The sequence below is a fragment of the Coregonus lavaretus genome (assembly GCF_964263955.1).
Source record: "Coregonus lavaretus genome assembly, chromosome: 6".
Taxonomy (NCBI): Eukaryota; Metazoa; Chordata; class Actinopteri; order Salmoniformes; family Salmonidae; genus Coregonus; species Coregonus lavaretus.
The window spans coordinates 1,603,310-1,708,010 of NC_139993.1; the positions used below are offsets into that span (position 1 = coordinate 1,603,310).

Sequence of the window (104,701 nt, forward strand, 5' to 3'; positions counted from 1 at the left end):
ATTAGTTTAGAATTAGAGGTATGCGGTTTGTTGAATGAAATATACCAGTGGTCACTGACTGTTGAATATAAAACCATCTTTTACAAGTAGGTTGACTTCAGTTCCAAACATGCATTTCTCATTCTGTGTCACAACTGTCTCACTTGATAAGATGCTGGTTATTACTATCTCTCTGGTAATGGTAGAAAGGACGGAAGTGGCTAACACTTCCCCTAACCCTAGCATTATTGATCAGTTCCTGTGATATTTAAGCATAGTGACTGCCACCCCTAAGATACTGTCTGTGTTTTTTTCCTGATCTTGTGTGCTCTGTGCTGCCCGCTGTCTTTAGGATCATGAGAGAACAGCCCAGTGTGGTTCTGAGTGCAGCCCACACCGTAGCCATCCGCATGTCCCCCTTCGTCAGACAGATGGACTTCGCCATAGACTGGATGGCTGTGGAGGCCGGCAGAGCCCTCTATAGGTATCTGGACAAATCTTTTCTTATGGCAGTATTTTAATTTGACCAGTAAATCTGTATTAGTGAGTTTGTTCTTATTACAAGCAGGCCAACTTTTTCTGACTGACAGGATCACCTATCTCAAGGTACTTTTCTTTGACACGTTTCAAACTCTTAGTTTGATAAAGTTCCGCTTCCCTAGCCTTGCACAGACACGCTCAAATGTACACTGTCCTGAAACCAAACCACTTTTTTGGGGATCAGATGAAATCTGAACTCGCTGTTCTCCACCCCCTCTCCTCTCCTCCTATCATCAGGCAGGACGACCAGTCGGACTGCACCTACATAGTTCTGAACGGGCGTCTACGTTCTGTTATTCGTAAAGCTAACGGGAAGAAGGTGCTGGTAGGAGAGTACGGTCGAGGAGACCTCATAGGAGTGGTGAGACATTGGCCTATTTCTACAGCTCTCATCTTCCTTGTCTTTTATGTAAAGGCAGAATATGTTGTTACAATATTAGTTTATAAAGCTAATATTCAGAATAAAGTATACCTCCTAATGTATTTATATTAGACTTATGTGTGTGTAAAGTACATATTTGGGTTGTATTAGATTGATTAGATCATTGGGGACACTATACCTTTTTAAATCCATGATTTTTCAGCTCTTACTATCTCCTCCTGTTTTTCCCAGGTTGAGGCTCTGACCCGACAGCCCAGAGCCACCACGGTCCACGCAGTCAGAGACACAGAGCTGGTCAAGCTACCAGAGGGAACGCTCAACAACATCAAGAGGAGGTACCCTCAAGTGGTCACCAGGTTGATCCACCTGCTGGGACAGAAGATCCTGGGGAACCTGCAACAGGCTCACGGACCATTCTCAGGTGAGTGTGTGTGTGTGAGACACACACACACACACACACACACACTCTCTCGCGCTCTCTCTTCTAACCCCCTACCATCCTCTACCAGGTTCTGCCCTTGGCCTGTCCAGCGTAGCGTCCAGCCCTGACGTCACCAACCCGGCCAGTAACCTGTCCACTGTGGCCGTACTGCCCATCTGTGACGAGGTGCCAATCAACGCCTTCAACCTGGAGCTTAGCCACGCCCTCAGTGCCATAGGTAAACACTCCTAGAGACTAGCATAGCAACTGTCAATCAAACCCTGACTATGACTTGAACGTCCTGTTTCATATTAGTCAACAGTGAATACATCTGCATAATGTGACTAGATTCTGTGGACAATAAAGTTTTTCTGTTCTATTCTGTTCTTTACTATATTGTTACATTGAGCGACCATGATATCCCATTTCATATACATCAGTTGTTCTCTCTGAAATCTTAAACATATTCCAATTTGTCCTTGACGTGTAGGACCTACCCTGCTGCTGACCAGTGACATCATCAGAGAGCGACTAGGGGCCTCTGCTCTGGATAGGTCAGTTTGATGGCATCAGCCCAAAACTCTTATCTTACCTCCTGAAACTCCCTGAATTGTCCATCTCTCCTGTATTCCCTCTCTTTTATACCCTTGTGTCTCCATATAGACTTTCTCAACCCCATTTCTTCCTTTTCTATCCTCTCTTCTTCCTCTCCCTCCCTCTCTCCATATCAGTTGGTTGTTCTTAACTCTCCCTCTCCCCTCTAACAGTATCCATGAGTACCGTCTGTCTGGCTGGCTGGCCCAGCAGGAGGACATCAACAGGATAGTCCTGTACCAGACAGACAGCAGCATGACTCCCTGGACCCAGCGCTGCATCCGACAGGCTGACTGCATCCTCATCGTGGGCCTGGGGGACCAGGAACCTGCACTGGGACAGGTAGCAGTAACGGGGGAAGGGGTGAAGAGCTGGACGTTGGTTTGGGTGGGGCTCAATTGGAGGATGGGTTGCTAGTGTTTGGAGGATTGGTTGACCTATGAAGCTACTCTACTTACAAGCTGCCTAGTTGTTACATGTATTTGTTCAATTTCAAACTTTCATTGTGAAATTGTACACTGAAACCTCATATATTTAGAGATTGTTTTTAAAAAGCAGTCTAGTTCTGACTTCATCTTATCCTCAGCACTGTATCTAACCATGCCTCTCTCTCTCTCTCTAGTTAGAGCAGATGCTGGAGAACACAGCGGTGAGGGCCCTGAAACAGCTGGTGCTGCTCCATAAAGAGGACGGCTCGGGGCCCTCCAGGACCGTAGAGTGGCTCAACATGAGGAGCTGGTGCTCCGGACACCTCCACCTCCGCTGCCCCCGCCGGGTCTTCTCACGACGCAGTCCCTCAAAACTGGTACGACTCCCTGGGGAGATGCCATGACTTCTTTCTTTCTTTCTTTTTTACTTTCTCTCTTTCTAACTTTAGTTAGTTAGTTTTTTTCTTTCATTCATTCGTTTATTCATTAATTCCACACTCACCTTTGCCCACATCTGATTGTGTTCCTCCATTAAATGGAGGTTGATGACAGTTGTACAGAGAGCTCTGACGATGTGATAAGAGAGGAGGCTTGTCTGTTTGCAAGAAAAGGTTTTATGTATACTTTAATAGCCTGTTGAGGATGTCCTCTTAATCTAATATATATATATATATTTTTAACCTCTTATCTTGCACCGAGTGATGGCTCAAAATGAAGCACTTTGCTGTTCTACGAGTAACATGAGTTTTGGTTTTCAAGAGTAATAACAGTGCTTTAGCTACAAAGGCTTTGGGAAACCCAGTCCAGGTTGTTTTGGGGAAATTATCCATTGTCAAATAATGTTGGGCTCTTGATTGACAAGCTTACCAACCAATTACAGTGCTTCGGTGGATAGCAACTGTCGCTAACCAGGCCCAAGTCTGAATGGTTGGACAAGCTCTCGTTTCAAGCGCATGGAAGCCTATAAATTGCTCTGATTATCATCTGAATTTGACGTGTGTGTGTGTGTGCGCACGTGCAGAGGGAGGTGTATGAGAAGGTGTTTGAGAAGACAGCGGACAGACACAGTGATTTCTCTCGACTGGCCCGGGTCCTGACTGGGAACAGCATCGCTCTGGTGCTGGGAGGAGGGGGAGCCAGGTCAGTGGACTAAGTTTTTATAGGAACACCTCTATTTTGTACCAGACTCTATTTTGTACCAGACTCTATTTTGTACCAGACTCTATTTTGTAGATGATCAAGTAATACATTCTTTACTTCACATTATCTGCACCATCAAATGCATGTTTTCAATGACAGTCATGGGACCATAGCTCTTTGCATGAGAAGTCCTGTCTGTTGTTGATTATTATCAAGCTTTCTTGTAACATTGTCCTTCAGTGTATCTCTAGTTGTGAATTAGTCAAGTTATTTCAGATATTTTCCAATGAATGAAAGGAGTTGAAGAAATGCAGGCAAAATTAGTCTCTTTAGTCCTCAAACAGACAGTGAATTTCCTCCTCTCTGATTGGTTGTCGTCTGTCACTCTTGCAGAGGCTGCTCCCACGTGGGACTGATCAAGGCCATGGAGGAGGCAGGGATTCCCATCGACATCGTGGGCGGGACGTCCATCGGGTCGTTCATCGGGGCGCTGTACGCCGAGGAGAGGAGTGCGGTGCGCACCAAGCAGAGAGCCCGCGAGTGGTCCAAGGTCTGATCCTCCTACCGCTATACCATCATGCACTTCTCTTGTCCATATATCTGACCATTTGACACATTCCTTTGACAGGTGACATATTAGAGGGGATCAGTTTGAGCATTGCGAGGTACAAAATCACAAATCTTGATCACATAATGAGTGGTCATTTGGGATGCAAGGTGATTTGTGGATCAGTGATTCTGTGCAATGTCGATCTCAGACACGCTCAATATGAACCTTTTGTCTCACTCTATCTCCTTCCTTTCCTCCCTCCCTACAGGCCATGAACTCCGTATTCAAAACCATCCTTGACCTGACCTATCCCATCACCTCAATGTTCACTGGAGCCGCCTTCAACACCAGCATCTCCAAAGTGTTCCAGGACAAGCAGGCTGAGGTGAGAGGTCACTGTCTGTCAGTGCTACTAGAGATGTTTGTCTGTGAACGAAACTGGGCCACGTTCAGTAGGCAAACCTTGTGAAAAGTTGCAGAATAGCGCTGACGTGATTCCTACTTTTGGAGAGGCATATTTGTTCTACATATATTCTCCTGAACGTTCCTTATTCCGATTTTAATATCTAATGTATGTTCTATCCAACCATCAGGACCTTTGGTTGCCCTACTTCAACGTGACTACTGACATCACGGCGTCCGCCATGCGTGTGCACCAAGACGGTGAGTGACAGGCAGCTAACCGCTGTCCCCTCCCCCTCTCTGCTCTATCGCTGTTTATAAATGAACGACTCGATTTTGAAGTTATCTTGACCGCAGTATAGAAGTAATTGTCAAAATTCTTCAGGACTTTGAGTAGAAATTTGATAGCTGTTTGGATAGGTCTCAAGCAGTCAGACAAACACACACACACACGTGAGTTAGATATGTAGTTGTATAGTTTCTTTAGATATATTCTCCATATGTAACACTATTTAACTCAGTCCACTCACGCTGGTATGGCCCAATTTGACTTAGAACTAATATGTGGGATTGGCATGATTGTTAATTCCTAAAGTAAATCAGCGATGGATGATGACAGCTAATTTAGATTAGAACACCCTGGTTTTACTGAATCAGAGTGTGGGTTATGAGATTAAAATCCTAGCCCTTAATTTAGATAAATTGGTTAGATTCAGCATGTCTTTCAGCTTTATAATATGAATAGGGGGTCATACAATTGGTATACTGGAGTAAAATCATATTTTATCTGTTTAATATGTTCATCCATTGACTCATTGACTGACACTTAATATATGGATTGTTTATGTATGTGATGACTGACTGACTGAGAAATGCACTACCACTAACTGTAGCTAGAATAGTCCTAGAGGCTGGGAGTACGACCCCTGCTGACCTCTTGGGGTCAAAGGCCACAACCTTTTGGCTTGTGGAAGGAAGCCTACCCCCAAATCCAGTGTTAGTACATGTTGCATGCATTCATTATCACCGGTAATGTCCACTAGTTTCTAAGAGCAAAGGCATTTATGTACTGATTTTAGGCAAATGTAGCAAATGAGTCCTCCTTGATCCTGGATTTGGGGTGTCACAAGGTTGTGGGGTCCCCCAGTTATATCTTGGATGCTCGTCTGCACTTGGCATGTTTACTAACGGCGAGAGCAAAGCTTTACGATGCTATCTTCCTGTGTCTCTATTTACCTATCAGCTTCCTCCTCCCTAGTGTGACGTCACTTCCTGTTGACACAGCCTAGTGCACTCATCTCTGTTGCTCTCCATCTCTTTCCCGTTCTTTCTTTCTATCGCAAACATAACAGGTTATTCCTCCTACCTTTCTCACATGTGTTTTATGTCTAAAACATGTCTTAAAACAACACCAAACAAACCATGCCACAGTGACTTCCCTAATGTTCATTTGCTAATATGGGGACACTTTTACCATCTGCTGGATAGGCCATACTATTAGCCTGGTCGCAAATCTGTTGGTGGGTAGACGGCACAAACAGATCTGGGACCAGGCTAGTGTAATATAGGCGTAGTGTAGTGTGCTAGTCGCTGATCCTTCCACCCCTGTCCGCGTCAACAAGTAGGATCCAGAACACTTTTCCCTTGCTTTACCCCTCTGCACCCTAACGCCACTCCCTCCATCCCTCCCTCCCTCGCTTCCCGTAGTTTCCCCCAATGTGCTTTTCTTTCATACGGCTCTAAATTTCCATTACTGGAGTCATACACACAGGAATAGAGTGAAGTTGCCCCTAGACGCTGATCTTGGGTCAGTTATGTATTTCCCCCAATAAAGGTTAAGTTTAGTATTGGGGAGCGGAAGCTGATCCTAGATCTGTACATAGAGGAAACTTCACCCGTAGCCTACACCACACATGGTCAGAGAGCAATGTCTGCAGCTCCGAGTGAGTGGGCAGTTTTAACACCAACCTCAGGGTATTTCAATAGAGGAAGTTCCACCGTTGGCGCATTAGTAACGCAAGGACTTTACGAGTTCATGGTGGCACTATTTGGTTTATGCAACACCCCATGTTTCCACAAGCCAATGAATGGTACAGTCTCTGACGTTGTGTAAATTGAGCATCATTTAGTCATAATTTTTTATGTTACGCTAGTCGCTAGACCTGTAGCTTAATTTCAAGATGGCGGCTTTTAGAGTATGGTCATAGCCATCAAGTTTATAGATCCTGCGTCGTGTGTGCTAGCTAACTCTACCTGGCTTGTAGATGGATCTTTCTCGATCTTCCTTTGTGATCTTTTTCTAACTCTTACTTATCTCTTTCACTGGTCTCCACTATCTATCATTCTCTCTCTCGATCCCTTTCTCCGAGAATGTCGGTGCATTTTGTAGTAATCTTCTTGTTTGTTGTCGGCTGCTATCTATCTAACCAAGCTAATAATAATTCTTACACACTAAACAAAACTGTGGCTGTTGATAGCCTGGGAAAGAGTAGAAATACGCTGAGTGTACAAAACATTAGGAACACCTTCCTAATATCGAGTTGCACCCCCTTTTGCCCTCAGAACAGCCTCAATTCATCGGGTCATGGACTCCACAAGGTGTTGAAAGTGTTCTACAGGGATGCTGGCCCATGTTGACTCCAATGCTTCCCACAGTTGTGTCAAGTTGGCTGGATGTCCTTTGGGTGGTGGACTGTTCTTGATACACACAGGAAACTGTTGAGCGTGAAACCCAGCAGCGTTCCCGTTCTTGACGCAAACCGTTGCGCCTGGCACCTACTACCATTCCACATTCAAAGGCACTTACATCTTTTGTCTTGCCCATTAACCCTCTGAATGGCACACATACACAATCCATGTCTCAATTGTCTCAAGGCTTAAAATCCTGCTTTAACCTGTCTCCTCCCGTTTATCTACACTGATTTTGAAGTGGATTTAACAAGTGACATCAATAAGGGATCATAGCTTTCACCTGGTCAGTCTGTCATGGAAAGAGCAGGTGTTCCTAATGTTTTGTACACTCAGTGTATGTAGGTCTCCATTTTCCAATGAGGTTTATAAACTAATACATGGTTATGGTGTTCATGGTTCCTTTGAGTGGTTTAGGAGAGTAAATGAACAACACCCTTTAGCTATAAGATTGAAATTCAGTGAAATATTAATGCTGTGACGCTATTGAGTTTTTTTTGTCTATCTGTATTTTAGAAAATTCAATCATTATCTACAGTTCTGTCTGTGCAATCTGTTTTAGTTCTAGAACTGGCCTCTTAGTTGTTGTTTTTAGTTCTAGAAACGTTGCTTTATGTTACCTGACCATGTTCACTGAAGGTTTTAGATTGTATACGTCAGATACAATTTCAGGTCGTTTACGTTTTAGATTGTATACGTCGAGCTCTGGACATGTTTTGCCTCTCCCTTTTGTCTCCTGCTCTTTTCTCTCCTTCACTCTCTCTATATACAGTATCTTGCCATCTCTAGCTCTGTCTTGCTCCTAGGGTTACAACATTCTCAGGTTTTTCAGAAATCCCGGTTGGAGGATTCCCAGAATCAATTGGGAATTCTTCAACTGGAATTTCCCCCAACAAATACGGGAAATTTAGGAACGTTTGTGACTATTTGGAACCCTACTCGCTCCTCTCTCCTTTGTTTCACTCCTTTTCTATTTTTCTCTCTCTCTCTTTCTCTGGCGCTCTGTCTTTCTCTGGCTCTTTCTCTCTCTCTCTCCCTCTCTTTCTCTGGCTCTGTCTGTCTCTGCCTCACTCTCTCTCTCTCTCTCTCTCTCTCTCTCTGTCTTTCTCTGGCTGTCTCTCTCTCTCTGTCTTTCTCTCTCTCTCTCCCTCTCTTTCTCTGGCTCTGTCTGTCTCTGCCTCGCTCTCTCTCTCTGTCTCTCTCTCTCTCTCGGTCTTTCTCTGGCTGTCTCTCTCTGTCTTTCTCTGGCTCTCTCTCTCTGGCTCTCTCTGTCTCTGTCTCTCTCTCTCTCTCTCTCTCCTCTCTCTCTCTGTCTTTCTCTGGCTCTGTCTGTCTCTGTCTGTCTGTCTCTCTCCTCTCTCTCTCGGTCTTTCTCTGGCTGTCTCTCTCTCGTCTTTCTCTGGCTCTCTCTCTCTGTCTTTCTCTGTCTCTCTCTCTCGCTGTCTTTCTCTGGCTCTGTCTGTCTCTGGCTCTGTCTCTCTCTCTCTGTCTGTCTCTGTGTGACGTGGGGCTATCTGTCCATGTGTGATGTCCCCTCTCCATCTTCCATTCTGACAGGCTCGCTGTGGCGCTATGTTAGAGCGAGTGCCTCCTACACCCCCTACTTACCTCCCCTCTGCGACCCCAAGGATGGCCACCTGCTTGTGGATGGTTGCTATGTTAACAATGTCCCAGGTCAGAATTCAAAGTTCAAACCCGACCCGTCTCACCCCTCAATCCCAAAAGGAGTTGTAGAAGTTGCTCCTGACCACTGATACAGGGTCAGATATTATTTTCACCCACCTGATGGTTAATGTTAGGATTGGGGTTATGTCATCTGATCCCAGATCTGCGATTAGGGGCAACTTCTACCTTAAGCTCCTTGAAACGACCGACAATCAACCACTCCCTCCCCCTCCCTCCTTCCCACGTTCCGTCTCACCTTAACCCCACCTGACTAGTCGGACATTGGGAACCCATGGTTTGGAAGGAAAGTTAGGCTAATAATACAGTGTATATTTCGGTATGTGAGTGGAGGGGTTGCAATGTTCGCTCCCCTACACCCACCACCACCCATTCTTAACACCAATACTTCTCTATTCAATTTGGCTTCAATAGTTTACGCTCATACACACGTCAGTTCCGAATTGGCTTTGTCCTGCCCCCCAATGTCAGTAAGCCCCTCCCCCTCGCCTCCGGATTGGCAGTGAGGCTTTGCTCATGCAGGTACATATCCATGGGTCAGACAGAGAGGTGCATGATGGTCCTGCTTCTGGTGCCCCGCCCCCTCCCTGTTTTTGGTTCTCCATGCTACTCTACTTCATCTCCCAAGTTCTACTGCACTTGGCTGGTATACTACACACCAAGACTACACACTCGCCTGCTTTTTCCTGAGCATGGCACACAGGCCTTTCCCTAAGGCCTTTCCATGCAGCTTGCTGCTTGTTGTTTCCCACTTTCTAAAGCTTTAAGCTTGGGTCTCAGTCACTTCTTCGTCAGTGTAGGTCCATAGGTTATATATTTTGCATATCGACCTACAGTGAGGGGAAAAAAGTATTTGATCCCCTGCTGATTTTGTATGTTTGCCCACTGACAAAGACATGATCAGTCCATAATTTTAATGGTAGTTTTATTTGAACAGTGAGAGACAGAATAACAACAACAAAATCCAGAAACGCATGTCAAAAATGTTATCAATTGATTTGCATTTTAATGAGGGAAATAAGTATTTGACCCCTCTGCAAAACATGACTTAGTACTTGGTGGCAAAACCCTTGTTGGCGATCACAGAGGTCAGACGTTTCTTGTAGTTGGCCACCAGGTTTGCACACATCTCAGGAGGGATTTTGTCCCACTTCTCTTTGCAGATCTTCTCCAAGTCATTAAGGTTTCGAGCCTGACGTTTGGCAACTCGAACCTTCAGCTCCCTCCACATATTTTCTATGGGATTAAGGTCTGGAGACTGGCTAGGCCACTCCAGGACCTTAATGTGCTTCTTTTTTAGCCACTCCTTTGTTGCCTTGGCTGTGTGTTTTGGGTCCTTGTCATGCTGGAATACCCATCCACGACCCATTGTCAATGCCCTGGCTGAGGGAAGGAGGTTCTCACCCAAGATTTGACGGTACATGGCCCCGTCCATCGTCCCTTTGATGCGGTGAAGTTGTCCTGTCCCCTTAGCAGAAAAACACCCCCAAAGCATAATGTTTCCACCTCCATGTTTGACGGTGGGGATAGTGTTCTTGGGGTCATAGGCAGCATTCCTCCTCCTCCAAACACGGCGAGTTGAGTTGATGCCAAAGAGCTCGATTTTGGTCTCATCTGACCACAACACTTTCACCCAGTTCTCCTCTGAATCATTCAGATGTTCTTTGGCAAACTTCAGACGGGCCTGTATATGTGCTTTCTTGAGCAGGGGGACCTTGCGGGCGCAGTAGGATTTCAGTCCTTCACGGTGTAGTGTGTTACCAATTGTTTTCTTGGTGACTATGGTCCCAGCTGCCTTGAGATCATTGACAAGATCCTCCTGTGTAGTTCTGGGCTGATTCCTCACCGTTCTCATGATCATTGCAACTCCACGAGGTGAGATCTTGCATGGAGCTCCAGGCCGAGGGAGATTGACAGTTATTTTGTGTTTCTTCGATTTGCGAATAATCGCACCAACTGTTGTCACCTTCTCACCAAGCTGCTTGGCGATGGTCTTGTAGCCCATTCCAGCCTTGTGTAGGTCTACAATCTTGTCCCTGACATCCTTGGAGAGCACTTTGGTCTTGGCCATGGTGGAGAGTTTGGAATCTGATTGATTGATTGCTTCTGTGGACAGGTGTCTTTTTATACAGGTAACAAGCTGAGATTAGGAGCACTCCCTTTAAGAGTGTGCTCCTAATCTCAGCGTGTTACCTGTATAAAAGACACCTGGGAGCCAGAAAATATTTATTTCCCCACATAAAATGCAAATCAATTTATAACATTTTTGACATGTGTTTTTTCTGGATGTTTTTGTTGTTATTCTGTCTCTCACTGTTCAAATAAACCTACCATTAAAATTATAGACTGATCATGTCTTTGTCAGTGGGCAAACGTACAAAATCAGCAGGGTATCAAATACTTTTTTCCCTCACTGTAGCTATAGGAATAAAACATTTAGCGTTCTCTTTAGGGTTTGAAGCTGATCCTATGGTATCGGGATATAAAGGTTTTGTGTTGAGATCGGAGAAGATCACCATATAGGCTATTTCATGTTTGTTTTTTAATTGTGGTCTAGTCCATTTAAATGTGTCCATTTGTCTGTCTGTTCGTCCATCGCTTGATCCTCGGTCGTCATACCGAGCAGTGCTTATAATGGCTTATAAATGGCTTATGTCAACCATTTGCCCCCCCCCCCCAGCAGCTACACCTCCCCCCTGACTTGCCTTGCGCCCATGTATGTGCATGTGTCCGTGTACTGTACGCATCTATATATTCTTACATATATATAGATGAGTGTCGCTGATGCTACCCGTTTCCCGTTAGCTTTTTCTAGCGAGATGTCAAAAATGTTCTGGATCCTACCGACGCCCATAGACGTACATACAGTTCCATCGGTCTTGTTAATGAAAGACTTGATTGAAGCCTCAAATTAAATGTGGGCTGAAAATGGTGACTATGCGTTTGTTAGTACTTCTAAGTCCAGAACAGTTCAGTTCAATGATTCCACACTGAAATTCTTCAGTCTCGTATGTCCCCTTCAAACTCCACACACACACACACACAGCAGCATCCTTCTCTTCCTCTGGTGCTCCTTCTCCTTCCAATCCATGCAGCGCCCAGCCTCCCCCTGCCCTCTGCTGGTCCGGAGTGGTATTACAGGACCACAGCTCTGGGCAGGGCTGGCTGGTTGCCCCTAACATGTTCACTAGTGTCTGAGAGATCTCCAAATGCTGTGACCAGACTACCAACCTCCAGTGCTCCTTGTGTCTAGTTGGGGAGTCAGGGACCTGAAGGCTAGGTTTAAAAGGTTCCTCATACCTGTATTTTTGGTGATTTTCCCTTTTGTATGTTTTCACCAAGTGCTGTAAAACAGACAATTTGTATAAATGGTTATAAAAGCTTCACTTTGGCTGGATAACCTTTCACAAGTGTTAACTCACAAGGAGCATAAGGTTGTGGTTGGGGACAGAGTCTGGAGATCGAACCAACCCTTGATACTCTTTGGCTGCACCCTTACCCCTGTACCCTGTGCCTAGGCCTGACATACACACACACACACACACACACACACACACACACACACACACAGGTCTCTGTGCATGGTAAGGTGGTTCGGGGATACAGAAGCAATTTGAGAGGTTGGGCAGCACCACATTCCCACCTCTGGGTTAACCAATTGGGATTGCACCCTTTGGTTTGGGGATATGGTCTGCTGCCAAAACGCATGACTAACCTGAGACTTTACGCCAACATTATTGAGATGTTATCCCCCCTCCCCTCCCCTCCCTCCCCCTGGGTGTGGCTCACAGGGTCACTGTGGCGCTATGTGAGGGCGAGCATGACCCTCTCAGGGTACCTGCCGCCCCTCTGCGACCCCAAAGATGGAAACTTGCTTATGGACGGGGGCTACATCAACAACCTGCCAGGCAAGTAGATGAGGAGGAGAACAGGAAAGGAGGAGGGAGGGGGTAGTAGGATATTTTCAGTTATTTTAGTTGGGGGGGGGGGGGGGATTGAGAGATCGTCCATGGGTAAGTATGTATGTGCGAGGGCTGTCATTGACGATGGTGGAGATGATAGTTTGACAGAATTCTGTTGTTTTGTCTTCAATCTGAGCAGTGGGAATGAGCGTTCAATTAATTTCCATTGTCAAAATGTAATTTGCCAACATTATTTTCAAAATATATCCATAGATTGACTGAAAAGAAAACAAATATGTAAATGAACCCCATAGTGTATTTGAAATTGGTCTATAACATGCTTTCAGCGCAGGATCAATCTTTACTGTCAGATGGGAGGAAATGCAGCACAGATCGTCCAGTGTGTTAGTGATTGTGGACACTGGTGATACAAACTATCCCATTGTCCAGTATCCACAAGCTGTTTAAATCAATACTAAATCAACAAGAGTTTCAGAAAGCTATGTGTCTGTCAGTAAGGCTTCCTGGTGTCTTACTGGCTGAGAACATCTAAAGGGGCGGGACATACCGTATTCCTCAGATTATTGGGGTGTTGATAGAGTTGTGATTTATTTGGGCAACGTAAAAACGATATACAGTTAGCTTTCTCAATTCCATAAAACAAAACAATAGCCCGTGCTTCTAAATCAGTGACTTCCAAGACACCAGTCGGCTCTGACAGTACATTCCCTTCCAGTTTGAATACGAAACATAGCATCAGGCCCCTCAACAAACTGGTATTCATTAGAATGTTACCAACTTGGGCGTTCTACCAAATGGATGGATTGTTACATTCCAACTGGAAAAAGGACAACTTGAAACATTTTATTTCTGCATGCTACTCAAATCTTCTACTATGTTACTCTTATCTCCTCTGGAAGTCATCATTGTAGCGTGCAGAAAATAAATATGAAACACAAACCCATGTTTCACAAACCTGATGAAATTTAACATCATCCTTCTCCATTTTGGATGAATCCGGTTTATTTAGATGTAGAAGCTCCTTGTGGTTTGTGCAACATGGTCGGATGGCTTAGAGGTCTACTATGTATTATGTGATGATTTGATGATTTGGGTGGACACACCCACAGAGTTGGACCCAGTGTTTTTCAGGCTAAAGCAATGACAAGTCTCACATTCTTAAAGGCAGAAGAGGCGCAATGCCATAGTAACCATAGAGTGTTGACGATGGATTTAGATAGCTAGGACCCATAGAACTAACGCTAATGATAGAAGTTTAAGCTCTTCAAAATTAGGCTTGGCTCATTTTGACATTTTTGTCATTTAGTAGACACTGTTATCCAGAGCGACTTACAGGAGAAATTAGGGTTAAGTGCCTTGCTCAAGGGCACATCGTTTCATCATTTCAACCAGCAACCTTTCAGTTACTGGCCCAACACTCTTAACCACTAGGCTATCTGCCAGTTCCTTAAACACATTGGGACAACACTGTGGAGTGGACTGGTGGGACCTGCACCCTTCACAGGGTACTTGGTCTCAAACACTCGCTGGGACTCGCACCATAAACACACACACCAAGGCAGCATTATCAACAATGCAGGAGCAAACGAAAGGTGGAAATTAGAATTCACCCAATTGGGACCATAAGAATTCACATTGGGACCATGTAGTAGGGCGATATGAGTAGATTTACTGTATAAAACTGGAAATTAAATTAAGTTTGATGTGATTATCCAGTGAGTGACGTAATGCAGCCAATTGGGGTGTCTGTTTTTGGTGGAGTGAATTTGAATATGTTAATGAAGTATAGGAAGGACAACGGTCCTATTATGAAATAACCACAATAACCTCAGACTGGTTTTTCCTTATTGTCCCTGCTGCCGGCTCGTGTACGTCCGTGTTTTTGTTTCGCTACGTGTGTGTGTGTGTGTGTGTGTGTGTGTGTGTCACAACGTGACATCCCACAGCGGACATCGCAAGAAACATGGGCGCCAAGACGGTCATCGCCATCGACGTAGGTAGCCAGGACGAGACGGACCTCTGTAACTACGGCGACAGCCTGTCGGGCTGGTGGTTGCTGTGGAAACGGATCAACCCCTGGGCGGAGAAAGTGAAGGTGAGATGATCAACGCAGATGACCCCACACACCAACACGCGCACACACTCAATCACACACACTCTCTCACTTACACACACACACACACTCACACACTATCGTCTATACCCACCCAGGTTCCAGACATGGCAGAGATCCAGTCCAGGCTGGCCTATGTGTCGTGTGTACGTCAGCTGGAGGTGGTTAAGAAGAGTGCCTACTGCGAGTACATCAGACCACCCATCGACCGCTTCAAGACAATGGACTTCGGCAAGTTTGATGAGATCTACGTGAGTTCCACAATTCCTTCTCAACACCTCTCTCCCTCCCTCCCCCCCTCCTCTACGTTCCTCCCCCCTCATCTCCCTTCTCCCCCCTCATCTCCCTTCTCCCCCCCCCCCTCCTCCTCCTCTCGCTCCATTTCTTTCTCTGATGTATCTTCTCCTTATACAGGCTCTGGGATATGTTCAAAGTGTATTTACATTGATGATAACTTTTGTTATGTAATAATGTTAGAGAGAAGCACATTTTAGATAACAGCTGACATTAAGTCTGGTAAAATACACAGTCTCCTGTTCATAGCTAACAAATCTCACGGTAAAAGACCTTCTTCGGAGCTTGGTCTCCAACAGACTCTAGTCATATTGCTTGTTACTGTAGCACATGGTCTGTCACCCCAGGCTAACCTCTCCTGTCCTCTCTGTCTGTCAGGATGTGGGCTACCAGCATGGTAAGCTGCTCTTCACCGGCTGGGCCCGTGGTGACATTATCCACAACATGCTCAAGGACCACCGCTCGGCAGACTACAACGACAGCAAGACTAAGACGGACGTGAGTCACTCACACACACACACACACGAACACACACACACGTCACAAACCTTACATTTACCATCTCACAGCTGCTCCACTTTACATTATCCATTAGCACGTAGTTACATTTCTATAACGTTTTTATAACCGCCCTTACATTATGACATTCTCCTAATATAACATTTACCTAACGTTATTATAACATTCCCATGACATTCTCTTGTTTTAAGCTGTGCTCGTTATTACATGTTACATGAATTCTAACATTCTTGTAACATTAGGACATTCTCTTGTTGTATTCCAGTCCTGTACGTGTCCAGGATCCGACTTCACTGACCTGGCTGAGATAGTGTCCAGGATTGAGCCGGTCCAGACCTACGTCGATCCTGACACTGATGCTGCTGAGGGTAAGAGGCTATTATAAAGTGGAAAATGTACCGAAGTCTGGTTGAGCAGTAACACTGCCCCCACGGCGATAAGGGTTTGAGCCTTTGCCCTTTATCTCTGTTTCCCTCTTTACCCGTCTCCTGACTCTTCCAAGTGTCCTGCAATAAAATAATAATCAGAGCTCCAGAGCCAGTGTCCACAAAGCCTCTCAGAGTAGGATTGCTGATCTTTAATCAGTTTTGCCTTTTATATCATAATGAATAAGATTGTATGGAATGATCCTAGATCAGCACTCCTGCTCTGAGACTCTGTGAGTAAGGGCCCTGGTCGCCTTTAAAACATATTGAATGTATCTTTACTTAAATTGTAGCTCCTTTACGATAGGAATATACCTGGAGAGATACACTATATATACAAAAGTATGTGGACACCCCTTCAAATTAGTGGATTCGGCTATTTCAGCCACACCTGTTGCTGACAGGTGTATAAAATCTCCATAGACAAACATTGGCAGTAGAATGGCCTTACTGAAGAGCTTAGTGACTTTCAACGTGGCACCGTCATAGGATGCCACCTTTCCAACAAGTCAGTTTGTCAAATTTCTGCCCTGCTAGAGCTGCCCCAGTCAACTGTATTATTGTGAAGTGGAAACGTCTAGGCTCAGCCGCGAAGTGGTAGGCCACACAAGCTCACAGAACGGGACCGCCGAGTGCTGAAGCGTGTGAAAATCGCCTGTCCTCGGTTGCAACACTCACTACCGAGTTCCAAACTGCCTCTGGAAGCAACGTCAGCACAATAACTGTTCATCTGGAGTTTCATGAAATGGGTTTCCATGGCTGAGCAGCCTCCTAAGATCACCATGCGCAATGCCAAGCATCGGCTGGAGTGATGTAAAGCTTGCCGCCATTGGACTCTGGAGCAGGGGAAAGGTGTTCTTTGGAGTGATGAATCACGCTTCACCATCTGGCAGTCCGACGGACGAATCTGGGTTTGGCGGATGCCAGGAGAACGCTACCTGCCCGAATGCAACTGTAAAGTTTGGTGGAGGAGGAATAATGGTCTGAGGCTGTTTTTCATGGTTCGGGCTAGGCCCCTTAGTTCCAGTGAAGGGAAATCTTAACGCTACAGCATACAATGGCATTCTAGACAATTCTACGCTTCCAACTTTGTGGCAACTGTTTGGGGAAGGCCCTTTCCTGTTTCAGCATGACGATGCCTCCGTGCACAAAGCGAGGTCCATACAGAAATGGTTTGTCGAGATCGGTGTGGAAGAACTTGACTGGCCTTCAGAGCCCTGACCTCAACGCCATTGAACACCTTTGGGATGAATTGGAATGCCGACTGTGAGCCAGGCCTAATTGCCCAACATCAGTGCCCGACCTCACTAATGCTCTTGTGGCTGAATGGACGCAAGTCCCCGCAGCAATGTTCCAACATCTAGTGAAAAGCCTTCTCAGAAGAGTGGAAGCAGTTTATAGCAGCAAAGGGGGGACCAACTCCATATTAAAGCCCATAATTTTGGAATGAGATGTTCGACGAGCACGTGTACACATACTTTTGGCCATGTAGTGTCTCACATGGCAGTCTTCAGTCTTGTTGCTAGCGCAGTATGGCTGGTCTCTTTCATAGTGTATAACTGTGTCTGTGTGTCCCACAGCGGGGGACGAGTCGGACTGCCTGACGGAGTATGAGGAGGACGGGATGGACACGGTGAGAGAAGAGGAGGAGGAAGAGGAGGAGGAAGAGGAAGAGGGGGAACAGGAACTCGATGACCACTCCCCCGTAGAGTGGGACCAGAACGGAGTCTTCCAGGTGGTATGTCTAACACACACACAGATACATGGACACCATATCAACATCATAGACTCTCACTCACTTTCACTCACTCACTCACACACACTCATCCTACTGTTAGTAGTGACTGTGTGTTGTTCCTCTAGGATGAGGAGAAGTCAGTCCGCCAGCGGTGGAAAACAGAAGGTGACTCCAACACCTACTCCGAGCTCTCCGACTGCTGACAGGAGGAGGGAAACATTAGAAATAGAGACTTTGGGTCCAAGAACTATGAGGAAGTGAGGAAAGGAGAGATAAGAGTCAGGCTCTGGGTCCAAAAACTGAGGTGGAGGTGGAAGATGAGAGTTGTATATCGGGCAACTTCTGCAGCTACTGTAGCTTAAGAAATACTTTTTTTTTTAAGGGAGTAGACTTCATTTACATTTTAGTAATTTAGCAGACGCTCTTATCCAGAGCGACTTACAGTTAGTGAGTGCATACATTTTTTCATACTGGTCCCCCGTGGGAATCGAACCCACAACCCTGGCGTTGCAAGCGCCATGCTCTACCAACTGAGCTACACAGGACTTAATTTCAACCTCTAAGCCAGGGATCTCCAACCCTGATCCTGGAGAGCTACCGTCCTGTAGGTTTTCACTCCAACCCTAATCTACCACACCAGGGTAGCGTTCCAGGAACAGGGTTGGAGAGCCCTGCTCTAACCCCTGACCCTTAACCCCTAACCCCTTGGACCACTGGTGCCCAGTGTGACTTGGACCATGAATGGACCCTCTCCAATCTGAAGATGGACTCAACTGGAACCCCTCCACTCTACCTCCCTCCCACCACTCCACTCCTGCCAAAGGTGTCCCTCATACCACAGGGAACACATTAATACTTGGTTAAAGTTGAACACCTAGTCTCTTTAAGCTTTCAGCTCCAATGCTTTGGCCCTGTTCAGACTCTGTCTGCATGTCCTGTCTTTCCATAATTAGGAGTTGGCGAGGGTGGGTGGGTGTGTGTGTGTGTCATTACGATTTATTTGCTAGTAGTAGTGTTGATGTTGACTGGCGTGTTGATGTTGACTGGAGTGTTGATGTTGACTGGAGTGTTGATGTTGACTGCAGAGAGGGATGTAAAAGACTGATAAAGAAATGAAAAAGATGTGCAAAACCGCTGCTGTGCACAAACAGTAGAAAGACGGATGTAAACTTAACAAAAATAGAAACACTACATGCAACAATTTCAACAATTTTACTGAGTTACTGATCATGTAAGGAAATCCGTCAATTGAAATTCATTAGGCCCTAATCTATGGATTTGACTGGGCAGGGGCGCAGCCATGGGTGGGCCTGGGAGGGCATAGGTCCACCCACTTGGGAGCCCGGCCCACCCACTGGTGAGCCATGCCCAGCCAATCGGAATGACTTTTTCCCCACAAAAGGGCTTTATTACAGACAGAAATACTCCTCAGTTTCATCAGCTGTCCGGGTGGCTGGTCTCAGACGATCCCGCAGGTGAAGAAGCCGAATGTGGAGGTCCTGGGCTACATGGTCTGCGGTTGTGAGGCCGGTTGTACGTACTGCCAAATTCTCTAAAACGACGTTGGAGGTGGCTTATGGTAGAGAAATGAACATTCAATTCTCTTGCAACAGCTCTGGTGGACATTACTGCAGTCAGCATGCCAATTGCACGCTCTCTCAACTTGAGACATCTGTGGATTGTGTTGTGTGATAAAACTGCACATTTTAGTGGCCTTTTATTGTCCCCAGCACAAGGTGCACCTGTGTAATGATCATGCTGTTTAATCAGCTTCTTGATATGCCACACCTGTCAGGTGGTTGGATTATCTTGGCAAAGGACAAATGCTCACTAACAGGGATCTAACAAATGTGTGCACAAAATGAGAGTATGGAAAATGTCTGGGTTCTTTTATTTCAGCTCATGAAACATGGGACCAACACTTTACATGTTGCGTTTTACATTTTTGTTCAGTGTATATTAATTGGATGTTGAAGTAGCGAGATTAAAATGTGTAGAGAGGTGTGTGTCAATGGTTTCCACCATGCTTGTTCCAAGCAGAGGATAACAATGCCTTTTTAACCTGAGTTTAACCCATTAAAAACAATGGAGAGGGGAGACTTTGCCAATGGACTTTTAGTATATAAACCACCCTCCTCCCTACTAGCCTAATGCTTGCTGTGTACTCCCTAACCCACAAGTGTCAAACTCATTCCACGGAGGGCAGAGTGTCTGCGGGTTTTCACTCCTCCCTTTTACTTGATGAATTAAGGTCACTAATTAGTAAAGAACTTCCGTCACCTGGTTGTCTAGCTCTTAATTGAAAGGAAAAACCAATAACCTGCAGACTTGGAATGAGTTTGACACCCCTGCCCTAACCTCTCAAATGGTCACAGAATAATTTAATTGAGTCTAAACTCTGTAATATGGACCTCTTTTAGAATTAACATAACTATATATACACACTATACATACTTTACAGCTGTTAATACTCATAAATATGTATATAATAAATAATTTCTATGTCAATGTTTTTCTGCTGCAAAACTTGGACTCTTAAATCCATTCAAACGTGCACTGAATGTTTTTTTTTGCCAATTTTGTATTATTTATTTGTTTTGTTTTAGCACTGGCTTTTTTTAAATAGCTTTTTTTTTTTACACTGAACGAAAAGGGAAAAAATCAAAATGGAGAATTCTAATTACAGACGTGAATTATGAACTGTACTGTCCTTTTTCTTATTAGCTTGGGTTTTGCTATTTTGCACTGATGAATATATAGAATAATTCCTTGGTTGGAAATTAGATTTTTGTTTTATTTGCATCTGCCTTAAGATGCCCTATGGAGACAGAATGGAGATGGTATGGGATGGAATTTCAATTTAAAGAAATGTTAAAATGCATACTGAATAATAAATCTAAATTATAATGCAAACATTGTTTCTATTTTATAACCGGTAGAGGAGAGGATTTCTCCGGAAACTTTGCTTTTACTGTACCTGTAGTTTCTGAAGTTGTCCACAGGAGGGAGCCCTCTTCATTCAACGTGATGAGAAAACCCCAACACTGCTCAACTGAATCATCATAGTTTGCCAGTGCCACACCTCCCTCTCTCTACACAGCAGAGGTGGATGTGCAGAAACACGTCCAGAAGCGGCTTCCAAATCATCCATCCCTCTCCAACCCCCTCGCGCCACATCTCTGGGTACTGCGTCTACAGTTCCCCCTCAGTGAAATTACTCAACCACATTACATGACTTGACATGACCATTCCCTCCAATAACAGTCTTTGGATGCTTGTGCAAGTGATCTAACATGATCTTCTCTCTCTCTGGAGGCGTTCATTGTATTGCTATGTGTAGACCTACTGCACTAATATCGCTACATGGTATGTTAAAGCCACTAACATGAAAAGTCCCATGACGCTTTCTAACCTGTTTTGTCCTATGTTGTCCAGAAGCTGATGACAGGATGTTTCATCATAACCTATGTAGTGTTACATCAAACCATGCACTGTGGTGGTAGAAATTGACTAACAGGATATTAAGAATGAAGTGACACACACAGAGAAAAAGAATACTGTGAAGTGAGCTACTGTATCACAGACACATTCCTCCTTACATATAACCTGTAAGTACACTCAAGATGAGTCAGGTTGGTTCTATCAAGATAATAGCACTCCCCTGCAGTTTAACAAAATTGGTTCTACCCTGAACTGCAGATACCATATGTAATTAATAAGTGTATATACCATATGTGCATGTGTCAGTGGTGGCTGATTACTCGATCTCTCTTTCACTTTAGTGTCAACTGTTGCAACACGCCTGCCCTCCGCTGCAGCCTATCTGTTCATCTTTGATGCCAGGCTGATTGAAGGAGAGGAGAAGGGGATGGGGTAATAGCAGGGTTGTAAAAGTAACTTGACACCACAGAACAAACACAATGAACCACACCTCCCTACCGCTCTCTTTCTCACTCACTCGTTCTCTGGCCCTCTTTGACCGTATTAGGTAGAGAAGTCATGAAAACGCCTACATTGGGGAATTGGGGATTAGTCCATCATGACTGGGGCTAGTTTTCATACTCATACTTGCTGAATCTTTTTTGTGTGCTTTTTAACCAGATCGGTTTGTGAGGCACTTCATATCATCTTGGCAGCCCAATTCTGATCTTTTTTTCGTTAATATTTAATGTGATCCTCTGTAGCTCAATTGGTAGAGCATGGCGCTTGTAACGCCAGGGTAGTGGGTTCGATTCCCGGGACCGCCCATACGTAAAAATGTATGCACACATGACTAAGTCGCTTTGGATAAAAGCGTCTGCTAAATGGCATATTATTATTATTATCTGATGTGATTGGTCAAAAGACCAATTAATATGGAAAAAATATTAGAATTGGGCTGCCTGTGTAAAAACAACATTTGACGTTCATTCTTCTCTAATGGCGTGATAAGGATGACGTGACAAAGTTTTATAAATATGTCACAGGTGTGACGAATGCCCTATTATTACAGTGCATGCACTGGCCCAGGTGCTCCTAATTGAGTCTGTTAACTGATTCATTGAAACGTGATTGGCTCCCTGTATTTCCCTGTCTCTTTATAATCCTTGTTTAGTTTGTTTGAGGTGTGGCCAGTCAGGGGAAGCTGTGGCAGAGTGCCTTTGAAGTGGTTGGGTTGCAAAGAGAAGTATGATTTGAGTTAGTTGAAATGCTTTCCCTGCATGGAAACCTGTTTTTGTTTGATTCGATTGTTTTGTATCCTCCCGCCATGTTGTTTTGCTAAGGTAGAACAGAGCTACTGTATATAATGACGAGATGGTCTTGTCTCTGGGCTAACAATGGGAGTCGTCCAAAAGGCAGGAAGGCAGTTGGTCTGCTTATCGTGCACAGTTTGACGGGAGTGTAAACCCTCTAACTTTGTCTCTTCCTCTCTGGGTAGAGCGAACTTGGTTTAGGGAAGTTGAAATTGGGAGAGAGAAATAAACTGTGACCTGTCTCAGACTTTCATTCCATGTACTTCCACTCAAGCCCATTCTAAAATAACCTGTGTGTCCTATGCTATGAGTTATTCAGCGGCCTCTATGCGCTTGGTGTAAACCTAGGGTGTGTAGATGGATCTATGGTACTGAATTTAGTTGTCTCGGCCAGGGTGTGACAAATGCACGCAAATGTTCACCTAGTTTTTAATACATAATAAAAATAAGCAAAAGTGTACACTGTATGGTGAGGTGTTCAATCACATTGATGAAGAAATGCTACTACAGTACCATTAGTGTATCTTTATTGACACCCACCCACTCTGGCCATGTTCGGCGTGGCTGCAGATCAGACTTTTCTACACCCCTCTTCCCAACAGCTAAAGGTTTCAAAGCTTCTACTGTCTCCCCCACCTGTCCCCCCTCCATCACGGGAAGGGCAGGTACAGACAAGGTTCCTGCATTCTCCACACACAGTCCTCTCAGACCAGATGCTCACCTTCTGTCGCAACACCTCTTCATCTCTCCTTCCCAAACCTTACCATCCATTATGGTTAAATAACAAACATATCTGTTAATAGCAATATTTATTGGCCTGGGTGACTGTTCCTGGAGATAAGTGGTAGATATTTGACTATGGCGCTAAAGTATTGGTAGTTTATTCTTTGGAAATTGACAATACAAAGTGATAATTCACCAAATCAACCTTATCAATATGCATGATCATCCCTCCAAATCCCACTGTACTTCTCCTACCTCATTATGATGTTGTTGGTTGATACATGGAGGGGGTGTGCAAATACCTACCTGCAATATGGTCTGACTGTGACCCTCATGCTCTGAACCGCCCAGGGAGAAAACGCCCAGGGAAACCCTGTCGCCTCTTCTAATGGCGCCTGGCTACTTCCTTGTTCTAGCAGGTTAGGAGAATTGTCATAGCAGATTAGGATAATTAACGTGTCAGGTTAAGAGAACTAAAGTAGCAGATGCTACAAGGGCGGCAGGTAACCTAGCAGTTAAGAGTGTTGGGCCAGAAAGGTCGCTGGTTCGAATCCCTGAACCGACTAGGTGACACATCTGCAGATGTGCTCTTGAGCAAGGCACTTCATTGCTCATGTAAATCGCTCTGGATAAGCGCATCTGCTAAATGACTCAAATGTAAATGTAAGTAGCCAAGAGCCAATACAAGAGGGGGCGGGGTTTCCCTGGCGGTTCTTCCCTATTCTTGGCCAGGACGCGGGTCACAGTCAGACCCTTCTCACCTGTGAATGTTAAAGTGGGCGGATCATAGTTTAGATATGGCCACCTATTTCAGCCACGCCCGCCGCAGAGACAACAGAAACGTAGATAATTGAGAAGGGACGAATCTGCTGTAGCGTTTTCTTGAGTTTGCTGTCGCGCGGATTGAGTTGCCTTTGCAAACACGGAAACCGATAGAGCAACGGAGCAGAAGGTAAGTTTTTATCAAGGTTACCCATCTGTCGATCCCGCTGTAATCCTCGTGGGATGAGATCTACTTCTAAAAATATGTTAGTGCTTACTTCGAAGTCTGTTGTGGGATGCTCTACGAACGACGACAGACAAGTAGGTTATTTTTAATATATATATTTTTTACGTGCGGTTTATTGCGAATCTAGATCGAAGGGTGACGCGTCCAGCAGCAACCGCACTACTCGACGTCAAGGTAGCCTTTTAAATCTGCGTCGTCACTGCATCAGGTGAGAACGTAGTCGGTGATCGTAACAAAGGGACACTTGGACAGATTACAAACTACATTGCTAGCTGATGGGACTTAATAATGATACTCTCTTTCTAGTATTTTCACATTAGTCCTGTCTAACTTTCACTGACAATTTGAGTATAGCTAACCTTATAGCAACTGAGTAAAGCTAACCTGGATGGCAACATCTGCAGAGGTATGCCAATTGTAGGCTACCTGTACAAACAATTATTTCCCCTTGTCATAAGTAATTAACAATGACAACACCCAGCCAATGTCCAATCCTATACTCTGATTGCCAAAGTTGGTGGCTATTCAAAACCACAGCGATCAACCCTGTAAGGAGTGCACTTTACGTTGACCAATTTACTGTTTTAGGGAAGCTACTCTGAATATATAGTTTACTAAACCAATTATTTCACACTGAAAGAAGTTGAGCTTAACTAAAGCTACCCTCAAAAAACATGGTTTACTTAACTGAAGGGTAGAATGCACATTGTTTAAATATGACTCCAAAGTGAAACGTTCTTGCAATTCGAAGTCTGACATTTTCAGATTTTTTATAAGTGAGAATTAGGCAGGTCTGATGACGAAAAATATACATTTGCCTACTTCACACACCTATAAATATAAAATATTTTTAAATTACTAGTTGTACTAAATGTAGTTCACTGCTCCCCAACACTGGCAATTTATCTGACGTTTGCTTGTCTTGGTTTGAAGTTGGAATTTGAGACCATGGGTTGGTGAGAACACAAAATGCACACAAGCCCTGGTATGGATCTGCCCTAAGGATACACAATTTGCAGGCACTCATTCAAATGGTTTTAGCACCTGAAATACTGGGTCCTGTTTTTAAGTTGAGTGTTTCGTATGGTTAAGGTGTGGCATCCAACTATCAATTGTTGAGCCAAACCTATATTCAGTTCAGTGAATGGCCTTCTCAGGCCACTGGGTTGTCTTCAAGCGATTTAGCAGAATGCAATGTTCCTGGTAGGAATCTAGTCCTTCCTTGGACACTAGACCATACACACCTTAACATAGAATTATGATTAGTACATATCTGTTCTGCAATCACAACTTGCTTAGTCACTTCCCCCACCCTTTTTTTCTAGATACTACAATTGTTAATGCCATACACTCCTAGTAACTAGATAAGAGACAGCCTGGTCTCATAGACAAAACGTAACATAGTAAATGTAAATCCGGGGGACTGAAATTAGTATGATATGTTACATTTGGTATGGTTACATAAGACAGATGGTTACTTAAGGCAACAAATTAAGTAGGGTGGTTGGGCGGGCATATAACGTGAATGTCTAGCAACCCAAAGGTTGTGTGTTCGAATCTCATCACGGACAGCTTTTACGTTTCAGCAACTTCGCAACTACTTTTTAGCTACTCTGCAACTACTTGGCATGTTGGCTAACCTTAACCCCTAACCCCATCTAACATTAGCCACCTAGCTAACGTTGCCAACGACAAATTGAAATTCGGAACATATCATATGAAATGGATGATGGACATCCACAAATTAATACATACCATACGAAACGTAACATCATACTAATTGGAGTGTCCTGAATTTACTTTTACTATGTTACGTCTACCCCTGAGTCAAGATTTTAAATAGGGGGGAATTAAGCCTAACTGGAGTGCCAGATGGCTGATGTTTGCACTTTTGGGACTATTCCATTGGTTCCATTGTGCCATGCAATTAAGCCCAGCTAGTATTTGAACGATTTCAAAATGCTGTTTGTTTGAACCCAGGTCTGATGAGGTCACCACTGGCTAATGTCTAGCTCTGACAGACCTGCCCTGCTCTCCTCAGCAACACGTTTCAACGCCTCTCTTCGCACTTGTGTTCTTGGCCTCCATTCAATCCAGTCTTTAGCTTGGCTTCCCCCTGCCCTTTTAACACAGACAGCCACATGCCACCTCCATCTGCAGCAGCTTGAGCTATAGGGCTTTATTATGCTGTCTGACAACAACAGAGTTTTGAACCAAAATGACTGGATAACCTAGGTAAATAATACTGGTTGGTAGCAGAGTTGGATGAGTTGCCATACAGGATTTATAGCAGGGTTTCCCAACCACCAGGCCACACAGCATTGGCAACCGGGTCGCTGGTTTATAGGACTAGTTGGCATTTTCAGACCTTCTCTTTTCAAATACTTTTTGAACCCAGATCTGGACCCAATGTACAGAAATCTAATCGGGCAACTGCAAGACGAACCATGCCGGATCCCTCAAGTGTGAATGGATAAGGAGTTGTGTTAAAGGGCAATTCCGCCACTTTTCAACCTCATTATCTCCAGCAACTTTTAAACTTTATATTTATGTGCCTTTTTCACACATGTAGATGCTGGAGATGATGGAAATTAGGTTGAAAAGTGGTTGAATTGCCCTTTAATTGACACTAGTCATTTGAGTTGACAAGCCAGTCATATGAGTTGAAAGGTGACTAGGAAATCCTTGGCAGTCACAGCCCACTGTATGGGCTTACTCTCTGATCCTCTAACACTATGACAATAGGTACCATCAATTGTGGATGTCAGTAGTGTCCATTTTGACTGAAGTTGGGCAATAAGACCCTCAGGAAATGCATGTGTCAGCCCTGCAACACCATATTAAGCAACTTCCTGTGGCAGTTGGCCCACGGTTAGCACTTCGCTGTTGAAAACCCAGATTCATATGAAAGTCTCACATTCTTATGGTCGTCTTGTCTGCATTTCCTCATGTGTCCCATGAGAACCCATTCCTCCTATGTGTTTCAGATGGGGCTTACGTGCATGAGGTTAGCCTGATACCAGATCTGTTTGGGCCAACTTCTTATCACTCAATGTCACGTTTGGTCTGAGGGACAAGGAGTTGGCGAGACTGCACAAACAGATCTGGGATCAGGCTAGCATGGGTCATTATGAGTGGGAACAGTTAGTCCTGTATTAGTCCTGATTTTAAGCTGGGTAGTCACTCTGGTTTAGTAGTCCGCTCCTGCTGTGTTGGTCCTGGCACATGTAGTGGGCAGCCAACAGCATGGACACAGAGATCCTTTAGGTGATCCACCTCCTCCCCCTCTGTCTTTAATCAGAGCATCAGTCTGAGCCTATAATGAACTTAGAGACCTGGATGTTATCCAGCTGGATGTTATCGCTCTATCCCTCTCTCTCATCCCTCTATCCCTTTCTCTCCTTCCTTCTCTCTGTCCCAATTATTTTACACGTTCTCCCTGATAGGGGGGACAGGGGTTAGAGACACACACTGTTTAGTGTCACCACCTCAGGCAATATGGGTGACCTGATCAGGGTGATAGATCTGGACACAGCCTCATAAGCCTTCAACCAGTATAAGGCAGCGTTTACACAGGCAGCCCAATTCTGTTCTTTTTTCCACTTATTGTGTTTTTATCAATCACCTAAGATCTTTTCACATCAGATCTTTTTCAGTTCTGATCTAATTGGTCAAAATATAAATAGGTGAGATGAATTGGGCTGCCTGTGTAAACGCAGCCTAGAATGCATATAATTATAATGGTGGACAAGGCATCCATGTACAGCAGGGTTCTTCAATTCCGGTCCTGGAGGGCCGAAACACTTCTGTTTTTTTATTTCTACCTGGTAGTTAATTGCACTCACCTGGTGTCCCAGGTCTGAATTAGCCCCTGATTAGAAGGAGAGGATGAAAAACAGAGGTGTCTCGGCCCTCCAGGACCGGAATTGAAGAACCCTGCTGTACAGGTTATGTAAGCCTAAAGATATTGATCAGACCTGGAATGGATTTTACAATGTCACCAAAACTGGTTACGACTGGGTGTTGTAGTCTGTACTTGTAGCCTGAGGCCAATGAGTATGTACACACACCCTGACACACACACACACACACACACACACCCTTGAAAGGGTCATAGCTAGATACGCAAGCAGATAGAAATAGAAATTGACCTAGAATACCTGGGCCTGTATTCATAAAGCGCCTCAGTCTAGGTGTTCTGATCTAGGATCAGCCTTTTGAATCATAATGAATACGATTATGGACAGGTGGGACCTTATCCTAGATCAGCACTGTGGCTACTCTGAGATGCTTTATGAATACAGGCCCTGTGATAGAAGGGGGAAGTATTAGGTTAAGATGCAAATCATTCTGTGTATTCACCAATTTAACATGGTGACGGCGTCTGTTCTTAAGGGTGTGGTCTTCTGTGGCTGAGTATAATGAAACATCTGTCTAAACTTGCTCCAGACATTCCTCACTGGCTGTCCTGTTTTTTTGTTCCTCTTCAAATGAAGTTAGGAAGCCCTCATTTGTCTTCCTCTGACTGGTCCACTGCTCTTTATCTGTCCTTAAGACAACGTTATGTAATAAATTACAGCTGTGGTGCATTCATTAGGGCACACTGTAGCAAAACATTTTGCAACAGAAAACTAAAAACAAGCGTTTCTTATTAGACAAAGTTCAGGTAGTCCCTTCCTGTTTCATTCCATTTTCTTCCATTTGGTGATGAACATGATACTGAGAACGGTATGTGGTGTTAAAGTACACAACTGTCCAGTGTCCATTTTAAGAAGAATTGTCAACTTCATCAAGCATAGCCATCAAGCAATAGTGGGAGTGTTCTGTTTTGGTAATTAGGGGATAGGAAGACGAAACGAGAACGTTTTGGAAATTTGTGGAATTCCCTGTTCTAATGAGTGGGCCAGTTTATCGGTCGCGTACACAGATTTGCAGATGTTATCACATGTGCAGCGAAATGCTTGTTTCCAGCTCCATCAGTTCAGTAATACCTAGCGATTCCAAAAAAAAAAAAAAAAAAAAAAAAAAAAAAAAGTACACACACAATCCATACAAATGAAGGAATATCAGAACGAGAATGTGACCCTGGTTGGAAGATGGGATGGCCAGGTAAACGAGGGAGGGGGGGGGGTGTAAGATGCATGTATGGAACAGTGGAGGGAGAGATTGGAGAGACACATGACTGTATCTGTGTAGGGAGCACCAGGTCAATGCCCAGAAGTTGTCTCGTCTTGTAGAGGGCAGCAGTAGTGAGAAAGACCAGCTTGTAAGGGCCAAAGGTCACAATAGAAATGTGTGTGTCTGTCTCACTGTGTGTGTGTGGGAATCCAATGACGTGTGCATGCACTATTCCTGATTGTCACAACCCATTTTAGAGTCTGATCCAGTTTATGTTTGGCAAAGGCAGTCCATAACACCTCTTATGTCTCATGAGACAATCTACCAAGCTTACAGAGGATCATCCTCGTAATACATCCTCATAGTACGACCTCTAGCGTGCAGCCGTGCGTGAGCGCGGGCCTGCGGATGTGCGCATCCTTTCATACGTGGCAGATAACGCAAATATTCCTGAGAAGCCACGTTTCACGTAACGCATGTTTACTTCACGCATAGCAATGCATTTTCAGCAAATGGGAATCGCATGTTTAACCTTTATAACAAGCTCATGTTCAGCGTTCTCAACAATGACCACATGCTCTGAAATGGTTACAGTAATTTGAGATGGGTCCATTTTAGGACCATGCTGTGCATATGACCTGAACTTAAACGGGTTGAGTGAATTATATGCTTAATTGTTTCACTCAAACTTTGTCTCTAAGGTATGAAATCCATAGGAATGGGAAGCCGTATGACCAAAATAATTACATCCGTTGAACTGTACCGTTTGTCATTTATAAAGGCCCGAACTGCACCTGCATACCGTTTTTGAGCGCCCCTCACTTTAAAGGAAGGCATTTCGACCAAAGGTTTGCTGGGCCGTAACAATCTATTAGGTTAGCTCAGTACGTCTGCATTTTTCTCTGGAAGCTTACGAGACTTGTCCTATTTTCCCTGTCCATCCTACAGCCATGTCAGAAGCAAATAAGTTATTGTACAGGGAGAGGCAAAACTCTCTATAGGTCTGGTCATGAGTTCATGACAAACTCCTGGCCCAAACCATGATCATCAATTAATTATTTTTCACTGGCCGTTTCCATGACTCATATTTTTCCTCTCCACCCTACAGCCACGATGTTCTGTTTCACTTTCCTTTCCCCATCCTAATTCCTGGGTGGTGTGTTGTCTTATCGTTGTTATTATCTTTGTTCTACAGCCACCATGTCGGAAGCGGACAAGTTCCTCTACAGAGACGGCGGTAAGGTCGCCAACCCCCTAGACCAGGCCGACTGGGCCACCAAGAAGCTAGTATGGGTCCCTTCGGAGACGCTGGGGTTCGTGACCGGCTCCGTCAAGGAAGAGCAGGGAGAGGTGTGCGTGGTGGAGCTAGCCGATACAGGAAAGAAGGTGACAGTAAATAAAGACGATATCCAGAAGATGAACCCTCCCAAGTTCAGTAAGGTGGAGGACATGGCCGAGCTCACGTGTTTGAACGAGGCCTCAGTGCTGCACAACCTCAAGGAGAGGTACTACTCTGGCCTCATCTACGTGAGTGTTTTATGTGCTTCATGTGCCCATATTTACATAAATACACCATCCGCATACATGCGTGTAAAATAACACATGTAATAATTGAGCAGACTCTTATTCAGAACAATTGAAATGTCTGTATACAGTAGGATAAATACACAGCACTCTGGACGACCAATGATGTAACAGTATATTATTCACCTTAACCTTTTGACATATTGTGAGACATTTGGATCAGAATGTTGGTATAGATGGTTAGTGTTGCCTGTCTGCTGAAATTTCCTTCTCTTGTACCTTTCAGACGTACTCTGGCCTCTTCTGTGTGGTGATAAACCCCTACAAGTACCTGCCCATCTACTCGGAGAACATCATTGAGATGTACAAGGGCAAGAAGAGACACGAGATGCCCCCTCACATCTATGCCATCACAGACAACGCTTACAGGAGTATGATGCAGGGTGAGAGAGTGTGATGACACACACACACACCTGTGCTACACACACACACACACACACCTACAGTGAGGGGGGGAAAAAAAGTATTTGATCCCCTGCTGATTTTGTACGTTTGCCCACTGACAAAGAAATGATCAGTCTATAATTTGAATGGTAGGTTTATTTGAACAGTGAGAGACAGAATAACAACAAAAAAATCCAGAAACACGCATGTCAAATGTTATAAATTGATTTGCATTTTAATGAGGGAAATAAGTATTTGACCCCTTCTCAATCAGAAAGATTTCTGGCTCCCAGGTGTCTTTTTATACAGGTAACGAGCTGAGATTAGGAGCACACTCTTAAAGGGAGTGCTCCTAATCTCAGCTTGTTACCTGTATAAAATATACCTGTCCACAGAAACAATCAATCAATCAGATTCCAAACTCTCCACCATGGCCAAGACCAAAGAGCTCTCCAAGGATGTCAGGGACAAGATTGTAGACCTACACAAGGCTGGAATGGGCTACAAGACCATCGCCAAACAGCTTGGTGAGAAGGTGACAACAGTTGGTGCGATTATTCGCAAATGGAAGAAACACAAAAGAACTGTCAATCTCCCTTGGCCTGGGGCTCCATGCAAGATCTCACCTCGTGGAGTTGCAATGATCATGAGAACGGTGAGGAATCAGCCCAGAACTACACGGGAGGATCTTGTCAATGATCTCAAGGCAGCTGCAACCATAGTCACCAAGAAAACAATGAAGGACTGAAATCCTGCAGCGCCCGCAAGGTCCCCCTGCTCAAGAAAGCACATATACAGGCCTGTCTGAAGTTTGCCAATCAACATCTGAATGATTCAGAGGAGAACTGGGTGAAAGTGTTGTGGTCAGATGAGACCAAAATGGAGCTCTTTGGCATCAACTCACTCGGCGTGTTAGGAGGAGGAGGAATGCTGCCTATGACCCCAAGAACACCATCCCCACCATCAAACATGGAGGTGGAAACATTATGCTTTGGGGGTGTTTTTCTGCTAAGGGGACAGGACAACTTCACCGCATCAAAGGGATGATGGACGGGGCTATGTACCGTCAAATCTTGGGTGAGAACCTCAGCCAGGGCATTGAAAGTGGGTCGTTGATGGGAATTCCAGCATGACAATGACCCAAAACACACGGCCAAGGCAACAAAGGAGTGGCTCAAGAAGAAGCACATTAAGGTCCTGGAGTGGCCAAGCCAGTCTCCAGACCTTAATCCCATAGAAAATCTGTGGAGGGAGCTGCAGGTTCGAGTTGCCAAACGTCAGCCTCGAAACCTTAATGACTTGGAGAAGATCTGCAAAGAGGGGTGGGACAAAATCCCTCCTGAGATGTGTGCAAACCTGGTGGCCAACGACAAGAAACGTCTGACCTCTGTGATTGCCAACAAGGGTTTTGCCACCAAGTACTAAGTCATGTTTTGCAGAGGGGTCAAATACTTATTTCCCTCATTTAAAATGCAAATCAATTTATAACATTTTTGACATGCTTTTTTCTGGATTTTTTTGTTATTCTGTCTCTCACTGTTGAAATAAACCTACCATTCAAATTATAGACTGATCATTTCTTTGTCAGTGGGCAAACGTACAAAATCAGCAGGGGATCAAATACTTTTTTCCCTCACTGTATAACCTCGTGCACACACTCACATGTATTTTCTATCTTCTATTTCAGATCGTGAGGATCAGTCCATCCTCTGCACGTAAGCCATGTCTCTGATCAAAATCTTGCCTGTGTTTTATTTATGCATATTTTCTAGCTCCTATGAGATTTGTCTTTTGCCGTCTGTTCCCATCTTCAATCAGCAACTCCTGTAATCTCTCCCTCCCTCATTTCTCTCCTTGTCCCTTTTTCTCTCTTCTTTCCTACAGAGGAGAATCAGGAGCTGGAAAGACTGAGAACACCAAGAAAGTTATCCAGTATCTGGCACACGTTGCATCTTCCTTTAAGTCCAAGAAAGACCAGGTCAGTACCAGCCCTCCTTTTTACCTCCTCACTTGCCTTCTTCCTACACTTCCATTCTCTGTCCTCTAGTTTTCCTGTTCCGCTGTTCATGTTCTCATCCCCCTGTACTTATTCTCTGAGTCAGGGTAGTTGTTCCATATTCCTAACATTCCTGTTTCAGGCCCGGACCTGCCTGCCTCGCCTCCCTGCAGTCACCAGGGCCCGTATTCATAAAGCGTGCTGATCTAGGACCAGTTTCTGCATTTTAGCTCTCACTATGAGCAAAATTGACATGGACGGGGCGACCTGATCCTTGATCAGCACTGTCTCCTACTGAGACACTTTATGAATAGGGGCCATTTGAGAGTCATTACAGTTGCGTGACACTGAGTTTTTACGCTAGTACTTGTGTTAAACTCTCTTTCTCTCTTTATCCATCGTTCCCCATCTCTAGGGTGCAGCATTGGCACATGTGAGTTAATCTCTCCCTCTCGCTCGCCATCTTCCCCGCTCGCCAGTTATCTTTCCCTTCATGTACATGTATGTTCTACTAACTGCAGTCAGTCTGTCTGTCTGCAAGCTGTGTGGTGGTGTAATGTACAGGTGAAAGGACGTATTTGAGGTGTGATGAAGGATCCTCATATGTTATACCTTAGATTTAGGTTGAAAAGAGTACTGCATGATATTTCAAATTACTGCATAGTGAAGCAGACCAAGTAACAATGCTTCGGACTGCGTTTACACAGGCTGCCCAATTCTGATCTTTTTTTTTCTCACTAATGGTCTTTTGACCAATCAGATCAGCTCTGAAAAAGATCTGATATGTAGTGTGAAAGAAATATCCGAATTGGGCCGCTGTGTAAACGCAGCCCTAGAATCCCATTTAAGTTGTATGTAGTTAGCAGGTGTTTAGCCCTCAGCAAAGTTCTCATGAGTCAAGCCACACTAGTAGTGAAGGGGTAACCCACTCTTGTTTGTCTGAACTGCAATAACAGTGAACTGTTCCACCCCACACCCTGGCGTTTGTCCACCTGATCTGGTTGGTCTTAGAACAGGCAGTCAACAAAACAACAAAAGCTGATTAATCTGCCGTTTTGGTTGTTAAACGCCTGTGTGCTATCTTGGAATCTCTGAGATTATCTCAAATTCTTTCGAAAATGCTTTAAATGCTTAGCATCTTTTGTGCTTGCGTGGGCTGGGCTTGTGGGTGGCGTGTGTGGGCTGGGCTTGTGTGTGGGCTGGGCTTGTGGATGGGAGAGTGTGTGGGCTGGGCTTGTGGATGGGAGAGTGTGTGGGCTGGGCTTGTGGTCGGGACGGGGGAGTGTGTGGGCTGGGCTTGTGGATGGGAGAGTGTGTGGGCTGGGCTTGTGGTCGGGACGGGGGAGTGTGTGGGCTGGGCTTGTGGTCGGGACGGGGGAGTGTGTGGGCTTGTACTTGGGCAACAGGTCTGAGTCGGAATCTGGAATATTTAACATGAATGAGTGTATGGGTTTATTAGGAAACTATAGCTTCACTGGGGTCATACAAACCAAGGAAGTATTATAATGGTAGCATATCCTGTTTACTGCTTACAGCGACGCACACCTGCTAATTATATAAGTCTATTATGAACACTGATATAAGGCGGCATACTCAGTGGCCAGTTTTAGGTACTCCACCCCGTTCACGAAAATGGTTCGCTCCTACAGACAGTGAGTCACGTGACTGTGGCTTGCTATATAAAGCAGGCAGACGGGCATTCAGTTACTGTTCGATTGCAAATTAGACTGATCAAATCGAGTGACCTAAGCGACTTTGAGTGTGGTATGATTATCGTTGCCAGGCACCCCGGTTCCAGTATCTCAAACTGCCGGCCTCCTGGGCTTTTCACGCACGACAGCGTCTAATATTTACCGAAAAAGGTGCGAAAAACAAACATCCATTCAGCGGCAGTCTTGTGGGTGAAAACAGCTCATTGATGAGAGGTCGAAGGAGAATGGCAAGAATCGTGCAAGCTAACAGGCGGGCCACAAACGGACAAATAACGGCGCAGTACAACAGTAGTGTACAGAATGGCATCTCGGAACGCACAACTCGTCGGTCTTGTCACGGATTGGCTATTGCAACAGACGACCACACGGAGTTCCTCTCCTATCAGTGGGCGCTCTATCACCAATGCTGGACAATTGAGGAGTGGAAAAGCATAGCCTGGTCCAATGAATCCTGGTTCCTGTTGCGTCATGCTGATGGCAGAATCAGGGTTTGGCGTAAGCAGCAGTCCATGGCCCCATCCTGCCTGGTGTCAATGGTACAGGCTGGTGGAGGTGGTGTACTGGTGTGGGGAATGTTTTTTTTCCTGGCAATTAGTTCCCTTGATACCAATTGAGCAACGTTTGAACGCCACACCTTGTAGAGTCCATGCCCTGAATAATTCAGGCTGTTCTGGAGGCAAAGAGGGGGTCCAACCCGGTAGTCTCCTGAGTGGCGCAGTGGTCTAAGGCACTGCATCGCAGTGCTAGCTGTGCCACTAGAGATCCTGGTTCGAATCCAGGCTCTGTCGCAGCCGGCCGCGACCGGGAGACTCATGGGCGGCGCACAATTGGCCCAGCGTCGTCCAGGGTAGGGGAGGGAATGGCCGGCAGGGATGTAGCTCAGTTGATAGAGCATGGCGTTTGCAACGCCAGGGTTGTGGGTTCAATTCCCACGGGGGGCCAGTATAAAAAAAATATATATATGTATTCACTAACTGTAAGTCGCTCTGGATAAGAGCGTCTGCTAAATGACTAAAATGTAAATGTAAAAATGTACTAGATGGGTGTACCTAATAAAATGTGCGTAACATTGCTGTAGTTCCACGATTAACACATGGAGTCAAGCAGGTGATCCCAATGCTTCTTGACAAGATGAAATGCAATGCTTGCAGCAATGAATGAAGTAGATGAAGCACCTTACTGAATGAATGCTCATGTTGAGTCATCCTGCCAGCCATAATGATAACATTTGGTATATGTGTGAATATATTTATATGTATGTGAATATACTGTATGTACCTGTTTTTGTCACCAGGGGGAGCTAGAGAAACAGCTTCTGCAGGCTAACCCTATCCTAGAGGCCTTCGGAAACGGCAAGACGGTCAAGAATGACAACTCCTCCAGATTTGTAAGAACCTTTTTTTTACCATCTTCGCAATTATGTGGTGATGGTAATGACTAGAGACCAGTATTGACTGTAACTGGATCCACTGCCACCTGGTCATACAAATTACAGATTTCTCCTCCTCGCTTTCTCACTCTTTCTAGGGGAAGTTTATCCGGATCAACTTTGACGTCAATGGATACATTGTGGGAGCCAACATTGAAACTTGTATCCTTTTAATCAATGAGTCTTCATAATTCTTGAAGGACATACAGTCTTCAAGCTAGAATCCTTAGTTGAAACGATAACAAAGCGGACACCCCGCCTCTGTTTTGGTAAAAAGTTGAGGGATGGGCCTGGATAAATATAACCACTCTCAAATTCATGGATAGAGCTATGGATGCAAGGACTGACCATCCATGATAGCAACATTTTAGTTTTAACCATGTCTTGAAGCTATACAGTGTTTAACATTTACATGGTTTACAAACATTTGAGTCAAACAAGCTTATCTTGGGTTCTGATGGTGCAACGCAAGTGAACTAAGCTCATGAGGCATTTATAAGTTATTCTTCAAGAATCAATGGTTATATATCATTAATTTCTAAGTCCAAAAATCTATGTAGCGACTAAGGATTCTAGCTTTAACGTACAATATTCCACAACTTATGTGTTGTCGGTAGTGTGTTTTTTTTTTTTTTTTTTTTTTTTTTTTCTTGACGAACGATGTTGCCAGATCTGCTGGAAAAGTCGAGAGCCATCCGACAGGCTAAGGATGAAAGAGCCTTCCATATCTTCTACTACATGCTCACAGGAGCTGGGGAGAAAATGCGCTGTGAGTGAGCAACAAACTAATTATATATAAATTGTTATGCTATGTAAAAAAAATGTTTTGAGGGGATATTACGTTTGCGTCATTTAGCAGACACACTTATCCAAAGCGACTTAGAGGAGAAATCAGGGTTAAGTTCCTTGCTCAAGGCCAGGTCGAACCAACAACCTTTAGGTTACTGGCCCAACGCTCTTAACCGCTAGGCTACATGCTGCCCATTTATTATAAGTGTAATGGTTGGACTGTAAAATACGTTTTGATTTTAACACTTAAAGCCTGCAGTTATAATGCTTTATAACTTGTAATAACTAATAAGCATGTATGAGCCTTTTTATAGTATCTTATAGTAAGGCTTATAATGTTATGTCTCTAACCAGCCGAGCTATGTCTGGAGGACTACAAGAACTACCGCTTCCTGACCTACGGGAACGTGACCATCCCTGGTCAGCAGGACCATGACCTGTTTGTGGAGACCATGGACGCCTTCAACATCATGAGCATCCCAGAGGAGGAGCGGATAGGTACACTAACTCCCCTCTGTCACACCTGATTCTTAGCCTATAATACTGTAATACTACAGTGTTCAAATACTTTTTCCAGATCAATGCAATTTATGTAAATAACTAATGAATGATGATTGGTTGGTTGGTTGATTGATGATGCTGTTCTCCCTCAGGTCTTCTGAAGACTGTGTCTGCCGTGCTCCAGCTGGGGAACATGAGCTTCAAGAAGGAGCGTAACTCTGACCAGGCCTCCATGCCTGACGATACAGGTACTTCACATCTGGTTTTCACTAATTATTTCTGGGGTTCCACCAGGATCGGTACTGGGTTAATTTTTGTTTTAGTCCTGCACTAACACACCTGTTTCTACTAATCATGAGCTCTGTGATTAATTGAATCAAATGCGTTAGTGCTGGGTTAGAACAAAAGTGTGTACCCTCTACTCCGCCACTTGGGTCCTTAATGAGACTTTGTCTCCTGCAATCCTCCTTCATAGCTTCTACAATCCCTTCTCCATTCATCCAGCACCACCCACTCACCCACCCCTTTCTCTCTCCCTCAGCGGCCCAGAAAGTGTGCCACCTGCTGGGCATGAACGTGACCGACTTCACCCGGGCCATCCTGTCCCCCAGGATCAAGGTAGGCAGGGACTACGTTCAGAAGGCCCAGACCCAGGAGCAGGCTGAGTTTGCGGTGGAAGCCCTGGCCAAGGCCTCCTACGAGAGGATGTTCCGCTGGCTAGTGATGAGGATCAACAAGGCCCTGGACAAGACCAAGAGACAGGGAGCCTCCTTCATCGGCATCCTGGACATCGCTGGCTTTGAGATCTTTGAGGTAAGATTGTGGAAAAGGGGTATGTTTATGGTTGGTCATTGAATACAAACAATGGATTGGCATGAGTGGTCATTGATTGCCAATGGTTTTCAAAACACATCTTAATCTATTTTTTAGTTAGGTCTTTACTTCTTTCTCACATTAAGAAACTTTTCATTTCGGAGTTCTCGCCAAAAATGTCTAATTAATGTGTACCTTCTGTCTTTTCCCATGTAGCTGAATTCGTTTGAGCAGCTGTGCATCAACTACACCAACGAGAAGCTGCAGCAGCTGTTCAACCACACCATGTTCGTCCTGGAGCAGGAGGAGTACCAGAGGGAGGGCATCGAGTGGAGCTTCATCGACTTCGGCCTGGACCTGCAGCCCTGCATCGACCTCATCGAGAAGCATGTAAGTATATCGCCACTACCTCCTCTTCCCTAATGGGCCTGAGGCTTATGTGATTTGTTCTGTTCCAAATTACACTAAAACAATTAACCAGTCTTTGGACAAGCATAAACAGCAATCCATTATTTGGTTTAATTTACCTGGCTACTGTCACCAAATTAACTTTAGCATTTTTTCCCAAAACCAATGCAAGTCAATAAAGTTAGCATGTTTTAAATGTCCTGCACAAGCCAACATGCACTGAATTAGTGTCTCCACAAGTAGCTTAGTTTCTCTCTTTCTGTCTTTTTTTTGTCCCCCTTTGCTGTTCCTAGGCCAGTCCTCCTGGTGTGCTGGCTTTGCTGGATGAAGAGTGCTGGTTCCCCAAGGCCACAGACAAGAGCTTTGTGGAGAAGGTGGTTCAGGAGCAGGGCAACAACCCCAAGTTCCAGAAGCCCAAGAAACTCAAGGACTCTGCCGACTTCTGCATCATCCACTACGCTGGAAAGGTCAGTTACCACTCATGTGGGGGAATCTATCAATCTCTAATTGGGTTGCACAATTCGGGGAACTTTATTCAAGTTCTTAGGGTTTTCAGAGATCCTCCAACTGGAACTTCTGAAAAACCAGCGAATTCTGCTAGAATTTTGCAACCCTAATAATTTATCTTGAACCCGAGCAAATTGGTAAAACCACAACTTCTTGAAAGGTCAGCTATGTGATCACAAAATGGTCCCCCCCCCTCCCCAGGTGGACTACAAGGCAGATGAGTGGCTGATGAAGAACATGGACCCCCTGAATGACAACGTGGCCACGCTGCTCAACCAGTCCACTGACAAGTTTGTGTCGGAGCTCTGGAGAGACGGTAAATCTCGAGATTATAGACAGTTGACTAGACCAGAGGAGGCTGCTGAGGGGAGGACGGCTCATAATAATTGCTGGGATGGAGTGAATGGAATGGTATCAAACACATGAAAAACATTTATAAGCTGTCCTCCCCTCAGCAGCCTCCACTGGAACTAGACAGTAACTGGGTTGGGCTATAGACTCTAATAGTGTGATGTCACCTACTGTTGGTACATAGAACTGCATTTACATTACATTTACATTGCATGATTGGTGTTGGCCAATAGAACTGCATGTATGCCTTTCTGTATGTTTGAACTGAGAAAGTACATGGTGAAAGAAATGAACTGCAGGAAAGATGAGTTGATAAGGGATATCTATGATCCTGTTTCTCCTTATCATTCTGTCTCTCTCTCTCAGTGGACCGTATTGTGGGTCTGGACAAAGTTGCTGGGATGTCTGATGGCGGGCTGCACGGGGCAACTAAGATCCGTAAGGGCATGTTCCGCACCGTGGGCCAGCTTTACAAGGAGCAGCTGTCCAACCTCATGACCACTCTCAGGAACACCAACCCCAACTTCGTCCGTTGCATCATCCCCAACCACGAGAAGAAGGTATGGCGTCTACAGTCATCAAATCTTCCATTGCTCAATGAGTGTTTTGACTATAAACTTCAATGATCAATACAAAACACAGGCAGTTGGTCTATGTACTATAAAATAATATTTAAAATCCTGACTCTTCACTTTGTCACTGTCAGTCTGGTAAGCTGGAGCCCCACCTGGTTCTGGACCAGCTGAGGTGTAATGGAGTTCTGGAGGGGATCCGTATCTGCAGACAGGGCTTCCCCAACCGCATCGTCTTCCAGGAGTTCAGACAGAGGTAACCACGGGAGACGGGACCATATCGTTGCATGGTCTTCATCTCCTACCTGTTTATCAGCATCACTGTGAGCAGACTAGACTGTTACTGTATTTGTGTCTTATCTTCTTAAACGTCTCCTGTTCTCCCAGATATGAGATCCTCACTCCTAACGCCATTCCCAAGGGATTTATGGACGGCAAACAAGCCTGTGTGCTCATGGTAAGAGGCGTCAGACCAAACCATCATTCAGCAGTCTTCCAATGTCATTCTGAAATTCCCAATGACGTTCCCAAACGTCATCCTCTCTCCTTGCTCTTCCCAGATCAAGGCCCTGGAGCTGGATTCCAACCTGTTCCGGGTCGGCCAGAGTAAGGTGTTTTTCCGGGCCGGAGTCTTGGCCCACCTGGAGGAGGAGAGGGACATGAAGATCACCGACATAATCATCAGCTTCCAGTCCTGGTGTCGCGGATACGTGGCCCGCAAGTAAACAACTTGTCATTTAGAGCAGTAACTATTATAGGTTTGGCTTATGGTTTTCTACTGTATATTAGTTGGTGTGAGTGCGCTATGTACACATACTCCAATAACATGATAATGTAGATGAATGTCTTTTTGTCTGTCTCCAGAGCCTTCACTAAGAGACAGCAGCAGCTGACTGCCATGAAGGTGATCCAGAGGAACTGTTCTGCCTACCTCAAACTCAGGAACTGGCAGTGGTGGAGACTCTTCACCAAGGTACACACACTCTGTTGCAAATCAACATGGGAGTGTTGCAGACCTCATCCCCTACTCCTCAGCTACCTACATTGTCCTGAGTCCCTGTCTTCTTCCTCTACTCCCCCAGGTGAAGCCTCTGCTGCAGGTGACCAGGCAGGAGGAGGAGATGCAGGCCAGGGAGGATGAGCTGGAGAAGACCAAGGAGAGGCAGCAGCAGGCTGAGCAGCAGCTGCAGGAGTTTGAGGCCAAGCAGCAGCAGGTATGAAGTGTCCCTTCTAGAAATTATATTTCTATGGATTGGACTAAGCCCCAATTTAAGGTAATGACTTGTACACTCAGAACGATTATGAATTGCATCTACTTGGTGCCTTTCAATATGTCTTATAGGGGTGGTTTCCTAGACACAGATTAGGCCTAATCCTGGACTAAGAAGCATTTTAACTGAGATTTTCCATGGAGTTTTCTTTTTAGTCCAAGGCTTAATCTGTCCATGAAATCGCCCCTAGTGTCTTATACATTTGTTAGGGGCTGGACTGAGTCACTTTCATACTATGTGACACCATAATATCCTAAACCACCAGCATTTCAGCCTTACTGTGTATCATTGCCCTGTTTCTAACACATAGCCCTCTGCCCCCCCCCCCCCCCCCCCCCCCCAGCTGAATGCAGAGAAGCAAGCCCTGCAGGAGCAGCTGCAGGCGGAGACGGAGCTGTGTGCCGAGGCGGAGGAGATGCGCTCCAGGCTGGCCACCAGGAAGCAGGAGCTGGAGGAGATCCTCCACGACCTGGAGGCCCGGGTGGAGGAGGAAGAGGAGAGGGTCACCCAGCTACAGACTGAGCGGAAGAAGATGCAGACGAACATCACGGTAGAGCTTTGGAAAAATTCTTAATGATGGACTCTGTAACTTTCCCTTGCTAATTGAGCCTTGTGGTCCAAACCTGTCAGAAGTCACATGTAAATAGTTAGATATGAACACTATTTCTCCTATTAAATTGCCTTTGCAAATTGTCCATTTTCACTGGTTTTCATTTCACCCTCCAAGGGGTGTGGCGCTTTTAATGAACTTGGAGAGGAAGGGAGTGATGGAGGAAATTGAGGTGAAAACATCTTCATTAAAACATTCCATCTCTCTCCCGCCATCTGTCTGTCTGTAGGACCTGGAGCAGCAGTTGGATGAGGAGGAGGCAGCCAGGCAGAAGCTGCAGCTGGAGAAGATGACCACAGACGCCAAGCTGAAGAAGATAGAGGAGAATGTCATGGTGCTGGACGACCAGAACAACAAACTCAATAAGGTTTGTAGTACAAGTTGATGGTTTTTCGGATGAATGAAATAATCAATTAGGCAGTCATTCATTCCAGCAATGAAGCCAACAATCATGGACCGATTTTATTATTAAGAGTAAATTACTGTTTGTAATTCAGGGACTAGGTGTTAACTTAGAATGTAATATCGGGTGTGTAACCTTTTGGGGTTGTTATTGTGTAACCGTTTGGGGTTGTTATTGTGTAACCGTTTGGGGTTGTTATTGTTTGCTTGCAGGAGAAGAAGCTGTTGGAGGAACGTATCTCAGAGTTCACCACCAACATGGCTGAGGAGGAGGAGAAGTCCAAGAGCCTGCAGAAACTCAAGAACAAGCACGAGGCCATGATCGCTGACATGGAGGGTAGGTGGACCATAGAGATTCTATGCTTATGAGGTGAACCACTTTTCCTTGCCTCTTGTCCTTTATCTGTACTGATCTGAAAAGCGCTGGTGAGAGCAATCTGAGACAAGGAGGGACACTAAAGTATTGAGACGTAACCCTGCTTTCCCATCCCTCTCCCTCCATCAGACCGGCTGAGGAAGGAGGAGAAGAGTCGTCAAGAGCTGGAAAAGAACCGCAGGAAGCTGGAGGGAGACTCCACGGAGCTGCATGACCAGATGGCTGACCTGCAGGCCCAGATAGCCGAGCTCCGAGCCCAGCTGGCCAAGAAGGAGGAGGAGCTAATGGCTGCTCTAGCCAGGTGAGGGGAAAGGGAAACCCATAATTGGAGAAGGGGCCCAAATTGTGTATCAAAAGTATTTTTGACATTAGAAATGAAGCATTATAGGCCGGATGTACGAAGACAAACACAGGCCTGCATTTGGTTGGACTGAACTAGAGGTGTTATTTTACTTTCCATTGAAAGTTTGATTTGCTGTTGTTGTTTTAGGATCTCATTAAGCCCATACAGTAAAAACAATGTTAAGTCTACAAAATAGTCTTGTATGACTTTCATTTCAATGCCTTCCACTCTAACCCCCATCCTCCTTCGCTCCCCACCACCCTCCAGGATAGAGGAGGAGGCCGGGGCCAAGAACACGGCCCAGAAGAAAATCCGGGAGCTGGAGGCACAGCTTTCTGAGCTGCAGGAGGACCTGGAGCTGGAGAGGGCTGCGAGGGCCAAGGCTGAGAAACACCGCAGGGACCTGGGAGAGGAACTAGAGGCTCTGAAGACTGAGCTGGAGGACACACTGGACTCTACTGCAGCACAGCAGGAGCTCAGGTACTGGGAGCATGCGCACACACACACACACACACACACAGTTGGAGGTGAAGGAGAGCGAGACAGTGGTTTGCCATGCGTAAATGTCAAGTTGTAGTAATAAACACTTAACCGTTGAAGACATATGGTGCCATTTCTCAATTCCCCTCTTCCTCCACCACCTTCAATCGCTCCATCCTGTTGTTCAGAAACAAGCGTGAGACGGAGGTGACCCAGCTAAAGAAGATTCTGGAGGACGAGGCCAAGGTGCACGAGCAGCAGGTGGCCGACTTGAGGCACAAACACAACCAGGCCTTCGACGAGCTCAACGAACAGCTGGAGCAGGCCAAGAGGGTGAGAGCTCACTTCCACTGCATTATACTGTTCATATGTAGACATGGTTCTCCAACATGACCGTGGGAATCTTTTCTCTTCTTGTTTCAATATTGCTTGTCGGTTGACCGGTCAGACAGTAACATCTGAGGTTTTACTGTAATAGTTTGTATTTCATATTGAAGTCTTCATATGCACAAAGTTATATAACCAACCGTACAATATGAACATTAACGCTTCCTCGGAAGTAAAACAAGCTATACATGATAGTATTTTGGTAGAGAACCGCCTATGTAACCTCCTGCCCATGTGTCCGCTCCTTCAGAACAAGGTGTCAGTGGAGAAAGCCAAGCAGGCTATGGAAAGCGAACATAATGAGCTGGCCATCGAGCTGAAGAACCTGAACCAGGGGAAGGTTGAGTCAGAGCACCGCAGGAAGAAGGCTGAGACCCAGGTCCAGGAACTGCAGATCAAACACACCGAGAGCGAGAGGCAAAGGAAGGAGCTGGCTGACAAGGTGGCCAAGATGCAGGTAGGTGTGGACTTGGATACTGTGGCTTGGCTGTAGGTGATGGAGAAAAGGAATAATATGAGGCAAGAGGGTGGCGGAATGGGGATCTAGAACACTTTGGGGCATTTCAAAGTGTTATTATGATGGGTTGGTTGGTGGATGGATAGATTAACATTATGTATATTCGGGATGGATCCTCAAAGTTCTACAGCTGCACCATCGAGAGCATCCTGACTGGTTGCATCACCGCCTGGTATGGCAACTGCTCGGCCTCCGACCGCAAGGCACTACAGAGGGTAGTGCATACGGCCCAGTAAATCACTGGGGCCAAGCTTCCTGCCAGCCAGGACCTCTATACCAGGCGGTGTCAGAGGAAGGCCCTAAAAATCGTCAGACTCCAGCCACCCTAGTCATAGACTGTTCTCTCTGCTACCGCATGGCAAGCAGTACCAGAGCGCCATGTCTAGGTCCAAAAGGCTTCTTAACAGCTTCTACCCCCAAGCCATAAGACTCCTGAACAGCTAATCAAATGGCTACCCGGACTATTTGGATTGTCCCCCCCACCCCCTCTTTTACGCTGCTGCTACTCTGTTTATTATCTATGCATAGTCACTAACTCTACCCACATGTACATATTACCTCGACTAACCGGTGTCCCTGCACATTGATCTGTACCGGTACCCCCTGTATATATCCTCCCTACTGTTATTTTCTTTTACTGCTGCTCTTTAATTATTTGTTATTTTTTACTTAAGAAAAAAATGAACTGCATTGTTGGTTAAGGGCTTGTAAGTAAGCATTTCACTGTAAGGTCTACACCTGTTGTATTCAGCGCATGTGGCAAATGACGATTTGATAATGGATGTGGTTCTGGAGGACGTGGTTAAATGGTTGCGCTAATTCCTCTTTTCTGTCTCTTGTCTAGTCTGAGCTGGACAACGTCAACAGCGTGTTGAGTGTGGTCGAGGGCAAGTCCATCAAGGCAACTAAAGACTATTCCACTGTGGAGTCCCAACTGCAGGATGTACAGGTACGGTCACACAGACACACTCACCAACACACACACGTTGTGCTGTTTAGAACTGGCCTTAAGCACACACACTGTAACCATTGTTTCCCTTTTTTCCTCTTTATAGGCGCTGTTCCAGGAGGAAACTCGTCAGAAGCTCTCTTTCTCCACTCGTCTGCGTCAGATGGAGGATGAACAGAACAACCTGAGGGAGGCTCTGGAGGAAGAGGAGCAGGGCAAGAAGAACATGGAGAAGCAGCTCTTCACCCTCCAAGCTCAGGTTAGTAACAGCTCTACACCCTCCAAGCTCAGGTTGCTAGCACATTCCTCTGTCTCTATCTCCTGTGGCTCCGTAATACTATCCAGTTTTGGTTCCCCTATCGTGCATTTACTACACCACCTACATCTTTCTATATTTTCTCAATCATATCCCTTGGTTGAACTATGCCACTTTGTACGCTAGGACATACAGACCATGAAGTCTCTGAAGCATTTCATGTATTTTCCCTGTTGACACGACTTGATGCTTTAGCTTGACCAATCAGCTCTACGTTTCATGTGCATCTCTTCCTCTCTTCTACCTCTTTACTTTCTACCAAACTTCTAATACTCTTCTCTCACCCCCCCCCCCATCCTCAGCTGACAGAGATGAAGAAGAAGGTGGAGCTGGAGGCCCAGTCCCTGGAGGGGGCAGAGGAGAACAAGAAACGTATGCAGCGGGAGCTGGAGGGCGTGGGCCAACAGCTGGAGGAGAAGGCGTCGGCCTACGACAAGTTGGACAAGACCAAGACCCGTCTGCAGCAGGAGCTGGATGACATGATGGTGGATCAGGACAATCTCAGGCAGATGGTGTCCAACCTGGAGAAGAAGCAGAAGAAGTTTGACCAGGTGAATGGGTTGATGGGTGATGATGGCATAAAGGTTCTATAGCAGAGGTGGGCAGTGAGCACCTCCGGTCCTGGAGGGCCAAAGACTGCAACCACTGCAGCCCTCGAGGATTAGAGGTGCCCTGAGAACCCTGTTTTAGAGGCTTATTTGCTAGATTTAATCACTGGCCCATGACAGTAATCTGTTCATAATATGAACCTGTAATGATTGATTTATGCATCATATAATGACGTATAGATCAATCATTTGAGGTTCAAATTTGCTTCAAGCACTACATCAAAACAAAATTAGATTTGACTCGTGAACTGTCTACTAAAATACCTCCTTTTCTGTCCCTATAACAGATGCTGACTGAGGAGAAGACTATCTCCAGCCGGAATGCTGAGGAGAGGGACCGGGCTGAGGCTGAGGCCAGGGAGAAGGAAACGCGGACCCTGACTCTGACCCGCGAGCTGGAGGCCATGAAGGACCTGAAGAATGAACTGGACCGGGCCAACAAGGTCCTCAAGGCCGAGATGGAGGACCTGGTCTCATCGAAGGACGACGTCGGTAAAAGTGTAAGTCCGATCATGTTCTTGTAGAAAGATAGTGGAACTATTGATAGTGGGTGATTCTCGATTCCTTGCGTCCTGTATTCTAGACTATTAAAAATGCATTCAAGTCCGATGTTCTCCTCCAATGTGTTTTGAAAAGGTGGAGAGTCGGGAGCACGTGAGGAAAGACTTTTGAAATTCACCATTCATAAGGATAGTTTGGAACATTTCCAAACACTACCAAATCTGAATGCACCATCCCTCCCAAACTCCCTCATTGAACATTGTTGAATGACAACGTTTTATTTTATTCTAAAGTGAATCCTTTTTGTCTCTTGGTGCAGGTCCACGAGCTGGAGAAAGCGAAGCGTGCCATGGATCAGCAGCTGGAGGAGATGCGTGTGCAGCTGGAGGAGCTGGAGGATGAGCTGCAGACCACTGAGGACGCCAAGCTGCGTCTGGAGGTCAACATGCAGGCCATGAAGGCCCAGTTCGACAGGGACCTGCAAGCCAGAGACGAGCAGGGTGAAGAGAGGAGGAAGCAGCTGGTCAAACAGGTACTGGGTTGTGTTCGTTACATACCAAATGGAAGAAAACAGTCTGAAACCGGAAGAGACTACTTGAACATCCAATAAGAAATGCTCATTTTTTAAAACTGTAACCTACTAAACACAACCTTGGATCTATGTGATGTTCCCCAGGTGCGGGAGATGGAGACTGAGCTGGAGGATGAACGGAGGCAGAAAGCCCTGGCCATGGCTGCTAAGAAGAAGCTGGAGGTGGACCTGGGAGAACTGGAAGCAGCCATCAGCATGGCCAACAAGGGCCGTGATGAAGCCTTCAAACAGCTTAAGAAACTGCAGGTAATGCACAGAGGGACCTACACACACAAGGGCACAGTTTTTTGGGGTATTTTTTAAGGCACTCTGCTTTTACTGGTATTTCTAGGATTGTCCACTAGTGTTGCTGCATGTAGGAAATCCTAGGAAATGTTCTGTAATTGACACAAGCTGTCTCCAATCAATAAAAAAAAAACGAAGGTGTTGGCTTGTCAGTTGCTGGACCCGGGTTCGAGTCTCGGTCTGGGCTATCCCCTTAATTCGCTTCAATATACTTCCATGTTTGGTTTCATTGACTCTCCCATTTAACTGACCCTAATTGACCTATTTTTAGCTACAACTTCCAAATCCGTTGGAGAGGATCAGCTTGTGCAAATTGAGGTATAGAATCAATTATCTACAAAAAGTATTCCCTGCCAAATAATGGATTTTGTGCATCGCTTTAGTTATGCTATGGGGGTGAAGGTCAGTGTTAGGACATATACAAACACTCTACAATGATACACTTCCACACTCCATCACCAGGTGGCAGCAGCAAGCGGGTCGAGGTGCTGAGCCAAGCCTTTATTTGCACACCGGTGCTGCCAGTGAAGGTGATCGTCAGTGTCCCAGCTGGCATAGCTTGAGGCTGCTGGTTTTGTTTGGTGGCAATGAGGCCTTTCTTTTGTCTTTAGTTTGGGCATGCCTTTTTGTATTTTTGGTACATATTTGTTTTGTCACCATTGAACAAATAATAACCTGCTTTGACTGGCCAACCGAGGTCATGAAGGCGCTGGACTTAAGGTAAGGTGGCTGGTTCCTGGGGTGCGTTCAGTTCTATTGAACATTTGCTATGTTGTGTAACTGTTTGTACTGAACGACACGTTTCCCCAAAATGTTCTTCAAGCTATGTTTGCTCCGTGTGGTGGGGTGTGGCTTGAAGCAATGAGTGATTTATTTAAAGGGATACTGCGAGATCTTGTTCTACATACCCAGAGTCCGATGAACTTGTGGATACCATTTGTATGTCTCTGCGTGCTGTATGAATGAAGTTGGCAGTAGTTTTGTGAGCGAATTCTAACTAGCATTAGCGCAATGATGAAGTCTAAGGGTACGGTAGCAATGCAGATGTTTGTGTCGATAGTATGCTAGGAGAGGATTGCAGCAGTGCTAGTAAGACAGCTGATGGGTTTTGGCCAAAAAAAATTAGGGGCAGCAGCCACGGTTAGTCAATTGTTTTCAGCTGGTAGTCTATCTACTGTAAGGCTGATTTTTATTTTTATTTTTATTTTTATTTTTTTTATATACAGTACCAGTCAAAAGTTTGGACACCTACTCATTCAAGGGTTTTTCTTTATTTTTTACATTGTAGAATTAATAGTGAAGACATCAAAACTATGAAATAACACATTTGGAATCATGTAGTAACCCAAAGTGTTACACAAAGAAGCCACTCTTTGCCTTGATGACAGCTTGGCATTCTCTCAACCAATTTCACCTGGAATGCTTTTCCAACAGTCTTGAAGGAGTTCCCACATATGCTGAGCACTTGTTGGCTGCTTTCCCTTCACTCTGCGGTCCAACTCATCCCAAACCATCTCAATTAGGTTGAGTTCGGGTGATTGTGGAGGCCAGGTCATCTGATGCAGCACTCCATCACTCTCCTTCTTTGTAAAATAGCCCTTACACAGCCTGGAGGTGTGTTGGGTCCATTGTCCTGTTGAAAAACAAATGATAGTCCCACTAAGCGCGAACCAGATGGGATGGCGTATCGCTGCAGAATGCTGTGGTAGCCATGCTGGTTAAGTGTGCCTTGAATTCTAAATAAATCACTGACAGTGTCACCAGCAAAGCACCATCACACGTCCTCCATGCTTCACGGTGGGAACCACACATGCAGAGATCATCCGTTCACCTACTGTGTCTCACAAAGACATGGCGGTTGGAACCAAAAATCTGAAATTTGGACTCATCAGACCAAAGGACAGATTTCCACCGGTCTAATGTCCATTGCTCGTGTTTCTTGGCCCAAACAAGTCTCTTCTTCTTATTGGTGTCCTTTAGTGGTTTCTTTGCAGCAATTCGACCATGAAGGCCTGATTCACGCAGTCTCCTCTGAACAGTTGATGTCTGTTACTTGAACTCTGTGAAGCATTTATTAGGGCTGCAATTTATGATGCTGGTAACTCTAATGAACGTATCCTCTGCAGCAGAGGTAACTCTGGGTCTTCCTTTCATGAGAGACAGTTTCATCATAGCGCTTGATGGTTTTTGCAACTGCACTTGAAGAAAGTTCTTAATTTTCTGGATTGACTGTCCTTCATGTCTTAAAGTAATGATGGACTGGTGTTTCTCTTTGCTTATTTGAGCTGTTCTTGCCATAATATGGACTTGGTCTTTTACCAAATAGGATTATCTTCTGTATACCAACCCTACCTTGTCACAACACAACTGATTGGCTCAAATGCATTAACTTTTAACAAGGCACACCTGTTAATTGAAATGCAGGTGACTACCTCATGAAGCTGGTTGAGAGAATGCCAAGAGTGTGCAAAGCTGTCAAGGCGAAGGGTGGCTACTTTGAAGAATCTAAAATATATTTAGTTTTAACACTTTTTTAGGTTACTACTTGATTCCATGTGTTATTTCATAGTTTTGATGTCTTCACTATTATTCTACAATGTAGAAAATAGTAAAAATAAAGAACCCTGGAATGAGTAGGTGTTCAAACCTTTGACTGGTACTATATCATTTTTTTAAAATTCTCATGGGACGAAAACAGTTTTGGCTATGGATTTGGTAGCTTTTGTTGGCGCTGTTTGCAAGATTTCCCAGTTGGGAGTCTGGAGGATGTGTTTGTGTTAGCGCTAGGCTAGTGGCTAACTGTTGCTATGGTTAGTAGCATTTCATGCATGGCATGCTGTTTTTGCCTGGTTGGACTGGTTATCTCTGGGGCTTGGAGCACGCGCATGCATTCGTTGGTTAGCGGTGAGCTAGTGGCTAACTGACTTGTCAGTTGATTTATTAGTTGTCTTTGGCGTACTGATTTTGACTGGGGGCATTTGAGCCAGCAGTGTATTGTGTAGAGGATGGTGGGGTTTTCCTCAAGCTAATGAGGGATCCATTTTTTCAGGTGGCATAAATGCTGGAGGTTGAAATAGCGAAGGAGTTGAACAAGGTAGAGGTTGTAGTGCCGCTATGGGAGAAGTGGGATGAAGTCATGCCGCCGGTTTTGATGGACACCAGTCATGAGGAAGAATACTTGTTGTTAATGGCTAGGCTCGAACAGGAGATGGCACTGCTGAAACAGCAGGTGAATAAAGGACAGCATAGAGGGGGAGTTTGTCAGACGGTCTTCTGACTTAACCAGTTTCATCCAGTGATCAGAATGATGAGCTAGTTTCCAAGTGATCAGGTTTGTGTAACACCAGTGGAAAGTCAGGGGTGCGTTCAGTTCAATTGAACATTTGCTATGTTGTGGAACGGTCTGTGCAGATGTTTCTCAGTGAGCATGGGTGGGTCAGTATTGTCCCCAGCACCTATTCACTGTGGTGTCACTCGGGGGTCAATTCTGGGCGGCACCATCAAAGATCAAGCGTAAATCTAATTTTATTCAACATTCTGACTTGTAGAGCTTTGTCTTTTTTGGGGGGGCGACTTCAGTCAGACTGAAAAATCCATGGCGTAACCATGGTAAGTCTCTCGGAGAGTTTTGAGGTATGCCCAGTTTGTAAAGTTACTCATGTTCAGAAGAGTCCTGATAAAAAAAATATATATAAAACATTTTTAATGATAGGGAGGAGGATGATTTGTGGGGGGGCCCTTGGAGGAAACATTATTTGCAAAACTAGATGGTGGTTCCCAGGAAATTGTTCTCCCTAGTGAGGAAGGTGATTCTTGTCTATCTGAGACCTTCTGGGCAGAGATATGATGTAGTGTGCCCTCTGCAGGATGAGAGAGATTCATGTGTCAATTTAGGGGACACGTTCCTTGTCAAAGTAGGGGAGGTTGTGGTTCCTCAGCAGGCTGACTGTGAGGGAGGAGATTCTTCCCAGTCATGTTTTGCGGGGTGACACGGCTGTGTCTTGTGAGCGGAATCAGAAGCTTGAAAAAGTGAGTTTGGGAAAGCCAGATCCACCGGTTTTGTCACTTCCTGTTATTGAGGAGCGGTTGACAGTTCCTCTAGCATATAGGCCTAGTGAGTCTCCTGTTAAGGTGGAGGAAAATGAGGATATGGCTAGTGGTTTCCCTCCAGTGAGTGCTCGGGGCTGGAGCAAAGAGGCATTGGGGAACGGTTGGTGTTCCTAGTGAGTTTGCTGAAGTTGTGGTTAATGTTCACTTGTCCCTGGTGGTGGTTGCTCTAATCGGCGCTTGCATATCAGATGGAGCTTGGCGCTTTTGACCATGGGTGTAGTGAATGGAGTAGTTCTCAGTTTAGAACCAGAGGGGTTACAGCTGATCCCTTGATTTGTTCAAGTCAGACTTTTGGCAGGAAGAAATTACCTGAGTGCAGAGCAGTGAATTTGATGGTTTTGGTTTTAACTGGCTTCTGGTTTTGAGAATGTCTTTATCTCTCACACACACTAACCTTGTCTATGCACCAAACGTGACCTGAAGGCATGCTCAACAGCTGCAAGAAGGTTTACACCGACAAAAAAGTAGTTCACAGCTCTCACTACAAATTAGGCAGTGTGCAGTCTTTTTCGGTAGAACGATACCAAGCCCTACAGTCTGGTGTGGTACTTGACTCGGTCCTTTGTGGTTCTCTCCTCCCATACAGGCCCTGATGAAAGATCAGATGAGGGAGCTGGAGGAGCTGCGTTTGTCCAGGGACGAGGCCCTCAACATGGCCAAGGAGAATGAAAAGAAAATCAAGACCATGGAGGCCGACACCATCCATCTCCAGGAGGTATGTCTGTCTGCAGGTCTCTCTCTGTTTCCCTTTGTCTCTATCGCTCGCTCGCTGTCTCCACCCCCACTGTCCATGTTCTTATGCTCCTCATGAGACTCCTCTCCATCTTCCATAGGAGTTGGCGTCTGCTGAGCGAGTCAAGAAACAGGCCCAGGCAGAGAGGGACGAACTGCAGGACGAACTCAACAGCCACAACGCCAAGAAGTACGACTCCGACACCTCATAGAAACATTATGTGCACTCCATTGGTTTACATTAATTTGCATGGATTTTGCCATTTCTGTGATGGTGTTCTTCCTCCCAACCAAAATGTATCTCTCCCTTCCTCTCTCGCTCTCGCCCTTGCTCTCGCCCTTCCCATCAGTTCCCTGACGGTGGATGAGAAGAGGAGGCTGGAGTCTCGTATCGCTAAGCTAGAGGAGGAACTGGAGGAGGAACAGTTGAACATGGAGATGGTCAACGACCGCTTGAGGAGAACCACACTGCAGGTAATGAACTGAATGCAAAGCTGAGGAGCTACACCGAGAAATTGTATTTCAACTTTATTTATCTGCGTTAATCACAAGGAGATGAAGAGGTATTCTGGTTGAAGAAAGTTTGCGGGTTCTGTTTATGTAGTGTTTCAACCTGAATCGTTAGACCTTAGAGCTCTATTTGTAGTAGAAGTACTCAATTGAGACAAATACACCATGTCAAACGTTATGGGCCGGCTACTACATTGTCCAATTCATAGTCTTGTGTCCATACCTCCACTCTCTCCTCCCTAGACTGACCAACTGACCACTGAGCTGTCTGCGGAGCGCAGTACCTCCCAGCGCCTGGAGGGGACCCGGGCCCAGCTGGACCGGCAGAATAAGGAGCTGACGCTCAAGCAGCAGGAGCTGGAGGAGACGGTCAAGTCCAAGTACAAGGCCTCTATGGCTGCCCTGGAGGCCAAGATACTGCAGCTGGAGGATCAACTGGACTTGGAGTCCAAGTAAGTAAAAACCATTGTCTGCCTCATTGGTCTTTCCTCAATTCCTCACGTCCACTCTCCTTGCTTCCTTCTCAAAACGTGTTGTAGGAGAGGATACAAGGTCCCTCCCCTCTGACCTCCTATGAATTTTGAGAAGCAGGTGAGGAGAAATGGCCCCTATTCATGAGTCATGTCTTGACTCTGTTTTTTCTGTTCTAAGGGAGCGTCAGCAGTCGTCCAGGCTGGTCAGGCGCACAGAGAAGAAGCTGAAGGAGGTGCTGCTGCAGGTGGAGGATGAGCGACGCAACACGGAGCAGTACAAAGTAGAGGTGGGTCCTCTCCGCATAGAACTAGATAGGTTACCTACCCCTATATCAGTGACCTGCAACTACATCTGTAGCACCATGGGTGTATATCAGTGGAGGCTGCTGAGGGGAGGACGGCTCATAATAATTGCTGGAACGGCTCGAATGGAATGGCATCAAACACATGGAAGCCATATGTTTGTATTTGATACCATTCCACCTATTCCACTCCAGCCATTACCACGAGCCTGTCCTCCCCAATTAAGATGCCACCAACCTCCTGTGGGGTGTGTGTGTGTATATAGTCCCAGGTGCAATGTAACCAGACAAGCGAAACGAAGGATGCAGATGATACAATAATTTCCATGCATTATAAAGATCTGGGGTGTTCATTACTCAGATTTGTTTACTGTAGGAACCAATCGAAAGCAAACCGAGCAAACGGAAGGAAATGGAGAGGAACCTACCTGAATTTGTCCAATAGAAACTAGTTTTCCTTGCAAAACATTTTCTGTTTGGAGTAAACTGTTTCCGTTGCTAAATGTTTTGCAACAGACTAAACATTTTGCAATGGAATCCGAAGAATGAATATACCCCAGATAATTTGTGCAGACCTGTCCTGAATCTGCGCGGTCTGTAAAACAACCAGAGACCGCTTAGTATAACCTAATCTGTATAGCTGCAGCCACTGAACCACCTTGCACAGTTACTGTATAGCCTCATAGATGAAGACTACATAGATTTGCAGCCACTGATCGAAAATCCTCTGCTCGTACTCCACAGGCGGAGAAGGCGAACAGCCGCACACGTCAGCTAAAGCGTCAGCTGGAGGAGGCCGAGGAGGAAGTGACACGGGCCAACGCCAACCGCAGGAAGCTGCAGAGGGAGCTTGACGACGCCACTGAGTCGCAAGACGCCGTGACCCGAGAGGTCAGCACCCTGAAGAGCAAGCTCAGGTATGGTCATCAATCATCCCTCACCCACCCTCCTTTTACCCTTTGTTCATTAGGGTGAAATGTTGCTCAAGGTTTAGATAGATCCCCCATGGGTGCATGTTTTGGTTTTTGCCCTAGCACTACAGTTGATTCAAATAATCAAAGCTTGATGATGAGTTGGTTATTTGAATCAGCTCTATAGTGCTAGGGCAAAAACCAAAATGTGCACCCAGAGGGGCTCCCAGGACTGAGTTTGGGAATCCCTGGTGTAGAGTATGTATGTTAAGTAGAATAGGGGATTGTCTGATCTTTTTGTTACATTTCTATCAGCAACATTCTGAACTCATTGAATATAACCCAGCCCTTTTGATAGTTAGACTGATTTTATAGTTATGGTGTTTTTGGCACACCTTTTTACAGAAATACAATACGTTACTTGGTCTTTGACTTTGAACAAGCATAAATGGATATAAAAATGTATTACTTTCAGTAATTGCATAATACATGGTACCAAATATCTCTGAAGTCATTGATTGGGTTGATTTACTCTCTGCAGGCGTGGGGACTTGCCTTTAAACATGCGCCGTGTCATCAATCGCACAGACATGGGGGACAGTGATGAGGAGATGGATATGACCAGCGAAACACCTAAGCCCATACCGGAGTGAGATTAACGTGACAGGAGAGCGCAGTCAACTTTTTACAGGGACCATACTGGAAATGCAAAATCTATCATAGAATGAAATAGTGCATTCTATAGCTGACTGCTCCATCAGCCATGCTTGCTATCGTACAAAGAATTGTATACAAAGATTTATGCTATTCTCTTCAGTGTCCATTTTTGACAATTTGCTTTGTTCAGATAGGCCTAGTAGGAGCCCTGAGATCATTCTCCTAGATTTAATAATTTACTAATTCTAAATCTGTACAATGCATTTTGTGCATGTGTTCAAAACAAATATCTGTGGCCAAATGATATATTTTGTCATGAATGTGAATTTATTTTAGAGGCTAGCTTAACAAATATGTGACTTTTTCTAGATCCATTTTTCTACTGCCATTTTCAATATTATAAAAAATATATTATTCAAACAAATGGCCTAGCAGCTTAAATTGCTATTGGGGTGTATTCTAGCCACACTATCAGCCGCTACCTCTCTTTCCCTTGGAACTTGTATGATACTGTTTGTGCCATCTTTTGCAGTGCACATATGGTTGTGTTTTCTTTATGAATGCAGTAATTCAATATGGTTTATTAGGGTTGTACTATGTACTTCTGGTGTATCTTTTTCACTGGTATTATTTCCCGCACGCCCAGTAGTACTTCACTGTTAATCCACATATTGTTCAACTTGCATCACATTAGGACATGAGGTTTACACAAAGTTATTACATCTACAGTTAGAGGCTGCACTTTATACTTAACGTTCACACTGGAATAAAGTTGGTGCATACACTGAGAATAACTACAGCCTTAACACTTGCAAATCCTATTATGCTAAAATATGTGGGGGGGTCTTTTCCGATAGTTATTGGTGTCTTGCAATTATTCTGGAAGATTTGCGTTGATCCATGTGCTCTGATAAATAGGAAGAATGGTGATGGGTTAGATGGCACACAGTGTTCTTTGCATTTCTTTGCACATGGGTGGGAGTGAGAATATTACATGGTGTGAATTCTACTTAATATCTCAGAATATATACTCTTATTTTTAATCTAGTGCTGTCACTATTTTCATTTGCTGTTATTGCACTTTCACATTTCAATTAGAGCTTATAGAGATTTTGCAAGATATAGTGGGGTATGTCTGCTTTTGATCAATTTTCACTCAAGGTTTAATGTATTGTGACGGGGGTATATTAAGTTTAATTTCAGAGTATTTTGTATTTTATCAAATGCCATGTTTCAATAAAAATGTTATTTTAAATTGATATGACTGCAATATTTGTAACCCTGAAATATTGTGATGCAGTGAATATATTGTCACACATTCAACGGAAAAAACGAACGAGTGATGCCACAAATTAGCTACAGTATTTATCCACATTCAGTCCTCAAGTACACCACCAGAGGCTTCAAAGAGTAGAACTAGAAATATTGCCTACGCCCCCTCCCACTTTGCAGTGGAAAGCGAGCTGAAACCGGTTCACAACTGGTTGGCACCGACTGGTACGGGGTAGAGAGGAGGGGCTTGGGGCGACGTCGGAAGAATTGCGCATCTCGCACTACGTACGCACTGCAGGTTTGACATTTCCGGACGCCGACGGCAACATTGTCATTGAAGGCAAGAAACAAGGTGGATGGCAAAAAACTGCATAGTGGTCTACGTGTAAATCTAGTGAATTATCTTAGTAGATGGCTACACTTTGGTTGCTGTGAGTAGTCAAGTTTTAGTACAAAGCCAGCCAACTACTTTTGCTAGCATTAGCCAAGTCAGTACAGCTAGCTATCTTGCTTCATTTCGGAGAGTTTGCTAGCTACCTAACGAGTAAACGTAGTACTGATTTTAACTAAACACAATTATTACTCAATTGCCGCGCTTGCTAGGTAGTTAACTTTTTGTTCAGCTAACAGTTCGCTAGTTGGTGTAGTGACTGACTTGTTTCTTGTAGCCTGTCACCGGCAAAATGACTATCTTTGAACTGAATCAAGTCATCCGTCCCTAACTAACTTCAAAGCGCTTCAAAGCCAGGTAAGGTATGTTATGTACCGTGTGCATGACATTTGACCACCTTTTCAATAGTTAGAGGTAGCTAGTTTTTGTATTCAGTTGGACCTGATGTAGCCCTTTTATAGCTTAATGGCTGTAGCGAGTCTCTAAAAAAACATTGCATCATTATGTTGACATGCGAATGTAACTGGTATAGCTATTCACCCTCTCACTAGTTGGGGCTGTAAACAAACCGCGACAAGACGGCAAAAGAAGGGAAGGAGGCGCTCGCATCGCTCCTTCAGGATTCATCCACTGCATCAGCATCAAAGATGGAGTTGGCACTGGTAAATGAGTAGATACAAATGTATACATGAACACTATGTAGTCCACAGGCATTGTCTTTGTTTATATACAAGCGACCTAACCTGACTGACAGCTAGTAGTAGTAGTGGATCGAATGTGAGTGCATGACAGTAGGGGGCAATTCCATGTTATTATAGTGACAATCAGTCTCAGATTTTTCAGATTGCTAAAAATCTAACAATTCGCCTAATTTAGTGTTTTTTTAAAACCATCTAAACCGCTGTGAAATATTTTCCATAACCAAAATATAGTTTTTATATCTGTTTGAAGCTGGTGTACAAAAGTAAAGATGCAAAAACAAAACTTAAGAACAGGAAGCATAGAAATATCGCACATAGAGCAGATCTACTTCTTCTTAGACTTGCTTTCAACGAGAATGACAGATCTATAACTCAATATCTGTGAATTTGGTCTTCACCCCAAAAGGTAACATACTGCAGCTTTAAAATGTATGTCAAATAAAAACCATACAACTCTGACAAGGACTACTTTTAAAAATTTCCACTTTGCAAATGCAAAGTTTGGTAACAGAATGATAGCACAAACCGTCATTCTGTTACCAAACGTTGCATCTGCACAGTTCAAGTAAAATCGTTTTTGTAAAATGCTCCACCTTACATTTTCTGCAAAGATTTGGTTTGAATACCTGGGGTCATGGCCAGGATTTGACTATATTCTCCAGAAGTAAGGAGTTAATCTTCAAAAGTACATTGAGGTGAGGCCAACCACCTTTTATGTTCTACAGGCAGCCCCTCATTGGTCATTGTTGTCTGTTGCCATGGCATTCTTTAGAAAAGGGACATCTTTTTTTGTAATGATGACAATAATGGGTTGTGAGCCTAAGCCTGTGACTTCGGGGTAAAATAGGCTGCAATAGACTGAGAAAGTTGCATTTTCGGTGCAAACATTGTAATATTCTACTACAATAATTTTACATTGGTTATGTCATCCTGGCCTGGGGAAGACAGTGTAGTCCACACAGGCAGAAAGTCACACATTCATTTGCATAAACAGACTCCCACCACCATCCAATTCTCAGTGACCCATATTTAGTGTCTCTCACACACACACACACACACACACGCATACACAGACAGACTCACACACACACACACACACGGTCTAAATCACACACACAGCGACACACAGCCACTGCATGACTCATACATCGCATTTCACATAGAGAAATTTGACAGAGAGCGATTTAGAGGGGAGAAGAGAGCAGCGCAATGCTGTTGTGTGTGTGTATGTACGAATCAACGAGCAATTGGGAGAGAGAGAGAAACCAATAGAAGCCTGTGGATGAAGCTGTGGCTGGGGAGGGGGTGGGGGTGAGAAGAGAGGTAGCAGCAGAAAACGATTGTGTGTTAGATCAAGAGAGAGGGACGTGAGAGATGGAGATGGCTTATTTTGTAATATGCTGTTCGTAGCAGCAGCACAGAGAGAGAGAGGTGATAGAGGGAGACATGCAACAGAAACAGGATTCTCAAGGAGGCAAACCCTCCAGCATCTTGGGAAAGGTAGGGAGGATAGCCAGTGGCCTGTGTGTGTGTTACTGTCAAGTGCCAGTGTGGATGCTTTTGTTGTGCTATGCTGTTGTGCATTTGTGTCTACGTGCTTTTAAAAAGAATTGTTCATCACCATGATTACAGTATTTGAGATCCGGCATCATCCGCCTCTCCGCATCTATATGTCTTTGTGTGTGTGTCTATGTCATCTGTCTTTGTGGCCATGTGTGTTTCAGATTGACTGTTTAATAGTCACATGTACAGGATTGCAGGTGTGATTGCAGGGTACAGTGAAATAAAACAATGAAAATGGTCATAAAAAAACTATAGAAATAGAAATAGCACTATATACATGATAACAACTGGAGCAGTGATGAATAAATACATGTCCATTGAGGCAGAGAGGGTGGGGGAAGACCATTGGGGGAGAAGCAGGCAGACTAAATGACCATTGGGGGAGCAGCAGGCAGACTAAATGACCATTGGGGGAGCAGCAGGCAGACTAAATGACCATTGGGGGAGCAGCAGGCAGACTAAATGACCATTGGGGGAGCAGCAGGCAGACTAAATGACCATTGGGGGAGCAGCAGGCAGACTAAATGACCATTGGGGGAGCAGCTGGCAGACTAAATGACCATTGGGGGAGCAGCTGGCAGACAAAATGACCATTGAGGGGATGTGGGGACCAAGTGAAATAAAATAATACATATTAACAACTGCAACAGTGATGAATGTCATTGGGGTGGGGGCAGAGCAAAAGTCAGTTGAGGATGTGGGGGGAGGGGGTAGTAGGTAGCTGACTACATTTACATTTTACATTTTAGTCATTTAGCAGACGCTCTTATCCAGAGCGACTTACAGTTAGTGAGTGCATACATTTTCATACTGGCCCCCCGTGGGAAACGAACCCACAACCCTGGCGTTGCAAGCGCCATTCTCTACCAACTGAGCTACAGGGGTGGCTATTCAGCAGCCTGATAGAATGGGGGTAGAAACTATTGGCCAGTCTGTTAGTTTTAGCCATGCTGCTCCTGTACTGCCCGCATCTGAGTGATGGAAGCGGGGAGAACAGGGCATGGCTCGGGTGGCTGAGGTCCCTGATGATCTTCTTGGCCTTCCTGTGATACCTGGTGTTGTATGTGTCCTGGAGGGCAGACAGTGTGCACCCAATGGTGCGTTTGGCTGCATGTATCACCCTCTGAAGTGCCTTGCGGTCCGCTGCGGTGGAGCTGCAGTACCAGGCTGTGATGCAGCCCGACAGTATGCTCTCGATGGTGCTCCTGTAGAAAACTGTGATGGCCCTCTGGGACAGGCTGAATTTCTATAGCATCCTGAAGTTGAAGAGTCGCTGTTGTGCCTTCTTCACCACGGTGTCCGTGTGGTTTGACCATTACAGCTTTTCTAAAATGTGTACACCAAGGAATTTGAAGTTATTGACCGTCTCCACGGCGACCCCGTTGATGAGGATGGGGGCGTGTCCAGCCTGGTTCATCCTGAAGTCCACAATCAGCTCCTTTGTTTTGCTGACGTTGAGGGAGAGGTTGTTTACCAGGCACCACGCCGTCAGAGTGCCTACCTCCTCCCTGTAGGCCGTCTCGTCGTTGTTGGTAATCAGGCATATACTGTAGTTTCGTCAGCGAACTTGATGATGGAGTTGGAACTGTGTGAGGCCATGCAGTCGTGGGTATACAGGGAATACAGGAGGGGACTGAGGACGCACCCTTGTGGGGCCCGTGTTGAGAATCAGTGTCGAGGAGGTAATGTTGCCTACCTTCACCACCTGGAGGCGGCCCTTCAGGAAGTCCAGGACCCAGTTGCATAGGAAGGAGTTCAGACCCAGGTCCGTGAGCGTTGTAATGAGCTTATAGGGCACTATGGTATTGAAGGCCGAGCTGTAGTCGACGAACAGCATGCTCACATACGCATTCCTTTTGTCCAGAGGGGTAAGGGGAGTGTGCAGTGCAATTTTGTATGTATGTACTGCGCCTGTGTGTGTTGGTATTTATCTGTGTGTCGTCCCCCCCCCCCCCCCGTGTTTGTCTGTCAGACGTGTGAATAATGATAACGCTGAGTCTCCGTGTGATTCGCCGTGACAGCTCCTCTGTTTGTGTGTCGACTGTCTGCACACATCTCCATCACCACTGGTTGTGTGGGCGCTCGCCTGTGTCCTGTGGCTGTCGTTGCAATTTGTTGTATCTGTGTGTACTTGTGCATACATCATGAACATTTTTCCGTACTGTTTATAGGCTTTTAAGGCATTGTTTGTGTTTTCACAAACAGAATGTGCGGTGTAAACTGTATTGCCTGCCAGCATGTGCGTGCATGTAGCACCAGTCACAAATAAAAGGACATGTTGAAGTGTGCGGTGGGTTTCAGCATTACTTATCCGTCATCCTCTTTTTCTCACCCTCTTCTCTTCTTCCGTCTCTCTCTCTTCATGCCCCCCAGGCGCACCCAGCTCTCAAGGCCTTCATGTGTGGCTCACTGAGCGGCACCTGTTCCACGCTGCTCTTCCAGCCTCTGGACCTGGTCAAGACGCGCCTGCAGACCCTGCAGAACAACATGAAGCCTGGGTATGTAGTGGAGCTCGGCGATACTGATAAAAATCCATATCGTGATACATTTTCAAATTTTTTGCCATTAAATAATGATCAATTATTATTTGGGGAGGTGCACAGTTACTCTCCATTAGCACCCTTTATACACCATATCAAAGAAATTGCCGTAATATATTATCCTAAGTTATTTGGTTACCAGGTGATCCAGCATATGGTTTAAAAGATGATATAACGCTGCTACAGAAAGAGACCTGTATATTAAACATTCATTTAGTTATGTATTTATTTCTTATAAAGACATGAAAGACTGATTTTAAAATGTAATAGTATTTCAAACTAAGTTCAAATCCATTAGTCTATTGGTGTTTGGTAATTGCAGCAAATGATTTGCTCCAAACACAATCAAAATGCAGGCCTATAACTTTTTGCTCAGCTTTATTACAATACATACTGATGGCGAGTTGAAGTCGATGGCTGAAACACTGCAGCCTCGTCCATCCATTTAGGTTGGTGGCTTTCGCGATGCTTGCCCCACTGTCCGTTGTGATACAAATCCTGCTGATCCCAGGCTGCTAGCGAGTCCCCCAGCCCCTGTGCCCGTATCTCCCCGATGTGGTCCTCTGGAAAGTAGGCAGTCTTCAAGCACCTGCTGCGCAGCTTCCAGTCGGCATCGATGTAGTGCAGTGTCAATGACATGTAGGGCTTCACCGTCCTACTGGACCACATGTCAGTTGTTGTGGCGAAATAGTGCACCTGTTTCAGCTCCAATGCCATTTTGGCATGACATTTCTCGTACATTTTGTATTTCTTGTCCAGATTGTTTACCATCTTCTTGAAACCACTCTATTCAACTGTTGAATTTGGGGCCATGTCTTTTGCGATGTGGTACGTTACGGCATCTGTCATTTGATTCCATTGGTTAGTGTGTGTTGCATGGTGAGTTGCGTGTGCAAACAATTCCGTATTGGGTTGTTGTCCCTGGGCATTGCTCTTGTCATGACAAGGGCTGTTACGGTGACCATATTACCGCCACACCGGCAGTCTCGAGTCATGACCGCAGTCAAAATCCACGTGACCATTGAGTCACGGTAACTAGGCTCCAAAACGGCGCTCTGATGCCGCTGATGGTCATTAGTAGCCTACCAAACTTGCTAACCGCGGCCGGCTTCATTGTCCCTTTAAATCACTCTGTTCTTCTGAAATAGGCTACATTGTCTTCAGATCATGTTTCTTTAGACCTGCCTAAAATAAATAATGGATTTATTGTAATGCTGTAAGCTATATTAAATGGATTTATTAGACTTAAACATATATAGATGTTCAAAAGATCTGCATCAGTGGCTTGTAGGCTATGGGTTGAAGCCTGAGATGCTAAACATGTTTATGTTAATTAACGGTCAGTTACCGTTAGACAGGCAGTTATTTGCATGACAATCACCTGCTGACCAAATTTCATGACAGCCAAAGCCCTAGTCATGACGCCCGTTGGCCTCTGCTTAATTTTTCTTCGCCATGCGTTCGTCATGCTGTATTGCATGCCTGGGTTTCAAATGGTGGAATACAATAAGTTGTTGGTGTTACCTCGAGTGGTTGTTATAGTTATGTGACAGTTCAAGCACATCACCTCACTCTGCTCAATGTCACTAGGTTGAAAACCAAAATAGGCCCCAACAACAGCATCCTTCTTTGGCAGTAATTGTTCTTGGATTTCTGGGACTGCAGTTTTTTTGTCTCTATTCATTTTCCCCCTGCTAATGAACGAGGCTACTCACAACATCACTTCAGAGAACTGCCATCAACGGGTGTGGGAAGCATGGGATGAAACACGTCTCTGATTGGCTGCTGTAGTCTTTGTTCAAATGAAAGGGCATAGATGAGTGTTGAGCTCTGGGAGTACCAGGCTTTTTTCTATTCCGTTTTGCTTTCATATATGCCACGCCGCTCCGTAGTCTATTCTTTATGCACACAGGAACATTGTGTAATTGCCGATATTCTCAAAATTGAGTTAGAAATGTCGGTGTCGGTAATTTTCGGTTTATCGTCCCAGCTCTAGTCTGCAGGACTCACGTACACAGAAAGAGCCAGAGACACACGCGCGCATGTATACTTGCATACACACCGATACAAACACAGAGAAACACAATTCAGTGTAGAATCCCTCTTCAGTAGCTGTCAGACAGTGTGAATCCCCTCATTTGACCCATATATGCTAATTAGACACACTTCCATGCTAACAACTCCTCACTAGAATTTACCCCCAAAGACATGTGTTGGGCACATATCTACAGGTGTGCACACCTGGTAGGAATCTGTCTTTGTAGACTTTTGCTTGTTTTTAAGTATTCGCTCTCTTAGCTTAATGAATGTTGTGTGTGTGTTTAACCATGTATTTATCTCCTGTCTCTCAGAGCTCCTAAGGTGGGGATGATGACCGTGCTTATCCAGGTCATTCGCACAGAGAGCTTCCTGGGCCTGTGGAAGGGAGTGTCACCGGTGAGTGTCTACTCTAAGCAGTCTGGCTACCCTGTTCGTCTTGTGGTTGTACTTTCCCTATTTTAACACAGTCTGTCTACGAAGTCTGGCTTAGTGTATCACTTTGGTTCTTAGTGAATCTTTTTCTAAGAACCAGACATTCTTAGTAGATCACATCACTCTCCAAAAACGACAGGACTTTGTTTCCAACTGTGTTTTCTTTTGTGTGAACAATAGCGGTGGTGCATAAAGATGGCGGCCCGTGTACTTACCACAAATGCCTCGTTTGTTCAGGTCGCCGTATTGTACGTTGCTCTCCTTGACTCTTTTATTGTGTCGTCATTAGCACAGTATACATGATCCCAATTCTAGCTCCAAGACGGTGGCAATTTGAAAACCAGAAAAAGTAGATTGTGCTGATTTATTGCCATTGAACCATGTAGCGCGCCGTAGTTTTAAAAACTCAGTGGATAGTGCTAAAACAATGACGTCATATCTGAATTCTTTATGCACCTTCGCCATTGTAAAGAAGGAAATGTCAACTTTGTGCTGAAATGATGAGTTTTTTCCTTACCGTCGAAAAGGAATTCGGCTTCAATCTAAATCTTGACCTCCGCTCTCTCTCTCTCTGCTCTCCCTCCCCACTCGCTCTCTTTCTTCACTCTCTCTCTCACCAGTCGTTTGTGCGCTGCATCCCGGGCGTAGGGATCTACTTCTCCACCTTCTACTCCCTGAAGCAGCACTACTTCCAGGAGGGCCGGGCCCCTAACGCTGGGGAGGCTGTGCTGCTGGGGGCCGGGGCCAGGGCCGTGGCTGGGGTCTGCATGCTGCCTGTCACCGTCATCAAGACACGCTTCGAGGTGAGAGCTTCTTCTCTGTGTTGTGAATGGGGATCAACGAAAAGAGAAGATGGAGAGGGGGAGGAACTGGGATTAAGGGATGGTTGAGTGAGAGAGGTTGTTACAGCTATATGAGGATGGAATAAGACTGAGGGAATGGTGTGGGATGGGAGAGGTGGAGGGAGAGGAGCAAGGATGGAGGGGTGGTTCAGTGAAGGAATAGAGGTGAGGGTTGCTAAAGCCTTGTATGTTTAGGATAGATTAGGAGGAAGATGGGCATGAATGGGTGGGAAAAGGGGTGAAAGGATGTATGAATTAAGAGGAGGAATGGTTCAGAAGGTGTATGAGAGGAAAGGAAGAATGAAGTCAGGAAGAAAACAAAGGAGGAAGGGTTGGTGGTTCAGTAATAGCATTGAACAATCACTAGCAGACAAGGCTGGGACATTTCTGGTGTCTGTGGGCTGGAGATGGAAGGTAGAATTAGAGAGAGGATGATGGTAGTATTAGCAGCCTGCTACTGTAGAGAGAGAGGGAGGAGATAAAGGGAGAAGAGAAGAGAGAGAGGGAGGGAGGGAGAGAGAGAGGAGGTTATCTGGTGGGAGAGCTGATTGCCTTGGGAACTAAACGCTTCTATCTGCATTTGAATAAATGCTGTCATGTTGGTTTTATAAGGACTGAGGATCTAGCTGTGCATAGCGGATGTGTCAAGACTACAAATGTAACTGTGTTGCCTGCAAGCTTCTTCATCTGTATGACTATGATGTCTCATCTATTTATTAATGACGCTCCATTGGGTTTCAGACAGTGTGGTGGATATCTATCTGGTCTACTGTTTAAATGTTGCTATTTTTTTTATTTAACCTTTATTTAACCAGGTAAGCCAGTTGAGAACAAGTTCTCATTTACAACTGCGACCTGGCCAAGATAAAGCAAAGCAGTGCGATTAAAAACAACAACAACACAGTTACATATGGAATAAACAAAACGTACAGTCAATAACACAATAGAAAATCTATATACAGTGTATGCAAATGTAGTAAGTTATGGAGGTAAGACAATAAATAGGCCATAGTGCAAAATAATTAAAATGTAGTATTAACACTGGAGTGATAGGTGTGCAGAAGATGATGTGCAAATAGAGGATGGATATAGGTCTGTAACAGTTTGGATCTAGAGTGTCACCCCCTTTGAAGAGGGGGATGACTGCGGCAGCTTTCCAATCTCTGGGGATCTTAGACGATACGAAAGAGAGGTTGAACAGGCTAGTAATAGGGGTTGCGACAATTTCGGCTGGTGGCCGGAGTAGGGGTAGCCAGGTGGAAAGCATGGCCAGCCGTAGCAAAATGCTTATTGACATCGATTATCGTAGATTCATCAGTGGTGACAGTGTTTCCTAGCCTCAGTGCAGTGGGTAGCTGGGAGGAGGTGCTCTTATTACTCAGTGCAGTGTCCCAAAACGTTTTGGAGTTAGTGCTACATGATGCACATTTCTGTTTGAAAAAGCTAGCCTTTGCTTTCCTAACTGATTGTGTATATTGGTTCCTGACTTCCCTGAAAAGTTGCATATCGCAGGGGCTGTTCGATGCTAATTCAGTACGCCACAGGATGTTTTTGTGCTGGTCAAGGGCAGTCAAGTCTGGGGTGAACCAGGGGCTATATCTGTTCTTAGTTCTGCATTTTTTGAGTGGGGCATGCTTATTTAAGATGGAGAGGAAAGCACTTTTAAAGAACATCCAGGCATCCTCTACTGACGGAATGAGGTCAATATCCATCCAGGATACCTGGGCCAGGTCAATTAGAAAGGCCTGCTCGCTGAAGCGTTTTAGGGAGCGTTTGACAGTGATGAGGGGTGGTCGTTTGACCGCGGACCCATTACGGACGCAGGCAATGAGGCAGTGATCGCTGAGATCATGGTTGAAGACCGCAGAGGTGTATTTAGAGGGTAAATTAGTCAGGATTATATTTTTTGTATTTATTTTTCATGATATCTATGAGGGTGCCCATGTTTACGGATTTAGGGTTGTACCTGGTAGGTTCCTTGATAATTTGTGTGAGATTGAGGGCATCTAGTTTAGATTGTAGGACGGCCGGGGTGTTAAGCATATCCCAGTTTAGGTCACCAAGCAGTACAAACTCTGAGGATAGATGGGGGGCAAGCAATTCACACATGGTGTCCAGGGCACAACTGGGGGCTGAGGGGGGTCTGTAGCAAGCGGCAACAGTGAGATACTTATTTCTGGAAAGGTGGAATTTTAGAAGTAGAAGCTCAAACTGTTTGGGCACAGACCTGGATAGTATGATAGAGCTCTGCAGGCAGTAGATTGCAACTCCGCCCCTTTTGGCAGTTCTATCTCTACAGTAGATTGCAACTCCGCCCCTTTTGGCAGTTCTATCTAGATGGAAAATGTTGTAGTTCGGAATGGAAATTTCTGAATTTTTGGTGGCCTTCCTAAGTCAAGATTCAGACACTGCTAGAACATCAGGGTTGGCAGAGTGTGCTAACGCTAGTTGTGTATTGAGTTAGTATTCAGTCAGTGGAGGCTGCTGAGGGGAGGACTGCTCATAATAATGGCTAATGGAATGGAGTGGTATCAAACAGATGAAACCCATGTGTTTGATACCATTCACTCCATTCCGGCCATTATTATGTGCCGTCCTCCCCTCAGCAGCCTCCACTGTATTCAGCGTTGGGGTCAATTCCATTTCAATTCAGTCCATTGAAATGGAACCGACCCCAACCCTAGATGTATTCCAGAGTGGGCGGTATAACTAGGTGAGCTAGTGTATAATGTGGTGTATTACTGTGCGTGTTTTGCAGAGCGGCCGGTACAACTACGTGAGCGTACTGGGAGCTCTGAAGAGCGTGTGTGAGACGGAGGGACCCAGGGCTCTGTTCTCTGGGCTGACGGCCACACTGCTCCGAGACGCCCCTTTCTCTGGCATCTACGTCATGTTCTACAGCCAGGCCAAGAGGTCCCTGCCACAGGGTAAGAGAAACCCATTCGTCTGCCTTAAGGATACAGTTGTCCATGTGAGAGGAGGGGGAGAGCGAGAGACCACAAAATGTCACACCGACACACTGAATAGTCAAGTGTGTTATTTCAGCAAGATTTCTTTACATTGGTGTATGTTAGTGTAAACGGCTATTAAACGCCATGTTGGGGTATTGCTTGCACTGAATTCCGAGTAATCCAGAATAATGACATGTGTTTTCTATTAGTGCCTATGTAGGTCTCACATTCTCTGTGCGGTCTCTTCCCTCAGAGGTGAGCTCCTCCCCCTATGCCCCGTTGGGGAACTTTGGCTGTGGGGTGATGGCCGGAGTCCTGGCCTCTGTGGTCACCCAGCCAGCTGACGTGGTCAAGACTCACATCCAGGTCAGCCCCTCCCACTGGACCACCAAGGAAGCCATTCGATTCATCTACACGGTGAGGCCTGAATCTTAATGAAAATATACAGTACATTATTCATTTCCTGTGTGTAATGTACCATTCTTGGTCTTCCTATTTTTCCCATTCTGAGGGTATTTTATTCCATGACATATAGCTATGTATTTGAAGCACTTGTTATTGAATGTACATTTTCCTCCAAAAGCAACTGAACATCTCTTCTTGCACACACTATTCTATTTACCAACTGAACAGTGATTAAACGCTCCTCTTCTATCTCCTTCAGGAGCATGGTCTGAGGGGTTTCTTCCGTGGGGCTGTGCCTCGCTCTCTGAGGAGGACTCTGATGGCAGCCATGGCCTGGACCGTCTACGAACAGCTGATGGCCCGAATGGGACTCAAGTCCTGAGGAAAGAGGGATGAACTGATAAAGGAGGAATGACGTGGGGACTTGGTTTTATACAAAGCAGCAGTTTGAAGGAGAAAAAAGAGAGGAGGATGTGAAGGAGGAGGGAGAGAGGAGGTGTAGAGACAGTATCACTGCAACTAGTTAGGGAAAGAAAGAGGTGGGTGTCGGTGGCATGGAAGAGTGAAAGGTGTGCACGTGTGTGTATTTTACATGCTGATGTTTATGAGAGAGTTATTGTGTATGTTTGATGTATGTCCTTACACTCTTATGTCAACCCTGACCTTAAATGACATTCCCTTACTGCTGAGAAGTGAACTGATCCCTCTCTGAGTGTGGAGACCATTGAGATCTATCTATTTCAATGGGGGAGACCATAGGGATCTCTTTAATTATATTTCTATGGGGGAGACCTTAGAGATCTATCTAATTCTATGGGGGAGACCCTCTCAGACTGGGGAGACCATAGAGAATGATCTAATTCTATTTCAATGGGGGAGACTCTCTCAGACTATGACTACTGTGGTTTAGCTCTGGATACCACTCCAGTGACAGAGACTGTCGCCGACTGTCACCTATTGTCACTGTCTGACTGTGACTAACATCTAGGTGTCTCAAACACTCCCACTCCCAAGATGAAACAGCAGCTTTGATTTAGTTACCTCAGCAAGAGGTTATCCGCTGGCTAAAGGTATAGTGGAGCGGACAAAGCAACCCTGTGCCATAACCATGCAATTTATTTACAAATGACAGGCAGACTACATTAACAGCACAGTGATTATTGTGACCTGTCGACTGACTGAAGGAAATACGATATTTATTGACTGACTGACTGATAAAAATATTTATTACGAGCTTGGACAATCAAGACAATATTGCTGTGCATTGTAGCAAAAGACTAGGCTGATATTTTCAATACTGCAACTGCACAATTAGCTACTAGCAACTTGGCATTGGCATACTTTGCCATATTAAAATAGTGTACAGTAGGTGTGCTCTATACCCAATTCAACTGGGATAAAATGTATAGTGCATTCCATTCTGGTTGCACTGTAATAGATCAGATGTGCTTTACCTAACCAGTAATGATAGTCAATCCCAGAGCCATAGATGGATAATTGGCAGGTGGTCAATCCCATTGGAACACAGACAATGCAACTCTGAGCCACCTTGGGCTGTAGCATTGTGAGACAATAGTCAATATCGCTATCATGAATATGAAGCTTCAGCGCCACTGTATTACATGGGCCGGATTCAGTAGGCACAAAAAGGAAGCAAACCGGAGGGACTAGCTGATCTTGTCCAATAAGAAAGGTAAAATGTTTTTGTTTCTCGTTGCATCAGTGATGCACAGCCATGGTCCTGGATGGTCTCTGTTATTAGTTTTGTAAATAAATAGGCCTATGTATTCAGTATTGAGAGTAGTTCATTTTTAACATGGAAGCCCATATACATGTATATTTCTTAACCCGCGGTGGCCAGTGTGCCATGTCATGGATATTATTTTTGTCCATTTTAAAGAGATGTGTTATATTGAAAAGTGTTATTGTACAGATTCAAGATATACACTGAGTATACAGAACATGAAGACCACCTGCTCTTTCCATGACATAGACTGACCAGGTGAATCTAGATGAAAGCTATGATCCCTTATTGATGTCACTTGTTAAATCCACTTCAATCAGTGTAGATGAAGGGGAGGAGACAAGTTAAAGAAGGATTTTTAAGTCGTGAGACAATTGAGACATGGATTATGTATGTGTGCCATTCAGAGGGTGAATGGGCAAGACAAAAAAATGTAAGTGCCTTTGAACAGGGTATGGTGGTAAGTGCCAGGCGCAACGGTTTGTGTCAAGAACTGCAACACTGCTGGGTTTTTCACGCTTAACAGTTTCCCGTGTGTATCAAGAATGGTCCACCACCCAAAGGACATCCAGCCAACTTCACAACTGTGGGAAGCATTGGAGTCAACATTGGCCAGCATCCCTGTGGAACGCTTTCAACACCTTGTAGAGTCCATGCCCCGACGAATTGAGGCTGGGGGTGCGCAACTCAATATTAGGAAGGTGTTCCAAATGTTTGGTATACTCAGTGTATATAGTCTATTAAGAGCCCAATGGAAGCTTCTAGGATCAGTGATGGCTGATCGAATAGTAAATGGATGCCTGTCTGCCTGCTTTATATAGCAAGCCACGGTCACGTGACTCACTGTCTGTAGGCGCGAACCATTTTCATGAACGGGGTGGTGTACCTAATAAACTGGTGTATTTTGTCTGAGTCATTGAGAGGGGAAACACTGAGTTAAGCCTAGCTCAATGTCAGTCAGTGAATGCACTTTAGAATTCAACGCACATTCATTAATTCAAGCCCCTTAGCGGCTGGTAAAAGGACTGGAGTGATTGACGGTTCTGGCGAATTGGGAGTTCTTCAGGCTTTGTCTGTGTGTTTTTGTGTTGTCGTAACACAACTCTTACCACCAAATTGTTCTGTGTCGTAACATTTTTGCCTTGGCGATTATCATCACCATCAACATCACTATTGTCCTTGATATTGTGACTATACAGTGTATATGGTCTGTTGTTATTGTCAATATTTTGTCTGTGTGTATGAGTTTGCTCAGACCGATGCTGTGCCTGTTTTTTGTTTTTAAGTGAATAAAATTCCCCCCATTTTTGTACAATCCCTGGTGTTTAGTGTATTCAATCTTTGCCTAGATTAACTTCAACATTGGTTCATCATGTTATCATCTTTTGTGGGTCTCTTTACGTTGAGCTGCTGTATTTTCTGGCTCAAACCTCAGTAACCCTCCAGGGGCTGTACTACAAAGCTGATCAAGGAGTTAGCCAGCTAACTTGCCTAAATATTCTGATAACTTAAAGTTTGTATTAAAACAAGCTTGAAATGGGTATGATCGAATTGATTCAACAAATGAACACATATCTAAATTGAGCTTTTATAATGCTAAATGACTTAAATGTAAATATAAATAATGAACCTGAGGATCAATAGTTATTTCTGGTTGCTTATCAAAGTTAGCTGGCTAACTCATTGATCCTAATTTGTAGTATAGCCCTCTGGTCTCTCCAAAGCAACGCCATGTTGACATAACAGACAGTGACAGGCTATAGCTCATGTCCTCAGAACACCGGGGTCCATGGGTCCTGAGGAAGGGACAGGCACTGCACTAGACAGCCCCACAGCTGACTTTCCCTGATGTGGGGAGAGGAGGAACAAACTCAGAGGTTGATGGACACATGCTGATTTGCACAAGGACACAGTCACTAAGACTAAGAGGTCAGGTAAACATATTCTTAAATGACCTCTTTGGCAAGTATTCTCTAACAGCACATATTCCTTGCAAAGCAGGAAAGATCCTCCTTGAAACACCAATCAACTGTCTTTGCTCTCACACTTTTACCGTTGCCCCTGTTAAAATAACATGCATAACCATGAGAAATACATACACTCATGTGAGTACAGTACCAATCCATAATGCAAACAGACTTGGCCGATAAAAGCAGAGTAAGGTGGTCAACCAGTGACAGAGAGGGGAACTAAAGACAGTGATGAGATATTAAAAGAGTGAGGGGAGTTCACAGAGAAGTCCAGTCATTCAATGGCTTGTCAGCCATCAGATATAGATAGATGTGGTCTTGTATGACTCATTGCTTCCTACATTTAACATTTTTGTCATTTAGCAGGCACTCTTATCCAGAGTGACTTACAGTTAGTTCATTCATCTAAAAATAGCTAAGTGGGACAACCACATATCACAGTCATAGTAAGTACACTTTTCTTTCAGGTGAGGAGGGGGATTATTTAAGATACTCTTTGAAAAGGTAGGGTTTCAGGTGCTTTTGGAAGATGGGCAGGGACTCTGCTGTCCTAGCTTTAGGGGGAAGCTGGTTCCATCATTTGGTTGCCAGGACAGAGAAGACTGGGCTGAGCGGGAGCTGCCCTCCAATAGTGGTGGGAGGGTCAAGAGACCAGAGGTGGCAGAATGGAGTGCTCGGGTTGGGGTGTAGGGTTTGAGCACAGCCTGAATGTAGGGAGGGGCAGTTCCTCTTGCTGCTCCATAGGCAAGTACCATGGTATGGTAGTGGATGCGAGCTTCGACTGGAAGCAAGTGGATTGTGCGGAGGAGCAGGAGAACTTTGGAAGGTTGAAAACCAGGCGTGCTGCAGTGTTCCTCTCTTCTCTCTCCTGACTGACTATGGATTTCATCCCAGGCAGGAACCGGCTGTAACTAATCCTGGTCTGAATTGATTTAATTTCAAAGCAGTGAAGGATTTTAAATTCCTTTTGAACATTGCCGCATTGGATAATGTCTTAATTTGCATCCCTATTGATGAAATGGTATCAAAATATTCAAAGATATAAGTACCTCAAAATGGCAACCTATAATTTTACTGACATAAATAGACTATAAAGCCGTTCAATCAATCATTACTATATGGGCGTCCTGGCATGAACTTTACAGTATTTAATTATAGTTTTCACACCCATAGTGTACATTTAACTGAATTTGGAGTAACAACTGCTGCCCATCACAATTGATGCCCTTTCTCAAAGAACTTTAGTCTCAAATGATTTTACTACCATCTATCGACCTTTTATTGAATTGCATCTACTACTAATCCTGGAGAAGGAAATGGAAGGTGATTGGTGGAATTTACAGTATATAAAAACATCACTTCCGTTTACCTCTCTCTTTTACCGTGAATTACAGAACTCCATACGGCGTTGTCTCGTGGTGAGATAACTATTTACTATTTTCTTTAGATAAAAGTTGCGGAGACAAATACTAAAGCCATGTTACAAACAACTATGAAATTGTGTTTGAATGTATCCCATATTTGTAAAAATACAACCACTGTAAATAGCGAATTACACGTTAGACAGCTAGGCCAGAAGCCTTGTAGCAACTGCTAACCTTAGCACAAGTAGCTAACTAGCCATGCGTGCTCATGAAATCCATTGAGGAAGCTGGATACTAATAACTAAAGTAACCAACATCCATAGATGCCACCAGACTAGTTTCACACATGTATCAACTGGGTGTAATGCTTTTTTGCAACATATTTTTTATATATTAATTGGTCAGCAACATTGCATCTAACTGGGGTTAGTGGAGTAAATTTGGTGGTTACAACCTCTTCCTGACATACTCATGTCGATGTATACGTTGAGATCAGATGTCTAAGGAACTGTAACAATATTTTATGATTTCATCATTGTAAATTCTGTTATTGGAAACGGATGCCAAGGCCCCCTATGGCGAGGGCCTGTATAATAATTATAAGCATTGCAGCTTTGATAGTTTGTTCAGCACACAATTAAAGCCTGACACTGTGATGTTGGTGTTCAGGTGTCGGAAGTGTGCCAGAGTGTTCCGGCCAGGTTTTCGCTAACATCAGTAGGGCTGATGCCCCATGACTGGAGTTTGATAGTGACCTGAGCCACAATGACCCGTTAGTTTCAACCAACCATTCTCTGCTTCCCTAGCTTTATGCAACATCTCACCTGCCTCGTCTCTTTTTTCCCTGCAGCTTTTCCACATAACTCGTAACTTAGGAAAAGTGGTCACGATGTCCGGAGATCTGGATGTGCTGCAGATGAAGGAGGAGGATGTGCTCAAGTTCCTGGCAGCTGGAACCCACCTGGGAGGTACCAACATGGACTTCCAGATGGAACACTACACGTACAAGCGAAAGAGTGATGGTGAGTGGTGGAATACGAGATACCTGCTTATTTGTCAGTTTATGATCTTAAGACTTCCGGAACTCTCACATATTATGACTGTTGAGGATGTGCAGGCTTTTGTTCCAGTCCTGCATTATCATACCTAATTCAACTATTCATAGTCATGACATGATACACTGAATCAGATGTGCTGCCTGGAACAATAGCCTGCACACTAGCGTTTTAGGATCAGCATTGGGAGACCTCTGAAATTCACATTCCCCTTCTAAAAGCACTTGCTCTGTCCGGTTAGTGACTGGGTGAGTTGTCGTTGGAAGGGAATAGTAAAATCATCACTGTGGGTGAGATGGCAGTCAGAAACCGTAACTGACCTATCTCAATCAGTGATTGAACATCTGTCTTCCTAATATTTAATGTTTTTCTCTAGCTCAAAGATTTAACCAATAGATAATGATCCCAATGTGGGTGAAACACCCGTCTTCAGTCAGTTTTCACCAGTAATCGGTAGTCTTTTTCGTCATTGATTGTCCTGAGACAGGATAGCATGTGTATAGACATTATGGCTGTATGCATGTCGGATATCAACATGTAAATAATCATCAACAATAAATAATGTAACTGGTTGTCCCCTCAGGTGTGTACATCATCAACCTGAAGAAGACGTGGGAGAAGCTGCTGCTTGCTGCCCGTGCCATCGTGGCCATTGAGAACCCAGCTGATGTCTGCGTCATCTCATCCAGGAACACTGGACAGGTGAGATGCCCACTGCTAACTCACCTGACATATATTTAGGGCCCAGAGTTTCTCCTGGGTTATGTTCAGTAGGCGCAAAATGGAAGTGAGCGGTCTAAAGAGGAGTTTTTTTGTTTTTACTTGTGTGCCCTAATGAACATGACCTTGATCAGCTCAGTTGGCCTGATGTAATTCGGAGTTGAATGTTGGGGACTAGCTAAAAAACAGCACACAATTAAAGCCTGGCACTGTGATGTTGGTGTTCAGGTGTCGGAAGTGTGCCAGAGTGACCCGGCCGGGTTTTCGCTAACATCAGTAGGGCTGCTGCCCCATGACTGGAGTTTGATAGTGACCTGAGCCACAACCAAGACATACCATATTACTGCTAAATTATATTCTTGACTGAGTCGCCTCCTGCTTGTTAGCCAATCCACTAACTCGTCTCCCCGTTTTTCTCCGACCAGAGGGCTGTGCTGAAGTTCGCTTCCGCCACCGGCGCCACCACCTTCCACGGTCGTTTCACCCCCGGAACCTTCACCAATCAGATCCAGGCTGCTTTCCGTGAGCCCCGCCTCCTGATCGTGACAGACCCCCGTGCCGACCACCAGCCCCTGACTGAGGCCTCCTACGTCAACATCCCCACCATTGCCATGTGCAACACCGACTCTCCCCTCAGATACGTGGACATCGCCATCCCCTGCAACAACAAGGTACAGACAGACTATAGACTACAGATGTATGTTCTAGTGGTCTCATATTATATATATAATAGTACAGAATACAATGACTTGAACAGGCTATCATATCAGTTTTGTCCCCAATGGTGTTTTCTCAAAGTGAAAGGGTAGATGGGAACTTCAGCTGATATCTTGGTCAACTGATAGAAATATGCAGCACACAATTAAAGCCTTTCACTGTCTGTCAGTGTTCAGGTGTCGGAAGTGTGCCAGAGTGACCCGGCCGGGTTTTCGCTAACATCAGTAGGGCTGCTGCCCCATGACTGGAGTTTGATAGTGACCTGAGCCACAACCAAGACCCCTACTGGGACTCTTCCTACCTAGGGAGTTTTCTTTGCACTTCCTCGTCAGTAGTTGAAGACGCCCTCCCATGTAGTCATGTTTTTACTGGGTATCAGTTAATCCACTAACCAATTCTACTAGTTTAGACTGATCAATTCTGTTAATGGCAGTCGTGTCTCTGTATGACTGACTGTTGCCGGTGCATATAATCATCAGTGACATAGTATAAAACCCTATGTCTAACTGACTGTTGTCTGTTATGTTCCAGGGCCACCACTCTGTTGGTCTGATGTGGTGGATGCTGTCCAGGGAGGTGCTGCGGATGAGGGGCACCATCTCCAGGGAACACCCCTGGGAGGTCATGCCTGATCTCTACTTCTACAGAGATCCAGAGGAGGTAACTGGGACACTATGGTTCACACACTGTTTATACCATGGGTTTTCAACTCTGGTTGTGGAGAGCTGTGTGTTTGAGAAGGTTTTTGTTCTAGCCCTGCACTAATCGTTTGTAACTTAAACTAATTATGGTCCTTTGTCTGGACCACGATTAATTGAATCAGATGTGTTGGTGCTGGACTGGAACAAAAGCCTGCTCACCATGTAGCTATTCAAGAATGGAGTTTGGATACCTCGGAAATACACATTCCCCTTCTAAAAGCACTTGCTTTGTCCGGTCAGTGACTGGGTGAGTTGTCGTTGGAAGGGAATAGTAAAATCATCACTGTGGGTGAGATGGCAGTCTGAAACAGTAACTGACTCATCTCAATCAGTGATGGAACAACCTGAAGCAAAATATGCTTCTGATGTGGTTTTGGGAGTATTGTATGACTGCGCTAAAAATCTATATAGCTGTGGCGCCAGCTTACCTGAGCTCTCACGCAAATTGTGACATCTCATCCTTAACTTCTAACCTCTTCGTCCCGTTCCAGATTGAGAAGGAGGAGCAGGCCGCAGCCGAGAAGGCTGTTGGCAAGGAGGAGTTCCAGGGCGAGTGGACCGCCCCCACGGCCGACTTCGCCCAGCCCGAGGTGGCCGACTGGTCCGAGGGAGTGGCAGTGCCCTCTGTGCCCATCCAGCAGTTCCCTGCTGGCATTGAGGGTAAGAGCTTCACTGAGGGTAAGCGATGAATACACAGGAGTGGAGGCCACAAATGGAAAGGTGGATGGAGTGGCACATTTTGACAATTACAAAACCAAATGGCTACCTGAATATGTTTGACTCAAACTTTGTTTAATTCTCCTTTTCAGCCGCTGCACCTTCTAAGGCCCCAGCTACAGCTGAAGGCTTTGCTGGTAAGTTCTACTGAAAGTAAATTAGTAATTCCCCTTTTTTGCCCATCTAGGACCTAAAATGTCCTATATGACCAACTCAGAGGGGTAGAGTAGTTCTCTCATAAACCTGTAGTGAAGACTCAAATCCTCACTGCGGATCCTGTCGGGAGAAACACTTTCTCTGTATTGACTGTGGAAATGTCTGGACAATAAATGGTTTGATTGTATTCTCACACACTCATGATTGTCTTCCTACAGAGGATTGGAGTGCCCAGCCCGCCACAGAGGATTGGTCCGCTGCCCCCACCGCCCAGGCTACCGAGTGGGGTGGTGCCTCCGCTGATTGGTCCTAAGTGGTGTCAATCACTCCAGAGTCAAAAGCAGTGCTGTGATCAGTGATGTCAATAAACTTGGCAGATTGTTTTTTGAAACTTGTCAATTTTTCTTGGGATGAGGGTGATTACGAATACATGGGTTATTATATTGGGCTTTTCCCGTTGACATAGATTAAATTCTATCTACTCTGGTTTCTTCAGTTTGGCCCTCTTCAACACTGTTAACCACAGTCACAATGTATATACACTTAAATCTGAAATCCATACAAATGTTATATTGACTGTTCAGTTTACAATTGATATATAAAGCTAGAATCCTTAGTTGCTACATCCATTTTTGCACTTTAATGATGCCCATTTGATATTTGAAGAATGTGATTTATAAATGCCTCATGCGTTTAAACTGTTAATCCACTTTGTTATCGTTTCAATTAAGGACTCTAGCACTCCTGTGATGTTAATTGGCGCATAGCATATAGGTTGATTGTAGAAAGTTCTTGAAATATATTTTTTTATCCAATTTGGCCTCATCCTTAAATACGTACGACTTGGGATGGCTAGATTATGGATCAGGCATATATAGGCTACATTTAAATGACATCTATGTGCACTCGCCAAGCAAGAGAGGCTTTGTCAAGACTGATTTCACATTGTATGGCCACCTAATGCATTCTCGGGGTGAAAACATTATCACCCCAGATGGGACTCGAACCCACAATCCCTGGCTTAGGAGGCCAGTGCCTTATCCATTAGGCCACTGGGGCTGTTCTAGATACATTTGACGAACCCTCTCTATTTGAATGCTATGTGGGTGGCAAAAAAAAAAGTTGTTTTGTGGGGATGCCATTATCAAACATGCACGACAAAAACTGGGCTAAACCCAGAATTAAATTTGCATTTCGCATCTGATCCTGAAGTGAAGAAGAGGATGAACGCCGTTGCTAGGCAACACAAACGTAATCCCCACACCGCAAGGAAATCACAGTCAGATGTTTCATTAGCTAACGTTAGCTAGCTTGATACCCTTCGTTCACCTTACGTATTCATGCTATTCCTTCCAGGTTCTTTGACAGCGAAGAGGTGTCTTTTCTTTTCGTATCTGTTGGTTCACTGTTAGCTAGCCAGCCAGCTAAGCTAATTCCAGCTAGAAAAGTAGTTAACGTTAGCTAACGTAGCTAATTTCCCACTAACGTTAGCTAGTGTTGTTATAGCTATAATCAATTTATCCATACTGAACAGTGACATTATGCAAGAGTAACTGCTGTGCCGTCATGGTAAGTCTTACAAGTTAGCCTACTAGCTGCTTACTTGTTGGTTAGCTAAAAGTCTTGCTATGTAGTTAACGTTAGCTAGTTAGCTTTCTAGCTTAATCAATGTAGCTAGCAAGCTACTTAGCCAGCTACCAAAGTATATTTCACCTATCTGTGATAGGTGACGAGGTTCATTTTAAAGTAATGGCAGTAAGCTAGTTTGACAAAGGATAACTGCTATAGCTACACTACATCTATTAAAACATGACTGTCTATCTGACCAAATATGCAAATATTGTATGATTTCCGCTTTAGTAAACAAATTGCCAGCTGTCATGTCCACAATAAGGATTCTCTTCCTTGTCACATCCATCCAGATTCTGTCCCGGGTGAAGCCAGCAGTAGGTGGAGAGGCTGCAGCTAGTGTCAGTGAGAAGAAGAAGAAAAACAAAGCCAAGAAGAGCCCTCGCCTGGAGGAATACCTCAACCAGAGAGACTACCTTGGGGCCCAAACTCTGTTAGAGGTAGCTAGATAGGAACTAATGTAGCTAGCTGTCATGTACAATCAGCAAATGAATGATGAGCAACTCTGTAATAAATGTGACTCAAGATATCATGTGATCTGTGAAAGTCCTGTGTCCTCTCAACATTCTCCTTCCTCAGTCTTGACATTGCTCTGTCTATAAGGTCTTTCCGTTTCCTTATTACAGTTGCATAGGGGTGTGTGAGAGAGAGAGAGAGAGAGCGAGAGCACTGTGTCCTATTGTTGATGTGTTGCTTTGTCTTCTTTCAGTTTCAGCGAGATGTTGGAGAAAAAGAGGAGCATGCAGACCTTTGGATTGGCTACTGTGCCTTTCACTTGGGTGATTACAAGAGAGCAATGGAGGTGTGTGTGTTCAGTTAAATTCATTCTAGTCTGAAAAAAAGCAATTTTTACAATGCTCTATGTGACACATATGTCAATTTATTTCCATGACAGGAGTACAGGACATTGACACTCCGGTTAGAAGAACCAGGGGAGGTGTGGGTGTATCTGGCCTGCACTTTGTTTTTCCTGGGGCTCTACAGGGAGGCAGAGGAGGCTGCAAACAAGGGTGAATATTAAGCTAAAATATTTTAGAATTGTTCCGTTTTTCATCCTCCTGCTTCTTGCTGTAGTCGATAAGGTATTCCCCCCTTTTTCCTTTAGCTCCAAAGTGTGCACTTCAGAATCGCCTGCTCTTCCACCTGGCTCATAAGGTCAGAACTGTTCCTTTTCTGTATTCGTTAATATGTTAATGTGTGTTTCTAATCTCTCTTTCTTTTTTGCTTCTGTACTGTTGCTAGTGCTGAGCGATTAGGGCTTTTTGAGGTCGTTTCGTTTCAATTATAAAAAAATAAGCATGGTTAAATGCACTATGCATTATGTGGGTTTTAATTCTGGAAGAACACAGAACAAAACAATTAGTAAAAGTCCCATGATGGTAGTGGCTGCCCATTACTGCTTATCAATTGTTAACCATAATTTTTTCAAATTACTTTAATAACATATTTCAGTTGTTGTGTATATTTGTTTGAGGCCTATTTGATGACTTTATTATTTAATTCCAAGTCATCATCTCATCTCTATAGAGCTGCTGCCTATACTGTCTGACAAAAATTATTTTAGTAGTTCTTCAAAGTAAATAAGGTATACTTTTATGACTGCTGAATACCAACTATCAATCATAGATCATGTATTTTCAGGTACAGATAACTCACGAAGCAACTGCTCTCTATCCCTCTCGATCACACGTTCTTCTCTCTTCTCTCGGTCTCAGACCGGACAAGTAGGCGCGCAATGGATTATGGTCATTGTAGTTAATTACCACGTTTTCTGTACTAAACTATGTAGAATATTGGCCTTTTGGAAACTACAACTCCCTACTACATCATACAGTTCGGGCTTGATCTGAGTTATCTCTAGAGAAACTGCGCATTGCGCACAATGGAATTCAAATAATTGAACCGACATCAGTCAATTAGTTGTTTAAAAACTGAAAAATAACCGACATTTCGGTTAATCACTCAGCACTAACAGTTGCATAAAATCATGTTTTACACAATCCCCAAGTCCCAATACTTTTATTACCAAATACCACGGGGGGCCAGTATGAAAAATAAAATAGAAATCATGTATGCACTCACTAACTGTAAGTCGCTCCGCATAAGAGCGTCTGCTAAATAACTAAAATGTAAATGTAAATGTCGATGTAATTAGGATCCCCATTAGCTGTTGCAAAAGCAGCAGCTACTCTTCCTGGGGTCCACACAAAACATGAAACATGACATAATACAGAACATTAATAGACAAGAACTGCTCAAGGACAGAACTACATAAAAAATATAAACAACAAATTAAAAAAGGCACACGTAGCCTACATATCAATACATACACAAACTATCTAGGTCAAATAGGGGAGAGGCATTGTGCCATGAGGTATCGTTTTATCTGTTTTTTGAAAGCAGGTTTGCTGTTCATTTGAGCAATATGAGATGGAACAGAGTTCCATGCAATAATGGCGCTATATAATACTGTACGCTTTCTTGAATTTGTTCTGGATTTGGGGACTGTGAAAAGACCCCTGGTGGCATGTCTGGTGGGGTAAGTGTGTGTGTCAGAGCTGTGTGTAAGTTTACTATACAAACAATTTGGAATTTTCAACACATTAATGTTTCTTATAAAAATAAGAAGTGATGCAGTCAGTCAGTCTCTCCTCAATTCTTAGCCAAGAGAGACTGGCATGCATAGTATTTATATTAGCCTTCTGATTACAATGAAGAGCAAGACGTGCCGCTCTGTTCTGGGCCAGCTGCAGCTTAACTAGGTCTTTCCTTGCAGCACTCGACCACACGACTGGAAAAGAATCAAGATAAGACAAAACTAGATCCTGCAGGACTTGCTTTTTGAAGTGTGGTGTCAAAAAAGCAGAGCATCTATTTATTACGGACAGAACTCTCCTCATCTTTACAACCATTGAATCTATATGTTTTGACCATGATAGTTTACAGTCTAAGGTAACGTCAAGTAATTTAGTCTCCTCAACTTCTTCAACAGTCACACCATTCATACCAGATTCATCTGAGGTCTAGAACTTTGGGAATTATTTGTTTTAGAGATGTTCAGGACCAGTTTATTACTGGCCACCCATTCCAAAACAGACTGCAACTCTTTGTTAAGGGTTTCAGTGACTTCATTAGCTGTGGTTGCTGATGTGTATATGGTTGAATCATCAGCATACATGGACACACATGCTTTGTTTAATGCCGTGGCAGGTCATTGGTAAAAATAGAAAAGAGTAGAGGGCCTAGAGAGCTGCCCTGCGGTACACCACACTTTACATGTTTGACATTAGAGAAGCTTGCATTAAAGAAAGCCACTTGACTTCTATTAGATAGATAGCTCTGAATCCACAATATGGCAGAGGTTGAAAAGCCATAACACATACGTTTTTTCAACAACAGGTTATGGTCAGGCACCCAAAAATGTAACAGCACAGCTCCCACAATCTTCTTATTATCAATTTATTTCAACCAATCATCAGTCATTTGTGTCAGTGCAGTACATGTTGAGAGCCCTTCTCTATAAGCATGCTGAAAGTCTGTTGTTAATTTGTTTACAGAGAAATGGCATTGTATTTGGTCAAACACCATTTTTTCCAACAGTTTGCTAGGAGCTGGTAGCAAGCTTATAGGTCTGCTGTTAGAACCACTAAAGGCCGCTTTACCACTCTTGGGTAACGGAATTACTTTGGCTTCCCTCCAGGCCTGAGGACAAAGACTTTCCTCTAGGCTCAGATTAAAGATATGATAGATATGAGTGGCTATAGAGTCAGCTACCATCCTCAGTAGCATTCCATCTAAGTTGTCAATGCCAGGTGGTTTGTCATTATTGATCGATAACAATAATTTTTCCACCTCTCCCACACTAACTTTACAAAAAAACTTGCAATGCTTTTCTTTCATTATTTGTTTTTTAATGCATGAATACGATGGCTCACTGTTCGTTGTTGGCATTTCCTGCCTAAGTTTGCCCACTTTGCCAATGAAGTAAACATTAAAATAATTGGCAACATCAAATGTTTTTGTGATGAATAAGCCATCTGATTTGATGAAAGATGGAGTTGAATTACTCTTTCTGCCCATAATTTCATTTAAAGTACTCCAAAGTTTTTATCCCATCATTCTTTATATCATTGATCTTGCCTTCATAATATAAATGCAACATGCAACAATTTCAAAGATTTTACTGAGATACAATTCATATAAGGAAATCAGTCAATTGAAATAAATTCATTCGGCTCTAATCTATGGATTTCACATGACTGGGAATACAGATATGCATCTGTTGGTCACATATACCTTTAAAAAAGGTAGGTGCGTAGATCAGAAAACCAGTCAGTATCTGGTGTGACCACCATTTGCCTCATGCAGCGCAACACATCTCTTTCACATAGAGTTAATCAGGCTTTTGATTGTGGCCTGTGGAATGTTGTCCCACTCCTCTTCAATGGCTGTGCGAAGTTGCTGGATATAATAATAATAATATAATATGCCCTTTAGCAGACGCTTTTATCCAAAGCGACTTACAGTCATGTGTGCATACATTTTTGTGTATGGGTGGTCCCGGTGATCGAACCCACTACCTTGGCGTTACAAGCGCCGTGCTCTACCAGCTGAGCTACAGAGGACCACATGGGCTGGAACTGGAACATGCTGTTGTACTCGTTGATCCAGAACATCACAAACATGCTCATTGGGTGACATGTCTGGTGAGTATTTAGGCCATTGATAACTGGGACATTTTCAGCTTCCAGGAATTGTGTACAGATCCTTGCGACATGGGGCCGTGCATTATCATGCTGAAACTTGAGGTGATGGCAGCGGATGAATGGCACGACAATGGGCCTCAGGATCTCGTCACAGTATCCCTGTGCATTAAAATTGCCATAGATAAAATGCAATTGTGTTCATTGTCCGTAGCTTATACCTGCCCATACCATAACCCCACCACCACCATGGGGCACTCTGTTCACAACGTTGACATCAGCAAACCACTCGCCCACATGATGTCATACACTTGGTCTGTGGTTGTGAGACCGGTTGGACGTACCTCCAAATTCCCTAAAACGACGTTGGAGATGGCATATGGTAGAGAAATTAACATTAAATTATCTGGCAACAGCTCTGGTGGACATTCCTGCAGTCAGCATGCCAATTGCACGCTCCCTCAAAAACTTGAGACATCTGTGGCATTGTGTTGTGTGACAAAACTACACATTTCAGAGTTGACTTTTATTGTCCCAGCACAAGGTGTACCTGTGTAATGATCATGCTGTTTAATCAGCTTCTTGATATGCCACGCCTGTCAGGTGGATGGATTATCTTGGCAAAGGAGAAATGCTCACTAACAGGGATGTAAACAAATTTGTGCTCAAAATTTGAGAGAAGTAAGCTTTTTGTTCGTATGGAACATTTCTGGGATCTTTTATTTCAGCTGACTTTACATGTTGCGTTTACATTTTTGTTCAGTGTACTTTTTTCTTTCTTTGTAATGCAACTGTATGGGACGTAGGTGCACACCTACTTGTGTAATATCCCAAATAAACTAATAAACCAATAGACAAACCAACCATGTCTTTCCTCTCTGTTCCCAGTTCAATGATGAGAAGAAGCTGATGGGTTTCCATCAGAACCTGGAGGATGTGACTGAGGACCAGCTGAGCCTGGCCTCCATCCACTACATGAGATCCCACTACCAGGAGGCCATCGACATCTACAAACGCATCCTGCTACAGAATAGGTACTTATACTGGGTCATTCTCCCATGTCCCTTCATCAAAATCACTGATAGGCAAGAGCATAGTCCCACAAATCCCTCATATGCCAGATTACAGTGGTCCCACCAGTACCAATGGGTAGTGTGGATAGTCTGAATGAGTCAGTGTCAATCTTACTGTCAATTCGTATAACTATACACAGTAAACATACTATAAACCATATATTTAGGATGAAGTATTATACAGTTGGATGGACACATTGCCTTGTGTTGATACAGAGACAAGAAGATGGAGGGAGAAGGCTATAGTTATTTTGCAGTTGAGAAAGATGGTGTATTATATTGGACAGTGCAGTCAAAAGGCAAGAGAGAAAGATGCACAAGGAGTTTGAGAGGTCAACATGTACTATTCAAGAATGCAGTGTGAACTATGGTACTAGCTATTGGATGTTTTACCATATTTACCTATTTTCTCTTTCCTCCAGAGATTTCCTAGCTCTTAACGTGTACGTAGCGCTGTGCTACTACAAGTTGGACTACTATGATGTTTCCCAAGAGGTGCTGGCTGTGTATCTGCAGAGTATTCCTGAATCCACCATCGCTCTCAACCTCAAGGCCTGCAACCACTTCAGGCTGTACAACGGCAAGGCAGCCGAGGTAAAGCAACTTCGTATGCGTCAACAGTCAAAACAGACTGGTGTGCATCTACACGCGTTTGCCTAACATCCACAGTCGATGTTTATGCCTACACTTGTCATGTACAGCAATAATGTGGTTCAATTTGTTATTTTATCTCTCAGGCTGAGTTAAAGAACCTCATAGACATCTCCTCCTGCTCCTTTGAGTTTGCTAAGGAGCTTATCCGGCATAACCTGGTAAGCTGTTCCACCACCTCTGTTGTGTGACTGTGTTTGCATGACAGTGACCCCTGTGCTCTATAACTTTTGACCTCTATCACCCCAGGTGGTGTTTCGTGGTGGGGAGGGGGCGTTGCAGGTGCTGCCCCCGCTGATTGATGTAATCTCTGAGGCTCGGTTGAACCTGGTCATCTACTACCTTAGACAAGGTGGGCCTTAGCCTCTGGTGGTTGTCTTTGAATCCTAATCCTAACATATTTTATCATCAATAACCTTTGAACTAAAGAATGGTCCTCGTGCACCTGTATGTTTCAGATGATGTTCAAGAGGCTTATACCCTCATAAAAGACTTGGAGCCAACCACACCACAGGTAGTAATAGTTTCACATTATCAGGTGTCATAAGCAGCGGAAGTCTTGTTGTTTAAAGACTAAAGCCTTAATAGCATACATACAGTGTCTTAACAAAATCAATTTATTTCAGGAGTACATTTTGAAAGGAGTGGTGAATGCTGCATTGGGCCAAGAAATTGGATCGGTGAGTAAGAAAATGTTTGACAAACTATCCGAAAACCCCCTAGGACCACACAGTATAAATGTCTGAGTAGATTAGGAATGTCTTATATTCCTGGTGTAGTAGATCATCACTGATAGGAAATCTGACTGACTAGCAGTCTCTATTCCCTCCTCCTCGTCCCTGTCTGTATCTCTGCTGCAGAGGGATCACCTGAAAATCGCTCAACAGTTCTTCCAGCTGGTCGGAGGCTCAGCCAGCGAATGCGGTAATGTGAATGAATGAATCTAAAGCGAATCAACCAAGAAGCTATGAGTTAGCTTGTGTGTGTGTGTGTGTGTGTGTGTGTTAGTATGTGTGTTAGCGTGTGTGTTCACATGTGCGTGTATGTCTGCGTGTGAGTGAGCATGTGCATCTTTGTCTCACTGTCTTTATCTCTCTCTCCTCTCAGACACGATACCTGGAAGACAGTGTATGGCTTCCTGTTTCTTCCTTCTGAGGCAGTTTGAAGACGTTCTCATCTACCTCAACTCAGTCAAGGTTTGCATGGCCCAAAACATGTAGCATACAGACCAATAGTACAGTAGAGCACATAGGCATGTTTGCACACACATACTCAATCACTTTCTTTTTATTTTCCTTTGAGTGCTTGACATATTTATGGATTGCTGTGTACTTAACATGTATGCTTGGGGAAAGGAGGTAAGCATTATTTCTCTTTGATTGTGTGTTTATTTTTGGTTTGTCTTTAACAGAGTTACTTCTATACCGAGGATACGTTCAATTTCAACTATGCCCAGGCCAAAGCTGCCTTGGGCAACTACAAAGAAGCAGAGGAGGTACATACTGTCAACCTGGAAAAATGCACTACTGCTTGCATGGAGTAGTGTATTGAATCAGTTAAAAGTTCATGTTGTAACATTCTTTTATATTGGACTCAGATATTTCTGCTGATCCAGGGTGAGAAGATTAAGACTGACTATGTATACCTGAGCTGGCTGACTCGCTGCTGTATGTATCCAGTCTGAAATACATTATCCATTTGTCATCAATACATTTTCAATACCTTTACATCAATACGATATCTACATACATGATCTAAGAAACTAAATATATTACTAATTAATTATAAGAAATATATTATCTAAATAGTGTTGTCTCTCCTCTCGCTCAGACATCATGAACCAGAAAGGCCAGCTAGCCTGGGAGCTGTATCTGAAGATGGGGGCTTCGCCAGACTCCTTCAGCCTCTTACAACTCATTGCCAACGACTGCTATAAGGTGAGGCTCACTACTTCTCTCTCTACTAGCTTAGTTTCCAGGCTAACCACAAGTCAGCAATGGCTTAATCTTGCGCACCAGACTTCCTCCCCAATAGACTGGAGACGAGATTAGCAAAGGCCAAGCTTTCTCAATATTCAATGCAATTAAATGCCGCTCTGTCTGTCTGTGCTTTCAGATGGGTCAGTTCTACTCGGCAGCCAAAGCATTCGATACTCTGGAGAAACTGGATCCCGACTCCAACTACTGGGAGGGCAAGAGAGGGGCCTGTGTCGGAATCTTCCAGCTCATACTGGCAGGCAGAGAGCCAAAGTAAGTATTGGCTAAGTTTCTTAGTCTTTAGTCCAATGTTGATCCCAACACTTGTCTGTGTTAATGATTGTCCGCTACACAGAGTCACCAACACATAAAATATGAAAATCATGTCCTCCACAGAGATGTTTTGGTACATAATTTTTGTGCCTTGAGTAATTTACATTGCACGGTAAAGTGTGACATTTGTGATTCAAGCACTTTCATTTGAACTTTATTGACAACCATTATGCTATGTTTATGTTATTAAAACATTGCCATTGTAGAATATGACCTGTTGCTAAGTTCCCATCACTAATAACCATTGTCTGTGGTTGCACAGGGAAACCCTGAAGGAGGTGCTGCCCCTGTTGAGGAGCACACAGAACCCCCAGGTGGAGTACATTATCAGAGCTCTAAGGAAATGGGCCAAAGACAACAGGGTTCCTCTGACATAACAATGTCATAACATGCTTATAACACACGTAATACACTTACTACATGTTGTTATTACATTAAATATGTAGTTTACATGTGCATTTCTTATCAGACACTCTATAAAATAACCTGTTCTCATGAGTCATGCACAATGTGTATTGACGCGCTTTATTGTACATTTGTCACAGTATTTATATCATGTACTAAATGTGTTTTATTTGCAATATATATAATTCTGTACAATCTTGCCAATCAATTGTATTGAAATGTGTATTTTGTATTACTCAAATGATGCTGATACAAGTATTAAACAGTATTCTCTTTATTAAGGTTTGTTGACCTTTTTTTCTCTCAATTGTTTGTTCTTCTATATGCATTCACTATTTCTCTCATGATGTCTTTTTTTATTATTATTGTGGCCATACAGACACAAATAGGCATACATTCGAATGAAATAGTACATGTACTAAATTAAAGGAAGCAGTGTTTCTACAAAATAACTGAACACAAGACCCCTCAATTTCAACAGGTGTCCACCAATGTTTGCTTGTGTTGCATCATCAGTGTCTATGAGGATAACTCACAGAGCCACCCAACTGGCTTGTTTGGTTACGTTTGGGATTTACTGTGTGTGTAGCTAGGTCATTGTGGAAAAACTCACAATTCAGCATTTCAGCACTGACTGAATGGATGACATAAGAATGGCATCAAAACAGATGCCTTCCATTTGCTATATTAGTGAGCAAAATGTGTAAGTTATTCTGATGACATGGGCTATGATCTGATAAAATGTCCTTTCACAAAAGACATCTCCGTAAAGGTCATAATACTAGTGCCATCTTCTTCAGATGTTCTTATTATCGCCTGTTATGATAGGGGCGGGATTAAAATGAAGGCAAATGCGGTGATTGGCCACGATAACCCTCCTCGCTCACGCTGCTTCCGTTTTGTTTGTGCGCGCAGGCCCAGTGACCTCTCTGATATTTTATTTACTCCTGAAATCCAAGATGGCCACCTTGAATGTCTCGATCCCATAGCAATTGAGGATGCAAGTAGCTACTGAAAAAACAACTTTTCCCCGACCATCTCATCCGCTGAAATTCAATTCGAATGGTGCGGATGACCCCCTTACATCTTATTAGCCACTAAATAGCCATTGCGTTTTCGCGCAAACCCCTTCATTTCGCCAATTTGAAGTAGTTTCGCGAAGTAGCTCGCGCTGTCGCTGTCTGTCCGAAGCGAGGTTCAGACAGGCAGCACATCCAAATGGCCGAACCGAGAAAAGTACAATTTGTCACCCTCTCGGCCTTCGCTGCGGGATCAGCCACCGAGACTAGGAAACGACGGTTGGAGGATGACGAGGCCGACATCGACTTAGATGCGGATGGTGAGGTGGACAAGACAGCGTCCCGTGCAGATGGTGGCGGTGGGTTTTTCGGCAAAACTAGCGACAAGGACAACGCTGAAGGAAAACGGATTACCGTGCGATTGAACCTATCTCTGTCCGAGCCCAGCGATCAATCGTCTAACGAGTTTAACTACAGCGAACTCGTCCAAAACATCCAGGTATGACTCCTTCTGTTTGGCCAGGGAAGACATGGATCAACACCAGTTGATTTTATTAGCTTGGTTAGTGGGGACTTGTTATAAACTAGGATAGGAAAGTGGATGTATCTTGTCTTTCCACGGACTAGCGTGGTCTGTGGGAGGAAATTACCAGTCATGGACTTCACACAAAAGACCCTAGCTCAGCCATTCATTAAGCCATTCACTCAAATCACTTGGTACTCGAACGGCACGTCAATATTACAGTTGTAGGCACTCCTTATGCACATGTAGTGATAAAGGTTGTCTGGCGCTACCTGTTTCCCGTTCTTGATAACTTGACAACTCGCTTGCTAGTTTACACCAGTCATACAGCCATTATTATGGCACGTAGAAGAAGTGCCCCAGTAGAGTTGAGTTTAGCCTCCTATGGGTGACATATTGAAGATTAGTCAGTGCTGAATGGAGTGGGTTTGTAAGTACCAGGATGTAGCCTACATGGAGTTATGCAAATACCGGTGTTATGTTATCAAGACACTCAATGGTGTGCACCTACATCATTGCATGATACAGTAGTTTGCTCTTTTTTTAGTTACATATTTGCGAAGGAATTATGTTGAATATAATACATTGTTCTCAAACTTGTAATTACAAGTTATACTACAACTATATAAACCAGCTGTAAATCTAAATACAAATGCTTCTTCACCAATGCTATTTGGGCAATGTGATTCCATGACAATATGCTTTACATCCGGTACAATAACAACACAATATTATTTATTACTTTGTTGTTTGTTTATTGTGGTTAAATCAATTTATTTTCCAGTAGTTACACTTTTCTTCACCCATTCCCTCCCCTTTCTAGGTAAAAAAGAACCCTCCTCCAGCCCCAACTCAGACTCCAACTCTTTTTATCGTGCCTCCTGCCCTTGACCCTAGCGACCCTTTCAACGATGACGAGCGAGAACGACTGCAGGTGGAGGCCCTGGCCAAGAAGTTTGAGAACAAATATGTACGTAATTTTTTGGAGCCGTGGTAAAACTTTATCCTCTAATAACTCCACTGATAAGATACTAGTTTTAAGATGAGTTTTACTTTTTTATCTGGTTAATAACTAGTTGTACTAGGTTGTAAACCTGTTATATCTGGTTATAAGCCTTTTTTGTTGTTGTTTATGACTACTGGTTATATAGTATGTTCATGTGAAAGTATGTATAATCTGTGACACAGGGCAATGAGAATGCAGCAGGAAAGAAGAAGCGGAAGGACAGAATGCAGGATCTGATTGACATAGGCTTCGGTTACGATGAGACCGACCCATTTATTGACAACTCAGAGGCTGTAAGTATCCCTTTTTTTAACCCTCTACATCCCTTCATCTGGAGAAGTCCTGTTAGGTTGTATTTTAACACCCCTTTAATTTTGATATAGCAAACATGTTGATAACAAAACTCGAAAGGGCTTTCCAGAGAGGAAGCAGCTGAGTTTCCCATTCATTTTCAATGGAGATAGGTGGGGGGGCGGAATACTATCCAGGCGGAGCGGTTGGCGGTGCTCGTGCACGTGACAGCCGTCTGGTGGAGAAAATAGGAATCTGCTCTATTCTGTCGAACTTTGCTCTGGAGTTTCGCTTCCTGTTTGGAGCGTGCTTAAGACTATCAATCAACCACAGCCCCAATTTGCACAAGCAATCAACCTAACCCCATAAACACTAACCTACATCCACCACAGTGACATGTTGTTGTTTGTCAGAGACTCATTGAAGTTACTCTGTATTCTGCATCTATGCTCTGAATGTAACGGCAGCCATTTTGTTTTGTTTGACAGTATGACGAGCTGGTCCCAGCCTCCCTGACCACCAAGCTGGGAGGGTTCTACATCAACACGGGCACGCTGCAGTTCAGAGCTGCTTCCGAGTCAGAAGGAGAGGACGGGGGCAAGGATGTCAAACCCAGAGTAAGGGTGGGATACTGGCATGAAGTATTTTATACATTGAAATTACACTAAATTTAGTCAGTTGGGGTCAATTCCATTTCAATGATGTCAATTCAGGAAGTAAACAGAAATTCCAAATCCATTCAAAATCAATGAGAAAATCAATGAATTTTTGCTTACTTCCTGAATTGACTAGAGTAATTGACCCCATCCCTGATAGGAGTATGACAAACCTGATTTATTTGTGTTTATACAATTGGTTGTTTTGGTTTTTAATGAATTCTGTCTGTGCCTTCCGGTGGTAGCAGAAACTGAAGGATGGCGAGGAGCAAGTGATCAAGAGACGGAGGAAAGAAGGGAACAATTTGGAGGAGAAGAAACCCCGGAAGAACAGAGTGCCCAAACCAGGGTGAGATGAAAGGATAGTGGGATGGATACATCGGTGCTTCTTGTGCCTGTCAGGCATGTCTGGACCTTCACAAATTAGAATTTGAGATAGAATGGTTGTTGAATAATTCAGATTATTTTGTTCTTGCTGTAAGAGCAAATTATCTAAGAGGACATTGTTGTTCTATGCATATTTCTCAAATAGAACTGAGCATGTTGCAAGACCCATTCCTCAAAATGTCTTGTAATGGTTTTTGAATCAGTTGTTACAATAGAATAGACGAATACATCATATAGATATATTTTGGTTCATTCCTACCAATGTACAGATATGTCTGACTATGACATGACACACTCTGATGCTCTCTCTGAATGGCCCGTGGGCTTGTGTGACAGGCCAAGTGTCCTTAACAAAGACTCCATTAGCTACGCTCTGATAGGCTGATCACTCCGCTGCCATAAATACTCCTATTCTAAAGAGCCCCAGAAATAGACCAGCAGCTATTATGAGACTGTTGTTCCCTTGTATCATATTGAAAAGACATTGCCTTGCTTATAGGTTTGTTGTCTTCGAGATTACACATCATAACTTGCTATTGGATTAACAATCCCCTCCTTCCCCCCACATCATCTCTCTTCCCTCTCTTCCATGTCTCTTCCCTCACTATTTTCTCTCTTTCCTATTTCTTCCTTCTCTCATCCTCTCCTCTCTTTCCCCTCTTCACCCCTCTCTCTCGTCTTTCTGATCCAGAGTGTCGTCTCTGATGAACATCCACCGGCCAGAGAAGAAGAAGAGGAAGAAGCTGATGAAGGACTCCCTGTGCTTGGCAGCCATGTTGCGCCGCTTCACCCGGGAGAAGCAGGAGATGAGGAAGATGAACCCCAATGCGCCCCACCCCGGCATGGGTAGCTCCCTGGCCAACGCACCCCGAGCCAACCACCTGCTGGCTAACTCCCACCTGCACGCTAACACGGCTAACAACGACGTCTCATTGGCCGAGCTCACCGCCGACCCCGCCATGATGTCACTGCTGGGCTCGGCAAATGAGAAGGAGCTCCAGGATCTTCTGGGTGACCTAGACTTCAGCCTTCTGGACTGCTCGGCTAATCCGCATGTGGCCACCCCCGGGAGAGAGAATGGCTTGATGGGAATTGGAGTTTCAGGGCCGAAGACGATTGGTGGCGGGTTAGGGAGGGGACTGGGGGTTTCAGGGGGTCTCCTGCATCCACCTCCGCTCCCTGACGGCCTGCCTCCCCCCCTCATCAAGCGCATCGAGGACCTACGGGCGGTGAGTCGCGCTGATGGGGCTTTTCCTGTTTATCATAGATGTATTCATTTGTTTATTTAATGTTTATGTGATCATCCCTTAATTTAATTGTTGAGTAACTTCCTGGAATTTTGTACAGTTGAAATGTGTGGCAGCCATTTTTTGAAACCACGATCAAGGTGATATCACTTAAAATAGTGTTTCAGTTCTTCTAAGATTTGTAATGCATTTCTTGACAGGGTGATAAAAGTGCATAGAGAGTTAGAGTGGAGCAGAGCAGAAAGGAGGAGCGGATGAGAGCAAAACAAATGAAAGGAAGGTAGAGTAGCAATAGACAACTGGTAGCCAAAAGGGAGAGAGAAGAAAGAGAGAGTGACAAATCAAAGATGAGCGAAAACTGGCAAGATGACGATGCAGCCATTTTGAAACTGACACGGAAGGCTCCTTTTTACTTTTGTGCATATTTCCATGGAATACAGCTTTGTATGCTTACCAACCTCTTTTCTTCACAGGCCTCTCGTCAGTTTGATCAAGAGGGAAGGAAGAAATTCTTCACCCTCGATATGAATAACATCCTACTGGAGTGAGTTTGTCATTCTTTTGACACGTTGTAAATCTCTCTCTGTCTACACCCTGATTGTGTCATACCGCTGATATCGGAGTCGATTGTTCATCTCTTTTCCTGTCTTTTTCACCCCCACTCTCTTCTACATTTCTCCCAACATCTTTCTCTCTCAAATTGTTTTATTCTTTGCTGTCTCTTTATCCCCTTTCCTTGCTTGCCATCTTTCGCTCTCCATCCCCCCTTTCTCTCACTCCTGTTCATTCCCTCTGTTGCTCCTCTCACTTCCCTCCGCTCTCTCCTCCTCCCCTCCCCTCCTCCCCCCAGTATTGAGCTGCAGGTGCAGGAGCAGCCGATGGGGCTACGTGGGGAGGTGTATTCTCACCTGGAGGCCTTTGTGCCCTGCAATAAGGAGGCTCTGCTCAAACGCCTGAAGAAACTTAGCATCAACATCCAGGATGACCGTCTGCGTACGCCCCTGTTGAAGCTGAAGCTGGCTGTGTGCAGTGTGATGCCCGAGCAGATCCAACGATACAACATGGACTGCATGGTCAAGGCTGCCAAGTAAGAAGATTACAATACTCAATAGTATACTGCAGCCATACTCAACCGGTGGACCGCGGTCCGGATCCGGACGCAGAACGGGGCCATTACGGACTTTACATTTAAACATTTTCTACATTTAGTATTGCATGGGGGGGGGGGGGGGGGGGGTTGTTACTACGCTGATAAATGACAATATCCATCCGGATCTTTGCCACCTAGGACATTTGTATGACCGGACCTAAATGTATTTAGTCAGCCACCAATTGTGCAAGTTCTCCCACTTAAAAAGATGAGAGAGGCCTGTAATTTTCATCATAGGTACACGTCAACTATGACAGACAAATTGAGAAAAAATAATCCAGAAAATCACATTGTAGGATTTTTTATGAATTTATTAGCAAATTATGGTGGAAAATAAGTATTTGGTCACCTACAAACAAGCAAGATTTATGGCTCTCACAGACCTGTAACTTCTTCTTTAAGAGGCTCCTCTGTCCTCGACTCGTTACCTGTATTAATGGCACCTGTTTGAACTTGTTATCAGTATAAAAGACACCTGTCCACAACCTCAAACAGTCACACTCCAAACTCCACTATGGCCAAGACCAAAGAGCTGTTAAAGGACACCAGAAACAAAATTGTAGACCTGCACCAGGCTGGGAAGACTGAATCTGCAATAGGTAAGCAGCTTGGTTTGAAGAAATCAACTGTGGGAGCAATTATTAGGAAATGGAAGACGTACAAAATCACTGATAATCTCCCTCGATCTGGGGCTCCACGCAAGATCTCACCCCGTGGGGTCAAAATGATCACAAGAACGGTGAGCAAAAATCCCAGAACCACACGGGGGGACCTAGTGAATGACCTGCAGAGAGCTGGGACCAAAGTAACAAAGCCTACCATCAGTAACACACTACGCCGCCAGGGACTCAAATCCTGCAGTGCCAGACGTGTCCCCCTGCTTAAGCCAGTACATGTACAGGCCCGTCTGAAGTTTGCTAGAGTGCATTTAGATGATCCAGAAGAGGATTGGGAGAATGTCATATGGTCAGATGAAACCAAAATAGAACTTTTTGGTAAAAACTCAACTCGTCGTGTTTGGAGGACAAAGAATGCTGAGTTGCATCCAAAGAACACCATACCTACTGTGAAGCATGGGGGTGGAAACATCATGCTTTTTCTGCAAAGGGACCAGGACGACTGATCCGTGTAAAGGAAAGAATGAATGGGGCCATGTATCATGAGATTTTGAGTGAAAACCTCCTTCCATCAGCAAGGGCATTGAAGAGGAAACGTGGCTGGGTCTTTCAGCATGACAATGATCCCAAACACACCGCCCGGGCAACGAAGGAGTGGCTTCGTAAGAAGCATTTCAAGGTCCTGGAGTGGCCTAGCCAGTCTCCAGATCTCAACCCCATAGAAAATCTTTGGAGGGAGTTGAAAGTCCGTGTTGCCCAGCGACAGCCCCAAAACATCACTGCTCTAGAGGAGATCTGCATGGAGGAATGGGCCAAAATACCAGCAACAGTGTGTGAAAACCTTGTGAAGACTTACAGAAAACGTTTGACCTGTGTCATTGCCAACAAAGGGTATATAACAAAGTATTGAGAAACTTTTGTTATTGACCAAATACTTATTTTCCACCACAATTTGCTAATAAATTCATTAAAAATCCTACAATGTGATTTTCAGGATTTTGTTTTCTCATTTTGTCTGTCATAGTTGACGTGTACCTATGATGAAAATTACAGGCCTCTCTCATCTTTTTAAGTGGGAGAACATGCACAATTGGTGGCTGACTAAATACTTTTTTCCCCCACTGTATGTGTTGAACCCTAGCAGGCAGCAGCCTGGAGAGGTAGAGAAGAACGGATCAGAGGAGGAGGACGAGGGGAAGCCAGGGAAGAGGATGATAGGCCCACGGAAGAAGTTTGTCTGGGACGACAAGCTCAGGTAACCGCCCATCCATTGCCCTCAATCAAATCTTATTTATAAAGCCATTTTTACATCAGCAGTTGTCACAAAGTGCCTTTATAGTAACCCAGCCTAGACACTAAAGTGAAATTCTCGATCAAAGTCATACAGAAAATGATTGATTGAAAAGACAATAGATTAGTAAGCTTTCTTCTTTTCTGTCTGTGTGTGTGTGTGTGTGTGTGCGTGTGTGTGTGTAGGTCGCTGCTGTGTAACCTGGTGCGTGTGAAGTTGAGCTGCTATGAACTGGAGTCATCTCAGTGCTCTCTCTCCGTGGAGGATTACCTCAAGGCCTTCATGGAGAACGAGGTCAAACCACTTTGGCCCAAGGGCTGGATGCAGGCCAGGATGCTGTTCAAGGAGAGTCGTGCTGTACACAGTCACCTCACTGGCAACATGTAAGTTCTCTCAACTATAGTTGGACCTTATAGATAAGTTGGGATAGTTTCCCAACTATGTCGTTGGCTTTATAATGGCAATTATACCTTTTATTGTATATATGCCTGATTGACAGATCACAACAAGTTTTATTGGTCGCATACACATATTTAGCAGATGTTATTGTGGGTGTAGCGAAATGCGTGTGCTCCTAACAGTTCAGTAATATCTAACGATACACAACAATACACACATCTAAAAGTAAAATTATGGAATTAAGAAATATTACGACGAGCAATGTCGGAGTCCGGAGAATAAATATATATACAGTACCAGTCAAAAGTTTGGACACACCTACTCATTCAAGGGTTTTTCTTTATTTTTACTATTTTTTACATTGTAGAATAATAGTGAAGACATCAAAACTATGAAATAACACATATGGAATCATGTAGTTACTGAAAAAGTGTTAAACAAATCAAAATATATTTTATAGTTGAGGTTCTTCAAATAGCCACCCTTTGCCTTGATGACAGCTTTGCACACTCTTGGCATTCTCTCAACCAGCTTCACCTGGAATGCTTTTCCAATAGTGTTGAAGGAGTTCTCACATATGCTGAGCACTTGTTGGCTGCTTTTCCTTCACTCTGCCGTCTGACTCATCCCAAGCCATATCAATTGGGTTGAGGTCGGGGGATTGTGGAGACCAGGTCATCTGATGCAGCACTCCATCACTCTCCTTCTTGCTCAAATAATCCTTACACAGCCTGGGTGTGTGTTGGATCATTGTCCTGTTGAAAAACAAATGATAGTCCCACTAAGCCCAAACCAGATGGGATGGCGTATCGCTGCAGAATGCTGTAGTAGCCATGCTGGTTAAGTGTGCCTTGAATTCTAAATAAATCACAGACAGTGTCACCCACAAAGCACCCCCATACCATAACACCTCCTCTTCCATTACGGTGGGAACTACACATGCGGAGATCATCCGTTCACGCACACTGCGTCTCACAAAGATATGGCGGTTGGAACCAAAAATCTCCAATTTGGACTCCAGACCAAAGGACACATTTCCACCGGTCTAATGTCCATTGCTCGTGTTTCTTGGCCCAAGCAGGTCTCTTCTTCTTATTGGTGGCCTTTAGTAGTGGTTTCTTTGCAGCAATTCGACCATGATGGCCTGATTCACACAGTCTCCTCTGAACAGTTGATGTTGAGATGTGACTTGAATTCAGTGAAGCATTTATTTGGGCTGCAATTTCTGAGGTTGGTAACTCTAATGAACTTATCCTCTGCAGCAGAGATAACTCTGGGTCTTTCATTCCTGTGGTGGTCCTCATGAGAGCCAGTTTCATCATAGCGCTTGATGGTTTTTGCGACTGCACTTGAAGAAACTTTCAAAGTTCTTGAAATGTTCCGTATTGACTGACCTTCATGCTTTAAGTAATGATGGACTGTCGTTTCTCTTTGCTTATTTGAGCTGTTCTTGCCATAATATGAAGTTGGTCTTTTACCAAATAGGGCTAAATTCTGTATACCACCCCCCCCTACCTTGTCACAACACAAATGATTGGCTCAAACTAATTAAGAAGGAAAGAAATTCCACCAATTAACTTTTAAGAAGCCACACCTGTCAATTGAAATGCATTCCAGGTGACTACCTCATGAAGCTGGTTGAGAGAATGCCAAGAGTGTGCAAAGCTGTCATCAAGGCAAAGGGTGGCTATTTTGGTTACTACATGATTCCATATGTGTTATTTCTAGTTTTGATGTCTTCACTATTATTCTACAATGTAGAAAATAATAAAAATAAAGAAAAACCCTTGAATGAGTAGGTGTGTCCAAACTTTTGACTGGTAGTGTATACATACAGTGGGGGAAAAAAGTATTTAGTCAGCCACCAATTGTGCAAGTTCTCCCACTTAAAAAGATGAGAGAGGCCTGTAATTTTCATCATAGGTACACGTCAACTATGACAGACAAATTGAGGAATTAAATCCTGAAAATCACATTGTAGGATGTTTTATGAATTTATTTGCAAATTATGGTGGAAAATAAGTATTTGGTCACCTACAAACAAGCAAGATTTCTGGCTCTCACAGACCTGTAACTTCTACTTTAAGAGGCTCATCTGTCCTCCACTCGTTACCTGTATTAATGGCACCTGTTTGAACTTGTTATCAGTATAAAAGACACCTGTCCACAACCTCAAACAGTCACACTCCAAACTCCACTATGGCCAAGACCAAAGAGATGTCAAAGGACACCAGAAACAAAATTGTAGACCTGCACCAGGCTGGGAAGACTGAATCTGCAATAGGTAAGCAGCTTGGTTTGAAGAAATCAACTGTGGGAGCAATTATTAGGAAATGGAAGACATACAAGACCACTGATAATCTCCCTCGATCTGGGGCTCCACGCAAGATCTCACCCCGTGGGGTCAAAATGATCACAAGAACGGTGAGCAAAAATCCCAGAACCACACGGGGGGACCTAGTGAATGACCTGCAAAGAGCTGGGACCAAAGTAACAAAGCCTACCATCAGTAACACACTACGCCACCAGGGACTCAAATCCTGCAGTGCCAGACGTGTCCCCCTGCTTAAGCCAGTACATGTCCAGGCCCGTCTGAAGTTTGCTAGAGTGCATTTGGATGATCCAGAAGAGGATTGGGAGAATGTCATATGGTCAGATGAAACCAAAATATAACTTTTTGGTAAAAACTCAACTCGTCGTGTTTGGAGGACAAAGAATGCTGAGTTGCATCCAAAGAACACCATACCTACTGTGAAGCATGGGGGTGGAAACATCATGCTTTGGGGTTGTTTTTCTGCAAAGGGACCAGGACGACTGATCCGTGTAAAGGAAAGAATGAATGGGGCCATGTATCATGAGATTTTGAGTGAAAACCTCCTTCCATCAGCAAGGGCATTGAAGATGAAACGTGGCTGGGTCTTTCAGCATGACAATGATCCCAAACACACCGCCCGGGCAACGAAGGAGTGGCTTCGTAAGAAGCATTTCAAGGTCCTGGAGTGGCCTAGCCAGTCTCCAGATCTCAACCCCATAGAAAATCTTTGGAGGGAGTTGAAAGTCCGTGTTGCCCAGCGACAGCCCCAAAACATCACTGCTCTAGAGGAGATATGCATGTCTGTCATAGTTGACGTGTACCTATGATGAAAATTACAGGCCTCTCTCATCTTTTTAAGTGGGAGAACTTGCACAATTGGTGGCTGACTAAATACTTTTTTCCCCCACTGTATATACAGTATGTGATGGGATGTATAGACAATGTGGACAGGATATGGATAGAATATGTAGTATATCTGAAGGATTAGCATTCCTGTGAGGCTGTTAACTTAACACACCATTTGTCTCTCTGTCCAGGGTCAAGAAAAGGATGGTCCCCACCCCCAGGGCTAAAGCCAAGGTCAGTGACACCTCTTCACTCTCAATTGACTTTTGTAACCTTTTCTACAAGATGGTTATTTGGTATTACTTGTGCTTCCAAATGTTCTGGTGCGGGGCTAAGGCTAACCTTTGTCATGTCCCTGTGTTCCAGGAGGGCCAATGGATCCAGCAGAGGCCCAATCTCCCCACCGCCACCACCCCTTCTCTCCCCCACGTCCCCTCCACCCCCTCCGTCATCCAGGCCCGCCGGACCTCCTCGTCCCCCTCGGAGCCCATCTGCCTGTCCGACTCGCTGGACGAGGACCTCCGTGCCCCCTCCCTGGATTCAGTCTCCCACGCCCTCACCTTCCTTAGCCAAGCCGCCAAGGGCCTGGGTCCCCACGGCAGCGTCACTGACCTCACCCTCACCTCCCCCCTTTCGCCCCCGCCTCTCCAGATCCCCAACTCCTCCCCCCCCTCCATCACCCCTCACTACTCCCCCTCGTCTTCCCTTCTCACGTCACATTCTCTTTCCAAGGTAAACGCCAACTCGTCAACGATGGTGACGATGTCATCGATGGCCAACATTATGACCACTCTATCTACCTCTCCCTCCACTTCCACGGCGTCGTCGGCTCGCATGCAGCTCGCAGGGGCCACGTTGGTGTCTCGTGGCGCCGACGGAGTGTACGGGGTGATGAAAGGGGCGGGCTCTATGGGACAGACTCAGAGACACAATGTCAGCATGGCAACCGCCACTCACAGGCAAGGGGGCATGACCGGAGGGAGTAAACTCCACCCACCGTCGTCCCCCTCCCTGCCCACCAAGCAGCGGCCCCCTCCCACGTCCTCTCCGCTCCTGCCCCCACATCAGAAGGTCGCCCTGGGCATGGGCGTGGCAATACCAGGACTGGGGAAGAGCTGTGTCAAAGCCAGCAGCAGCAGTAACGGCGGTGCCATGATGAGTAACATGCCCTCCTCCTCCCCTCAGTCCCGTGCCACCAACTCCCACTCACACCCCCAGCAGCTCATCTCCAAGAGCCCCCAGCAGCTCAACTCCAAGAGCCCCCAGCAGCTCAACTCCAAGAGCCCCCAGCAACCCTCCTACCTCACCTCCACGGTGGGCTCCTCACCCTCCCAGTCCCCCTCCCATCACCAGGGTAAATCCAAGCCCCACCACCAGTCCAACTTCATCACCCCCATGCAGGCCACCCTCACCAAGTCCTCCCACAGCAACAACTCCTCCCCCATCATCAAGCTCACCCCTCGCCCCCCCGCCCCCACCCCTCGCCCCCCCGCCCCCACCCCTCGCCCCCCCGCCCCCACCCCTCCTCCCACCTCCTCCCCCTCCCCTTCCTCCTCCTCTTCCAACCTCCTCTCTCACTCTCAAATGATCTCCAGCCCTCTCCAGTACCAGTCCCCCAAGACTGCCGGCTTCCGCCCCACATATAGTGTCCAAGGTGGGGGTCAGGTGAAGTCGGGCCAGGGCAGTTATAGCTTTGCGGGGAGCCAGAAGGCTCCGTCTGTCATTAGCAGTAGTAACGTTAGCAGCGTAAGCTCCAACAGCAGCCCCATGCGCATGTCGCCCGTCACCAGTCGCCCAGACAACAGCCCCTCCCCCTCCGGCATGGTCTCGACCAGTCACGGACAGAGACAGAGGGCCGTGGGCGGAGCCAAGGCTGTAGGCAGTCGGGCGCCAACGGCAACCATGGCCACACCCTCCATCACCTCACACCTGACGCAGGTGAGTCAGCCAATCACAGGCGACCAGAAAAAGTGTCAAGAAGAGTGAAAAAGAGGATCAAGAGAAGCAACTTTTAGATACTGACTGCATTTTTCTCGCTAGGGTTTTGAGTATGTTCTGCAAAGGCTTGGCCACGTAGTCAGAACAGAAGAGATTGTGTCAGGCACTTTATATGTCACCAAGTGAGTCACCTGATCCCTCCTTTCTCTCTCTCTCTCTCTCTCTCTCTCTCTCTCTCTCTCTCTCTCTCTCTCTCTCTCTCTCTCTCTCTCTCTCTCTAGGTGTCAGCTGGAAGTCCCCTCCTGGGCGGGCCACTTGGCTTTGGGATGCTGGGGGGGCTGGTGCCCGTCTCGCTGCCCTTCCAGTTCCCCTCGCTGCTCAACTTCACTCCTCCTGGAGCCCCGGGGGGCAGCGGCCTGGGCACGGGCGCCAACTCAGGATATAGCCTCTCACAGAGTGACTTAATGGGTGAGTAATTGGCAACTGGGGCCCAACTGGCAGTGGCTCCACAAGACTGTGATCTTTCAAAGCACCGTGCATGCAAATGTATGGGCTCTTAATACCATTTAGAAAGTATGTACTGTACATCATTATGTGATAAAGATCTTTAAAGAATTTAGAACTTCATTAGTATGACATCTTATTGGATGAATTTGATCAAATGACAAAGAAAATCAGTCGTAGTAAAAACAATTTGTGGTTCCTTGAGATTCATCTAGTCTTAGAGTTTGTTTGTGTTACTCATGGTCAATGGTGTGGTGTGGATCCATACTGAAGTATAATCAGCTGTAATGTGCCTATGCTCCAGGTTTCTCACTGTAACCCTCTTGCCCTGCCTGTCTCGTTTTCTCAACCAATCCCTCACTCCTTCTCCCCCTCCATCCATCCATCCATCCATCCATCCATCCATCCATCCATCCATCCATCCATCCATCCATCCTTCCATCCATCCTCTCCTTCCTTCACTCCTATGTTCTCTACTCCTGTGTTCTCTACTCCTATGTTCTCTACTCCTATGTTCTCTACTCCTGTGTTCTTTAATCCCCCTTTTATCTGCCCTCACCTTCTTATTTTATTTGATGTTTTACTCAAATTCTGCTTTCATTATTTAATGTGCCTTTTCTTACCTTTATTCTCCTCAACCCCTTCCCCCTCTCCATTCTTCCCCTTTTTAACCTCCTCACTCTTTCTTCCTCTCCTCTGTCCCTCCCTCCCTCCCTCCATCTCTCCTCAGATCTGTATAAGAGTCTCCAGTCAGGGTCACAGGCTGCTCTACCTCCTCACTTGCAGCTTGCTTTCTCAGGTAAACTTCACTCCTCTTCCTCCCTTACCTCCCTCCTCCTCCCTCCTCCTCTTCCCTTTCTCCATTTGTGCTGTTGTCATTCCCTGCTTCATGTTGATATCTCTCACTCACTGTTTGGCTGTTGCGTCTTCTTGCTTCAATGTTAGTGGTGATCTGCATGCTTGTGTTACTACATGACTAGGATAACACTAGAAGCACATGTCTTGTCTGTCGATGAAGCATACCCTACCTTTGTGTTAGGTGTTCATATGTTTCTGCATCTTCATGTATTTACACATGATGTAACAAATTGTTTTGACTCCTCCTCCCCACCTCAGATGCGAACCAAAGCCAGGGTGGCGACATGAAGAGGAAGTCCCACTGACCAATAGAGACGGAGGATGGAGTGACATCACAGCCTCTCCTCGAGACATCCACTATGATCACTTTGATTGGACAGACAGACACAATTATGTAATACAGGGGGGAGCAGCCTCTCTCCCCTCAATATGGACCTGAATAATCAATTCCCCCTCACAATGATGATTTATGAATTTAATTTAACTGTATTTTTATGATTACTAGGTATAAAATGGACCTGGGGTGGGGGTGAATGATAATGAAACCTTTTCCCTTTTTAATTTTTCTTGTCAACATGTTTACATGACCGACCTTTATCACTGTGGAATGAGGACAGGGTCGTATTCATTAGGCACCAAATGTTGAAAAAAAAACAGAAACGAGGAAGGACTGCCTGAACACTCGTTTTCGTTTCAAAATCGTTTTGCTATGTTGTGCACTAACGGAGCGCACACCGCACCGAATATCGATCTGCCGTTCGTTCGGCGCGGTGTGTTTTACGGACCACCCCGCCGGTGGGCGTCTGATTGCCAACATTTTCGCT

The 104,701-nt window shown here is 44.7% G+C and overlaps 6 protein-coding genes across 10 annotated transcripts; all 6 read left to right on the plus strand.

The window, feature by feature from the left end:
- Positions 1 to 335: 335 nt before the first annotated feature.
- LOC311131305 (patatin-like phospholipase domain-containing protein 6) lies at positions 336 to 20,732 on the plus strand (the record flags this gene model as incomplete). Its single annotated transcript, XM_084164202.1, has 18 exons — positions 336 to 463; positions 757 to 880; positions 1,133 to 1,322; positions 1,411 to 1,560; positions 1,813 to 1,876; positions 2,090 to 2,258; positions 2,539 to 2,721; positions 3,366 to 3,484; positions 3,878 to 4,034; positions 4,303 to 4,419; positions 4,628 to 4,697; positions 12,599 to 12,715; positions 14,677 to 14,825; positions 14,942 to 15,094; positions 15,516 to 15,635; positions 15,922 to 16,024; positions 17,662 to 17,819; positions 17,945 to 20,732. The coding sequence occupies 18 exons, from the start codon at positions 336 to 338 to the stop codon at positions 18,020 to 18,022; spliced, it is 2,349 nt and encodes a 782-aa protein (XP_084020328.1). The 3' UTR covers positions 18,023 to 20,732.
- A 3,371-nt stretch (positions 20,733 to 24,103) lies between these two features.
- LOC311130517 (myosin-9-like) lies at positions 24,104 to 57,035 on the plus strand (the record flags this gene model as incomplete). Of its 2 annotated transcripts, XM_084163275.1 has the most annotated exons (41): positions 24,104 to 24,227; positions 30,598 to 30,929; positions 31,213 to 31,369; positions 33,058 to 33,085; positions 33,255 to 33,348; positions 33,782 to 33,799; positions 36,373 to 36,465; positions 36,606 to 36,669; positions 37,178 to 37,276; positions 37,651 to 37,794; positions 37,950 to 38,045; positions 38,339 to 38,610; positions 38,827 to 39,000; positions 39,312 to 39,485; positions 39,727 to 39,841; positions 40,243 to 40,436; positions 40,583 to 40,704; positions 40,836 to 40,905; positions 41,009 to 41,169; positions 41,313 to 41,421; positions 41,531 to 41,662; positions 42,063 to 42,269; positions 42,559 to 42,696; positions 42,945 to 43,068; positions 43,237 to 43,408; positions 43,718 to 43,930; positions 44,119 to 44,263; positions 44,568 to 44,774; positions 45,679 to 45,783; positions 45,890 to 46,042; positions 46,402 to 46,650; positions 46,995 to 47,207; positions 47,528 to 47,740; positions 47,885 to 48,046; positions 52,782 to 52,910; positions 53,029 to 53,117; positions 53,278 to 53,401; positions 53,681 to 53,889; positions 54,089 to 54,197; positions 54,957 to 55,129; positions 55,665 to 57,035. In XM_084163275.1, the coding sequence occupies 40 exons, from the start codon at positions 30,603 to 30,605 to the stop codon at positions 55,774 to 55,776; spliced, it is 5,889 nt and encodes a 1,962-aa protein (XP_084019401.1). In that variant the 3' UTR covers positions 55,777 to 57,035. The 2 variants fall into 2 exon arrangements, with proteins under 2 accessions (XP_084019401.1, XP_084019402.1); XM_084163276.1 differs by lacking the exons at positions 24,104 to 24,227; positions 33,782 to 33,799 and having other exon boundaries at positions 30,603 to 30,929.
- A 248-nt stretch (positions 57,036 to 57,283) lies between these two features.
- On the plus strand, positions 57,284 to 71,978 carry LOC311131438 (mitochondrial glycine transporter B-like). Of its 2 annotated transcripts, none has more exons than XM_084164429.1 (9): positions 57,284 to 57,404; positions 57,721 to 57,800; positions 57,995 to 58,105; positions 62,081 to 62,205; positions 64,599 to 64,683; positions 65,340 to 65,522; positions 68,320 to 68,488; positions 68,766 to 68,929; positions 69,177 to 71,978. In XM_084164429.1, exons 3-9 carry the CDS (start codon positions 58,091 to 58,093, stop codon positions 69,297 to 69,299), a joined length of 864 nt encoding a protein of 287 aa, XP_084020555.1. In that variant the 5' UTR covers positions 57,284 to 57,404; positions 57,721 to 57,800; positions 57,995 to 58,090; the 3' UTR covers positions 69,300 to 71,978. The 2 variants fall into 2 exon arrangements, with proteins under 2 accessions (XP_084020555.1, XP_084020554.1); XM_084164428.1 differs by having other exon boundaries at positions 57,344 to 57,483.
- Positions 71,979 to 73,998: 2,020 nt separating this feature from the next.
- Positions 73,999 to 78,452, plus strand: LOC311130623 (small ribosomal subunit protein uS2-like). Of its 3 annotated transcripts, none has more exons than XM_084163411.1 (8): positions 73,999 to 74,049; positions 74,846 to 75,017; positions 75,634 to 75,752; positions 76,196 to 76,441; positions 77,019 to 77,147; positions 77,680 to 77,866; positions 77,998 to 78,042; positions 78,280 to 78,452. In XM_084163411.1, the coding sequence occupies exons 2-8, from the start codon at positions 74,885 to 74,887 to the stop codon at positions 78,372 to 78,374; spliced, it is 954 nt and encodes a 317-aa protein (XP_084019537.1). In that variant the 5' UTR covers positions 73,999 to 74,049; positions 74,846 to 74,884; the 3' UTR covers positions 78,375 to 78,452. The 3 variants fall into 3 exon arrangements, with proteins under 3 accessions (XP_084019537.1, XP_084019536.1, XP_084019535.1); XM_084163410.1 differs by having other exon boundaries at positions 74,009 to 74,049; positions 77,680 to 77,848; XM_084163409.1 differs by lacking the exon at positions 73,999 to 74,049 and having other exon boundaries at positions 74,851 to 75,017.
- An 869-nt stretch (positions 78,453 to 79,321) lies between these two features.
- LOC311130407 (intraflagellar transport protein 56-like) lies at positions 79,322 to 89,107 on the plus strand. Its single transcript, XM_084163132.1, has 18 exons — positions 79,322 to 79,630; positions 79,984 to 80,130; positions 80,400 to 80,492; positions 80,586 to 80,700; positions 80,796 to 80,845; positions 85,282 to 85,427; positions 85,889 to 86,060; positions 86,204 to 86,278; positions 86,367 to 86,469; positions 86,576 to 86,631; positions 86,744 to 86,797; positions 86,978 to 87,041; positions 87,225 to 87,313; positions 87,529 to 87,612; positions 87,715 to 87,784; positions 87,948 to 88,054; positions 88,233 to 88,366; positions 88,689 to 89,107. The coding sequence occupies exons 1-18, from the start codon at positions 79,628 to 79,630 to the stop codon at positions 88,801 to 88,803; spliced, it is 1,677 nt and encodes a 558-aa protein (XP_084019258.1). The 5' UTR covers positions 79,322 to 79,627; the 3' UTR covers positions 88,804 to 89,107.
- A 691-nt stretch (positions 89,108 to 89,798) lies between these two features.
- LOC311130328 (uncharacterized protein) lies at positions 89,799 to 104,182 on the plus strand (the record flags this gene model as incomplete). Its single annotated transcript, XM_084163057.1, has 15 exons — positions 89,799 to 90,349; positions 91,197 to 91,343; positions 91,562 to 91,672; positions 92,159 to 92,287; positions 92,572 to 92,675; positions 93,405 to 93,942; positions 94,434 to 94,504; positions 94,811 to 95,047; positions 96,869 to 96,982; positions 97,204 to 97,401; positions 100,769 to 100,811; positions 100,944 to 102,515; positions 102,797 to 102,983; positions 103,750 to 103,818; positions 104,136 to 104,182. Exons 1-15 carry the CDS (start codon positions 90,050 to 90,052, stop codon positions 104,180 to 104,182), a joined length of 3,867 nt encoding a protein of 1,288 aa, XP_084019183.1. The 5' UTR covers positions 89,799 to 90,049.
- Between the last annotated feature and the right edge of the window lie 519 nt (positions 104,183 to 104,701).

Excerpts from the sequence above, each read along its gene's own strand:
- LOC311130407 (XM_084163132.1), top strand. Across the intron at positions 86,470-86,575 it reads CATCTACTACCTTAGACAAG|ATGATGTTCAAGAGGCTTAT; the intron begins GTGGGCCTTAGC and ends TGTATGTTTCAG. Across the intron at positions 88,367-88,688 it reads CTGGCAGGCAGAGAGCCAAA|GGAAACCCTGAAGGAGGTGC; the intron begins GTAAGTATTGGC and ends GTGGTTGCACAG.
- LOC311131438 (XM_084164429.1), top strand. Across the intron at positions 62,206-64,598 it reads CAGAACAACATGAAGCCTGG|AGCTCCTAAGGTGGGGATGA; the intron begins GTATGTAGTGGA and ends CCTGTCTCTCAG. Across the intron at positions 68,930-69,176 it reads CCATTCGATTCATCTACACG|GAGCATGGTCTGAGGGGTTT; the intron begins GTGAGGCCTGAA and ends TATCTCCTTCAG.
- LOC311130623 (XM_084163411.1), top strand. The coding sequence starts at position 74,885 with ATGTCCGGAGATCTGGATGTGCTGCAGATGAAGGAGGAGGATGTGCTC. Across the intron at positions 76,442-77,018 it reads CCATCCCCTGCAACAACAAG|GGCCACCACTCTGTTGGTCT; the intron begins GTACAGACAGAC and ends GTTATGTTCCAG. Across the intron at positions 77,148-77,679 it reads TCTACAGAGATCCAGAGGAG|ATTGAGAAGGAGGAGCAGGC; the intron begins GTAACTGGGACA and ends GTCCCGTTCCAG.